Source organism: Amborella trichopoda, chromosome 13 (assembly GCF_054954075.1).
Source record: "Amborella trichopoda isolate Santa Cruz 75 chromosome 13, AtrichopodaSantaCruz75HAP2 v2.0, whole genome shotgun sequence".
Lineage (NCBI taxonomy): Eukaryota > Viridiplantae > Streptophyta > Magnoliopsida > Amborellales > Amborellaceae > Amborella > Amborella trichopoda.
In genome coordinates, this window is record NC_142348.1 from 21,849,147 (window position 1) to 21,993,325 (window position 144,179).

Sequence of the window (144,179 nt, forward strand, 5' to 3'; positions counted from 1 at the left end):
TATCTTTATAACGAAGTACCAAAGATGTTATCACATGTAAAGTCATGTGAATTTAATTATGCAATTTTTTGAAAAGTTCAAGACTTTGTCCAGCACCATCATAGAGTCTGTGGCCGTTATGTGCATGGTTACCTAAGTTTCTTTCTGGGTACAAATGCCCAGTTCTGATATTGAATCATTTTTGGTAATTTTTATATGAAATAATACTAGCATGCAAGAAACATGCATTGATGTCTACTTGAAAAAAGTCCATGAGTTATACCAATTATTAGACGCACATGATACCCGAGAAAGAATCTCACCCCAAGTGGTGAGTTTATGGTAAGCTCCTTATAACAGATTGCCTGATCATGGGCAACCCCGTAGGTGAACCCCACAGTCCAGAAAGATTGGAAACTTTCCAACCTTTCAAAACCTAGTCTTTTCCCAGGCTATTAGGGCTTGGAAAGTAATTGATGGTAAGGAATCAAGAAGAAGAGGTTTTGTCTTAACTAGTGTATGTCTCATGTACAAGGCAAACACGGAGACGACCGATTACTTGTTTCTCATTTCAAATTGTAGGGAGGTCGGCCATTTGGAAGTGCAAAAGGGATACGTTGTATGCGATGTCTCAGATTGCTTGTTTCTCATATTAAATTGTAGGGAGGTTGACCATTGAAAGTGCAAAAGGGATACATTGTACGCAATGTCAACCTTTATTGAGAATGATTGTGAAACTAAATTTTGATAGAAGCTCTTAATGGACCCCAAGGCAAGCAAAAATAAGGCGACTAGAAAGAGAGATGGTACAGATCAGTTAACACATGCCCCAGTGATACTTGTACAGCAAATAAGGCTCAAGGCCTGTTCCTTTCTACAAGACCTCTTAGTAGGTGCTTTTTAAAACTTTTAGTTAAAAAGTGAAGTTGACAAGATATATATATCAGCCATCATAAAAGCTAACTAATTATATTGGTTGGAATAGCCCCTAGTTTTAACTTTGACAAGATATATATATCAGCCTTCATAAAAGCGATCTAATTGTATTGGTTGGAATAGCCCCTTAGAGCCGAGAAGGAAAGTTGAGCAATCTGTAGTTTACCGTGCTTTAATGCAAGCAATTCTCGGTGTAAATTCCAGCGTTCAGTCACTCAGATATTTGGTCTTTTTATTCATTAATACAAAGTGATGCAATCCCTAGGTTTCCTTATCTCTTGCTTTTTTCTATCATTTCTTTTCGAAAAACCACTCCCTTTTTCTCATCTCTCCCTTTCTAGACCTACGAGAGACATTTCTAGACCTACGAGAGACAGCATTGTGGTAGGGGTGGTAACGGGTCAGGTTCGGGTCCGGGTACAATAGCATTGTCGTAGGGGTCAAGTCCAAGATTTGGACCTAGACCTGACTCACCGGATCCAATATTTGGACCCAGACCTGACTCACCGGATCCAATATGTAAACCCATACCCAGACCCAATTGGATCAATTAAAAAATTGCCACCCCTATATTGTGAAATGCTTTGTTCCGCGTCTCTCTCTCCATTTAGGTTCTTTCTTTCTAAGGGCCTGTTTGATAACTAGAAGCAAGTGTCTATTTACTCCTTTAGGTAAAACTCCACCTAGCGTAAATTTTAGGATTCAAAATCTTTAGAGATATAACCTCTTCAACCTATAGATTAACTTCAATAAAAAAAGTTCCTAATTTCACCTCTCGTACACCTGAAAAAATAATGTCGCAAGATTGAAAAATTTTAGGTTGGATACTTAAGTGCCAAGGAGTTATTCTAGAAAAAGTAAAATCTGATGATACAAGGGACTTGAGAAAAAAGAATAAAAAAAGATGAGGCTATTTAACAATTTCACAAAATATATAGGATTTTTATGAAAAGTTCTTTTTTTTTTTTTTTTTTACTAGAAGTACTTATCTTTAGTATTTCTTATATTATCATCATCGTCAGAGGCTTATTCCAACTATTTGGAAAACTAAAACTATTTGTTAGTTCTTATATATTATGTTTAACAAAATCTATGATGGCTTCCGCCAAACAACACCTCTTATACTTGTGAAGGCCTCAGTCCAACATAAAACAACATTAAGCTTATGTATTTAATGGTTTCAGCCAAGAAACTAGTAGACCTACGTCTATGTAGAATACACTAATGTCTATCACAATATTATATCTATTATATATTCAGTTCTCATCCAAACATGGACTATATGTAGCCCAAAACTAAAATAAAATTTCAGTTAACCTCTCTCTCTCTCACACACACACATTGATATGAAGTCAGATAGCTCTCTCTCTAACTCTCATCTCGTTCATCACTGTTGTCCTTCCTGTCAGGTATCTCTATCACTCATTTGCTTTGGGTTTCACCTTTGTTTCTCTCTCCTCAGACCCAACTGATGCTACCCCAAATCCTTTATCATTGGGGCTTTTGTGACATAATAACATCTCTCAATTTAGCCAAAAAATACTCTCCTCTCACTATCTCTCTATCTCTGTTTCTCTCATATTTAGCTGTGCGCTTATCTTGTCACTTCTAGCCCCAATCACTCTCCTCAAGCCTAGCTACCTTCACATGCCCCCACATAGAACCTTTCTTTTGCTTAGGCTTTTCTGCATGAGTTTCTCTCCATTCTTAGGGTTTACTCCTTTCACATCATGTTCTAGAGTTTCTTCTTTCAGGCACTATTGATTGTACAAAGCTTCGAAACTTACCACTGAATGCTGTTTTTTTCATTCTAGTGAGGAATAGCAATAGTTTGTGTCTTTTCTTGTACATCTAAGCACTTAATACAAGAAAAATAAAATTATAAAAGAGGAAGATTAAATTCATCTATATTAGTACAAACTATTTGACTAAGTATTTGGTAATATTACCATCATCATTATCACCATTTTAGCTTTTTCCTAATTAATTGCGGTCGGGTACATGAATCCTAGTTCTTCATTCGACTTTATTAAAAGTCATATTATCAGTGAGGTCATAGTCCCCATATCTTTTCGAACTATATGCAACGATGTCATTTTGTGCTTACCTCTTGTCCTTTTCAGTCCTTCCACTTGAACTAACTCGCATCTCCTAACAAATGTTGTACTTGGTCGACGTCTCACATTGCCAAACCGCCTAAATCTACTCTCTCTGATTTTATCGTCAATTGGTGTTACGCCTAAATTCTCTTGAATATATTCATTTCAAATTCTATCCCATCTTGTCTAGCCACTCATCTATCTTAACATCCTCATCTCTATTACACTAATTCTATGAGTCTATTGTTTTTTATCTGCCCAACATTCTGCCCCATAGAGCAAAGTCGGTCTCATCGTTGTCCTATAAAACTTGCCCTTCAGCCTCATTGGTATGCGACGATCATATAAAATTCCAGTTGCACGTCTCCACTTCGCTCGCTTAGCTCTAATTTTGTGTGCGACATCTTCTTCAATAGCTCAATTTTCGTGGATTATCAACTCAAGATATTGAAAGTGCAGTCTTTTTATACTTCATTACGTTCAATCTTAACTACTTCCTCGTCTCTACTCCTATTACTTGGTAGTCTTGTAGAACTTGAAAATGATTCGTACTTCTTTTTATGGATCTCAATGTTATGCCTCTTTCTTCCTTAATAGTAAATTGAGAATTGCAATGCATATTCATTTGCTATCGTCTTCGTGCTTGGTTTCTTCCCATTTCAGCAAGATGGAGTATGGCTTTTTTTATTACGGCTTCTTTAATATTTCTTATAATGGTTATGATAGTATTGATAAGCAGAATAGCTGAAATTAAGGTTTTTTTATCATAGCTTGAGGTGCATATGGTCTTATGCTTTGTATGAAGACGTGTTTGGATCGTTATACGAACTTCTTTGAATTTCCACACAAAGTATTTATTGAAAAAATAGAATTTTTAAATGAAACTTATTCCTAAAAACTTTTTTGAAAATGTTTTTAGTTGCTTTTTTTAGGATGATGTGTTTTTTAGACCAATTATTATATTTCGGACATAGTTTTGTCATGCACGAAGTGATACCCCTTGCTAATATCATCTTCATTATGTCATTACAGGCACTGAAAAGTGGAAGCATGCATCTCATTACTTGTTTTACAAGTGTTGGATTTTTTTTTTTTTTTTTTTATAATAGTGTTGGAATTGACATGCTATGTAAAACATTGAAAACAATTAAGGAATCATAACGGAAATTTGGGTAATTTGTTTCTCATGATAGCTGGTATAGAGAGGGAACGGAGCCCATGTACTCTTTGTAGAGATAGTTGAAGATGGTTAACGATAGTTTTTCATTTTAATTTTAATTTATCTTGTATTAGATGAAAATATCTCTCTTGGTAAGACTAGATTAGTTAGTCATTATCAATAACTGATTAGCCGTATATTTATACGGGACTTTGTATATTCTTGATCAATTAATCCATATACAAAGATTTCTCTAGAGGATTCAGAATTTTAGCATGGTATCAGAGCGAGATCTTTCTTCGGACCAGCAACGCTTGATTTTTGCGGGGAAACAGCTGAGGATCCCAAAACCACTGATTCTTGTTGATGTGTTCGTTCCGAAGCCCTAATTTCCTTTCTTTCTGGATTCTACTGGTGATGGCCAGCACCCACGAGGTTTTTGCATGACTAGTTGTGTTGCCAGCACCATTCTAGACTCAGAAGGCTTCTTCCTCTTCTGACTATTCTGCCGCAATTGTTGCTACTACAGTTGAGAGGTTCTAGCACCTTTATAAGTTTTCCTAGTCGGTCTTCTGATGTTCCATGGGCCACCACTGCAATTGTCTGAACGAGAAAGACCATAATATTGAGAAGAGCTACTTTCTGTTGGACGAATGTCTTTGGTCAAGCCTGCCCTTAAAACCCTAATCTTTGAAGCATATGCCATTACGAGAGAAATACCTTGAATTCACCTCTCTATTTTTTACTCATTTTCTTCTTTTTACTTGTTGCTTATCTCTTAGAAGGCCTTGTGGCAGAATTGTGATTTCTCTTAGACATTGCTGTTTGGAAAAAAAAATAAAAAAGGAGGGGGAAAGAGGTGGTCCATAGGGACTATATTACCTCAAAACTCTTGAGGACCATATTATATTAAAACTCTTGATCACATCTGTGAGTTCTAATACAATTTGCACATGGCTTCTGAAAAAAGAGATGTTCTGGCTATAAAACTTGATGAGAAAAACTATCCCGATTGGCGACTCCACTGGGGATTCAAGACTTTTTGAAAACACAGGGTATTCAATCACAAAAGACTTGTTCATATACTCCAAAAAAAAATAGCATAGCTGGAAGGAAAAACTGACATATCTTATAAGTAGTGAGGACCCTTATGCATGACTCTCGTATGCCTCATAATTTTTGGGTTAAAGCTGCATCAACAGCTGTTTATATCATAAATCACCTCCCATCCTTGTTTTTGCACAAACAATCTCCATATTATTCATTATTTTATGTTCATCCAAATTATTCTCTCTTACATGCTTTTGGGTGTGTATGTTTCGCTCATCTTCCTCAATATGAAAGAGCAAAATTTTATGTTTAAGTAATCACTTGTGTTTTTGTAGGTTATTGTCCCTATCAAAAGGGGTTTATATGTTATGATCCAACGACTCGTCGTATACGTATCTCTCGCAATGTTGTCTTTTTGAAAAACATCTTTTAGTATTCTTCAATTGCAAAATCATTAGGGTCTTCTGCTCCTTTCTTTCTAGATTTCTCTACTGATAAACCATCACACCTTTTAGCACCTCAACAGCAAGGCCAACAAAACCAGTCCACGCCTACTCCATCTCACCAACCAGAGCAAGGTCAAACATCTTCGCTACCTGTAAGTGATTCTTTTCCTAATTCTATTGATAGCGCTACTCAATTACGACGTTCTTTACGTGGATCTCACCCACTTGATCGATATAGCTTCTCCCTAGATGATTTTGACTTTTCTCTATAACCAAGAGCTTTGTTTGCTTCTCTTGATACTATTGAGGTTCTTTCTAAATACCTAGACCACTGTTTACTCCCCAGATCATTATTTGCTCATTTAAATTCAGTAGATATTCCTTTATCCTACCAGCAAACCTTGACTATGCCAGTTCGAAAGAGGCAATGGATGTAGAAATTAGTGCCTTGTTGGAAAATAACCCTTGGGATCTTGTACCGCGTCCTTCTCACACATCTATTATTGGAAGTAAATGAGTCTTTTTTGTGAAGTTTAAATCTGATGGTTGCTCAAGGTTACAAAACAGGAGTATGGCATACACTATGATGAAACATTTGCTCCTGTTGCTAAAATGACTACTGTACGAACTGTAATTTCCCTTTCAGTTATTCGTCAGTAGACTCTATATCTCAGATGGATGTAAAAAATACATTTCTCCATGGATATTTGAAAGAGACAGTATATATGCGACATCCTCCTGGTTATTGCAATGATAAATCTATGGTATGTCATTTAAAAAAATCATTGTATGGTTTAAAACAAGCTCCAAGGGCTTGATTTGAACGATTTCGACAAGACATTCTTAATGCTAGGTTGAAACAAAGTGCTCATGACTATTCGTTATTTACTCATCATTGTTCTTCAGGAATAACAAATTCTTCTCCTATATGTTGATGATATTATCATCACTAGAGATAACCTTGATAATATCAGACACTTAAAAGAGCTTCTGAATCACTCATTCAAAATGAAAGATTGGGTTCCTTTGACTTATTTTCTTGGGCTGAAGATTCATTATTTCCCTAATGGATACATAGTTAACCAGAAAAAGTACACTGAAACTCGATCAAACTGGGCAACTTATCTGAAGATGAACGAGTGAATATACCAATAGAGGTGAATGTAAAATATAGAAAGAATGATGGAGACAAACTTTCGGATCTCACTCTTTATAGACAACTGGTTGGGAGTCTACTTTATATAACTATGACTTGTTTAGATATATCTCATGCAGTACAATTCGTTAGCCAATTTATTGTTGATCCTCGTCACATCCACCTCTCAGGTGTCCATCGTATCATTCGTTATCTACGGGGTACATACCATAGAGGTCTATTATTCTCTTTTAACTCTTCTCTCTAGTTACGAGTCTATGCTGATGCGAATTGGGCAAGATGCTCCGATACTAGACGCTCAATCAATGGGTGGTGTATTTTTCTTGGAGATTCTCTCATATCATGGAAATGTAGGAAACAACAAACTGTATCTAAATCTTCTGTAGAACTCGAATATCGAGCAATGTCCTCAGCTTGTAGTGAAATTACTTTATTGAGAGACCTTTTACATTCTTCATCGAACTCCTATATTATTGTATGCTGATAATATGAGTGTCGTACGTATTGCATCATATCCAGCGTTTCATGACTGCGCAAAGCATATAAAAGTTGATTGTCATTTCATTTGTAAAAAATTTCTGGTTGGAGAAGTTACATTCCTACATGTTACCTCCCAACAATAACTTGCAGATATCTTTACCAAGGCAATGATTCGTGTTCGCCATGACAATCTCGTTGACAAACTGATGATGTTCAACCAACCTCAGTTTCAGGAAAGTGTAGAGATAGTTGAAGATAGTTGATGATAGTTTTTCATTTTAATTTTAATACATTTTGTATTTAATGTAGATATCTCTCTTGATAAGACTAGATTTAGTTAGTCATTATCAATAACTGATTAGCCATATATTTATACGAGACTTTATATATTCTTGATCAATTAATCAATATATAAAGATTTCTCGAGAGGATTCAAAATTATAACACTATTAACCTTTCCTTTATGAAACACCTATAGTTTTTACCTTCTCCATATGTCTCCTACTCAAATGATAACCGGTGTAGAGCAAGAAAGCATGGTCAAAAACTCGATTGGTTTAGCGGGAGCAAAGGCTTGTAAAATTCTAAATTATGTTATACCTAAAATACCATATGAGGAAAATTTACAATGCACAAACCAATCAAGGGAATTCAATTTGAGTATCAATGACACCTCAGATCAAGATAAAATGAACAAGGACATGGGGTGTGATACGATCATTGATATTGAAGGGAATGTGGATAATGAGGACGTTAGATGGTCTCCCGTTAAAAAAAAAAAGACGTTAGATGATCTCGTGCTGAGGAAGCCATTGAGTGTTCCATTCATTTGGGGACACATTGTCGAGCTTCGATGATGATTGCAAGAGGATAGCAAGTGATCGGAGTTGGAGTCTCGGCTTCATAGTAAAAATGGGTTTGCAAATGTGATTGATGAGTTCAATGGAGGACTAAGGTTGAGGTATGTCTTTGTTGTAATATTTATTTTTTGATTTGATTTGTCTTCCTTTGTGAAATTATTTAACTTATTAGGGATGTGTTCTATTATGCCTTCACTTTTTCATTTTTTTTGACAATATTAATTATTTTGTGCTAATTGAAGAGAAAATTAATTGTTTAATTTCTTGTTCACGCAATTATACCAAGGGACAAAGTCATTTATAATGGAATACCACTTTGTTAATGTTAGATCACTACATATAAACAAGTTCAAATGTAATAAATTATGTTAGTGCAAAAATTGTGGAATTTATTTATTCATGAATCATGGGTAATAAAAAATGCTCCTATCTACCATGACATATAATACCATATACTACTATATACTACCATTTACAAGTAACTTATCACCAAAAGAAAAAAAAAAAAAGGAATATTTCAAAGAATATTACAAAGTCTAGGGCCTCATCTACCAAAGGAATGTTCAACTTCATATTGTCTAGAGGCTCATTAATTGCAAGTGGCAATCTGTTTTTCATTATCAATTTGAACAAAATTGCATTTTTAGTCCAAACAAACAAGAGATAATACAGAGTTTAAGAACTTATGTTATCAAATGTGAGATGTGGATTCGATACAATCGAGGTTTGATGCGAGATGCGGCTTGATGTGGTCTCGTGGTAGGTGCATCACATGCGTCAATAAATTAAAAACAATTTAGAAACTATAAAAATATAAGAATGCATAGAAAAACACAAACGCATAACATTTGTGACAGTAGAAATTTTAATTTACTACTTCTATCTAATACGTCAATTATCCGAGTCACCTGATAGCCTGACAGCCTGATAAAGAGTAATAGAGTTTGTTGTCTTGCACGTAAAAGTAATCCTTTCCATCCTAATATTAATGATAGTTAACAACTTAATATAACATCTAAAGGCCAAAAATACTTCACAATCACAAGTACATGACCACAACTTAAACATAACTTTCGAACGTTAAAGACTAAAAGTTCATAACATATTAATGAGTCGATAAGCTGACTCTCAACTCTCAAGCCTTAAATAAGATAAGTTATAGAATGATCCATCACATGTATTACTCCCATCCAAACCCCAAGTTGAAGAGTTGTCATTGTCAGTATCATCACTCTCCTGCACATATACTTCTTCCTCCTCTATCTCCTTGGAGTTAGCCTTCTCCTCCTCAATCTTTGGAAATGATATTAATGTGGACCTAACTCTCTTTGTGATCTAGTGCTACGCCTTGCTTCTTCTGCAGCCTAGATAGCTTGCTCGACATCCAATCAAGTAAGGTCCTCATGCTCGAACCTCTAGTCTGATCGTGGATTTACTATCCACTCATTCCCTCGGATTCATCCAATATAATTGGGTCCATAATCATGCTCTTCAAGAACCTCTCCCTTAGATTCATGGAATTATGGTTCAAGGATTTTTTTTTTTTTTTGTTTGGGGGGCTTACAACTTTGCCCCTGCTTGTGGATAAAAATTTTGCCCACAAGCAGGGGCAAATATGTGGTTGCATTACCCCTTGTGACTGCATATGCGATTGATTGGCCACGTACATGCAAGTTGCAAATTCCTACATATGCGGGTGGAGGCAACGTGCTCAAGGCCACATGACGCATTGCGTGCTATGTGGCCGCAATTGATATCATAGCTTAAGTATCCTTTCACAAACAAAATAATGATTAACCTCAAGATAATGATATCATAGCTTTAGAATTATTTTTTCTCAATATGTTTTTTATGGCTTTGTTAGCTCATGAGTTGTTGGATTCCACAGATTACGAATGTTGAATATTCTTAAGTTGCATTTTGGAAAGAAGCATAAAAAATACTCATCAGGAAAGGACTACAAGGAAAAGAAAAAAGAAATTGCATGATTTTAGGGATTGGTGTTTAAAACGACATAAAGTGCCCCTAGGTGGCACCATGGCCACTTTAGTTACCCTTCTTTATTTCATGATTGTAAAGTGAGGGCATTTTGATAAGTGAGTAGGTATTATTGATATTTTCACTAAAAGACAAACGGTCTTTTGTCATTTCAAGGACATTTATGAAATTTTTATTAAAAGGCAAATGAATTTATAATAATAGAGTACCTAGAGTTTCACTCCATAGTTACCTTTATCTTTTAGTAAAAGGATCAACAATACTCTTTTTATGACAAAAATGTCCCTAGTCATTTTCTTGCCATCGAATACCAGAAGGGACAAGTTAAATCAATTTTTGAGTGTTTACATCCCTTTCTAAATAAATCAATCAAGATTCCATAGGATGTTAGCCATAGAAAACCATAAAATCTACCTAAGGCTAAGCCTCAAGGTGCTAAGACAGGCAGGTATGAGGCCACCGTTTAATATATTGTTTTGGATTGAGATATCCATAAGATAGAAGAATGGGGTTGTACGTTGGGGGATTTGATGGATGAATTACGACTGTATATTGACAAATTCATTCTTACAGAAACTTATTTCATTTTTATTCACCTTGTGACTTAATCACAAAGTTGACTTCTTAAGATTTTACGAGAGGGTGTCTGGTGGGCTTCATCAAAGGTTTTGCTTTGTGTGGTAGTAAATAGCCTACTTATTTGCAAGTAATGGAATAATGTTTTGGTTGGAAATTAGGAACAATCTTTTAGTTGAAGGTTATGCTACAAATGGCATTATTTTGAAAGTCAAGCTAAAAACTATGAAATTTTTAGGATAAATGCAAAGGAGGGGATTTACTTATTAATCATCATCATCATCTGAGCTTTATTCTAACTATTTAGGGTCAGCTACACGAATCTTGTTCCCCTATTCTGCTCTATCAAATGCCATACTCTTAGTCAGACCATAAGTCACCATATATCTTCTTACTACTTCCATCCATATGTCCTTTGGGGGGCTTCCTCTTGCCCTTTGAGAGCCTTCTACTTGAACCAAATCACCCCTCCTAGCTGGTGTTATATTAGGCCTACGCTGTATATGGCCATCCCACCTAAGTCTACTCCCCTTCATCTTATCGTCTATTGGAGCCACCCCTAAATTTCTTTTGATGCATTCATTCCGAATTTTATCCTTTCTTGTCTTGCTAGTCATCCATTTCAACATTCTCATCTCATCTACACTTATCGTATAGATATATCTTTTTCGACCACCACGGTTTCAAAAAACCCTAGGCGGCCCCTAAACGGCCGGCCTGGAGCCTAGCGCCCAGACCCTTGGGCGCCATGTTGTACAAGTTATATAGATATGTGGTTTATGTACATATAATTGTGTCAATTTTAGAATTTATTACATTTGAAAATATTGTAATATATTTTTTATATACAAACATATGACATATCACATGTTGAGAATAAACTTGTTCAAAATTTCAAAATTCAAACCATACAAAATTTAGAAGTCCAATATGATATGTATTAGTAATAATATCTAACTCTCCATATTTCATAATAAGTGAAAGGTTTAGGAAGCTTCTTGAAACCACAAAAAATACTTTTGATTCTCAGAAACAACTATAGTTTAGAGATTTAGGTTTATGGAATTTTTCTTTTAACTTTGGGGATTGAAAATAACCCCATAGCCTATTTAAACCTTTTCGAGTGTCAAAATAACCCCATTTTCCATTTTGGGTATTTTTAAAAACAAAAAAACAAAATCGACTTTCCTGAGCGCCCGCCTACGGCGCCCGCTCAGGTACATCTGCCCGTGCTCTCTCCCTCTTTTAGGGGTGGTAATGGACCCCAGACCCGACGTGGAACTCGAGGGACAGATCTGATCTGGATCTGGTTATAGGTTCAAATATTAGACTTGGCAGGTTAGGTTTGGATTCAAATTTTGGACTCGAATACTATTTGAGCTTAGGTCCGGTAATATTTTTCGGTCCTAATATAAAAAAAATTTGTAAATATATAAATATTTTAATTTTTATATCGGATACTATCGAAACCGGCCGAAACTGCCCGGACCCGTTGCCACACCTACCCTCGCACAATCACCCACCACCTCTCTCCCCTCCGATCCACCACATCTCTAGCTCTAAAAAACAAAGAGCCTCTCTCTCAAAACCCTCTTTACCTGAGCCCCTCTCTCTCTCTGTGGCCTCTTATTGTATATTTTTCCAAAATAAATATGGTTCTTATTGCTCTCTCTCTCTCTAACCTCTTATTGTATATTTTTCCAAAATAAATATGGTTCTTATTGCACTAGCACACTTCTTACGACTCTCTCTCAGTTTCTCTCCCTCACTGCATTTCATTTCATTCCTCACTTGCATTAGCTCTCTTTTTGTTTTCTTTTTTTTTCTTTTCTTTTTTTATTTATTTATTTTTTATTTTTTTTTTGGTTGAGTTTGGGGGGGGGGGGGGGGGGGGGTGGTTACCTCATTCCCTCTTCCACCCATTCCCATTTCGAAATCCTCTGAAAACCCACATCAACTCTGCCGTATTTCTAAAACCCTAATTCAAATCCTCCATCTATTTAAGAACCCATCTCAATATCCCCACTCAACCTTTAAACCCCTTCATTTCTCTATAACCAACCCCACTTCAGACCTCAATCCCCATTTCGTCTATTCTCTCTTCATTTCTGCCCTGTTGGTGGGAGAGTGGCCTGTTTGATAACCATAAAAATGCGGGAAAATTTGTGATTTTCCAATCCTTTCTCGGTTGAGGAGGCTTTCATCTATTTGTATGGGTGAAAGTTGACCCGCAGCTAAGAAAGTTGAAGACCACTTAGATAGGTAGATGGCCTTCGACTTTCCCCACTATTTCCCATTCGTTTTAAAGAAAAAGTTTATATAATGCGAGGTTCTAAATGAACAAATTAAACCGCACCTCAAAAATTTCAAGGGAAGGAGATCATTTCGATGCTCAAAAATCTTCAAATTGATGACTTCAAGATGTATGGATATGATAAAAATAGATTTCAAGTTTTGGAAGTAGTGCAACTTGTAATGTATTTTTGGAATGTCAATTTTCAATATTTTCAAATGTTCATAGATGTGCTCGATCTACACTATTTTTTAAGCTTTAAATTTTATAATTAGAGATGAAAATAAAGTTTTAAGCTATCACAAAGAATTATGATACTGAAACAACATATTTCGGCACCATTTTAAGGTGTGACATGCTTTGATTGTTTACAGCGACGGCTCCATAGAAACCACACCTTTCATTTAATTCCCACATTAACCCCTTGACACATGTCAACTTATATCCTTTTAACTTTGGTAATATTCAATCCCCCATCCAAATTGTCTAATGAACTTGCTTAGACCCTATGGTGAACCTTTATCTCTTTTGTTAGCATTTTAGTGGCAAGCTTTTTATGCTTCCCCTACTACATAAAACTTGTATATTTCTCCCTATCCAATTGTCCATTATGAATAGACGGTTGAAATAAATCCATTCATAATGTCACATCTTTATATAGTTTTATTTTTAATTATTTTTTTATAAAATATTTTGATACTAAATTTTAGGCATCTACTCCTTTTTTAAAACCGGCACTTTTAAAAAATATAAAAAGTATTCTAAATAAAACAAAATGACCAAAATACCTTAAAAATTTTAGAAAGGTATTTTGATCATTATATTTTATCAAAAATTTTCAAAGGGTATTTTGAACACTTGCCTTCCCCTCCCACGTCTAAATTCTCCCGATGATGGAACTGTGAGTTTGGTTACCAAAAAATCTCCTCGACATTGGCATTCTCAGGAAGTTTCCCACACGTTTGACATTCGTTTGTTCACAACTTGGAGTAGTTCAGAAGCAGGGATCAGTCCTCATGAACCACCGATAAAGGAGCCACCTGTTCCTCTTCCACCCTGGTCACAAGCGCAAGGTCATCCCTTTGCAATGACACTTGGTCAGCCAACAAAAGATCTTCCGGCACCATTTCTTCTGCAACTGCAAAGGGCTTAGCCTCATCTTCAACCACCACCATCGCCAACATATCGACGGTTAGTGGGTCGAAGTGCGTCCATTGGGAAACCTTGTTCTTCCTCGCCGTTCGCTGAAACCAAAGGGGATACATGATTACCAGGATCGCAAGCACCACTTTGCACCGACCTGAGCCTAAAATCTTCTAGTAATTTTGCCAAAGCCTCAACCGGGTGAGTAGCATCTTTGTTGCAGCCAAAGAAGAAATGTACTGGTTCAGCATCCACCACCTTTAGGATGTACATAGGAGGAAGTGCGCCAGGTTTTTCGAAACATCTACCGGTAGCCCGTGTGTATCCTCTACTTGAAAACGCAGTCCCCCAAGTCTGCACTGGAACTTCCTTGTGTCGAGGAGAAACTTCCTTTTTCCCATTATCAAAAGAAATATTCTTCAGTGATCCCTCACTCGATCCTTTTGGTCTCACAGAGCAATTTGAAACGTCCTCCTTAGAAACCGGCGAGCAATTGGAAAAACGGCCTACGGGAATCCAACTTTTGCAAATATTCAAATTTTTAAAATTATGTAACTCCTGATTCTCCCGCCTATGATATCGGAAATTTTCATTATGCTGAATACCGGAATTTCAAATTTCCGGAGATGTTCATCGGCGCCGTTTTACCGCTTGCCAACCATCGGCATCCCCTTTATCAGAGTTGATGTGCTGCGGCTCCACTGGAGTACGATTCATATCCTTGATTTCCATCACTATTGATAAAGAAAAACATTCCTGGCCCACCCTTAGAGTGAAAGACTTAGGAATGGAGGGCCCATCCAATATCCAGATCCGAATTCTAACTTAACGCAGTCGACCCCTTTAAAGGCTGATTTATCAATATCACATGACTCCCTACATTTGTTAGCAATCTTACAAAAGTGCACAAAGACCAAGCGTGTAGGAGAACACCTGTAACTCTGATCCACAAGCTCTACTTTCGCCCATAAGAGATATGAGAATCTGGTCTCCAAAGATCAAGGGAAAGGGGCTTACCCGTTATGCGCACAATACGATTCGTTTACGCAGACAGAGAGTCCTCCTTATAGCACAGAAGAAAAACAATCTTACTCTCCCCCATTAGTTGAACTTTTGGGAAGTACGACAATCTCCAAGATCTTCTGGCCCACTCAGAGAGGCCAAAAATGTCGTTTGAAGGGGGAGAGAAAGATCCAACCACTGCAAACCTAACCCCAGACAGAATACCTCTCGACTCGAATCCAATTGAAACCATGTCTGCCCCTTCCCCATCATCAGCTTCCCCACCGGTTTCACCAAGCCCCTCCTCCATCATCTCCATTTCACATGAAATCTCTCTCTCTCTCTCCCTCAATTTCACCACATAAGTATGCAACCTTCAAATAATTGTCACCCAAATTCACATCTAATAGTCAAAATTAATGAACCAACATGTATCAAAGGTAAATGATTTCATCATGTAGTTTCCCTTTCCAAACATTCCTTCCATTAATTTTTTCCAAGGGAGTAGATAGAATATACCATGCGGGAGTATGAAATCTTTTGTCTTTAATTTAAAACCATAGAACTTGCCTCTCGAAGTGCAACCATTGGTTTTCTTCACAAGGAGTGGTTGTTAAAACATTTTATATAATTTTATTTTTAATATATAAATATACAAATGTATCTTGCCGTATTGGCTTTTTTAGATGAAATACTAGACACTCTGAGTACGGTTAGACACTTGTACTCTATATAACAACGCACAATGTCGGTGTCTAAGTAATAATGTCTAAAGGGAAAAGTTTATACGAGGTTGCAATCTTAAAATGTAGAATCACATATACACCTCAAAATTCTATGGAAAAGGTTGTTATAATGTTGAAAAACCCTCTAATTGATCATCTCGACATCGAGATATATGAATATTAAAAATATATATTTTTTAGCCTAAAAAATAATGCATCTTGCAATACATCATCTAGACAGTCCATTTTCAAGATTTTCATATGTTTGTAGATCTACTTGATTTTAACCATTTTTAAAATCCAAAATTTTTTCATTAGACATGAAAATAGTTTTTAAAATAATCCTAAAAACATTTTACAACAAAATTACATGTTATGATAAAATTTGGAGGTGCGCCTTAATTAAATTGTTTAAGGTTGCAACCTTATAGAAACCGCACCATGTTTAAATGTTCAAAAAAAAAAACTATTACTTGCCTTGGTTGAACCAGATTAGTAGGCTAGGGCATTCTAGGCCAGAAAACCATGGAATCGGCAGAGTCTCAATTTTTTTTTTTTTTCCTTTATTAATCTTTGAAATTTCCCCGATTTTCAAGTTGGAGGGGGACTTGGGCTGATGCCCCTGGCGAGTCTTTGCCCTAGTCTAAAATACACAAGGGTTAAAATTGTACGTTTGGTTCAAAGTCTTTCATGGACTTGAACCTCTCACCTATAATCCAATATGATTTTGACCCCCTAAATATTTAATACTTGCTTATAAAGGCAATATCTATCCAAATAACCTTTCAATTAGAGGTGGTAATGGACTCGACCGGTAGTTCCCGACCTCAAGGACAAACAAGTATGAGTCCCATTTGACCCGACAGATTGGGTCAGGGTCCAAAAGCCTGGACCCAAATACTATTTGTGTCCGAGTCTAACCGGACGCCACTGATACCCGTAAACTGTTGGAGATAAAATACTGTACTTTTAAGCCTTATTGGTTTAAGTGTATTAAGGATCATATACAATAAGAATTCATGGTCATCTTTAGCGATTAAACCACAAATTAGACGGATTAAAATCTAATGGCAAGCGATGGTGACCTTATTACCAATAATATGGGTATATGATAATAAAAGAAAGGGCAAAAAAAAAAACTCATAGTCATAGGGTGGCAATGGACCTAATGTGCAGACCAAGAATCTAATGGTTATGGGTATGGGTCCAATTTTTGGACCCGATAGGTCAAGTTTAGATCTAAAACCTGGACCCAAATGCTATTCAGGTCCAAGTCCAAGTCCAAGTCCAGGTCTGGGCCTTGGTCCATCCAAACCCGACCCATTGCCACCCCTACTTCCAATTGTCTAGCACATTTTAAGTTGGATGATTTTGATGGAGGCACATGATTTTTAGGTGTCCTAACTGAGCATTTTTATAAGGTGCACAATCACTACTAGTCTCTCACTCTAATCAAATACAACTTTGTGAAAGCATAAATTGATTTTCACTCTAATCAAATACAACTTTGTGAAAGCATAAATTGATTTTCACTCTAATCAAATACAACTTTGTGAAAGCATAAATTGATTTCCAATTATTTGAGATCGTGTTTCGCTGTTTTGCTATCCTGTTGTATCAAGCGCCATACTTTCAATTAGACTATACAACACCATATCCTTTCTCACCACTTCTATCCACGTCCTTTTGACCCTTCTCCTTCTATCCACGTCTTTTTGAACCTTCTCCGTTACTCATGCAGTCCATAAATAAGCATAAATTGATTTGGTCATGTTCATAATAGGTAAACTTGGTCGAGTGGGCTATATAAGAGTTTATAACTCTCAATAATTTCCACAAAAATTAGCTGCATTTCAAAACTCATCTAAAATACAAGGTTGGTTTGGGCCAAATTTTTTTGAAGTACAAGTGCTAGCTTACGCAAGTCTCCCAACGCCTTACAATCCTTTCATATAATTTAATTTTAGATGGATAGCGACACAATAACTGAACGGTTGACTCATATTCAACTTACAAAAAGAAATTTCTTGATTAGAATTTGTATTTATTTTAATTTCAAATATACAAGAAATTCTTCTATTTCTTCGAGAAACAGATAATTAAACTGTTTCTCTCAATACGTGAATAGCCGGGACAGTGAAAAATATCCAGAAAGGCATTTTGGGATTCTATCCAAACTCCAATTGGTCGATTTCTTGATTTTGAACATTTATAATTTTTTTCCGACTCATTTGTCTATTTCGTCCTCTATGAATTATGCATAGGCATGAATAAGCCTGCCTTCCAACTTCAAGAAGAGTTAAACTTCTAATTCGATTGATTTAGCTCCAAAGATAAGAACTTTCTATCGCATTCATTTCAGCATTCTATAGAAACATCACTACCAAGTAAGTGGAGTTCACATACATTTGTGTTTTTAGAGAACCCTCATCCCACATATCCTACTTATCCATGATAGTTTCTGAATCTTTATACCATTTTAAACTGTTTCTTTTGGCTCAGTACTTGTTAACTAAAGGCCAACAAGCATAATCTTGGTGAATACGTGTTTTTGAGGAGAAAATTTCAATAAGGGCTAAGGAGCACCACTGAGTTCGTTACGACGACCAAAAAAGTACTCTCAAAGAAAGAAAAAAAAAAAAAATTTACGGCAATCAAATAATCATTTAGCATAATAACTTTGTTACTTGCTCAGGATGTGATATGACTTTCCAAACCCTCCTCAAAAAACTGCACACTTCAATCTCAAAGCATTGCCACAACCATGGGATCCCTATCCGACCTTGAGATGTGGACAGGGATTCATGCGATAATTTCGACAAACTAGAAAGGATCAAAAGGTTGTAGACCTTTCCTATATATTTTTCGGCAATCTTCCTACTTGATCATTCCCAAAACACAGAAAAAAAGTTACAAAAAGAACCTGAGTACCTTAATTGAGGGACCTTCATAACATATCCTCCACCTCCAAGACTCATTTCACGGGATTCTCAACAATTATTGCAAATGCCCTTGACATTCCAACCACGTGAGGCCCCACGACGTAGCGCACGCTTCCGCTTAGTCTTCAATGACTCGGACTCTGGTGCAAACCCATCGTCAGAAAGAGGAATTTCTGGGAGCCCCATTGCCGCAGTTTCTGATCCTCTCTCCTCTTTGTTCACCTGTTCTTCTTCCTTGATCTCCTCTTCCCGGACTTTCCCAAAGCCTGGCAAATCTTCCCCTAAAGCTGCCTGGTTTTCTATTAAAACTTCGTCAAGCATCTGCAACTAAAGAGAGAAAGAAACAGAAAAAGAGAATATGAGAACCATAAGACGGAGAAAAAAATAAGCAGGGAAAATGAAGCATAAAATTGGAAGCTATATGCCCAAATATCAATGGATGAAAATTACGATAGAGACTGGGAGTTCCACTTCCCATTTGAGCTTGCATTTTTCCAAACTGAATTTCCACCCAATTTTGGAAGAAATAGATTAAACATAATTGGCCGAAGATAGATTAAACATAATTGACCGAAGATTGGAAATTTTCTCTTCACTTTTTGCCCTCTCTCATAGAAAATGGGGAATGCCTAGGCTTACCTTCAGCCAACCTCATGGGAAATAAGGTTTAGCGTTTATACATTTTTCAAAATCATAAGAGTGTAATGGACTAAGAAAGCCAGTACTAATGAGCAATGGTAGATGGAGATGGCGACTGGCCCACCATTGTGTGACTTGTTCTGGTGGGTACCATCTCGTTCCATCACCATACACTCTCCTATGATTTTGGTTTTGCATGGTCCATTCATCGTAGGATATACCAGAAGTAAAATGCAACTACAAAATTGAAGTAACTTACATCTCCACAAGCATCTCCAATATGAGGTGGATCAAATGGGACATCAGCATCAGAATAAATGCCGAAGAGATCAGGTATCCCTGAGACCACATAACTTCTTGAGACCCCACTTCCCGAAATGCCCAAATCACCCCTACCAAAGTCCAAGATATCATGGCATGGATTATACAACCCAACGATAGGAGGATCTGAATCTCCATTAACTGGCGAGACTTGTGGGCTCTGAGCTGCGCTAGCCTGCCTATCAATTGAATTCTCCACTGAGGAGAACTTATCAGCATTCTTCAACTTCACCTTATTGAGCTGACCCTTGAGCTTGAGTATACGAGATTGCAGGCCCTCTAGGCTCCATAGTAATTGCTCCGGTGAGGTTTCCATACTCCCCATTTCGGATGCCACCCATGCATGACTAGCCCCAAAATCATCCACTCGAATATTCTTTTGCTCTTCATTGAGGACTACAATACAGTGAATTAGAATGTGTACAGAAATAAAAAGCAAGAGCATATCATATTTTTGTACTCGTAAGAAAGCATATTTTTCAAATCATCTAAGAGACGAGTGCGTTTTTTGTGTCGACTTTCAATGGTGAACTTTGGTACTGAACTCTACATTTTTTATAAGCAACACCACCTACACGTGATCTGCAAAACATTTTTTAGTAGGAGAATATTTGCCATTTCTAACAACAATGAGGAAAATACCTTATATAGTAAGGGCTCATGTTCAGCATGTAAAGATGTCTTATATACATGTAACCCTCAAAAAAAGAATCGATATCCAATGTATGTTGTTATTAGTACTATAATTATCCTAAAATTTGTTGAATACTAAATGATTCCATAGAAAACCATGTTTCAAATACACATACAACTGCTAGGGACCTGCTGCAGTCAGCACATCCTATTAGGGTTCATTCGCATTTTAGAAGCATATATGGAAAATATGGGTGAAATTAATACCATCTAGTATAGTTAATGCATGATAAAAACAATTGTGCTTTACTTTTGATTGGATATTTAAAAACAATTGTTGCAGAGCACATTTAGTTTCAAAGCAATTGAAGGAAAGATGTTATTTAACTTGCACTTATTGAAATAAGTACTTAAGGAAATATTTGATCTTTTTAATAAATTGGGAAAAATTGGAGTGGGAGACAATAAAGCATAGCAACAAATGGCCATAAACTTATTGTGCAGGGTAAAATTATCGTTATCAGCAAAAATTTGAGATGGTTGGAACAATTTTTATTTTGGGGATAATGGATACTCCTTGGCGAGAATAGGTTACTGATGAATAAAAGAGAGGAAGCATTTAAGAAGAGAATATTATCAGTGTTCTTTAGTGAATACTTGACAAGAACAGAATGAGAAGCCGCAAAACGGATAAACCAATATGATTGGGAAAATATAACAAAGCATTGAATAAAGAGCAATGATTTCTTGCAACCGTTGCATAGTAATATGATGCAACAACCTTAAAAAACCATTTTATGGCCATTTGTTTGATCCAAATTTTGAAATATACACTCTTTTCATTCTAATGAACAATCACAAAAAAAGAAAAAATTGAAAACAAAACATAGAAAGTATTTTTTAAGCCCAATTAACATAGGCCGTTCATTTTGATGAGATGCTTCGATCTAAGCCCTAAAAAGATTTTTTCATTTCCAATTTTTTTGGATGGCTTTATTATCATTAAGTGAACAATGTTAAAAAAGAAAAAATGATTTTGAGTTTATAAAGGCTAAGAGCTTGAAATTCACAAAATGAATGGTCTAGATTCGTTTTTGGAAGGGGGCTCATTTTGACCATATCTAGAGTTCAAATTGAACTTTTTTTGGGCTGAGATTGATTATTGAGATGGAGAGAGTGTGTGCAGAATTTGAGATCATACAAATACCACAAACATGGTTTTCTAGAAGTGTCGTTGCATTATACTATGAAACAACCGTTGCATTGGATCATTGCTCTTGAATAAAGCTTTTAAAAATGTCTACGAATATTAAACAACTTTAGCAATGAAAAGTAACAGAAATATAACAAAAAACTACCAGGAAGCCTCATAAGAAAATAACCCATACCTTTTTAGCAAGCATGTAGTATAGGCTCTAGTCCAACGTATTGAACTTTTACAAAGAAACTATTCAACAACATCAAGTGTTTAAATTCCATTTTAAAGAAGGAAATTCACAAGACATTGCCCAAACCACAGATATTAGAACTGCAATACAAAGCTTACCCAAAGATAGTTACTTTTGTTTCTTCATCGTTACACAAATATTCAACCAAAAATTTCTAAACAATGGAAAGAGATGAATCACTGTACCATTACCCAAAATGCTATTAGAGTTGCAAACCAAAGCTCAACCAAAATTTAAGCTCTTTTATTATTAACCAAACAATCCTACTGAAGGAAATAAAAGAAATTTTTTTTTTTTTGTTATCCAAAATTTTATTGACCTGAACATTTCTAGGAGAAGGAACTGGAGGAATTCTTTCTTCTTCATCAGCATACAAAAATTATGATTCACACGAGAAAGGAGATAGAGAAGGCACTCATACCTGGCACACTATTATAGTCATCATCAACAGATACAGCATCTGCCTCTGGCTTTCTCCTCTTCTCTGCAAGACATCATTAATTCAAAATGATGGAAAATAAATGTGGGTGACGGGGGCGAGAGAGAGAGCCCTACCATAGTAAGAGAATAATGGATGAAGAGCCATATAGGACTGCATATCAATGGTATCTTCAACATTTTTCCTCCTCTTCCTTTTCTTCACTGGTAGTCTTGGATTGGGAGCTGAGAAAGGCAAGAACCTTGCAGAGGACGAATCTTGTGCAAGCTGGCCAAACGTCAACGGTTTCCTTCTTTTGATTTCCAAAAGTAGCCGATCATATTTTGATGCCTGGGACTGAAGCTCCTTTATCCGCAATTCTAACCAATGGCACCGCCACATGATAGGGTTGCGGTACTTTTTCCATTCAGCAGTCAATTTCTTCTTTCTAGAGAAAATTTGGCATTTTTTAAAGTCCTTTCTATACAAATTAACCACATTAATACATATTCAGTTCTTTATGACAATCAATATGTTCAAGTAACCCGAATTCCTGACTGACTATGTACTTTGCTTTTATTTAAATAGAATTTAATTATTCATAAAAAAAATAAAAACGAAAAAGAAAAATAATCAACATATACGGTGAATGGGCAAAATGTAGAAAACACCAACCATTCATTTGTACTATACATAGTACGGGCACATAAACAAGTATGATGAGCGCCTGCATACCCACACCCATACATACATAGCTCTGCATACCATTATAATATTTTGGGTTTCAGACAGTTTGCTAGCACCTCCCTAACTGTCCATTGTCACCACACAGATGGTTGGTAATCGTCGTTCTTCTGCTCAGTGCATCAAAAAACGTGACACGCCTTGGGCAGCAGAAAGGCACAATCCCAACCATCATCATTGTTGATGTCTGATGGTCAATGAGATGCCCAAATGCTACGCATAGAGTAGCCCCTAAACAAAAACACACACATACACACACATGGGAGAGAGAGAGAGAGAGAGAGAGAGAGAGAGAGAGAAATGCCCACCATAAAAGAAAAACACAATTACAATTAATTTCCATCAATTTTGGCAGAAAAGTCGGGATACCACAGGCCACTGATGATTGTCCCACTTTAGCACGACTAAAAGATTTAAACAAGGCCCAAGACCTTTTTCAGAAGTATTTTTATTTTTTGGAAGGAAAAAAATAAGAATAGATAGACAATAAAAGAGAAATTCATAAGGGGAACAAAAGTTCCCTTGAGACACTAAAATGTTCGCTAGCCCATCCATCAAGGCATATCAAAAGACATTCACATGGATGCATAGAGTTTTGTAACTCAGGCATCAGTCACTTCTTTTTCATTTTCAGAGGAGGGGAAATAGTGGCATAACAACAAAATAACTTAGATTAGAGGAATAGTTTTCCTAGAAAAATGTAACTATTGGGGTTCCTTGTGGGACTTAGTATGCTACTTATGTATCGCATGAAGCTTCTTCTAACTGTGATGCCATGGGTTGATTTCCAAAGTTGATTTTCTAAGTAGTTTGACAAGATCCAGAATTACAGCTACTTTTGAGGTTATTTAAGAGCCTAGAAAGCCAATATCAATCTAAAGGTCCCATTCACTAAATAATCATGAAGTCATAATTTTTTCCCCTTGACTTTATTCTACTGTAATCTTCAAAAGTTTTTAATAATCACTGTTCACGAAAGAAGAGGTGACTGCCAAAGCCGCCAGGGGTCCTGACCGCCTAGGCGACTTGGGGGGAGGGGAGGGGGAGAGAGGGACCGGGAGAGCATATATATATATGGAAGACACTAGACAACGCCTATGGGCAAAAATGAACAGTGTTTTCGCCCACAAGCACATCACCGTCTGAAAAAATCAGACGGCGAGCGTTTTTCGACCGCCACAGACCTAGCATGTCCATGGCAGTACTGTCACAGACATATTAGGTCCGTGACAGTAAAAAAATCACGCGGAACCGCAACAGACATAGCAAGTCCGTGGCAGTGGCGAAACACTGTAGCATTTCACTTATAAGCGTTTAAGGTTTTTCCTATATATATATATATATATAATGTGTGTGTGAGTGTGTTGTATATGCGTGGACTCACATCAAATACTTGTACTTGAAGTTCATCTTCTTTTTTCTTATCTTATGTATAGAGAGAGAGCATATGGACCCGTGCATGTGAGAGAGATCTCTCATCAAACCTTGGTGGACATGTTCATCTTTTTCTTCTTCTTATATGTGGGGAGAGAGAATATGAGCTCCAGAGAGAGGGAAGCCTTACATTGAACACTTGGAGGTCATCTTCTTTTATTTCCTATTATATGTAGAGAGAAAGCAATATAGGTCCATGTGTGCGTTTGTGTGTGTGCTTAAGAGAGAAAGAGAGGCCTCACATCGAGCACGTTGAGGCCACCTGCTTTTTCTTCTTATAAGTAGAGAGAGAGCACATGGGCATGTGAATGAGAGAGAGAGAGAAGGGCCTTAATTATTTGTATAGGCCTGTTGAAATTTTTTGTACGCTTTGATATCATGTTGCAAGTTTTTGGATAAGGCATTGATACCACTGATAATTAAAAACACGCACTCACGTACTCATGGAGAGATAAACACAAAACTCATACTTTCTCCACACACACTCAAGTTGCTTCTATCTACAACCACATGCACTTCATTTCATACATGAAGCTCATATTATAGGCGTTTATAACAAAACTACCCACTACCTACGTGTTGGATAACTACTCATTACCTACGTGAAGAGAGAGAAAACTTGCCACTATCTTAACTACCCATACATCCACTTTTACATAGAGAGATAGAGATAACTTCCCACTATCTTAACTACCCATACATTCCACTTTTTTTTGCATCACCTTTAACACTCCCCCTTCATGCTTTCCTTTTTTTTTTTTTTTTTTTTTTTTTTTTTTCATGTACATGATTTTCAATAAAATTACGAAAGTCTTCATTTTCATCCTTCAATGCCAAAACCAAGGCTTCAAGCTTTTCAATTTGCTTCTTCATTTCACAAATTTCTTCTTCCCTTGCAATCTTGATCTTCTCTTCTTCGTCAGCTTTAATTTAATTACTTCCTTCATTTTTGCTAATTGTGATATGACAAAATAGGTTGCACTGTGTTCCACTTCTTTTTTCGTATCCATATAGGATCCTGAAAATTCTTTTCCTCCAACTTCTACCTCACAAATAAAGATAGGGCTATGGTCCGGTCGTCCCTTGATAATTTTGTAAATTTGTGTTTTAACTTTTTGCTTTTGACAAAATTCATTTAACTTGCTTTTTGGAGTAGCAATTGCCGTATTTCTTGATGTCTTTCCTACAAAAAAAACCAATTGAAGCAATTAGTTGTCTTTTTAATTCCCTTTTTTGAAAACACTTTTCTCCCATTTTTTATGCCTTCTCATGGCATCATCATGCCTTTTCATGACATGACAAACTAGGACTTCAATGTCTCGTTTTTCTAAACACAATTTCTTTTTTATGCCTTCTCATTAGGCACCCTCATGCCTTATCACGGCATCATCATGCCTTTCCATGGCATGACAAACTAGGACTGTGATGTCCTGTTTTCATTTTTTCAAAAATCAATTTTCCTATGCCTACTCTAAGCATGGATTTCCCATCATGCCTTTCCCTGGCACGACATACCAGATTGCGTTGTCTTGTTTTTCTTCTTTCTCAAAAATCATTTTTTTTCATTTTTCCTATGCCTACATAGGTGGATTTCCCATGAGAACTACTCATGTCCCCCTTTCAGGATTTTTTAATAAAAAATCTCATTTTCTGAAAACGTTTTCAAAAATACAACATCAAGAGCTCTCCAATTTGTTTCCCCCTTTTTTTTTAAATCTACATCTTCTTTTTCCAAGAACATCACATTTAAGAAAAAAAAAAATTCCTCTATTGTTTTTCATTGCAAATCACCTAACATTTTAATCCAAATATTATTTTTTTGTTTTTTTTTAATCACCTGTTTTTTTAAAAAAAATCAAGACCCAAACATTGTCTTCATTTTAATTTTTCAATACTCATAAAATTCAACTTTGAAAATTGGAATCAATAGTTGAAAACTATTTTGACTACTATGATGTGCCATATGGAATAAAGCAGGAAATTAAATAAAGAATTTTAAATTTTTTATCACATTTCCCTTGAATTTTGTTTCTGACCTCCTCTCCAAGTAATAAATCTCCACCAATGCCTATCTCTTAGGCAACTTGGCTCTCCAATGCCTATCTTTGGCAACCTGGCTCTTCACAACTTGTCCTTTGATACTTATCTTTTTCTTTTTTTTTTACACAACCTGGGCTCTGTGGGTTATGGGCCCACCACGCTTTCGTTTCACAACTTGGGCATTCTTCACAACCTGAGCTCTGATACCATGTTGAAATTTTATGTACGCTTTGATATTGTGTTGCAAGTTTTTGGATAAAGAACTGATACCACTAATAATTAAAAACATGCACTCGCGTACTCATAGAGAGATAATCACAAAAGTCATGCTTTTTCCACACACACTCAAATTGCTTCTATCTACAACCACAGGTACTTCATTTCAATACATGGAGCCCATATATGTAGACATTCACAACAAAACTACCTGCTACCTACATGTTGGATAACTATTCATTACCTACGTGAAGAAAGAGATAACTTCCTACTATCTTAACTACCCATACATTCCACTTTTACATAGAGAGATAGAAATAACTTCCCACTATCTTAACTACCCATACATTCCACTTTTTTTGCTATCCAACACATAGATAATGGGCAGTTATCCAACACATAGGCAGTAGGTAGTAGTTTTGTTGTAAACGTCGATATATATAGGCTCCATGTATTGAAATGATGCGCTTGTGGTTGTAGATAGAAGCAACTTGAGTGTGTACGGAAAAACTTGAGTAAAGCATGAGTTTTGTGTTTATCTCTCCATAAGTACGTGAGTACATGTTTTTAGTTATCAGTGCTTTATCCAAAAACTTGCAACATGATATCAAAGCGTAAATAAAATTTCAACATAGTATCAGAGCTCAGGTTGTGAAGGAGCTCAAGTTGTGAAACGGAAAGGTGGTCAGCCCATAACCCACAGAGCCAGGTTGTGAAAAAAAAAAAAAAAAGATAAGTATCAAAGCACAAGTTGTGGAGAGCCAGGTTGCCAAAGATAGGCATTAGAGAGCCAAGTTGCCTAAGAGATAGGCATTGGTGAAAATTTATTACTTGGAGAGGAGGTCAGAAACAAAATTCAAGGGAAAGGTGATAAAAAATTTAGATCTCTTTATTCAATTTCCTGCTTCATTTCATATGGCACATCATAGTAGTCAAAAGATTTTTCAACTATTGATCCCAATTTTCAAAGTTGAATTGTGTGAGTATTGGAAAACTAAAATGAAAACAATGTTTGGGTCTTGATTTTAAAAAAAAAAGGTGACTAAAAAAAAACAAAAAAAAAAATATTTTGATTAAAATGTTAGGTGATTTGCAATGAAAAAAAAAAGAAGAAAAAAACTTTTTTTTTATTTTCTTAAATGTGATGTTCTTGGAAAAAGAAGATGGAGAGTTTTAAAAAAATGGGGAAACAAAATTGGAGAACTCTTGATGTCGTATTTTTGCAAACGTTTTCAGAAAATGAGATTTAAAAAAAAAAAAAAAAAAAAATGAAAGAGGGACATGAGTAATCCTCATGAGAAATCCATGCCTATGCAGGCATGGAAAAAAAAAATTTGATTTTTGAGAAAGAAAAAAACAGGACACCACAGTCTGGTATGTCGTGACATGGAAAGGCATAATGGGAAATCCATGCCTAGTGTAGGCATAGGAAAAATGATTTTTGAAAAAATGAAAACAGGGCATCGCAGTCCTAGTTTGTTATGCCATGAAAAGGCATGATGATGCCGCGAAAAGGCATGAGGGTGACTAATGAGAAGACATAAAAAAGAAATTATGTTTAGAAAAACAAGACATTGAAGTCCGAGTTTGCCATGTCATGAAAAGGCATGATGATGCGGAGAAAAGTGTTTTCAAAAAAAAGAATTAAAAAGAAAATAAACTGCTGCAACTTGTTTTTTTTTTTTTTTGTAGAAAAGACATCAAGAAATATAGCAATTGCTTCTCCAAAAAGCAAGTCAAATGAATTTTGTCAAAAGCAAAAAATTGAAAAACGAATTTACAAAATTTTCAAGGAAGAACCGGACCATAGCCCTATCTTTATTTGTGGGGTAGAAGTCAGAGGAAAAGAATTTTCAGGATCCTATAAGGACACGAAAAAAGAAGCGGAATTTTTTAGAAGGGATGGCACTAGGCATATATGACTTTGGGGGGCCCTTTTTCCCCCTTTTTAGGGGGAAAAAGGATTTTTTTACCATGGTCAATGGCAGTTTTCTTCCCTCGACCAAGTTGCAACCCAGCGCCCGCCGCCTAGAAGCACGCCCGCACGCCTGAGCATTTTTAAAACCTGGCTGCCTAGGCTGCCAAAATTTTGAACAATGTTAGTAACACATCTATTTTTCTCGCGTACGGAGATGTTACCTCAGCAATATTTAGGCCGTGAACACCTCAACCTCGTGTAGTACTCCCCAAGAAGGAACCCACAAATCACGATACCATCTCTTGAAAATCTAAAATGTTGCAACCACAAACTACAAGGCAATACCATGGTCCATTGTGCTCTAGTATTTGGTATTTGAAGTTACATCCATTGTCCCCAATGACAAATGGTTGGATTAGCTTACATAGGTAAAATCCATGTGGGCATTAGTATTCGAACATCACTAGCAGTAACAGACAATGGATATAGATTGGAATAACATATATCACAATCCATTGCTACATTGGTCCACAGTACACTTTCATCTTCCAGAGTTTCTCCATCCTTTTCCTAGTATCTTTCCAAGCCCAGCAGCAATCTCAACCACCTAGCCAAATTCTTGTCACTTGACACACTTCTTATACATGACCTCCCTCAATGCCAGCTCCTAATTGTTTGACTTCTGAATCCTTCAAAAGATACAGCAGAGATCCCTCAACAAGTCGCCCACTCATAATATCCAAAATCGTTCCTAATATCCAAAAGTGCATCTATCAACTGTCAAAAATAGAAATAAGAAATAAAAAAAAAGGAATACTCTCTCCTTAACTTTAGCCAGCACCAATTAATTGGGAAATGGCTATGATGAAGACGATGACTCTCTCCTTAACCTAGTTACCTCGTCCCACTTAACAAAACATATTTTCTCAACTCCAAGGAGAATTCCTTTAAATCTTATCAATTTTTTTTTTTCAATAAAACCTGCATCTAATTCTTTCTTTATTTGTTTGTTTTCTTTTTAGCCCTCATTATGTAAGGTAATTTTTTTTAGAAGTTGATGACAGCATATACATTTAATAAGGAAATTATGTAAAGTGATGTTTTTTATTCAAATTAAATCAGCGCCACTTAAGCATATCTTCTTTTGTGTTTTGCACTTTATTAATAAGGAAGTCCCCCAACTCCCTATGGCCAATCCCAAGCCGTTCATGCCGGTCCCAGGTCGGAATAAACGACGGGGGTTGTGCTAGGTAGGAAGCCAGCGTGAAACTTTGACACATCTTTTCGTGAATCTTGAACGTATATTATATAGTCATGTCAAGGCGTTCCCTATAAGCAACATGTTGTATCAGCACTTGGGTGCAGTGACAAATGAGCAAGGGTTAGCTAGGGCGTTCCCTAAAAGCGACGCACCACAATGACGCTCCGTTGCTGGAATAAATAAGAAAGTCCCATACTATTTTGGACGAGCACAGGTAAAGAAGCTAGTCCAAGAGAATGGGATTTATCTAACCAAATGGAATGTAGGAACTTTACAAGTAAGCGTATGGAGTTAGTGGATAATATAAGACGAATGAGAGTTAACATAGCATTCTTACAAGAAACTAAGTGGAAATGAGTAATAGCTAAGGAAATTGATGGATACAAACTTTGGTATCTATGAAAACATAACAATAGAAATGGCATAGGCATAATAGTAAATAAAGATTTAAAGGATAAAGTAGTTGATGTCAAGAGGGTAGGTGATAGGCTCCCATTAATTACCTTGTGCTAAGGGAGGAGATAATTAATATAATTAGTGCTTATCCGCCAAAAGAAGGATAAGAGGATAAAATAAAGAGACAATTCTAGGAGGACATGGATGGACTCGTCCAAGGAATATCAAATGGAAAAAACGATTTTTTAATAGGGAACTTAAATGGTCATGTAGGAAAAGATAATAGAGAATACGAGAGAGTACATGGAGGACATAATTTGGGGAAAGAAGCAAAATGAGTGATGTTATTCTAGATTTTGTTATTGCTGACGACCTAGCAATGGAAAACACCTACTTTAAAAAGTGCAATGAACATTCAATAACTTTTAAAAATGGGTCATATAAAAGCCAGATAGCGCTTCTTTCTAGTTAAGAAGGCCAATTGACCATCATGTAAATATTGCAAGGTTTATCCCAAGAAAGAGTTTAACCAAGCAACATAGGCTCATGGATATGGATGTCTGCATGAAGAGATAGAAGAGGAGTGTAATTAATAGGTGTCTAAAAACTAGGAGGTGGAATTTAAAAAGGGAAAAAATAGACTTAGTTAGAAATAAATTTATAAAAGAAAGAAAATGAAATTCTGAGCACGAAGTTAGTGTTATGTGGAATGAGATGGTTATTGTATTAAGTAGCAGAAGAAGTTTTTGAAGAAAAGAAATTCCAATAAGGAAACGTAGTGGTGGAGTGAAGATAAAAAGGCCAGTAGCAAAAAAAAAAAATATGTTATAAAGCTTGAGCATATAATAGAAAGGATCAAAAACTTAGCAGAATATAAAAATACTGAGAAAAAAACTAAGAAAATAGTAAGGACAAATTTAAGGCCTATAATGATTTATACAATAAATCGGGGACAATGAAATGAAAAGGTGTTTTCAAACTAGCAAAAATAAGAGAGAGGAATTGTAGGAATCTAGATCATATTAAATGCATTAAAAGTGAGGATCAGAGGTCTTAGTGAAGGATAACAAGGTCAACGAAGGGTGGTGAATTTATTTTCAAAAAGTGTTAAATGATGAACACTAGGGGAGCACAGTGTTTTTTTTTTTTTGAAGTTGTTAACATTTCAAAAATGAGCACTAGGGGAGCACAATGTTAGGAGGAACATTCGATACAAATGAAGTCGGAGGTCATTGGTACATTTGCAGGATTAGGATATCTGACGTGAAAGAAGCTTTGAGAAAGATGAAGATTGGAAAGATAGTTGGACCAGATGGAATACCGATAAAGGGTTCGAAGTGCATAGAAGATATTGGCATTTTCTAGCTCACCCAAGTTGTTAAACAAGAAGTTGAGAACAAATAAAATATCAGATGAATAGAGAGAAAGTATTGTACTACCTATTTACAAGAACCAAAAAGATATACAGAATCGAGAAATCAAAATTATGAGCCATACCATGAAGTTGTAAAATAGAATAGCGCGCAACGATTAAGACATGAAATGACTGTATCAAAAACTAAGTTCAGTTTTATGCTGAGAGGTAACAATTGAGACTATTTCTTACTTAGGCAACTGATTGAGAATTTTAGGGACAAGGGAAGAGACCTCCACATTGTCTTGATTGATTTAGAGAAAGCATACGAATACGATAGGGTAACTAGAGAATTAATTTGGTGGTTGTTGAAAAAGAATCGAGTCTTTAGAGGATATCTTGACAAAGTGAGATATATGTACAAGGGAGCGCTAACTAGTGTGGACAGTTAATTGAGAGACAAGTGATTTCTCAATGACAATAGACCTACATCAGGGGTCACTGTTAAGCTCATATCTCTTTGTTTTAGTTACGGACAATTTACTAGGCATCTAAAGGATAAGGTAGCGTGGTGTATGTTGGTTACAGATGACAAAGTTTTGATTGATGAGACTGGAGATAGTGTCAACGAAAAGTTAGAACTTTTAAGGATGTTCTAGAATCCAAAGGTTTTAGAATTAGCCAGATTGAGAATATATGAAATACAAGTTTAATAATAATAGGAGTAGAAACGAGGAAGTAGTTGAGAATGATGGCTAAGAAATATCAAAAAGAGATTATTGATATCTAGCGTCGATAATGCAGGAGAATGGAGAGATTGAGGAACATGTCGCGCATAGAAGTAGAGTATTGTGAGCAAAGTGGTGATGTGTATCCGGAGTTTCATGTGATCGTTGCATTCCAATTAAACTTAATGGAAAGTTCTATAGGATGGTTGTACAACCAGTCATGCTTTATGGGACGGAAGTTGCGCAATCGATATTGTTTTAAAAAACGGTCCGCTCGGAGCCTAAGCACCCCCCTAGGTGGCCTGGATGAAAATACCGCACACCCAAACCCAGGTGGCCCTACACGGGTGGATGTACCTGAGCGGGCGCCCAAGCGGGCTAGGCAGGCGGGCCAGGCAGGCGAGCCACGCAGGCCAAGCAAGTGCCCCGGCGGGACAGGTGGGCGCCCAAGAACGTCGGCTTTTTTTTTAAAAAAAAAAATACCCGAAAGGGAAAATGGGGTAATTTTGACGCTCAAAAAGGTTTGAATAGGTTATGGGGGTTATTTTCAACCCCCAAAGTTAAAAGAAAAACTCCATAAACCCTCAATCTCTTAGCTATACCTGTTTCTGAGAATCAAAAGTATTTTTTGTGGTTTGAAGAAGCTTCCTAGACTTTTTCACTTATTATGAAATATGGAGAGTTGGAGACTATTATTACTAATACATATCCTATTAGACTTCAAAATTTTGTATGGTTTGAATTTTGAAATTTTGAACAAGTTTATTCTCAACATGAGATATGTCATATGTTTGTATATAAAAAACATATGTTACAATATTTTCAAGTGTAATAAATTCTAAAATTGACACAGAAATATGTATATAGACCACATATCTAATATAACTTGTACAACAGGGCTCCCAAGGTTCTGAGTGCCAGGCCGGCCGCCTAGCGTTTTTTGAAACCTTGGCGGTCGAAAAAAATATATCTACAAGATAAGTGTAGATAAGATGAAGATGTTGAGATGGATGAGTAGCAAAACAAGAAAGGATAAAATTCGGAATGAATGCATCAAAAGGAACTTAGGGGTGACTCCAATAAATGATAAGATGAAGGGGAGTAGACTTAGGTGGGATGGCCATGTACAGCATAGGCCTAATACAACACCAGCTAGGAGGGGTGATTTGCTTCAAGTAGAAGGCTCTAAGAGGGCAAGAGGAAGCCCCCAAAGGACATGGATGGAAGTACTAAGAAGAGATATGGTGACTTATGGTCTGACTAAGAGTATGGCATCTGATAGAGCAAAATGGGGGAATAAGATTCGTGTAGCCGACCCTAAATAGTTGGAATAAGGCTCAGATGAGATGATGACGATGATTTATAAGCAAATCCCCTCCATTGCATTTATCCTAAAAATTTCATATTTTTTAGATTGACTTTCGAAATAATGCCTTTTGTAACACAACCTTCAACTAAAAGCTTGCTACTAGTTCGCAACCAAAACAGTATTCCATTAATCACAAATAAGTAGCCTATTACTACCAAACAAAGTAAAGCATTTGATGAAGCCCATCAGACACCCTCTCCTAAAATCGTAAGAAGTCAACTTTGTGATTAAGTCACAAGGTGAATAAAGATGAAATAAGTTTCCCTAATAATGAATTTGTCATTATACAATTGTAATCCTTTCATCCAATCCCCCAACATACAACCCCATTCTCCTATCTTATGGACATCCCAATCCAAAACAATATATTAAACGGTGGCCACATGCCTGTCTTAGCACCTTGAGGCTTAGCCCTAGGTAGATTTAATGGTTTTCTATGGCTAACATCCCATGGAATCTTGATTGGTTTATTTAGAAACGGGTGTAAACACTCAAAATTGATTTAAGTTGTCCCTTCAGGTATTCGATGGCAAGAAAATGACTAGGGCCGTTTTTTTCATCAAAAAGAGTATTGTTGATCGTTTTGCTAAAAGACAAGGGTAACAATGGAGTGAAACTCTAGGTACTCCATTATTATAAATTCCTTTGCCTTTTAGTAAAAATTTCATAAATGTCCTTGAAATGACAAAAGATTGTTTGTCTTTCAATGAAAACATCAATAATAACTACTCACTTATCAAAATGCCCCCATTTTACAATCATGAAATGAAAAAAGGGTAACTAAAGTGGTCATGATGCCGTCTAGGGGCACCTTCTGCCATTTTAAACAACAATCCCTAAAATCATGCAATTTCTTTTTTCTTTTCCTTGTAGTCCTTTTCTGATAAGTTTTTCTCATGCTCCTTTCTAGAATGCAACTCGAAAATATTCCCACCATTTGTAATCTGTGGAATCCAACAACTCATGAGCTAACAAAGCCATAAAAAACATATTGAGAAAAAACAATGCTAAAGCTATGATATCATTATTTTGAGGTTAATCATTATTTTGTTTGTGAAAGGATACCTAAGCTATGATATCAAATGCGGCCACATAGCACGCAATGCGTCATGCGGTCTTGGGCGCGTTGCCTCAGCCCGCATATGCAGGAATTTGCAACATGCCTGTATGCCCATCAACCGCATATGCAGTCACATCGCATAAGCGGCAATGCACCCACATATTTGCCCCTGCTTGTGGGCAAAAATTTTATCCAATAGCAGGGGCAAAATTGTAATCCCCCAAAACCAAAAAAAAAAATTCTTGAACCATAATTCCATGGTTCTAAGGGAGAGGTTCTTGAAGAGCATGATTATGGACCCAATTATATTGGATGAACCCGAGGGAATGAGTGGATGGTAAATCCACGATCAGAGTAGAGGTTTGAGCGTGAGAACCTTACTTGATTGGATGTCGAGCGCTATCCAGGCTGGAGAAGAAGCAAGACGTAGCACTAGATCACAAAGTGAGTTAGGTCCACATCAATATCATTTCCAAAGATTTAGGAGGAGAAGGCTGACTCCAAGGAGATAGAGGAGGAAGAATTGCATGTGCAGGAGAGTGATGATACTAACAATGACGACTCTTCAACTTGGGGATTGGATGGGAGTAATACATGTGATGGATCATCATATGACTCATCTGATTTAAGACTTGAGAGTTGAGAGTTGGCTTATCGACTCATTAATATGTTATGAACTTTTAGTCTTTGAAGTTTGAAAGTTATGTTTAAGTTGTGGTCACGAAGTTGTGATTGTGAAGTATTTTTGGCCTTTGGATGTTATATTAAGTTGTTAACTGGTATTAATATTAGGATGGAAAGGATTACTCTTACGCGCAAGACAACAGATTCTATTATTCTTTATCAGACTATCAGTTGACTCGGATAATTGACGTATTTTTTGTGGTTTCAAGAAGCTTCCTAAACCTTTTCACTTATTATGAAATATGGAGAGTTAGATATTATTACTAATACATATCATATTAGACTTGATTTTTTAAATTTTGAACAAGTTTATTCTCAACATGCGATATGTCATATATTTGTATATAAAAAAATATGTTACAATATTTTCAAATGTAATAAATTCTAAAATTGACACAATTATATATGTATATAAACCACATATCTATATAACTTGTACAACAGGGTGCCCAAGGTTCTGGGCGCCCGCTTAGGCGCTAGGCTCCAAGCCGGCCGTCTAGGGGCCCGCTAGCGTTTTTTGAAACCTTGGCGGTCGAAAAAACTATATCTATAAGATAAGTGTAGATGAGATGAGAATGTTGAGATGGATGACTAGCAAGACAAGAAAGGATAAAATTCGGAATGAATGCATCAAAAGAAACTTAGGGGTGGCTCCAATAGACGATAAGATGAAGGGGAATAGACTTAAGGTGGGATGGCCATGTACAGCATAGGCCTAATACAACACCAGCTAGGGGGGACGATTTGGTTCAAGTAAAAGGCTCTCAGAGGACAAGAGGAAGGCCCCCAAAGGACATATGGATGGAAGTAGTAAGAACAGATATGGTGACTTCTATCTTATGGACAACCAATCCAAAACAATATATTAAAAGGTGGCCTCATGCCAGCCTGTCTTAACACCTTGACGCTTAGCCCTAGGTAGATTTTATGGTTTTCTATGGCTAACATCCTATGGAATCTTGATTGGTTTATTTAGAAAGGGGTGTAAACACTCAAAATTGATTTAACTTGTCCCTTCTGGTATTCGATGGCAAGAAAATGACTAGGGACATTTTTGTCATAAGAAGAGTATTGTTGATCCTTTTACTAAAAGACAAGGGTAACTATGGAGTGAAACTCTAAGTACTCTATTATTATAAATTCATTTGCCTTTTAGTAAAATTTTCATAAATGTCCTAAAAATTACAAAAGACCGTTTGTCTTTTAGTGAAAATATCAATAATACCTACTCACTTATCAAAATGCCCCCACTTTACAATCATGAAATGAAGAAGGGTGCCTAAAGTGGCCATGGTGCCACCTAGGGGCACCTTCTGTCATTTTAAACACCAATCCCTAAAATCATGCAATTTCTTTTTTCTTTTCCTTGTAGTCCTTTCCTGATGAGTATTTTTTACGCTTCTTTCCAGAATGCAACTCAGGAGTATTCAACATTCGTAATCTATGGAATCCAACAACTCATGAGCTAACAAAGCCATAAAAAACATATTGAGAAAAAATAATTCTAAAGCTATGATATCATTATTTTGAGGTTAATCATTATTTTGTTTGTGAAAGGATACTTAAGCGATGATATCAATTGCGGCCACATAGCAAGCAATGCGTCATGTGGCCTTGAGCATGTTGCCTCCACCCGCATGTGCAGGAATTTGCAACATGCCTGTATGTGGCCCATCAACCGCATATGCAGACACATCGCATAAGAGGCAATGCACCCACATATTTGCCCCTGCTTGTGGGCAAAAATTTTATCCACAAGCAGGGGTAAATTATGCAATCCCCAAAAACCCAAAAAAAAAAAATCCTTGAACCATAATTAACCCGAGGGAATGAGTGGATAGTAAATCCACGATCAGAGTAGAGGTTCGAGTGTGAGGACCTTACTTGATTGGATGTCGAGCAAGCTATCCAGACTGAAGAAGAAGCAAGGCGTAGCACTAGATCACAAAGTGAGTTAGGTCCACATCAATATCATTTCCAAAGATCGAGGAGGAGAAGGCTGACTCCAAGGAGATAGAGGAGGAAGAAGTGTATGTGCAGGAGAGTGATGATATTGACGATGACGACTCTTCAACTTGGGGTTTGGATGGGAGTAATACATGTGATGGATCATTGTATAACTTATCTGATTTAAGGCTTGAGAGTTGAGAGTTGGCTTATCGACTCATTAATATGTTATGAGCTTTTAGTCTTTAAAGTTTGAATGTTATGTTGTCTTTAAAGTTTGAAAGTTATGTTTAAGTTGTGTTCATGTACTTGTGATTGTGAAGTATTTTGGCCTTTGGATGTTATATTAAGTTGTTAACTATCATTAATATTAGGATGGAAAGGATTACTTTTACGTGCAAGACAACAAACTCTATTACTCTTTATCAGACTATCAAGCTATCAGGTGACTCAGATAATTGACGTATTAGATAGAAGTAGTAAATTAAAATTTCTACTATCACAAATATCACGCGTTTGTGTTTTTCTATGCATTCTTATATTTTTATAGTTTCTAAATTGTTTTTAATTTATTGACACATGTGATGCACCTACCACGAGACCACATCAAGCCGCATCTCGCATCAAACCTCGATTGTATCGAGTCCACATCTCACATTTGATAACATAAGTTCTTAAACTCTGTATTATCTCTTGTTTGTTTGGACCAAAATGCAATTTTGTTCAACGTGACAAATGAAAAACAGATTGCCACTTGCAATTAATGAGCCTCTAGACAATATGAAGTTGAACATTCCTTTGGTGGATGAGGCCCTAGACTTTGTAATATTCTATGAAATATACCTCCTTTTTTTCTTTTGGTGATAAGGTAATTGTATATGGTAGTACATAGTAGTATATGGTATCATATGTCATGGTAGATAGGAGCATTTTTTATTACCCATGATTCATAAATAAAGAAATTCCATAATTTTTCACTAACATAATTTGTTACATTTGAACTTGTTTAAATGTAGTGATCTAAGATTAACAAAGTGGTATTCCATTATAAATGAATTGTCCCTTGGTATAACTGCGTGAACAAGAAATTCAACAATTATTTCCTCTTCAATTAGCACAGAATAATTAATATTGCCAAAAAAATGAAAAAGTGAAGGCATAATAGAACATCCCTAATAAGTTAAATAATTTCTCAAAGGAAGACAAATCAAATCAAAAAATAAATAGTACAACAAAGACATACCTCAACCTTAGTCCTCCATTGAAGTCATCAATCACATTTGCAAACCCATTTTCACCATGAAACTGAGACTCCACCTCCTGATCACTTACTATCCTCTTGCAATCATCATCCAAGCTCGACAAAGTGTCCCCAAATGAACTGGAACACTCGGTGGTTTCCACAGCATGAGACCATCGAACGTCCCCATTATCCACATTCCCTTCAATATCAATGATTGTATCACACCCGATGTCCTTGTTCATTTTATCCTGATCTGAGGTGTCATTGATAGTCAAATCGGTCTCCCTTGATTGGTTTGTGCATTCTAAACTTTCCTCATATGGTATTTTAGGTACAGCAGAATTTAGAATTTCACAAACCTTTGCTCCCTCTAAACCAGTCGAGTTTTCGACCACGCTTTCTTGCTCTACACCGGTTATCATTTGAGCAGGAGCCATATGGAGAAGGTAAAAACTATAAGAGTTCCATAAAGGAAAGGTGAAGAGCATATGGGCTCCTTTCCCTCTCTATACCAGCTATCATGAGAAACAAATTACCCAAGTTTTCGTTATGATTCCTTAATTGTTTTCAATGTTGTACATAGCAGCTCAATTCCAACACTTGCATAAATTATCAAAAAAAAAAATCCAGCACTTGTAAAACAGGTAATGAGATGCATGCTTCCACTTTTCAGTGCCTGTAATGACATAATGAAGATGATATTAGCGAGGGGACTTCGTACATGACCAAACTATGTTCGAAAGATAATAATTGGGCAAAAAAACACATCATCCTAAAAAAAGCAACTAAAAACATTTTCAAAAAAGTATCCAGGAATAAGTTTCATTTAAAAATTCTTATTTTTCAATAAATATTTTGTGTGAAAATTGAGAGAAGTGCGTATGACTAAGAAAAAAGAGATTTCGTCTTTTAACCATCCAGACACGTTTTCATACAAAGCATAAGACCATATGCACCCCAAGCTATGATAAAGAAACCCTAATCTCAGTAATTCTGCTTATCAATACTATCATAATCATTATAAGAAACATTCAAGAAGCCGTACTGAAAAAGGCCATACTCCATCTTGCTGAAATGGGAAGAAACCAAGCACGAAGACGATAGCAAATGAATATGCATTGCAATACTCAATTTACTATTAAGGAAGAAAGAGGCATAAAATGAAGATCCATAAAAAGAAGTAAGAATCATTTTCAAGTTGTATAAGATTACCAAGTAATAGGAGTAGAGACGATGAAGTTGTTAAGATTGAAGGTCAGGAAGTACAAAAAAGACTCGATTGAGTTGATAATCCAGGAAAATGGAGCGATTGAGGAAGAAGTCGCACACAAAATTAGAGCTATGCAGGCGAAGTGGAGACATGCAACTGGAATTTTATGTGATCGCTGCATACCAATGACGCTGAAGGGCAAGTTTTGTAGGACAGTGGTGAGACTAGCTTTGCTCTACGGGGCGAAATGTTGGGCGGAAAAAAAACAATAGACTCATAGAATTAGTGTAACGGAGACCAGGATGTTGAGATGGATGAGTGGCAAGACAAGAAGGGATAGAATTCGAAATGAATCTATTCAAGAGAATTTAGGCGTGGCACCAATAGGCTATAAAATGAGATAGAGTAGACTTAGGTGGGCTGGCCATATGCAACACCGACCAAGTACAACACCTGTTAGGAGATGCGAGTTAGTTCAAGTGGAAGGACCGAAAAGGGCAAGAGGCAAACCCAAAAGGACATGGTTGGACGTAGTCCGAAAAGATATGGAGACTTATGGCCTCACTGATAATATGGCCTTTAATAGAGTAGAATGGAGAACCAAAATTCATGTACCCGACCCCAATTAATTAGGAAAAGGCTAAAATGGCGATGATGACGATGATGATGTTAAGATTACCAAATACTCAGTCAAATGGTTTGTACTAATACAGATGAATTTAATCTTGCTCTTTTGTAATTTCCTTTCTCTTGTATTAGGTGCTTAGATGCACAAGAAAAGACACAAACTATTACTATGCCTCACTAAAATGAAAAAAACAGCATATAATGGTAAGTTTTAAAGCTTTGTAAAATCAATAGTGCCTGAAAGAAGAAACTCTAGAAAATGATGTGAAAGGAGTAAACCCTAAGATTGGAGAGAAAACCATGCAGAAAAACCCAAGCAAAAGAAAGGTTCCGTGTGGGGGCATGTGAAGGTAGCTAGGCTTGAGGAGAGTGATTGGGGCTAAAAATGGCAAGATAAGTGCACAGCTAAATATGAGAGTATTTTTTGACTAGATAGAGCGACGTTATTATGTCACAAACGCCCCAGTGATAAGGGATTTGGGGTAGCATTAGTTGGGCCTGAGGAGAGAGAAATAAGGGTGAAACCCAAAGCAAATGAGTGATAGAGATACCTAATAGGAAGGACAGCAGTGATGAACAAGATGAGAGCTTGAGAGAAAGAGCTATCCGACTTCACATTAATGAAAGAGAGAGAGAGAGAGGTTAAATGAAATTTTATTTTAGTTTTGGGCAACATATAGTCCATGTTTGGATGAAAAATGAATCCATAATAGATATAATATGTTGATAGAGATTAGTGTATTCTACATAGACATAGGTATACTAGTTTCTTGGCTGAAACCATTAAATACAAAAGCTTAATGTTATTTTTTGTTGGACTGAGGCCTTCACAAGTATAAGAGGTGTTGTCTGGTGGAAGCCATCACACATTTTCTTAAACATAATAAAGAGCTACCAAATAGTTGGGATAAGGCTCTGACGATGATGATAGTAGAAGAAATACCATGAGTGAAAAACCCAAAGATAAATACTTCTAGTAAAAAAAAGAATGGAATTTTTCATAAAAATCCTATATATTTCATGAAATTTTACTTTTTCCAGAATAACTCCTCATTGGCACTTAAGTATCCAACCTAAACTTTTTTAGAAAATAATGAGTCTGTATTTGAAGTGTTGTACCCAAAATTTAAGTAAAAACATGGATTCACACTTGAAGCCATACTTTTTTAAAGTTAAAGACACGGGCTCGATATTTTAAGACACTTTTTTTCAAGTAAAATAAACATAAACTGCTCTCGTAGGAGCATACTGCATACTTGCTCCCTTAGGATAAGGGCTACTTCACAGAATTTTTGGGATCCACCAAAAAATAACCTGGTGACCATTTAAAACAAATAAGAAAATTGGATTTAGTTAGTAAACACTTAGATGAAAATTGGATTTAGTTAGTAAACACTTAGATTATCCAAATTTTGGATGGCCTCTGTTCAATATTAGGGCTTTATATTTTAAGGGACATAGAGAGTGTACTTTTCTTAAAAAAATCTTCTGAGGTTTGTAGCTAGTTTAAAAACGTTACATATACAAAATTTGAGGGCCTAAACATGCACCTAGATTGGGTTTTAGTCAGTGGAGCAAATGTGTACTATGCTCCAACAGAAGCAGACATGCTTTTATTTTAAAAAAGTGGTTTTGGCGCTTCAAGAGTTGAACCGATGTTTTTTCTTTAAAAAACCGGGTTTGGCACTTCATGCTTTCACTTTTAAAATGTGGGTTCATTGCTGCTGAACTCATTTTGCTAAAAGAATTTGGTTTGGCATTGCATGTGCCAAACTTTTAAAAAAATACAATTCCGAGGGAAAAAGGACTTGAGCATAAAAAATAAAAACTATCAGGCTATATTTTAATTCCAAAAATATATAGGATTTTTATGTAAATATGCAAAAAAATAAAGAAAAATCAAAAGCCAAGAAAAAATTTAGAGAAATTAAAATAAAAGTTAACAGTGCAGTAGCAATAAAGAGCTCAAAACATGGGGTATTTCAATTAATTCTAGAGAGAAAAATTCCACATTCAGACCAAATTACAATGAATTGGTTAAAGAGATAAAATAAGAAAAGATTTACTCTAAGTTATGAAAAAGAGATAGCCTCATTCAATGCCCTTAACTTCCATTTTAGTCTCTAGGGTTTTCCTACCAATTCAAACCTCATCACAATGAATCAATAAACCTCTAGTGATGTCAAATACACATAACAATGTTACCTTTTAATAACAAGTAAATATAGGCTACCAATTGTAGAGAACTTCAAGAGCTACATATAAACGAGAAAGAAATAGACTAAAAGGACCAACACAAACTTAAACCCTTTATACCATCAAATTCTCACAACATCAACAGTAGTATTATGATAAAAAGGGTTCGGAGAACAACTAAGTTTTTAAGTCTCAAAGTTCTCAGCCCATAATTAAAGTCAAATCCAGAAATCAGAAAAATCTAACATAAAGAGAAACATTACCCCCAAAAAAAAATGGTAGTCATTTGTTATAAATCAGAAGGGAAATTCAAAACCAAATCAAACAACCAAATTGAGATAATTTGAGTTATATTAACGAAACCATATGATTGATTAATGGTATTCTAGTATCAACTTCACAAGACGTTGATTGATGAGAGACATTTGCAAATTTAACAACGTAACACGAATAATGAAAGAGAATACGCCCACAAGTAACCTACTTCCACAAAGCTTCCCTAAAGAAAATGCCACAAATAATGGTGATAGGGCTCCTCCGATTGCAACAAATTGCTTGTTCACGACATTTCAACTAAATGGATCCCGGATTGAGATGTCAATTATAGTCTAAGGAGACCTTCTACATAGCAATAATAGAGAGAGAGAGAGAGAGAGAATTGGGGTTAGGGTTTCAGATTGAAAAAGGTATTTGGGTTCGGGTTTGGGGAGAGAGAAAACTTAGGGTTACTGAACTACATAAGCCATGCTTCAATAAGTTAAAGATGCAAGAGAGACAGACAGACAGGTATTGATGCGTTGATAAATGATTTTGCTGGTAGAGAGGGAAAACCATGGCCAGTTTGATAACTGAGAAAGCCAATTTCTTGAAGAATTTCTAAAAAACTTGAAGAATTTCTAAAAAACTGAGAGCCTAAAAAAAGGTAGAAGCAGAAAACTATGACCTGGAAGCTTGAATTTTGAAACCTAGTTTGGTAATCTATTTGCGAAAACAGGGGAAATCTGTTGCTGGCAATTTCCCCTAATTACCAATTGGGAAATATAGAAATTGTAGATTAAACCTTTAATTACAAAACTCACAGATTAGAAGTTACAATTCATCATTTGATTGAGATTTTCTAGTCCATCCATGTCATTACGTACAAAATGGATAGTTCATATGGTGAGTTGTAGATTTTCTCTCCCTCTAACACTCCATGTCCCTTTCATTTTCATAACGTATTCAAACAACATCAAATTAGGCACTCTATTGCTTATTCACAATAGAAGGAGCATCAATAATAAGTCATGCTTGCAGTTTTGTAATTAGAGGTTACAATTCATCATTTTATTGAGATTTTCTCGTTATAGCCCATCCATGTCATTACGTACAAAATGGTTAGTTCAGAGGGTGAGTTGTTGACTTTCTCTCCCTCTACCACTCCATGTCCCTTTCATTTTCATAGCGCATTAAAACAACATCAAATTCGGCACTCTATTGCTGATTCACAATAGAAGAAGCATCAATAGAAAAGAGTTTGTTGGAATTCCTTCATCATCCTTCTCCAACAATTGGCACCTGATCCGTCACCACAAGCCTAATAGGCCCACAAAAAGCAGTTTCTGGCAACCACCTCCCAGAGGTGCTATCAAACTCAACTTTGATGGCAGCTCTATGGGCAACCCGGGGCCTTCAGGGGCAGGAGGAGTTTTCCGAGATGATGAAAGGAAGATTCTTTTTACTTTTGTTGAACCTCTCGAAGTAATGAATGCCCAACAAGTCGAAGCCATGGCACTCCTGATAAGCCTGAGAAACTTTAAACTCTCTTGGGGAACCTCACTCATAGTTGAAGGGGATTCCAGTAACGTCATCTCATGGGCCTCTAGAAAAAGCTCACCTCTGTGGAACCTTCTGCACATTTTTATGAGATTGACTCTTTATGTAGGGATACCAGTGTCTTATGGACGTAATGACATAAGTAGATGAGTTTTCCTACAAGTTTACTACTTAAGTAAAATCATGATTACATGAGATTTCCTACAAGTTTTGATGGATCAAGAAATATCTATGCAAAGAGGAACTAAATCCAAATGACACAGAGGATTAGAACCCAAGCGCATGGTGACCATAAATTGAACTTAAATATTAGTGAATATAAAAACATGATGAATTTACTAATTCACTGGTCAATTATACACACAAAAAAAGTAAATATCGTCGAATTTACAGATTTACATATAATTAGTGACAAATATCAGTAATTATTTTTTGATAAATATCATATTTCACATTATCATCATGGGGAATAACAGGCATACCAGCTTGTTCAGTTATTTCAACCCTACAATGACTTTTAAGCAAAAATTCAAAAAAAAAAAAAATTGCATGGAAATGAGGTCCAATGTTAGAAGGTGATGACTCGCGGCACAAATAGGCCTAGTCTTGAAGAGAGAGAGAGACAAAGAAAGTGGAAGGGACTAGGGCTTCGATAGAGAGAGAGAGAGAGGGTGGGGTTCCAAGGAGGGAAGAGAAAGGGGGCTCGAACTAGAGTTTGATAAAAAGAAAGGAGAGAGAAGGCTTAGGGCGGGTCATAGAGAACAAAGTGGGGAGCCACTGAGAGAGGGAGAAGAAGAAAATACGAAAGTTCCTCCTGTTTATTCAGTTGTCATGCTTGAAGGCACAGCTTTTCTTTGGCTTTACGGAGACACGATTTTGTTCAATCACAGTTGGTCATCCCCTAAAGCCAAAGATGTTTTACTCTCGCCAAGGTAGAATATCCATTTACTCTCTCAGGTAAAATTCTATTTAGAAATAATTTTAGGATTTCAAATTTGAAACTCCGGCAAGAGTAGAACATCTTTGGCTTTAGGGGATGACCAGCTTTGATCGAACAAAATCGTCTCTCCATAGAGCCAAAGAAACGTTGTGTCTTCACACATGACAACTGAAAAAACAAGAGGAAGTTTTGTATTTTCTTCTTCTCCCTCTCTCTGAGGCTCCGCGCTTTGTTCACTGTGACCCGCCCTAAGCCCTCTCTCTCCTCTCGTTTTATCAAACCCTCTCGAGCCCCCTTTCTCTTCCCTCCTTGGAACCCCACCCTCTCTCTCTCTCTACCGAAGCCCTAGTCCCTCTCTCTCTCTCTGTGTTCAAGACTAAGCCTATTTGTGCCGCGAGCCATCTCCTTCTAACATTGGACCTCATTTCCATGTAAGTTTTTTTTTTTTTTGAATTTTTGCTTAAAAGTCATTGTAGGGTTAAAACAACTGAACAATCTGGTATGCCTTGTATTCCCCACGATGATAAAGTGAAATATGATATTTATCATAAAAAAATTACTGATATTTGTCATTAATTATAAGTAAATCTTTAAATTCGACGATATTCACTTTGTTTTTGTGTATAATTATCAATAAATTAGTAAATTCATCAAGTTTTTATATTCACTAATATTTAAGTTCAATTCATGGTCACCACGCCCTTGGGTTCAAATCCTCTATGTCATTTGGATTTAGTTCCTCTATGCATAGATATTTCTCGATCCATCAAAACTTGTAGGAAAACTCATCTAATCATGATTTTACTTAAGTAGTTACTTGTGGGCTAACTTATCTAGGATTATTTAGTTGGTTTTACTTGAATAAACACTTGGGTTGGCAATTTGTATGGCTTTACTCCCTTCCCAATGGTCTTTTATTAGTATAAATGATTTCTTCATTTTACCTGGATGATGGGAGATTATTTGCAATGTATGTGTGATGTTTGTTGTTGAGAGGGAGAGGGAGAGAAAGATAGATTTACGCTCCAATTGTGAGTACTTTCTCCTCTTTTGGTGTGACATGCATTTTAGGTGTTCAAATTAACTGATTCAATTGTAAAGATTAGGGTGTGTGGCACACTAAAATAAAGTCATAAAAGAGGGAGAAAACTAGTCTTTGGACATCAAAACCCCAAACTTTGTAAGATAAAGAGTTAAAAAGCCCAAACTATGTTGAAAACCCATTCCGGAGTTAGGATCTTTATGCATGGGCTTATATGATGCAACCTCTTATAATGGTGACTATATGGAGAGGATTACAGCTGAAAAACATATTTAAATACTCGATAGCCTACAACGAGAACTTGTCAAACCACAATTGACATGGGAATTTATGATACACTTAAATGCTTACAAATTATTCATATTTAACTGTCATATGTTCATTGTTTTTTATGAAGGCAAGTGTGACTGCAAGCATGAATTAATAATGATGCTCCTTCAATTGTGAATGAGCAATAGAGTGCCGAATTTGATGTTGTTTTAATACACTATGAAAATGAAAGGGACATGGGGTGGTAGAGGGAGAGAAAATCAATGACTCACCATCAGAACTATCCATTTTGTACGTAATGACATGGATGGGCTATACCTAGAAAATCTCAATCAAATGATGAATTGCAACCTCTAATCATATGAGATCTGTAATTAAAGGTTTAATCAGCAGTTTTTTTATTTCCATATTAGTAATTAGGGAAAATTGCCAATAGTAGATTTCCCCTGTTTTCACAAATAGAATACCAAACTAGGTTTCAAAATTCAAGCTTCCAGGTCATAGTTTTCTACTTCTACCTCTTTTTAGGCTCCCGGTTCTTAGAAATTCTTCAGGAAATTGGCTTTCTCAATTATCAAACAGGCCATGGTTTCCTCTCTCTCTCTCTCTCTCTCTCTCTCTCTCTCTCTCTCTCTCTCTCTCTCTCTCTCATCTTTAACTTCTTGAAGCATGGCTTATGTGGTTCAATAACCCTAAGTTCTCTCTCTCTCCCCAAACCCAAACCCAAAATACCTTTTCAAATTTGAAACCCTAACCCAAATTCTCTCTCTCTCTCTCTCTCTCTCTCTCTCTCTCTCTCTCTCTCTCTCTCTCTCTTTGTGTGTGTGTGTGTTATTGCTATGTAGAAGGTCTCCTTAGACTATAATTATAATCTCATTCCAGGCTACATTTAGCTGAAAGGCTGTGAACAAGCAATTTGTGACAATCGGAGGAGCCCTATTACCATTATTTGTGGCATTTTCTTTAGGGAAGCTTTGTGGAAGTAGGTTACGCATGGGCATATTCTCTTTCATTATTCGTGTTACGTTGTTAAATTTGCAAATGTCTCTCTTCAATCAACTTCTTGTGGAGTTGATACCAAAATACCATTAATCAATCATCTGGTTTCGTTAATATAATTCAAATTATCTCAATTTGGTTTTTGGTTTTGGTTTTGAATTTCGATTTCCCTTCTGATTTATAACATCCATAACTATCATTTTTTTTTTGGGTAATATTTTTCTCTATGTAAGATTTTTCTGATTACTGGATTGGATTAAATTATGGGCTGAGAGCTCTGAGACTTAAAAACTGTGTTGTTCTCCGAACCCTTTTTATCATAATACTACTGTTGATGTTGGTATACAAGGTTTAAGTTTGTTTGACATTGCTGATTTTGGCCTATTTCTTTCTTTTCTATATGTAGCTCTTGAAGTTCTCTACAATTGGTAGCCTATATTTACTTGTTATTAAAAGGTAACATTGTTATGTATTTTTGACATCACTCGAGGTCTATTGATTCATTGTGATAAGGTTTGAATTGGTAGGAAAAAACTAGAGACAAAAATGGAAGTTAAGAGCATTGACTGAGGCTATCACTTTTTCATAACTTAGATTAAAATATTTGCTTATTTTATCCAAATCATTGGGATTTGTTCCGAATGTGGAATTTTTCTCTCTAGGATTAATTGAAATACCCCATTTCTTTGAGCTCTTTATTGCTACTGCACTATTAACTTTTATTTTAATTTCTCTAAATTGTTTGTTGGCACTTGATTTTTCTTTATTTTTATGCAAATATAAATAAAAATCCTATAAAAAAAAGTCTGATAGTTTTTATTTTTATGCTCAAGTCCTTTTTTCCCTCAGAATTCTATTTTTCTAAAAGTTTGGCACATGCAGTGCCAAACCAAATTCTTTTAGCAAAATGAGTTCGGCAGCAATGAACCCACATTTTAAAAGTACAAGCATGAAGGGCCAAACCCGCTTTTTTAAAGAAAAAACATGGGTTCAACTCTTGAATTGCCAAAACCACTTTTTTAAAATAAAATCATGCCTATGCTTCTGTGGGAGCATACTAAAAACCAATCTAGGGGCATTTTTAGGCCCTCAAATTTTGCATATGTAGCGTTTTTAAGCTAGGTACAAACCTCATAAGATTTTTATAAAAAAAGTACACTCTATGCCCCTTAAAATATAAAGCCCTAAGATTGAGCAGAGAACATCCAAATTTTGGATAATCTAAATGTTTACTAACTAAATCCAATTTTCTTATTTGTTTTAAATAGTCACCAAGTTATGTTTTGGTGGATCCCAAAAATCCTGCAAAGTAGCCCTTTACCCTAAGGGAGCATGCATGCAATATGCTCCTACAAGAGCAGTTTATGTATATTTTACTTAAAAAATAGTGGGACAGAGCCATGTCTTTAACTTTAAAAAAGTGTGGCTTCAAGTGTGGATCCATGTTTTTACTTAAACTTTTGGGTACAGCACTTCATATACAAACTCATTCTTTGCTAAAAAAGTTTGGGTTGGATACTTAAGTGCCAATGAGGAGTTATTCTGGAAACAATAAAATCTGATGATAAAAGGGACTTGAGAACAAAGAATAAAAAAAATATGAGGCGATTTCATAATTTCATGAAATATATAGGATTTTTATGAAAAGTTCCTTTTTTTTTTGCTAGAAGTACTTATCTTTGGGCTTTTTCACTCATGGTATTTCTTATATTATCATCATCATCATCAGGGCCTTATCCCAGCTATATGTGATGGCTTCCACCAAACAACACCTCTTATACTTGTGAAGGCCTTAGTCCAACAGAAAATAACATTAAGCTTTTGTATTTAATGGTTTCAGACAAGAAACTAATAAACCTATGTCTATGTAGAATACACTAATCTCTATCAGAATATTATATCTATTATAGATTCATTTGTCATCCAAACATGGACTATATGTTGCCCAAAACTAAAATAAAATTTCAGTTAACCTCTCTCCCTCTCTCATTAATATGAAGTCCGATAGCTCTTTCTCTCTAGCTCTCATCTCGTTCCTCACTGTTGTCCTTCCTGGTAGGTATCTCAATCACTCCTTTGCTTTGGATTTTACCCCTATTTCTTTCTCCTCTCCCAACTGATGCTACCCCAAATCCCTTATCACTAGGGCTTTTGTGACAAAATAACGTCTCTCTATTTAGCCAAAAAATACTCTCCTCTCACTATGTCTCTGTCTCTGTTTCTCTCATATTTAGTTGTGCGCTTATCTTGCCATTTCTAGCCCCTATCACTCTCCTCAAGCCTAGCTACCTTCACATGCACCCACACAGAACCTTTCTTTTGCTTAGGTTTTTCCGCATGGCTTTCTCTCCATTATTAGGGTTTACTCCTTTCACATCATTTTCTAGAGTTTCTTCTTTTAGGCACTACTGATTTTACAAAGCTTCGAAACTTACACTGTATGCTTTTTTTTTATTCTAGTGAGGCATAGTAATAGTTTGTCTTTTCTTGTGCATCTAAGCACTTAATACAAGAGAAAGAAAATTACAAAAGAGCAAGATTAAATTCATCTATATTAGTACAAACCATTTGACTGAGTATTTGGTAATCTTATCATCATCATCATCATCATCATCATCCTCACCACCATTTTAGCCCTTTCCTAATTAATTGGGGTCAGGTACATGAATCCTAGTTCTCCATTCTACTCTATTAAAGGCCATATTATCAGTGAGGCCATAAGTCCAAGATATGGGGACTACGCCCAACCATGTCCTTTTGGGCTTACCTCTTGTCCTTTTCAATCGTTCCATTTGAACTAACTCAAGTCATTATGGACTATGCTCCAATATATTTTATACAATTATCGATTATTATTGAATATACAATTATATTCAGATTTCATGAACCCATAAGCATTATTCATTAAAAATAGAAAGGTAAAAAAAAGAGCATGGTAGCTACAGCATTCATAATTTGAGCTAAATAAAACTGAACAAGCCCAAAAAAAAAACAGAGGTAAGTAAGATTATTCTCAATTCCAGTAAAATCAACTCAGATTTGCGAGATGGGAGGGGACCTGGTTAATAAATATATGGTAGATATATTCTGGCAGATGGTGTATTTTCTACTTTTTCTTTTGCACCAAGGATCATCTTAAAATTTATCATTAAGGTTCACCTCAAATGTTACATGAAAATGAAAAAAACAAATACAAGAAGAATACATGGCTAACTATAGATATATGAGTGAAGCGCAATTGATTGTAACCAATCACTTTGCATACTCATGTTTTATGTGAACTACAAATCAATTATGGCATAAAAAGCAAGACCAAATAGCTCTAGTGAATTCAAGAAGGAAATAATGAAAATAATAGCTAAGATTTCATCTACAAATCAAAAATCTAAAGAAAGGCAACACCCAAAGAGGAGCCAATTCCACTACACAATCATGCAAATAACTCCGAGCCAATCAAAATAGCATTTGAGATATATTTAATAAATAGCTAAAAATCCATGAAAAAAAAAAAACAGTGACATCTATTATATACAACTAACAATCTAAAAAAAACAGTGACATCTATTATATACAACTAACAATCTTAAAAAATATCTATTTAATATAAAGCCAACAATCCATGAAAAAAAAAGTGACATCTATTATGTACAACTAACAATCTAAGAAAAAAACAGTGAGATATATTTTATATAAAGCTAACAATCCATGAAAAAAAAAAAAAACCGTGAACCTCTCAGATCCCCTCAAAAAATAAATCGATTTGGGGGATCTGAGAGAGAGGGGTATGAAAGAGAGAGAAAGATATTTTTGGAAAAAAAAATCAATGAAATTTTTTAGATAGAGAAGGACAACGGGCTAACACTTTTAGTGGGCGATAGAGAGAGAAAGAGATTTAGGGCTACACAGCTAGATGGAGAGAGATACAGAGAGAGATAGAGAAAGATAAATACAAATAGAGGGAGAGAACGGGCTAGGTTAATAGACAAATCGATCAATTTGTGGGATCTAAGAGAGAGAGAGAGGTCTGAAAGAGAGAAATATATTTTTGGAAGAAAAAAACCTGTGACATCCTTGCAGAAATGAAGAGAGCGAGAGAGAGAGAGAGAGAGAGAGAATAAAGTAGCTCTGCAGAGAGAGATGAGAAAGAAAGCCATTTTCCAGAAATGGAAAGAGAGAGAGAGAGAGAGAGAGGAGAGAGGTACTTGGTGAAGCAGGCGAGGAGGCTCTACGAAGAGGGATGTTGGGAGGTTGACGAGGAAGGAAGAAGAGGCGGCTTAGTGCAGCTAAGAACAGAGAAGAGGGGTGGCTCAGCGAGAGGGCTCTGGCTAATGGCAGCATGCTGCAAAGAGAGGGATGGCTTAGCGGAAGAGGAAGAACAGAAATATGAACAGTAAAGAAGAAGACTCACGTAGGGCAAACTTTCGGGGGTGAAGTTTTATAAAAACTTCCCACTTCATGTTCCGACCTTTCGGTTGGAACTTTTTTTAACACATAAAAGGGGAAGATGAACTGTAAAGTGAAGTTCCCCATTTAACTTCCATTTCTTATCAAACACCAAAGATGAACAGTAAACTGTTCCAAGTTCCTGGAAGACACTTCCTGTTATCAAACACGCCCAAAGGGCATGTTTGATAACTGGAAGCAAGTTCATGAACTGTAAATTGGAAGTTCCTCCTTGTTGGGAAGATACAAGTTACTGTAAGAAGTTCCTGGTTTCTGTTTTTGACAACCTCCAGGGAAGTTAAAGAAGTTCATGGTTTCTATGTTTGATAATCTCCTAGGAAGCTAAAGAAGTTCTTGGGCCTCCTCTACAAGGTTGTACTGGCTCATATTGTTATGGCAATCTTTAGCAGTTATAATAAAGCCTCGTTAGGTTGATTTCTTTAAACTAGATGGCACTAAATATTAAGCATAAATAAATAATAATAAGTACAAGGCATTATAGCTCAAACATAAATAGAGAAAATGCAGAGAAAGATATTACAAAGTACCACAGTGAATTTTAGTAATCATTGGAAGCTCAAAGTACAATCCAGTAACCAAGTTCTACAACAACGAGAATGCAAATCTATATCGTCTAGACCCTTTAAAGAGAAACAACACAAAAAATTGTCATATACAGCTTAAGGAAACTCAATGCGTTGAATATGCCAAAACTGTACAAAGTAAAACCATCATAGCATTCAACATAAAGATCAGGATAAGAATGCATTGACCACAATTCAACATGCTGAATTGTTTAGCATTTAGCACACAAAAGGTTCCTTAGGATGCAAAAAAGGACAATGTTGGAAATGTACATCCTCAACCAGAAACAAAACCACCCTGTACTATTGAACCATAAATAAAGCATAACAATAGCGAGCATAATAACAGAAATCTAATCAAATCCTATAAAAGAAAGTAAGATAATTAGTAAGGGCCTATTCTTCAAGTATAGGTTTCTCTAAGTTCAAGTTGTCTATAATTCAAATTCACATTCATAAAAACCCAAGCAAAAGGTGCACATAATATGGCAAGTATACACAATCAGTAAGGAGCTAAATGGGCAATGAATAGACTAGAGAGCATAGAAATAGATAAGTATCAGAAGAAGGAAATATCTCATATAAGAAGAGACCCCAGGTCTCATCTACGGTTAAAGCAATGTCTTCCATTATGAGCCATCCCCTATGAAATGTCATAATCAGAATATTGTCATCAAGTCCATCCCCAACTAATGCTCTCTCTCTCTCTACACCTACATGTTGCATGAAAACATCTCACCTGATAACTTCCCCTTAATGACTAAATCATGCTAACTATGTGATGCCATCATAATCATTGCTGCCAATCTTATTGTTTCTTTCAAACCAAATACAGTTGAAGACCCTTACAGTAAATAACAGATAGGATGCTAATATTCATGATAGAGTATTGTCACAATTTGCAGCATAATGAATAAAACCATCTCAATAACTCAGCAATAACTTTCTAAAGGGCATTGAAAAGGTTAATGGATAAATTGAATTGTCATCCAAGTGACATCCGGGCAATTTCTCAAATAAGGATGCGACATGGATTAGTTAAACAGAAATACGGAAAAAACGACAAGCAACATTTTAATTAGCCATGAAAGTAAAGTTGATCACTTCGGAAATCAGTGTTGAATAAGAGCACTGAAACCGAAACCAAATCCTCATTCATTATGAACCCGAAACCACCTTCCAATTTCCAAATTTGACTATGACCATTCCCAGAAACTAAAGTTTCTTGAAAGAAGTCCTACAAAACTAAAACCAATAATACTCATTTGATGCAAATAGTCTCTGAAAAATAGCGTATGAGTGTCAAATTTCTTCTCTCTCTTGGAGTCGTGGCATGGACAATAGTCCCTGACCTTGGTATCACACAACTCGAAGAAGTTGGAGATGGTGGTCTCATAGTCTGATAGGTTTGGGAGTGAAGGATCAAAGTGGTGGTGTTCAAAGTCCATAAAGGGTCCAGATTGGTGAAGAGTAAGGGGATCCAGCCTCACCCCATTACCAAAACAATCTGCAGTTGAATTGGAGAATGAGTTTAGGAGAAGAGACTATGGTTTTTTGTGGAGATTTGAACCAAGCAAGTAGGAGAAGAGGTAGAGGAAAGAGAAACAGGAAAATATGAATTACCCAAGCTAATCAAAACTACTTTTTTGATGGATTACCCAAGCTAATCTGAAAATCTGAACCAAGTAAGTCTTTTTTTTTCTCTTTTTCAAATAAACTATTTTTGGGGTGGCTTCTCTAAATAATATTCAATTTCGAGCTCCAAAAGATTTAAATCTTTTGCATTTGTCCAAAATTGAGTTGGAGGGTTGAGCATTCTTGGAGCTCTAATTCAATTTTTTTAATTTTTTATGGTTTTTTTTCCATAATAAAAACAATATAACAAATTTTAAGCATTGCATGAACTAGGGTGATGCTAATGTAGCAATCTCACAGTGAATCAAGCTAATAAAAAATACAGCAGTCTGAAATGAAGTACACTGATTCCAACAAGAAACCAAACTATCAAATGATTGTGCATCCATATTCTTATCATGCAGACAACCAACAAGCTCTCTAATATCTTATCATGCAGACAACCAACAAGCACTCTAATACGGATAGATTGTCAGGGAACTTGATGTCAAGCACTCAAAACAATCAGTTAACCCTGAATCTAGATTTACAACATAGAAAAATCACGAAATAAAGGTTTTGCATTGCCTTAGAACTCGATTTGCAACATAGAAAACTATTAAACCAATTTAATACTACATTCAACATAGAAAATTACACAAAAATAAGTAGATTTAACCCTAGAAATGTTTTTATAGGGTTTCCTCCATAAAAAAACCCTAAGAACAATGCTGTTAACAGATAAATCCGAAATTAGCAAGAAAAAAGAAGAAAAAAATGCAAAATCAACAAAGAGCTCACTGATTTGAGGTACTTGTTGAGGTTGCAAAGCCGCGAATAGTACTGGGCAAGAGGCTGCCTTTACTGGGAAGAGAGAGCGAGAGAAAACTTTCGCAGTGGAGTCGCTGTCTTGCTGAGCGGCTAATTGCGAAGAGAGGGGTGGCTGAGCGGCTGAGTAAACCCTAGGGCACAATTTTATCGGGGAAGATTTGACATAAACTTTCAGCTTCTTTGTCGGAACTTTTTTTTCTTTACATATGAGAACATGAACAGAAATAGGTAAGTTCTTTATTTACCTTCCCGTCTTTTATCAAACACAGAAGATGAACAGTTTCCAATTCCAGGAAACAACTTATTGTTATCAAACACGCTCTAAAAACACGCATAGGCCATCGGGAGTCTCTCTCCAACAAAAAAAAAATTCCACATATTTCTAAAAAAAACTAGAAATCACCCAAGAACCAAATTCGATCATCTTCAAAACCGTACACGCTTATTTCTATGGATTCTCCTTCATCCCCAATAATAATTAAAATAAAAATAAAAAGACCCAATATTTAAGATGGAAATAAGAAAAAAAAAAAATACAAAGACCCTGAACCTTTCTACTTCTCTTATAATCCACCTAGCATCCATAGTCCTCCATGATCGTAAGAGGGGCCTTGAGTGCCCCTGATTCTCACATTGACTTTTGAACAAAATCTGCACCGTCCAAGTTCATAGACACTACAGATGAATGTAGCTCTACTTATTTTCGCTGGTCCTCAGTGTCATTATTCATTAGAAATCCTTGACCATTCATTGAGCAGTGAGGTTACTAGAAATCTCTCCCTATTTCTCTTCGACTTGGATACCCATTTATTAGTGTTGAGAATAGGTCGGATCAGGTTTGGATCTACCGAGATATGGAATTTGGATTCAAAAAGTATATATGGAGATACAGATCCGGACGCGAATCAGATCCGAAAAGTATATGTGGATCTGGATCCATATTTGGATCCGATCGGATCCAAAAAAATTATTTTATGTATTATTTTATATCTATAAAATAATATATAACAAAAAATGCTACATAGTATATATTTAAAAATACTATACAATGTATATTTATGAATTTATAATATAATACATAACATTTTAATAATCGGGTCAAATCCAAATCAGATCCACTTGTACCCATATCCCATCCAAATTACTATTTAGATCAAATACTGGATCCGGATCTGACCCATCAGATCCAAATCTTAGACCCATACCACAATTTGGATCGAGTCCAAAATTTGGGTTTTGAGTCGGATTGGGCAATTCTTAATCCTATTTGCTATGGTTGGGTTCACTACGTCAAGTCTAGCTAAGGCCAAGGTTCAATATGTCTTGAGTTATACGCTCTTTGAAAGCAGAGAGTCAAAACACTTACAATGCACTTTGAAGTTTGAACAAAGATCCAAAAAAATTATTTTATATCTATAAAATAATATATAACAAAAAATACTATATAATATATATTTAAAAATACTATACAATGTATATTTATAAATTTATAAAATAATACATAACATTTTAATAATTGGGTCAAATCCAAATTAGATCCACTTGTACCCAGATCCCATCCAAATTACTATCTGGATCAAATATTGGATCCGGATCTAAGCCATCAAACCCAAATCTTAAACCCATGCCAATACCGAGTTTACTACGTCAAGTCTAGCTAAGCTCGAGGTTCAATATGTCTTGAGTTATATGTTCGTTGAAAGCAGAGAGTCGAAACACTTATAATGCACTTTGAAGTTTGAACAAAGATCAACAAAAGGTGTATATGTGTTAGAGAATAAATGGGGATGAGAAACAAGAAGCACACGAATTTAACGTAGTTCACTCTTACGGGCTATATCCATAGAGAAAAAATCAAATTTACTATAACAATTGAAAATTAGAGAGCTTGATGATGACAAATACTTTTATTGTCAATCACAACCTTTTTTCCCTTCATCTCTGTTTTTTTGACAAGAGTATTGAATATTGTTATTTCAAAAGAGTCATTACAATCATTGCAGTACTAAAACAGAACCCGAGAAACCACTAGAGAATGAAGAAATGCCCCTTTCTTTGCTAGATCATCCAGCATAGAATTAACGTTTCTATATACATGGCTGAAAGTTATATTGCTACTGCTAGTTATCTCTTTAATATGCAGCCAAATCTGTCTCTTACGCCATGGGGGGCCGAACTTACCACTGCACCAGTCAATAGCATTCTTTGAATCCCCTTCTACAATCAAAACGTCCCCCAAATTCTTCTTCTTCCACAAGTTGATACCTTATAAGGCTGTTGCCAATTCAACGGAGTTAGCAATGGCCACTCCACATGGTGCTGCAAAACAAAAAACTATATTCTCATTTGAATCCTTGCAAACTCCACCCACCCCAGCCCTACTTAGATTTCCCATAGAGGATCTATCAAAATTCAGTTTAAAACAACCATTCAAAGGGGGATTCCATGCACTTGTGGGTCTCACTTTAATAAATCTTAAGGAAATTAAGTGATCTAAACCAATTCCAAGTATTAAATAGGATCTTATTCTTAAGAGTTGCATAATCCATTGCCACACCATCAAAGGTCCTCTTATGTCTTTCCAACCATAACTCCTATAGTAATTAACTACGCATAATATTCCAAAATATACCACCCACCTTTGGAATTCCACAAATCTTCAAGTGATTCACAATATGCCATACCGAAGATGGACGATCAATCAAAGAACAATATTGAGAAGTGATGCAATTCGTTGGGGGTTTCTCTCTCAAATTCCTTGCTCTACTTTCCCTCCAATAAGTTGTTTCTTTATTTAGGTTTTCTTCTTCAAGGGGGTTTCTCTCTCTAATAAAGGAATTCTTACTTACGAAAAGAAAACACATACTTATATGTGTTTGATTAGGTTTTAATTTAGGTGTGGTTTTAATAAGGTTGTTTCAGCTATAATTTTGGTATAAAAATTATTAGGATGGCTTGAGAATCTATTTTTATCTCTAATTACAAAACTTTAAACTCTAAGAATGGTTCAAATCAAGTAGATTTATAAACACATCAAAATCTTGAAAATGGACAATCCAAATAATATATTGTAAGATATAATATTTTTCAAACTCAAAATCACTTTTTCTTATCGTATTCATATATCTCGATGTCGAGATGATCAATTAGAGGGTTTTCCAATATCAAAACAACCTTTTATGATGGATTTTTGATATGCACATTTAAATCTACATTTTAAAGATACAACCTTAAATAAAATGTTTCCTTTAGGTCCCGTTTGGATCCCTGGATTTTTTTAATCCTGGGAAAAGTCAATCCTGGAATTGGCATTTCCTGGAATATGGTGTATAATGTTTGGATCACATCTTGTAGAAATAAAAAAGATGCAAATTCCTTGTTTGGATTGATTGGAATATCTTTTTCTTGAAAATGCAAATCCTTTCTCTCTCTCTCTAAAAAATTTGAGATAGTTTTTCTCTCTAAAATTTCTCAAATATTTTAATACAATCTCTTTCAAAAGCTTAAAATTTGAAATAGTCTCTCTTAAAAAAATTTGAGATAATTTCTCTCTCTAAAAAAATTATATACTTTATCTCTCTAAAATTTGACGTAGTTTCACTCTCTAAAATTTTAATATACTCTCTATCTCTAAAACTTAAAATTTGAGATAGTTTCTCTCTTTAAAAATTTCAAGTAGTTTCTCTCTCTAAAATTTTAATATACTCTCTCTCTAAAGCTTAAAATTTGATATAGTTTCCCTATCTAATTTTTTTAAAATAGTTTCTATCTCTAAAAATTTCAGGTACTTTCTCTATCTAAATTTTGATATTATTTCTTTCTCTAAAACTTAGAATTTGAGATAGTTTTTCTGTCTAAAAATTTTTAGGTAGTTTCCCTATCTAAAATTTGATATAGTTTCTAATCTCTAAAATTTTAATATATTCTCTCTCTCTCAAACTTAAAATTTGAAATAATTTCTCTCTCTAAATGTTTTTAGATATGTATCTCTAAAATTTTTCAAGTAGTTCCTCTCTCTAAAATTTAATGTAGTTACCCTCTCTAAAATTTTAAGATACTTTCTCTCTCTAACACTTAAGATTTTAGATACTTTCCCTCTCTAAAATTTTAATATGGTCTCTCTAAAACTTTAAGTTTTAGATAGTTTATCTCTCTAAAAATTTGAGATAGTTTATCTCTCTAAAAAATTAATATATTTTTTCTCTCTAAAAAATTTCGTTACATTCTCTTTCTAAAATTTGATATAGTTTTCCCTCTCTAAAATTTTAATATGTTTTTTCTCTTTAAAATTTGATATTTTTTCCCTCTCTAAAAATTTGATAATTTTTTATTTTTCAGCAGCAAAATGGGTCATCCATGAAATGTCAAATCCACCTATTTTGTTGGAATTGAGATTTTCAAAATTTAGGCTTAAAATGAGCATTCAGAAATTCGACAGAAATCTCAATTCCAACATAAATGTCCATTCTAAATGAAACAAACGTGATTGGCCGAAGGACTCCTATAAATCTTAATCCAGTGAGCTAAATGGGCCCTTACATTAACCCTATGTTTTCGATGCCCCTCCACCCATATGTGTTTGATGAGGTTTCAAGTTAAAACCCCTTAGAGACGTTTATACAAGGTTGCAACCTTAAAATGTAGAACTACAGATGCACTTCAAAAATCCATCGAAAAAGGTTGTTTTAATATTGGAAAACCCTCTAATTGATCATCTCGATGTTGAGATGTATGACTATGAAAAAATAAAGGATTTTGAGTCGCATAAATGATGCATCTTACAACACATTATCTAGACCGTCCATTTTCAAGATTGTTATATGTTTATAGATCTACTTGATTTTAATCATTTTTGGAGTTTAAAATTTATAATTAGATATGAAAATAGATTTTGAAATAATCTTAAGAATATTTTTACATCAAAATTATATGCTATGATAAAATGGATGGTTCAAAGTTGCAACTTTATGAAAACCACACCCTTTTTTTAATGCCCCTCTATTTAATTGAATGATCGTTGGGGTCCTCCCCTGCATTAAAATGATGTTGGGACCTCCAATCTCATGATAAGGGTTATGCCCTATCCAAAATTTGGTGCTCATATGATACAAAATAGAGCCATGTTTTTACACGATTGTTACTAGGCTTTGGATAAAGCCTTTGTCATCTTATCCAACACATTCTTGTTGGCACGGAGCTTCTCAAGTTGCAACAACTTGCTTTCTGCATCCTAATCAAAGTGATAATGTACATAAATGCACTTCGTCCTTAAATGGAAACCCGCATTTTTGCTCAAGTGAATAACGCTTTGACTATCACAATGGATAATATATTTGTCATACTTCAAACTAGCTCTTGGATTAACATTTTTCTTTCGTAGCATCTCCTTGCAGGGTTCTCTTACTGAGATGGACTCTCCCTCTTTAATAAATGATACACACACTTCTGCAAGTTAGTTAGACATGTAATAACTCCTACTGTTAAAGCGAATAACTATCAATATGTGGACTTCTCAAGAACTTACTCCAATTAATTGAGAAAAACCTAAAATAATAATGATGATGATGTGGACTTCTAAATATCATAAAATATCCTCCCATGTCTAACTTTATGTATCCCTCTATCATAAGCTTGCCTTTTTTAAGGCTCAAACATTTTGGATGACCCCATAAGATACATTAGAATCCACTTGACCGCCACCTAATATTCCTTGTTGGGATTCACAATGTTAATCATACAACCTGCATGCGCGATATCTTGCCTTGTGCTCACCATATAGCATGAGGTTGAGTATTATTATTGGAGAAAGTATGGTCCTACAAATAGGAAAGGGGCTGGGTGGTGGTGGTAGCACACTTAATTACCACATTGTGGTATCCATTCCCTATCGTTGATACCCCCAATTAACACATTCAAAATGTAACTCCCCAATTATTGAAAACATGTTGATAGGGCCTGTCTTCCTCACTGAATTACCCAAAAAAATAAAAAAACTACGATCCTACAAATACTTTTACTTATATGATGACCATCCTCATAAAACCTGATACCCATTCATCGGATTTCAACCCGGTGAATTTTCAAATTCTCCATTCAAAGGAAACTCTAACACGTATTTAATAAATTTCAAAATGGATCAACTTTCAAGTTCAAATAATACTCCTAAAAGCTCATACGGGTTTATTGAATATCAAACTATCTAAATAAAAATTACAATAATGTTTTAAAAGTTGAAATAACATTTTGAAACTCGGACTAGTAGGGTGGATCATTCACCCACATATATGTATCAGATCGTTTGTTTGGTGATCTAGATTAGATATCGATCAGTCCAAATTAGTAATATGTAGAATGTTAAAAATAAATCAAAAAATAAAACATTAAAGTAGGGGTTATATCAAATGATTTCATGTAATAGTTACCTAGTAATATAATGAAACCACACTTCTAGAAAACTAGGACTGTAGCATTTGTACGACCCCAAAATTTGCACATGTCAATTTGCATATTAGATATGGTTAAAATAAGTTTAGACCATCCATTTGATGAATTTCAAGATCTAGGCCTTTACGAACTAAAAACTATTTTTTTTATTTTCAACATTTTGCATCTAATGATAACAAAGATATATAAAAAGTTTGAAAAGGAAAAAAAATCCTTGTAAGGCCTAGATCTAAGCATCTTAACAAAATGGAGGGTTTATGTTAATCGCACTAAAAATATACTTTCTAGGGTGTGTTTACAAATTTTATTTTTTTGTGATTGTTCATTGTAATGAAAATAGTATATTTAAACATTGGAGTCAAACAAATAGTACTAACATGGTTTTTAAGATTGTTTCATTATATTATTATACAACAGTTGCATAAAATCACTTCTTATATATATATATAGAGCCTAGGTTCAAACAATAAAACTAGAGCCTACCTTCAAATAGTGTCGAGAAATGTGGTTTCAATATTGGAAATCTTTTTGATAGCTTTAAGACATTTTTTTTTATTTATTTATAAAGTTTAAAGCTTAAGAAATAGTATAGATAGAGAGATATACGAAAACTTGAAAATATTTAAAATTGATGGTAAAAAAATGCGTTACAAAATACACTAGAAATCCATTTGTTTCTTATATCCATTTATCTTGATGTCGATATGATCAATTTGAAGATATTTGGGCATCAAATCAACCTCTTCTAGTGAAATTTTTAAGGTAGGCTTGAATTTGATTGTTTAGAGCCTTGGCTCTATGTAAACTTTTCCCCCATAAATATGGGTTTGTCTGGAATTAACAACCCCTCAAAATACAAAGGTGAATTTTAAAAGGGGTTGTGATAGGCGTATTTATAAAAAAAGATTATTAGTTTTTATTAAAAAAATATTTTGATAGGTAACTTAACCATTAAGCAAGGGCAAATTTAAAATTTTATAAAAATACAATTACATTTTTGAAGTTAATGTCCTAAAGCTTTATTCATAAAGTGTCATTGTCCTTTAGTAAAACTTTCAACTTTACCCCTTATGGATATAACAAAAATACCACTTGTCTTGTAGTGTTCTTTACAAAATTACTCTTACTTAATGATTAATATATTACAAAAGTAATTTTTTTAAAAAATAAACCACAAAATTAGTAAATCTACCATTCACAACTCATTCTATCATTAACCTATGTAATTTGAACAGATGTGAACTTTAGATTATCCATATATATATATATAGTATTTTAAGGGAATGATCAAGTGTATTTTAAATATGTAGTGTTGTAGTGTAAAGAGTTTCTTTTACCCTTTCTTTTAGGAGGTATGCATAGTTTTCTCAATAGAAAAAACAGGGGAACCAAGCAACGTTTGAACATAAAAGCTAACTCCAACAAATCATTTTATACCCGGATTGTATACAATGAGACCATTTACTTTTTGTATAAGGAGGTCACAATTAATTACAATCATCCAATGTGAAATCTGATACTTTGGGTATGTCACAAAGTTCGAAAAATTGTTTTTGAACTTTGAGTTTGGTCAATGAAATAAATGCACCCACCAAATTTTACATCCAATGGCCAAGATTAATTGTGATCACCTTGTACCAAAGATAAATGGTCTCATTGTATACTTTCCTTTTTGTACCACCTCAACCCAAAAAATATTTTTACCATATTTGTGCTATTTCAACCCCATTATATCTCACACTCTTAGTTCATCATGTTGTAAAACCTTTTTTTTATAATGTTTTTTTCTTTTTCAACCTCTCAATACATCATATCTACCACTCTCAATTCACAACTATCAAGGGCTCTCTTTCCCTCCCTCCCGCTTATGTAGTCTATCTCGAAATTTTGCAACCGGTTCCTTTCTCTATTTCTAATGGCTATGTACAATGTGATTTCTCTTTAGTGGTCATGTACTTTGTGATTTTCTTTCTAACTATTTATCTCTCCTCTCTATTAAAAATTTTCCAACTTAATTTTGTTATTTGGTCTAATAAATATGTTGTATATTTTATTAATAGATTGAGTAAAAGTTATCGAATTTTTCCTTTTGGTCTACAAGTTTGGGAATTTTACTGCAAGGTCTTATTTCGTGGGACTTGTTTTTTTTTAATCTAGTTTTGGCCTCAATTTGATGTTTCAAATATCAAATTATTTATTTTTCATTTTTTTATGTTTTCTTTCTTTACATTTGTGGGGCATTCCAATGTCTAAAATATTAAACCATCACATTTATGGGGCTCATTGACTATAGGAATCGAACTGCCTACATCTTTTGCCCATACTTCTTTATAAGACGGTTCAATGTTACAAATATCATGCCATCATTTTTCATAATTTTTTATATTATAGGGGTCAAAAATTTTGAACATCAAACCATATAGAGTAGTTCTAAAGCGTTTCTATGTTGCAATTATCATTTGGGTAAAGCAAAAAATGTGGGGCGGTCCGATGTTAAACCACCCTACAAATGTGGGAGGTTCGACCTATTGACATCGGATGCCCCACTCATGTAAAATAAAATAAATAAAAAAAATGAGTCGTTTTATAGTTGAAAACCAAACCAGGAGCATAATTAAATAATGAGAAATGATCTTATCATATCTTTCCACTCTCATGTGGGTAGGATTTCGAAGGATCACTATTAAATTTGACACAGATATCTAAAAAAGTTAAATATCGCAAACTTAATTTTTTTATATATCTGTGTCAAATGTCAAATTTAATGATGATCCCGTAAGATCCTAAAGACATATCGATGGAAGAGGCTTGTGTTGCTCTTAAATAATAATAAAAATAAGGAATGCATGAGTTTGTCGTAAAATTACCTGACTTGGAGACCGAAAGAGAAATTCAGTAATTTTATCATGATACAGGCGTAAATTTCTCTAGATTTGTAGTGTGATACTTTTACTGACAGTTTGAGAACGGAGAAATCCCTACATACGCTTATCTCCCGTGCTCAACTTGTGATGCTGCAGCTCCAATGGTGTCTCTATCTTTAGACCCTACAAAACCCATATCTACTTCTCTCGGTTCTCATCTTTTATCCAAAGGTAGAAAACTTTTACGCCCTGTCTTCATTTCCTTAATTTCCGAGGTAATTACAGTACATTTGCTTCTTGGGTAGCTTCATTTCAATGCTTTCATGGTTCCAATCCCTCTGTTTTGGTCAAAACCAACAAGACAACCAGATTTATCTGTTCATCTTCAAAACCCACTTCAACAAATACAAGAAAATCTAAGGCACCCCCAAAACCAGTTTTCAGTGATGGCAGGGATGAAGAAGAGGGCCAGCCCATATGTCCAGGTTGTGGGGTTTTTATGCAGAGTGAAAACCCTGATTTTCCTGGGTTTTTCATAAAGAGGGATACTAAAGAACAAACGGAAGAAATTGATGGCGAATTTGATGATTTTCTTGGAGAATTCAGTGAAGAAGAAGAAAGCGAAGAGGAAGAAGAAGAAGGAGGAGAATCAGATGTAGAAGAAGAAGTTATAGGCAGTGGAGATGAAAATTTTGATTGGGAAATGCCTGAAGTCATAGATGATGAGGAAGAATGTGAGAAGGATTTGGATGGGTTTGCACCAGCTGGTGTGGGTTATGGGAACATAACCGAGGAAACTCTTTCTTGGAAGAAGGACAAGTTGTCAAAGAGAGAGAGGAAACAGAAGGCTAGAGAGGCCATGAGAGAGAAACCCACTGTAACAGTGTGCGCAAGGTGCCATTCTCTACGAAATTATGGCCAGATAAAGAACCAAAAGCTCGAGAATTTGATTCCTGACTTTGATTTTGATCGATTGATTAGCACCCGACTCATGAAAACCAGCAATTCTGGTGCAAACACAGTGGTAGTTCTAGTAGTCGATTGTGTAGATTTTGATGGTTCATTTCCTCGGAAAGCTGCTGAATCCTTGTTAAAAGCACTGCAAAAAGGGTCAAAATTGCAAAAATTGCCAAAACTTGTTCTTGTCGCCACAAAAGTTGATCTCTTACCATCTCAAATATCACCAACTAGATTAGATAGATGGGTTAGACACAGGGCTAAGGCTGGGGGTGCCTCCAAATTAAGTGGGGTTTATCTAGTTAGTGCAAAGAAGGATTTGGGTGTTCGAAATTTGTTAATGTTCATCAAGGAGGTAGCTGGTCCAAGAGGAAATGTATGGGTTGTGGGTGCTCAAAATGCAGGGAAATCAACTTTGATTAATGCATTTGCAAAGAGAGAGGGAAATAAGATGACCCAGTTAACAGAGGCAGCGGTTCCTGGAACTACACTTGGTATTGTGAGAATTGGAGGGATTTTGCCTGCAAAAGCGAAGATGTATGATAATCCAGGGCTTTTGCATCCTTATTTGATGAGCCTGAGGCTCACTAGAGATGAGCAGAAGATGGTGGAGATACGTAAGGAGTTGCAACCGAGGACTTATAGGATGAAGGTGCGCTCTCTCTCTCTCTCTGTGCCCACCTCCCTCCCTTTCCCAATCCCCCCTACTGTGGTAACTTGACCTTATGAATAGCCCCAACTAGTCGAAGTAATCTGCCTGAAAAGAGCCGGCAAGGTATTAACAAGCATGCACACAAAGCAAATGGTATTCTGGTAATATATTTCTGGATTAACTTTTAATTAGAATATCCTTTCATGATTTCAATGCTGTCTTTTACTTCTAATTTTTATCTATTCATTGCTTAGAGAATTTTGTTCTGCATGTTTTCTTGATTCAAGGGGTTGCCATTTGGCATTTGTAAGTTAAATATGTTGTATCCTGTGCAGAATTCAGGCTCTGGTTAATGGTACCAGAAAGCACAAGTAAACTAATCTGGCCTTTTGTTTTCTCTTAGGCTTTCTCCTAGTGGTAGACATCAGTTTGGGTGAGGGAGGTCAAGAGTTCGGAGTTTTGAAGTTTGTCCCGAAAAGTCCAAACAAGCTTACCTAGCCTTCCCCTTATTCTTTATTAGAACTTAGAGGTTTATTTCTTTTTTTTCTTCTCCTTTTTTTTTTTTTTTTCTGTAATTAATTTTTAATTGTTCTGTAAAATTATTTAAGAACAACAGCATACAATGTTTGGTGATGCAAATAAAAAAAAAAGGTTGAAGTATCCAGTATTTAGTTCTTGTCTTTGCATCCCACTCATTGGCCAAAAGGTCCATGACCCCCACATTGGTATCCTGTAAAATATGGCAGAAAGGAATAACAAATGAGTTGTTTATCCATTACTTGATATAGTAATCCGGAAACTTAGGTGACTAATATGTTTCAACTTTCAACCATGTTACAGGAAAGCACCACTCAATGGTGTGCTGATGAGCCGATCACTTAGGAATTTTTATGTCTTCCAACTGGGGTCATTAGTTTCTTGTTTATGATTTTCCCCAATAGAATATTTAATATTGTACTTTCCTACATTGGTTTCTAGTTTTTGGCTTCCCACTTCAATATTTATTAAATGCGTATAGAGGCCTCAGCCTTTGGTTTCTTGATTCATGTGTATCTCTTCTCTGGGCTTCAGTTGTATGGAATTCATAATTTGATTATCTATCTTTGTCTAGTTGCTGTTTATTGGTTTCTTCACTCTCTGTCTCTCTCCCCTCACACACACACGGGGCTACCCTTTTATTTTGCCTCATAAATAGTAATGCTCAACTTCTCTCTCTCTCTCTCTCTCTCACACACACACACACACACACACACATGTGCGTGCGTGCAAGCAAGTAAGGGGCTACCCTTTCATTTTGCTTCTCATAAAGAGTAATGCTCAACTTCTCCCATTAAACCTTGATTCTGGTCTCTGGATTTTGTTGCTTGAACGTTTTTAGAGTTGCATTTGACTCATTCTTGTTTTTTTGAGAGAAAGCATTTGACTCATTCTATTAATTGGATTTATATCTATTCACCATTTCTTGTGTGATTTTTGAGCAACAGATAATTGACTTTTACATCACGTTGATCTTACCTGTTGCTTCACTTTTACATTTTTCACATCATGGATGATGTTATAATCATCATTATTACACCAATTGCAGGTAGGACAGACTATTCATGTTGGTGGCCTAATGAGACTCAATTTAACTCATGCTTCCGTGGAGACCATCTATGTAACTGTCTGGGCTTCACCGAACATGTCACTTCATTTTGGGAAGATAGAAAATGCTGAAGAACTATGGAAAAAGCATGTTGGCACCAGGCTACAGGTAACATTCTGGCGTCTTCTTTTATTTAGTAGAGTTTCCTTCACATACATCTAGTGGAGCTTCTGATCTGTCTCTCTTCTCAAACAAAAATAACGAACTCCCAATGAGTTAATTAAGCATATCGAGTATTATTGAGGAATGACGCATATGATGAAGGAAAATATTGGTCATGAACAACAATAATTCATCCTAATGGAGCAATGTAAACTGCAATGGGCTGATATTATGTTGATATCAACCATCATGATTTCTATACTCCCGAGGCCGCCTATCTCTCAGTAGCAATTTGAAAATGATGAAAACTACTCTTACCGGAAAACAATTTGTATTCTTACCCAAAACAAATTTGCGTTTGAGGGTGGGCATACTCTAGACCTAAACAAAAGATGACCATTTATGAGCTGCCAGATGCACACATGCAAGCAACTTAAAAATAGCTCAGTCAATCCTATGCATGTGTGGTATGTGTCTAAGTTTATGTATGTTTGTGTATAATGTAGGTTTGTGTCTTGTATAGATTGATGGATGCATGAATGCATGTGCATTTGTATGTATTAATGTATAATGAATGCATATATGCATGAATCCCTGTTAAAAGGGTTTGTTGTTTTCAGCCTCCCATTGGAGATGAGAGGATTTCAGAGCTCGAAGAGTGGGGGCAACAGGAATTCAAGGTGTCAGGGATCAGGTGGGTAGTAAACAGCATGGACATAGCCATAGCTGGGCTTGGTTGGTTCTCTTTGGGGCTAAAGGGAGAGGCAACCTTGAGGCTATGGATCTATGATGCCATTGATGTCACGGTAAGGGAGCCCATGGTTCTTGATAGAGCACCTTTCCTTGAAAGGTTTGGATTTTGGCTACCAAAGGCCATATCGGAAAATGAAAGGAAAGAGGAAGCAGGACTCTCAGAAGCAAAGGGCTGAAAAGATAATATTACTTGTTTTTATAGCTGATAACTGCAGATTGATCCATGCATTTTGATGTCATGGATTGGAAGTTCTTCACTGTTGATTGCCAACGATTGGAGACTGAAGATAGCTTTGATGCGTGAGAGAGAGAGAGAGAGAGGTTTCTTTGTGTTTGGTCCCTTGTAGTGAATAAGAAGCCTCTGTGTGCTGTTTGCGAAACTAAACACTATTTTTGTCAGTTCAAGAAAAAAAGGAAAGAAACTGAAAATATGCTTGTTGTTGACCCGCTGGGTCTCTGGTTTAACCCTGAATGAGTGATTGAGTTCTACTTGAGGTCCTGATTTGGGCTTGCAAATTATGCTCGCAATCTCTACTCTTAGAACTGAGGTATCGATTCGATACTACATCAAATGGGAAACTATTTGGCAATAATTCTCATTGATTTTTGTGTTGGGAATGAACCCCCGATACATCAAAATGTTTTTGATGAACTAAACAATGTCTCTTCGTTTTTCTGAACTAAAAAATGGCTTACGCTGCTTACTGCATTTTGTTTTCTAGAAAATAAGGAATTACAGATCTCACAGTTATGCACTTAATTTGAATATTGAGATTTTGATTATTTAGCATGATTATTTTGACCTTTTAAGCATAAAAGCATACATTCTCCTCTGATAGTGGCTTCCAGGCACATGCTACTGCTCTTTGGGCTTAAATTTGTGAGAATTATTTTTTTATTTCAAGCTTAAGAAAGTTTAGTATATTTGTATCACTGGCAATCTGGTATACGAGATTTACTTTGGTTGCTGATGCTGAAAACTTATGAACAAATGTATTAGATGGATATGTTGCTTGTCAAGCAACATAGGTTCAAATTTGATTGTTATTGTTAACTTTCTAGCCATGCATGGAAACACATAAAATAGGAAAGGATAATCATGGTGGCTCATTAGAGACTATGAACCATGGTTCATATTTTCTGTTTCATGCAGTACTTTGCAACTATTTTACTCCTCATCAGATATCTAAAGCAAATTTTCAGGTTCATTTAGGAGAATGGTATGCTCTCAGATTATCCTTTAATCAATAGAACTTCTGAACTTCAAGGACACTTCAAAAATTGTGAGAATGAGAATCAAGTGGATCAATATCAATCGTCTCAATGGGATATGATTTTTAAGGAAGCAAGCAACTTGCAGCTCTACATAACAGGTCCAGCTGTTCCTCGTCCCTTGCCAACCATCCTGAAGTGGAAAAGTCCCGGAAAGGTATCAACTTTGCTTCTCATGTGCACTGAGATCCTTCGAGTTGTCCTTTCCATGTTAAGTATATTTAAACGTGGATAGTTTTCTTTGTCCTATTGGAATATGTTTTTAAACAAACATGGATTTGTGGTTATTGCTTTTTGATGGAAATCTCCTTTGAGAGAAAGTGCACCAAATCTATACTAACAAATCCTTCAACATGTCACCCCACTTTTGGATATGGTCATTTCCATTAAACTTTGATAATTCTCAAGATACTTTTTAAATAGCTTTATTGTTATTAAAAATGCTGCTAAGATGCCAAGGAAATGAAGAATCATCAAAAGTTAGTGGAATTCTACTGTGGACATCATCCTTGTTTGCAAGAGATTGAAGTCTCTAGTACAAGGTGTAGGGCAGTCTTGGCCCAACCCGAATACTTCTATATATGTATAGTTCGCAGGCATTGACATGATATGATAATAATACCAAATACTATTAGGATGCTTCTAAGTACAAAATAATATGAGAAGAACTGAATTATATTTCTTAATGTGATATATCTAAAATTGTCAAAAAGTTTAAAGTGCATGTTATATCTAATCTATTATATGAATATTCAAAATAGCCGAAGCACCATTTTTGTGGCGATTTGTTTGTCCCAAAAACTCTCAAATAATCTTTAATTCATCTCAAGGACCAATTTTTAATAAAACAGGTAATATGGGGCTTAATAAAGAAAATGCTCCAAATTAAATCTTGATCTAGGTTTGTCCCTGGACAATCCATTTTATGGACTATCAGAACTAGGTTTCAAGAGATCAGATCTTTTTTCTTTTGAAATTGATCACAAGGTGAACTAAATATGATTTGAAAATTTCCAGGTCATAATAGCCTGTGCGACCAAATATGCAATTTGATCCCATGAGAAAACCCTATACGCACCCCTTGATCTTGTGGGACCAAACTGTATATTTGGTCCCATGGCCAAAATGCCACGTCAGCAGTTTTTTAAAATCCAAAACTCTCAAATAGTCTTTATTCATCTCCTGGATCAATTTAAAAAGAAATGAATTGGAGCTCAAAAGTGCTCCAAATTAATTCTCGATCTTAAATATGTATCAAGAACATGTAAAATGCCGCCCCTTAAACATGATGAATATACTACTAATAAGATAAGGAAAATTGTTTCATGATGAATATACTACTAATAAGATAAGGAAAATTGTTTCATGCGGTGGGGACCACATTTCTACACTTGCGGTCCCCGAGGTATAAAGCATCCATCTAGGTGGTCCATCTAAAAACAATTGAAACTAACGGTCCAAATGTTTTCTAAATAGAATTATTATTTTTAATTTTCAGAAGTTATATATTTTTTCATATTTATAATCTCCATGTTAGAGATTACATGTCCTTAAAAATTAGGTCCAAAAATCCATCTCAAAAATAGATTTTTAAGAGGTGACTCATTTCAAAATGGACTTGTATAAACCATGTCCGGAATTGGGCACCTGGGTTGACAAGTGCAGCACATATATGAGTTTCAATCCCACTATCTGACCTAAACCCAACCCAACCACCTCCCTCCCCCACTCACCCCCCCAAAAAAAAAATCCCACCCTAAAAAATAGGAATATATATCCATGTCATAGATTTTGAAATGCTGAGCAACATCTTCTTGTATCCATGATAATATGTGTATCCTAGAGTGTGAAACTATACATATTGTTTGTCCCTGCACTACATTGCAAGACATTATCGCTTTCCATGATTGAAAATGGCAGACCACCCATGATTATGAAAGAGGTGGCAAGGTAGAATTCCAGGCTATAATTCAACAATTTCTTTTTTTTCTTTTATCAATTGCTGAAAATTCTACTTACAGGTGCCACAATTACAATAAAATAGGCCTACTACATTCTAGGAACTTAATGACTTATTGCCAAAAATAAACTTTATTCAAACTGAATAAAACTGAACAACTTTAGGAAATAAATAAGCAAGAATATCAATAAAATTAAATAAATATGGGAAGACTTATTGACTTTTGCCTTGGATAACTCCTTAGGACTTAGCACACCCCACACCCGATCATCTGACCAATGGTGCACTTGATCTTAGAACTTGTTAAATCGACCAATCTGAAACTGAGAAGCACCTCTGAGACTCCCTTTCTGAATCTTATGGGGCAAAAAAGCTAGGGTCACAATTAAGGTTTCACTAAGAAGTAAGAACCCTTTTTTAACCTAGGGGCAATATCAAGATGGCACCTCCCCAAAATCAAAACAAGAGGGTTGGGCTTGCCCCCTTCCTTGACTTCTCTTTGAGGTGTGTGCCACCCCAACACTTATGGGGGGTGACGTGCCACCTTTTAAAGAGGAGATAAAGAGGAGCTCGAGAGAGAGAGAGAGAGAATGGGGTGCAAAAAAGCTAAGGTCACAATTAAGGTTTCACTAATAAGTAAGAACCCTTTTTTAACCTATGGGCAATATCAAGATGGCACCTCTCCAAAATCAAAACAAGAGGGTTGGGCTTGCCCCTTTCCTTGACTTCTCTTTGAGGTGTGTGCCACCCCAACACTTATGGGGGGTGGCGTGCCACCTTTTAAAGAGGAGAGAAAGAGGAGCTCGAGAGAGAGAGAGAGAGAGAGAGAGAGAGAGAGAGAGAGAATGGTGTGGAGAGAAGGGAGATGTCTGATGTATAGAATGGAGGGGAGATCGCTATTTGTAGGCCTTTAGAGCCTAGGGAGTCCTAGTCAGATTAGGAGTTCAACATTATCTAGGATTATTAGGTGATTTATGAGGTGAGAGAGAAGATTTAATCTAAGCCACTTCTCCATGATCAACCATCATGATTTAGAGTGAATCTTTAGGAACCTTATCCCCTTAAATCTTTCACGAAATATTCCTTAAAGAAATATTTTGAATCGTAATATTTTTACTAAGAAAATAGTTTTAAAAAAATGTGTCAAGTTAATGGGATGCGTGGGCCTAGTGGGCCCCACATATGAGACTTGGGCCCTCAGCCCCCCACACATGCGTCCCACCAATAAAAAATTGTAATTCTTAAAAGGGTGCGGTTGTATAGAGCCTAGGCTTTAAACATTCAAATTAGAGCCTACCTCCAAATAGCGTTAAACAATGTGGTTTCAATATTGAAAATCTTTGTGATAGCTTTAAAATATATTTTCATATCTATTTATGAAGTTCAAAGCTCCAAAAATAGTGTAGATCGATATCTGTGATATCTTGAAAATTGATGGTCCAAAAATGCATTACAAAATACACTATTTTCAAAACTTGCAATCCATTTTTTTCTCATGTCCATACATCTTGATGTCGAGATAATCAATTTGAAGATATTTGGGTATCAAAACAACCTCTTCTAATGAAAATTTTGAGGTAGGCTCAAATTTGATTGGTTAGAGCCTCGGCTCTATATAAACTTTTCCCTTCTTAAAATACCCTTGTTATTTAAAAATTATTGAATACTCTTTTAATTTACACATTTAAAAATTGTTTTAAAATTCTAAAAAACTATCAAAAATTCTCAGTAACACATTCTTAGTTGAAAACAATATTTATGGAGTTCCACAAGGATCCAAAACACACAACACTACAACTTAAGAAGTAGATAGGAACCTGATGGGTCAAAACCAACTGTATATCAGGCAGTCCACTCGTGCTAGGATCCATGATCCACATCTGTCTTCTCAAACTAACCCAATGAGAGCCATGACCCACTGTCAAGTGCAGGGGCTCATGATTGGCACGTCAAAGTTAGCCAAAGAACCATAGTCTTGGTATGTGGATTACAGGATCCCCCTTAATAGTAAGTCAAATGCATACAGTGCAAAAGGGTGCTCTTTCTATGCACATGTACACATGCCCCTATATATACGATTGCTTCCTAAAATGCGACGTACTTTCCTTGCAAAAGTGTCATTGAGGATTTGGCACTTGCTTTCACTGGCCCTTCCTCCGTACACAGGAGACTACACAACTAGGAATGACCATATTAAATCCTCAACGTTAGTTCCACAAGCCCAAGGGTAAGGGTTTTTGACATGACCCGGCCATAGACCGCCCAACCCTAGGGCAGTCAGTCATAGAAAGCTCCCATTGAAGCGCACAAATCATTATAAAATACTTTTCTTTACAAGCTCTCTAGGGCTTTAAAGGCCACAAACCCCAACAAATTGCCTCTATAGCTGCTATCAAATATCAATATCACATGCGAACTTGGAGGGAAACCTAACTTTTTGAGATCTTTTCCTCCTATGTTTTCTATAGCTTTGTCATGACTTCAGGACCACTAGATGAAGAAGTATGCATGACATTGATTCTCAAATATAGAAATGTATCACTTGCATTTATTCCACCATTCGAATAAATATCTTTTTTTGCCCTTACATGGGGACAAAATGGCATGGCTAATGTCTCTCTTGCATTTACAGAGGTCAAATTCTTGATGTCACAAACTTTCAGGAAAAAAAAAATTATTGTGCCACAATCTCCCGGTCAGTGTTTCAAAAAGCGTTAGGTGGGTCCGAGGCTGCTTGGGGGCTCCAGGCCGCCAAGCGCCTAGGTAGAACCTGGGTGGCCTAGTTGAATAAAAAAAAGTATCTATACAGACAATTATCTATTGTATAAAATATAAGAACTAGGTATTTAGTGCACATCAGAATTTAAAGTATACTAGTACTACACATAAGTAGACATTCGATAAGCATAACCATAAGTTGTTCTATAATCCATATCCAATTAAAACTTAAAATTTACCAACCAACCAAATTACCAAACCAAAGTTACCAAATAGTACCAAACTAGTGGAACTAGAAGTCCACTATCCATAAAACACATTACAATATTACACCACCATGAGTAAGAAAACAAAAATGAAAGTAATACAAATACAAATACTTGAAGACTCAAAAGAATCTTCAATAGGCAATAGTTCAATCAAAGTTCAAAGTTTAATAATTATTCAACATTCATCATTCATCATCAAAAAAATTAGGGTCAGCTGCATTGACATCATATTCATCGGAGTCATCACCCTCCTCGGCATATTGGTCATCCTTCTCCGTCTCTTCTGAATCTGCCTCTTCTTCCTCCTTTTTCTTCTCCACCCTCGTTCTCTGTGCAAAAGATCTAGTGGCCCTAAGAGGGTCAGCTGATGTCCTTGAGGCATCCATGACCATGTCCCATGACCCTTGACCTCATCATCATCAACTACCACTCCATAGCATTGTCCATATTTTTTGATCTGATGGGGTCTCTCTTATCTCTCTTAGCAAAACTGCCCTTCAAGAATCGATTATATTTGACATAGACTAGGTCATTCAGCATCTTTGATTCAAGCCTGTTCATTTTCTTTGTATGAATGTAACAAAATAAAATGAAACTAATTAAAATCTATGGTTCGTGTATTATTAATGCAATTGTACAAATTACCCTTACGACCTTACCTCTTCAAAAGTACTTCAATTACGCTCACATCCAGATGAGGAAGTGGTGTTAGGTTTAAGATCCGAATGGCCAACTTTTGTAAATTTGGAGAACTACACCCATGTTGGCTCCACCAATTGGCTGCAAAGATATAGAATAAAATCATAAATAAATAATAACTATAGAATTATAACAATGTAAATTGATTACTTGAACTTGATGAACTTAAGAATATTTTTACTACGGATCTACCTGGATCAATTTTGGTCCTTTGCCTCATCGTCATTGGACTCCCAAAAGACTTTAATGAGGACTTGTAATTTTTTAGCTCATCAGCGCATATAATATCCTGGATATCAGGATTAGGGACTAGCACATCTACTCACTTATTAAATCCAGTCATAATTGTGTCATTTGTGTGTATATCCTTGTCAACATAGAAAAAAAGCTCAAATAATAACCAACTGCATGCAATGGCCGATGTAGCTGCCTATCCGACTTCTCATCAGTAATCTCCCAAACAGGCTTGAAGCAGTTCTCATCATTATCAAAATTTTGTTTTATCTCTCTTTTGCATTTCTCCATAGCCTCTTATATATAGCCCATAGAAGGCTTGTCACTATAGCTTCCAACCGGGATCACCACTCTTATCTTCTATAGCTTCCTTCGTGACACTCACTGCCTTTTTCAAAAGAGGCTCTGAAAGCTCATATGGGGTTGGGGGTTTTATCCTAGGGCCAAATTGGTCAATTGCCTCTACCACGGCATAGAAGCTACTTAAGTGAGCAATATTGAAAGGGATGCTCGTCTCATAAAACCAAGTAGCAAGATAATAAGCAACTTTATCTCTCTCTTCCTTCTTTATTCTATTTTCAATGGTGGTTTACTTCTTTGTTTTCTCTCCTACAACTTCAGGGTCAGGCCGAGGTAAAAAACTATCCATAGGGCATCTAACCCGAGGCTCCTTACTCCCAGAACCAGAAGCAATTACAACTCCCTTTCCCTTTCCCCTAATAATAGATTGTTCTACTTCTTAACATCCCTCCCCAATCCCATCCTCATCACTATCATTATCATAATAATTTATTCGAACCCCAGACCTAATATCTGCTATGGAGGCTAATCTCTCAACTTTTTTCATTTTTACCATATTCAAAATATTGGTTGTTTCCTCTTTAGCAACATCATAAGTCTTTTTACATGGGGCAACATCCTTCCTGATACCGACAAGATGTTTCTTGAACCGGTTTATGCCCCATTTTGTATCTTTCTCACAAAAATTGCATCTTATGCAATTTCTATCATTAGGATTTGGGTTGTGGCCATATTTCCAACTGGGATCACCACTCTTATTAGATCCCGAAGAAGACATCTCAAAATAATGCAATTTATACAAGCAAAGCAATAAAAAAAAATCACTTACTTTGAGTTTGATTGCTCAATTTCCAAACTTCCACCTCAAAGATGCTTCTAAGGACTCAAAATATTCTAAAAAAACTCCCAATAGATTTATAAAACATCAAAAATTAAATCTAATATCAATGGGTGATGTTTTGATCAATTTCTCATAACTTTGAGAAACCTTTCGATCATTATGATTTATCAAAAAACTAGTTTTTTGGGGGATTTCTCTCTCTAAAATGGGCTCCAATAAGTTTTAGGTTTCAAATGAACCTAAAACCACTATTTTTGGCCCTTTAGTATAAAACAAATGGACAAAAATGCCCCCACTGAAGTTTATTTCTGCCTCTGGGCGGGGCGTAGGGCCTGGGCAGCTGCCTAGGCGGTTTTCTTGGCGCCCAGGAATTAGCACATTTTTAGAGCACTTAGGCCTGGGTGATGCGCTCAGGCCCCCAAATCCGTCTAGGCACTGGGCGGTCCTCTTTTTGAATCACTGCTCCCAGTTCAACATGGGAGTCACCATCACACACAACATAGGAACATGACTTGCTATTCTGAGTCATTATGCAGATGATGGTGATCCACTTTTTCCTTCAAGCCTTTGATACTAAATGCACATTCTAGTGATGAAGCCCATGTACAGACATAGTTAGTGATAAGGATCTTGAAGTTAACATTCAATGAAGAAAACGGTGCTCCTCTTGAAGGGACCGACTATTCCGTGTTAGAAATTCATATTGTTGTAGCCCTAAGAACGATATACAGAAGAACAAATTGAGTAATCCATGGACAATTCTCCGGATAATGCTCCCTTTGAGCACTTACCCTTGATTTGTTAGCATCTTTTATCAACAGCTCTAGCAGGTGTCATGGGTAGTTTTCCATTGAGTTATTCCTTTTGTGTGGCCAACTTGTGGATAAATGATTATTATTTTAGTATGATAAAGCCCCGAAATGACAAGTTACGGCTTAGATGGAAATTCTGGCTTTTCATTATTCTAGATTAGGTCCAGCCTGTGTCACTGCAGCTTTGAGAGAAAACAAGGACTCTATTGCTTTCCACTCGGTAGCGATTTATACGACGGGATATAGAGGATGTTCGTTAAAAAATTAGCGTCCCTCGGGCTGTATAGGTGGCTCGAAAGCCAAAAAGCCTAGGTGGGCTTCCTAGGTGCCATACATCTAGCAGCCTCGATGCAGGGTGGCCAAGGGTGGAAATAGGCCCTTGGTCAAGGGTATTTGCCCCCCCCCCCCACTTTAGAAAGAGGGGACAAGGGTTTTGGGGAGCATTAAAGTCCCCCCCAAACCTCTTTTGTGTATGTTAGAAAGTGAAAACTTTAAAAAAACTTATATTTTGAGAAATTTCTCAAGATCTGAAAAAATTTCAGAATTTTCAATTTCTTATGAAATCAAAAGATATACTTCCTAATACTTTTCGGAGCTTGGAGTGGTCACATAAGGGACTTTTGGTGACCAAATATCACCGGTTTGGGCCGATATCGATTTCATTTTGAAAAGGTTAGTGTTATACAATACTTGAATTAGGGTTTGGTATTTTTTTGTATAATGCGTTACGATTTGATATTCTTTTACTTTTGTTTTTTTAATGATATTTTTACATGTTTGTAGTTGAAAATTTGAATTTCTTTTGTGAATGTTTCCCAGTTTGGGCCAATATCTAATTATTTTGAAAAGCTTAGTTCAATACAATATTTGAAATAGGGTTTAATATTTTGTTTTTGTATAGTGTGTTATGATGTTATGATTTGATATTCTTTTATTTTTTTGATTGTTTTACATGTTTGTAGTTGGAAGATTTTGTGAATACCAGTTTGGGCTTATATTTTGTGAATAGTTGAAACTTTAAATTAAATTAATAGTTATCGAATATTTAGATTGCAAATCAAATCTTATGGATATTATGTTATGTGATATTACGTGATTATTTTATTTTAGATTGATATCATAGTTATTGGAAACGCCTGGGAACCCGAATCGTTTTAGGAACCGGAATCGCGGCCGGCTAGAAGATTCCTGTTTTAGGAATCATTATCCGTACAATAGGATTTGCTAGGAACGAGATTCCTAGTTTTTGAGAATTGTGTTTCTACCGAAAGAGATCCAAGTTTCATCCACCTTTGGATTCGAGATTTCGTCCTCCTTAGAATCTGGATTCCCATCCCTCAGAAATCGACACTCCAGGAGTCAAGATTATTTAATATGTGGAATCGAGTTTCCGACATCTATAGAATCGAGTTTCTGACATATGTGGAACATAGATATGTAGTTGTTTTGAATCGTGATCCTAACATATTTGGAATCAAGTTTTTAAAGTATATAAATCAGAGATCCATGCTCGTTTGAGATCGAGATTTACAATAATATGGACTATGGAATGCATTTGACGACCCCTACTAGGAATCAAGATTTCATTTTTGTGGAGAAGGAAGCCACAAGCACATCTTGAGCCTCATCAACTTTAGAACCTATATTGGATGTCTCTTAATAGAAGGTTCCCTGAATTTTAAAGTGATTGTGTTGACTATTGAACTTATGGTCATTATATACAAAAGACAAGTATTCCTAAATTGTGATTTTGACTTCATTATTATAAAGACAAAATAGGATTATGTTTACGTCATGGTTTTACTTTTAATTGTATGTGTTGTATTTACCAATTATATTTTAAATTTAAAGTAAAGGCCATCCAGGGTGGCACAAGTAAAATAATGAAACCCTGCAACCTCTAGAAGCATTCAAAAGAAGATTTCTACTCCAATTGACATGGAATCAAGATTTAATCCTCGCTAGAATCGAGATTCGATGTATTTGGGAACGTCTACCCACAATTAATGGGTTCAAGTTTTCAAAGATGTGTTGGATCGAGATTCCGAAATTAAGGAATCGAGTTTCCTTGGTTCCGATAAGTGGTTTCTAAAAATGTGTTGAATCGAGATTCTGGAATTAAGGAATCGAGTTTCCTTGGTTTCGAAAAAAAGTTTCTAAATATGTGTTGAATCGAGATTCCGAAATTAAGGAATCGAGTTTCCTTGGTTCCGAAAATTTCCGTGGAGATTCCTTAACAGAAATGTGTAATCGGGTTTCCGATTTGATGCCTTCTTTCCAAAAAACGGTTTCCGTGGAGATTCCTTAATAGAAACGTGGAATCGGGATTCGGAAACGGAAACATGAGGTTGGTGGAGAGATTCCGGTAACTATGATTGATATCATATTATTTGATTTTTTGTTAGATTGAAAAACTAAATATTATGTATTTTTTATATTTCATTTGGTTTCCACATTGTGTAGTTCATGTTTTGATTGGTTTCCAGTTTCTATATTTTTTTTGTGGTCTCTTTTAGTTGGTTTTGCTTGCTTAAAAGTCTTCATTCAAAACTCAAAAATTTTTCTTTGTTTTTTTCCTTTAATACTTTCATCTTGTGTATTTTTTTGTTGATTAGGTGATACTCCATGAATCACTTTGACTCTGTGAGCTTTGTTGTTAGTCATGAGTCGTGAGTCATGACAATGTCTTCAACTGGATCAAGTAAGCAAAGTGATCCGGGTTTACGGATCTAGTCCAAATCCCATCGATACGAATACGGTGGAGTGTAAATTTTGTAAGAAATCATCTAATGCTGGTATTAAAAGATTAAATAAAGATTTAGTTGGCATTAGAGGGGATGTGGCCTCATGCTCTCAAATGCCAGCTGTAGTTAGGAGAGAGATGTTAGAGCACTTGGAGGGGGTTAAAAATAACAAAGAGCAAGTGAGGAAAAGATATGAAGAAATTGTCAGAATTGTAGATATTTTTCAAGTTCAAGAAGAAGAAGAAGATATATATGCCGAGGTTGGATCTTCTGGTAGGGTAATGGGGCCCATGCATAAAAGGCCTCAAAGAAGAGGGCCAATGGATTTAAACTACATTGGAAGCAGTGGGGAAATTTGGGCTAGGGTATAGGGCCCCACTGCTTATGAGCTTAAGTTGCCATTGCGTAGAAAAAGTTCATTTTACTAATAACATTTTGAAGACCCACATGGATGCATTGGAAATATACAGTTGCACTAGTATGACTGATGGTTGGAGTGATAAGAGAAATAGAAGCATTATGAATTTGATGGTGAATTGTCCATTAGGGACGATTGTTTTAAGGTCTATTGATGCTTCTAAGAAGTTCCATGATGCGACCTTCATTTTCGGTGGACCGGTACATAGAGGAGGTTGGGGAGGACAAAGTGGTCTAGGTAGTGAGCGATAAGTACTTAGCCAATATGGAGGCAGCTAAGTTATTGATGGCATAGCGGCCACATATTTTGTGATCACTTTGCACAACACACTGCATAGACCTCATGCTTCAGGCGATTAGTAAGAGGAAGTTGATGTTCGTATCTATGGATTGGACCAAGTCCTAGTGGACCAAGAGATCAAATGAGAAAGTAGTGATGGAGATTGTCTTTTGGAATGGGGTTTAGTATACCTTATGTGTTTTTTAGCCACTAGTAAAGGTACTCAATTTGGTTGATGCTGAGAAGGAACCCACATTGGGTCACATTTATAAAGTTAGGCGGGATGCAAAGGAAGAAATGAAGAAATGTTTTGAGAATGATGAAGCTAGTATGGAGAATATCTGAAGATTATAGAAGATAACTAGAACTGCCAGCTTGAGAGGTACTTATACTTAACAGGGTACTAACTACTTTAACCCTGCTCACTTTTACACTGATCATGAGATACATAGCAAGACTGAGTTCATGGAAGCAATCCACCAATGCAATCTCAAACTCAACCCTGATCTTGAAGTCCAAGATAAGGTCACAATGGGTTTAGATAAGTATAAGTTCACAACTGGGTTTCTTGGAAAGGAGTTGTCAATAAGGTAGAGGTCTAAGCTCTCTCCTGGTAAGTTTAGAACTTCTTCATTTTGATTTCATGATTTGAGTATAAAATTTCAATTATACAGATACATTATGTATGTGAAATATCTGCATGGTGGACAGGCCATGGGGGAAGCGCCCCCCACATTTGCAGCAGATGGCCATGCGTATTTTGAATCTGACTTGTAGCTTGTTTGGTTGTGAATGCAACTTCAGCACGTTTGAAATGGTAATGTTACTTAATTTACTTAGTTAGGTTATTAGCCTAACATACATTAGGTGTTTCTCAATTTTAAATTTTCATTCAACATTTATCTAATAGGTCCATACAAAGAAGAGGAACAAATTTGAGCAAAAGTAACTGAATGATCTTGTCTTCATTCAATATAATCAAAAGCTGCAGGAGCGCCATCAAGAGCTGTAGCACAATGAAAGCGATGCTATTGAAGTTGATGATATGGATGATACTAACCAGTGGCTAGTTGATGCTGGGGATGATGAGGCATTCCTTGGATAGGGCTTGACCTGCGACCAAGTTTGTGAGGCTGCTGGGACACCATTGAGCCCTATGTGGATCATTCGATCTCAATCTCAAAGCCAAAAGGAAGGGGGGGCGGGGGGGGGGGGGGGGGGGGGGTGTAGAGAAGAAGGGGAAGAGGTTGATGGGATTGAGAGAGGATGACGCAGATTTAGATGAGACAAAGGATGGTGCTCAATATGTTGAGGAAGCGGCTCTGATGATGATGGCATGGAATCATCATTAGATTTTATTTGGCGTGGTGATGACACAAAATTGTCGTTTAAGTTATTAAGCAAGTACATCACATGTAGGCAGTGGACATCATGCTTTAGTCATTGACTTTTGATGGTTACTTAATCACTTTATGTAAATTTTATATCATAATATGTACTCTGAGTTTTGTTGCAATTTGATGATTTTTGTCTCTATAATTATTTATTCTTTATTTTCGGGGGCTTTGGGGCTCTAAAGCTGCCCTAAGAACCCTAAATCCCTGCCCTAAAAATTCCCTGGGGGCGTAGCTTGTACTTGTTCCTGGGCGAGTGCCTAGGCGGCCAAGCCCCCCAACCGCATAGGCTGGCACATCCGACTTTTTGAATTTTGGGCATTTTCTAACAAATGATTGTGACTTCAAGAACAATTAAAATGGTTCATCTTTAGCAGATTACAAAAATTTTCTTGTCGCTTTTTGTTAGATAGAATGCAGGATATCATTCGCCAAAATGATGGAAGAGGAAAATCCCGATTAAAGTTCTCTATCCGTCCACAGTTATATATAAAAGCAGTTTCATGGCCATCAGTTCCAAAGGATGACTGTTTGTGTGGGCTTTCTGAAGGGCTAGCTGAGTTAGAGGATTATGGGCATACAAGAACACAACAATCTATAGCAGAACGACTGCATTATCTTCTTGAAAAAAATGATTCACCAAATTGGCCTTCTAACACAGTTAGCATTCTTACTTTTGTAGTACATGTTCAATATTTTATTTTTAGTATGATTATTGGTTTTGATTCTATATCGCTGGTTGTAGGTAAGGAAAGGAAAGGGGAAGAAAAAATTCTTTACAGGGAAAGAAACCTTATCTTCATTGGCTTACAGATGTATTGACAATGAAGACACCTGTGAGCCTTTGGACAGCGTGGTGTCAGGTGATGGTGCGGTATCCTTAATTTTTCAGAGTTCTTCTGCAGACTTCTTCAAATCTGTTTTTTGGCTGGTTTCTTCAGTTTTTTGGCATTCTGATACAATGTTTTAAAATGCGGCCCCATCAGGCGGTGTGCGGTGGGCATGGCATCGGAAAAGACCGCATATGGGGTTTGGAGGTATGTGGGCGCATATGTGCCGCATCATAGCTCATCCGAGCCCCATAGCGCACATCACCCGCATATGCCCGCATAATTTTCCACCTCTTTTGGACCATCAAAACTTGGGGGAAATAGTTTGCGGGGGTATTAAACCCCCTAAACGAGCATTTACAGCCACTTTCGTGGCTTTTTTGGGATCAAATCGAGCAAAAAAAAAAAAAAGGCGGAAATTGTTTTTTACTAGATCTTGGATTTGGGGATTGTTTGATACTTGGATCTTGATTTGAACCTTTTGGTTGTTGATTTGGGGAAGTTTAGGTGGTTTTGTGACAAGAAATCGGGGGTTTCAAAGGCTGTGAAGAAATCAAGCACTGCTTCAAGAACCGGTAACTTTTTATTCCTTGTACAGTAATACTTATTTTTGGGGCAGTGTCTTCTTTCTAATCTTCTAGTAATAAGGATCCGGCTTGGAAATAGGCCAAACTAAAAAATCCAAAAGATAGAAATCGTGTGATTTGCATGCTCTGTGGAAATACTTATATGGGTGATATTTTTCGACAAAAACAACACTTAGCCGGAATTTATGGGAATGTAAGAGCATACCTATAAGCTACCGATGAAATAAAATAGGAGATTAGATAATACATGGATAGATTGAAAAAAGATAATGAGAATAATAAAATGAAAAGAAAATAATTACTTGATGATGTGAAATTATTTGATGATGATGTTGATGATGATGATATATCTGAAGTTGTAACGAGGCAAAGAGGTACTCGAACTCCAATATTAAGAGAGAGGGTTATAAATAGTGGTGGTAGTGTTGAAAAAAGAACACCTCTCTCTAAGGGGCCAATGGATGTTGTTTTCACCCCTAGCCCCAAAATTGTGGTTCAGGAGAGAAAAAAAAACAAAACAAACTACAATTGAAAATAGATACAACCAGATGAATTAGATTCAATTCCTCCATTTGCATGCTGACTTACATGCATATGAGTTAGATACAATTGAATCTCACATGTAACTAACTCATCGTCCGATGCAATTGAATCTCACATGTAGCTCATCGAGGAGGAGGCTGCTGACTCAGAGGAGACCGAGGAAGAAGAATACGTGGAGGCTGTAGAGGATGATATTGATGATGCACATAACGACTCTCAAGATGACTTATCTGATTAATATTTGAAAAATTGACTTCAAAATTGTCTGGGATGATTGTATTAACTATTAACTTTTCTTGAACTTGACTTCAAAACTCTTTAATCTTCATGGAGACACGGACTTTTGGTTTGTAGTATCACTATTTTGTAATTTTAGAGTTTGTGGCTGCAAATTTGTGCTTATAGTTGTTGATGGTTGAATATTTTATGAAGCTAGTTTCAAGTTTCTAGTTTCTATTAGGGGATAGTGGATATAGAATCTTCAATAGCTAATATTTTTGGTGTTAATCATTAAACTAAAATACCTACTATCACATATATCACCTCCATATTTTTTTCTATGCATTAACCTATTTTTTTAGATTTTTTAGAATTTTTTTATATTTAGTGACCCCATCGTCGCGATGCATTTGCATCCAGACCGCATCGAGTCACATCGCCGCATCGACCCCCCCACCGCTTTTGGCCGCATCCTGCCTTTTAAAACATTGTTCTGATAAGAGATGAGTCTCGATAATAAATATATTTAAAACCTATCATCTCAGATTTCAATTCATAATATTGATGTCGTATGAGTGGCTGAAAACATTAAAAGCCCATATTCAGGAAAGCAACCAAAACGATTCAAAATTTGCGAGTGTGATGGTCCAAGAGAGAACAATGGCAGACTGCTTTCAGGAAGCCTTCAATGTCAGTCCAGAGATTGTTGGTGGTTTTGTCTTTCCTATAAACAAACAGAAAAGGAGAGAGTACATAGCAAATTCTTTGGCTGTGGATTGTTCAGTAACAGTGAGATAACATAGTGGAAGAAATACATTTGCTGCATTGTGCAGTTTTGGATATTTTGGGAGGTTGCAGCAGATCATAAGAAATGAGAAGGATAAGCATTTGGATTTCTTGAAGCTGTCACAAGCAAGAATGAAGTCTCATGGTACAAATCTGCTAACCATTTTTCAAGCTCCTTTTATGGCATTCATTGTGAGTTTGTATTATATGTATCCTAATTATTAATGCATAAGGAGATGCATTGTTTTAGAATACTTGGGAGTGGAGTTGACCAAATTCTCTAGCAATTTCCAACTTTGTTTCTCCCGATGAAACTAGATTTGCTGATGTGCGGATATGGTCAAGATGCTTAGAAGCAAAATTGACGGCTTGTCATTGTTCATTTGGAAATAAAGCAGAGGTGTGCATTTTGATTTTTTATCCACTTTCTGATACTCGTATTTTTTAGAAGAAATGTTGTTTGCATTTTAGACTGAATATTAGATACATCAATATGTGGGCATTTTTGGGATAGACTGTTTCTCATTTTTTATTTGAGATACTTTCGATAGAGAGTCCTGTGATACATTCTCTGGGCATTTAATGTGCACCCTTATGTGTAATGGGCCGCAACATAGGCCTACCCTGTTATCAGCTCTTGTTTTGAGCAACCCAACCATATCAATGAAACATGCCTAGTTTGGACTTGGGGTCCGGTTGTCCCCTTTTAGTAACCTATACCTTTGAACTTCTATCCAATATGGTTTATGTATGAAGGTCAAGTTGGCCAATCAGATCTGGTATTAACCTGATTTTATCTTTGTTGGTTTTTGTCCTTAGTGCAATTTTCTATGGTGCAATTTTCTATTGATTGGACCTAGTTTAAATTCCTGACCGATTTACTTAATTTGAGAAATTATTTTCAGTTCCATCTTTTGCGTACTCCACTGTATTGTGCTCCCCTAATTTTTGCAGAGCTGTCAGGGCGTTAAGAGCTCACAAAACATAGAAGATGTTGAAGAAAGCTTTGGACTTATTTTTAGTTCAAGGATCTGCATGGATGTGGAAATAGAAATTGGAAAGTTGATTTGTATTCATCCACCATGGTATGTTAAAACCATTCTTCTAGAATTCCTGAATTTTTTCGACTTTTGTGCAATGTGACTGGATTCTTGTCCTCCAATCTTCTGGCTTAATTGAATTTATTCTTTAGCTATTGGCGCAGCACCAGACACCAATATAATGGGCCACACACATAAAGCTGCTGTAATGGCAGTTTATGAGATCCAGTCAGCCTGTGTCTGCATTTGTGCACACTTTCTTGCCTTTGAGAGCTATGTTCATGTTACCCATAATGACTTGTTGAAGACTTGAAGTAGATTGAAGATTTTGTGAACTTAGAAGTGGCGGAGAATATTACTCTTTCAGTCAAAGCTAAACACCATTAATGTACCTATCTGCAAAGTTCCCATCTAATGATCTCGCGAAGAAGCAATAAAACTTTTACAAACTTATCTCTACATAAGTAAACACAGGAGATTTTAATGAAAAACAATTATGTAGAAATAGCGTTAAAATTCTATAGTACAAATGTTGAATTTTACATATTATGTGCCTAATAAATTGTTATCAGCCCACGGTTATGAATCCTTCGAATGTTTTTGAGAATTGACATGGTTCTTCCCTTTTCTAGACTTCGTTCTTGTTTAGTACTGCATTTTTGGACTTTACAATTTGGCAGCTTGGATTCTCAACTTGTCTTTGATTTGCCCTTTGAGATATAGACATGCATGAATGGTTTTGCCCACTGAAATGACTCCTCTGATTAGATATATTGTCTGGCATATCTAGAGAGGTGTTCTTTTACTATTAGGTAAATTCAGTCGCTGGTTATTTTAAATTATTTAAATGAAATCTGAGAAGATTGTAACAAAAAATGTTTAATTTGGTGTCCCTTACAGGAAAGAGGTATCAATTGCTGAGAATGAGAAGATGGTTCTATGTACATATTTCTACACTGTTTCAACATGATATGAGCATTTTTCACCCAGGAAGAGGTAAGAATTCAAACCCATTGTCGAGTTTCCTTCTGCTGGAATGAGAACTAAGAATAATGTTGACTTTGTATGAAATTCCTTTTATAGCATAACTTTTGTTGATTGTGCATAAATATGTTTGCGATGGACCTTAGCCTTCTTGCATGTGATGTGAAAAATACCCTTGGAATCTTTTTGCCGGCTTTCTATAGAAAATCATGCTACAAATTACTCCTAACCATTAATGTGCATAAATATACTAGATTTGCATTAATGTTTTTTTTTTGGGAAATCATTTAGTCTGTCCTGCATTTTTAGGGCATTAGGGCTTTTATTTTTGCATCAAATTTAGCACACGTATCCACTTGGACCAAGAGGAGTAAATTGGTGAGATAATTTCCTTTATGGGATTGTATATCATGAGACCATTTATCGTTGTTATAAAGAGGCACAATTACTCCTAACCATTTTATGTCAAATTTGATAGCTTGTGGTGTGTCATGACATTTGGAAAGTATATTTTGAACTTTGGATGTGGTCAATGTAGTACAATCACCCAATTTGATGGACAAGATTTATTGTAACCTCCTTGTACCAAAACTATATAGTCTCTTTCTATAGTTCTGACTTTACTTAATTTGGGGTCGAACGAATTCTTCTAAGGCTTTATTCTAACATTATTTTTTCTTTCCTATAACATTATTCTAACATTATTTTTCCTCCTAAAGAACTCATATTAAGGGGATTCATTTTACGATCTTCTTTGCCGGATCCAAGAGAATGTGCGTGTGGAATTTGTGGCGAAACAAAGCAGTCTGCCCATAGGCTGACCAAATATTCTTGCTTTTATTTTGCTACTTGAAAGGAAAATGTACAATGGAAGAAGGAGCTCACAATCACCTTTGGCTGGCTGGTGGATGTGAAAACGAGCTGGGGGTGGTGTACGATTAGGCTCAAAGTTCGAGAGAAGTTTTTTCGAATTGTGACAATTCCCAAGCAATCGGCTTTATATCTAATGGACATGAGTGATTGTGACCTTGTATCAAAAATAAATATTCTTACAGTGTACAATCCCTTTATTAAAACTAGTTGCAATATTAGATGAACCGAATGGTTTAGACATATTCTAGTCCATATGCATATAAAACCCAAATACTCGGATGGGTTTAAACTATCAAACCTCTTGTTTGGTCAATGGACAATCCAGTTTCAGACACACCTTAGGACACGTTTAAATGGGAAGACCTCTTTGTTTGGCCAATGTACAATCCGTTTTTGCCAAATTGTGATGGACATGCTTAGGACACCGTGGTTCAAGTTTGACGTTTCTAAAAAGCTATTAAATTGTTTAAATTTCAGAGTAATATTCCAAAATATTCATGATCCATATGGTCGTGGTAATGGCAAGATTATAGTAGTCATCGCTGGATTAATCAGTTGGCTAGTGATAGAGATTTTATGAGAAATACAAGTGGAAGATTGTTTGATGGGCCCCAGTCTTCCTCCGACGCTGTCACCCACATGTTAGATTGGGATGATGCTTATGATTACAATGTATGGAGCATGTACACATAGCACATTTTCCCTAGCTTTTACTTGATATTACCAGTAACGATGTTCCACATGAGTTGCACAGTATAAAAAAGGGAAAAGTATAAAAAAGTGAAAATTACGTAAATGTCTATTTTAGTTTTTGTTATTACCAAAATTTTGAATATTTTTCATGATTAATGATATGTCCATTTTTTGAACTTCGTTACAAGTTTTTTTTAAAAAGATGAACTACTTATTTTCTGTTTTTCAAAACCTGAAATTAGGCCAATTTAGGTATTTGAAAAACTGAAAATTTTAAATTTCGGTTTTTGAAAAATCGAAAATTTTAAATTTTCGATGAAAACCGAAATTTTAAATTTTTGGTGTTCAATAACTGAAATTTTTTTTCTCTTGTGGGTCCTTTGCGTATTTTTGCTCAACCTCTCTCTCTCTCTTCCGCCGAGAAATCAGTCAACGCAATTTATTTGGATTCTTGAATATCGATTGAAGGCGTTTCTTTTTCTAGGGTTTCCGTTACTTTCTTGAAAATTAAGTAGGTGCTTTCTTGAAAATTAAGTAGGTGTTCTTGTGAGCTGAGTTTTCATTCCCTTTTGGGTCGTTTCTTTGATTATGTAATTCTTGAGTTAATCATAGCCCTTATTCTAATCTTTAGGAATTGGTTGGTTCTGTGGTAGAATTTCATTATCTCTGAATTTTAATGCTAGGCTTCTTTCTTTTTGGTTTTTTTTCGTGTGTTTATTTTTTTTTTATTGTTTTTTTTTCTGGGGTTATATTGGTAGATTTTGCCTGCTTATTAAGAAACCATTTTTAGAATCATGTTTGGTATTCCATTTTATTTTGGCTTAATTTTTCTTAATTTATGTGACAGCTGCTTGGGAATCGATTATTACAGCTTTCTTGTCATGTACATGGTTTTCTCTGTTGATCCTTTTCATCCACTTTTCTCTATTCTATTTCCTTTCTTTCTAGAGAGAGAGATATATATTCTCTTGCGTGGTGTTGAGATAGAGAGCGGGAGGTTTTTCTTGCATTGTGTTTTGGTTTGTTTTGAATCTTTACATCAGACGTTGCGTTACTCCAGGATTTTGGAAACCCACCATGCCTTCGTGGGAGAGGAGTTCTACACCTCAGTGTGCGGCATCCCCTGGAAAAAGCTATGTGAAGCAAAGAAATTGATGGGAATGTACGCAAATGTTGTTCAATTGCTAATGATACTGCCAGTGAAGAAGCATTTCACAATGCTAGTGAAGAAGCATTTCAAATTGTGTAGACTGGTTTCTCGGTGGAAGAGAGAGAGAGGTTGATAGAGAATACGGAGAGGACCTATAAGAGAGAAAAATTTTAGGTTTTTCAAAAACCAAAATTGATTTGATTTCTGTTTTTGAAAAACCAAAAAATGGGAAGTTTTGCTTTTTTTAAAAAATTGTTATGAAGTCCAAAAAATGATCATATCAGTAATAATATAAAGTATTCGAATTTTGGTAATAAAGGAAACTAAAATAGATGTTTATATAATTTTTCATAAAAAAAAAATACCCATTTTTTAAAAATACCAACCAGTTTTTTAGAAAACTGCTTGGTTTGTTATTACTTGGCCGGCTTGGACTCAAAACCAATTGGTCATGTAATGGTTATGTTTGCGGGTGGGGGGCAACCCCCCCTAATAGATCCCCGAAACCAGGGCTAACCAGGATCGGCAGGTGCCCGGTTTTGAGTTGAGCTGGCCGATTTTTCTAACGTTGTCTTGAACTTATTTATGTGTGTGTTATATTGTTTTGACTTTTCTAGTTCTTTTGTATTCACTATAAACTAAACATTGTTATTTTGATTCTTCTATTTTTTTGTTTTTGTGTTTTTTTGGATTTATTGGATGAGAGAGGACGTTTTCATGTTGTTTCCATCTACGTTTTTTTTTTTTTTTTTTAATTGAGCATTCTCATCACGGATATCTTGATTTCTTTTTTTTTCTTTCTAAAAGTGAAAAGAAAAATCAGTCTCTCTTGCTCACTGTTTTTGGCTTTCATTTTTGTTTTTGGTTTCTTGCACTATTGTGTTTTAGTTTGTATTTCGTTAGAACTAGTTGTTGTGTTTCTTGACTTTTTTGTTTCTTTTTTTTTGTTTTCCCCTTTTGAGTTTCTTTTTCTCCTGGCCAATTTTATTTTACCTTTGTGATAATGGATGAAAGTGAACGTGCTTATAGTTTAGATCTATGTTTCTTTAGTTTATGGAAAATTGTTTGGTGTGTCCATGCCAGCACCTGTTACTACGCAAGCTTGGAGATCTATACTGTCTACGAAAACTGAGTCCCATAAATAATGGTCCTCCAAAGAAAAAGTAAAATCAATTGTTTGAATGTTTTCTCCAAATAATATCATTTATAGTTTTCAAAATTTATTTATTTGTACAAATTAATAATCTTTATGGGCATATTCCCTAAAAATTAGGATCAAATTCTATTTCAAAAATAAATTATTAAGGGGTCCGAATTTCTACATGTGAGTCCGTAGTCTCATAGAAACCGTGTCCTTTATTTTTAGCTTAGTTTTGGTAGTTTATTGAAAAGAATCCAACATATTCTTGGTTATTTATAGGTTAGATTTTTCCTTGCAAATTTTAAATTCTTTCTTGCATGATTTTGATATTATCTTATCAATTATATCTCTAGTGAAAAATGATCACAAGGATAATCAAATATGTTTGGAAGAAATGATTAAAAAAAATGCTCATTGTGTATTGCTTGTAGGACCGATACAGGAACACCCAATCGCATCAATATCAAATACGAGGATTCCCTACTTGATACATATATAGCTCACTAGGTTATGAACATATGAGTTTAATGGTCTAGATTGAATTTGAGCCGATCTGACGATTACAGATGTCGGATAGTGTTTGAATTTTATTTATTTTTCTATAAAGTCGAATTACTTGAAATTTTAGGTGTGTGTTCTTCTCATCAAGGTGCACATAATAAAAATATAAAAAAAATTATTCGAGAAAAAAAAATGATCAAAATACCTCTCGAAATATTTCAAGGGTATTTTGGTCAATTTATTTCATGTAAAATATTTTTTTAATATTTTTCAAAGATTCACATATTTTTGATGAATACACGTTTAAAATTTCAAGTGATTTGGATTTGTAGAAAAAAAAAAAAACTAAAATTCAAATACTATATGATATTTGTGATCGTCAGATCGGTCTATATTCAATCTGGGATGTTAGGCTCATATGTTCATATGAGCTAATGAGCCAATCCCATATTATATATATATATATATATATATATATATATATATATATATATATATATATATATATATATATATATATATATATGAATGAATGAATGAGTAATGATCCTATGAGATCTTCCACCCTACAAAAAAAAAATACAAGGTTAGTCTTGTTTCAAATAAAAAGGCACGAAACTTTACAAAATATGAATATTGAATTATAAGGACAGTCGAATTAAGAAATCATAACACGTAGCATAAAGGAACTCTATAAATACAAATATTGAATTATAACGATAGTAGGATCAAGAAACCATAGAAATCGCGATAAGAGAGAGATAGGGGGATTATCAGTTGAGTTTGATTTTTTATTTTTTATTTTTTATTTTTATTTGCTTTTAATTGCTCTGTAATGGTAGCAAAATTGTACTTTATCTTGGATTTGGTTGTGTTGTCTTTTTTTTGCTCGCCAATAATGCATTTAGAAGCTCTCTCTCCCCCGTTCTTCTTCTTTGTCTTGAACTTATTTGTGTGCGTTATATTTTTTTATTTTCCGTTTTTTTATTGTATTTCTTTAGATCTAGTGGTTGTGTTTCTTGGCCTTTTTTTTTTTTTTTTCGCTGTAAGTTTCTGTATCTACTCGCAATTGTTATAATAATGGGTGAATAGGGTGCTGTTTGCATATGGCTGTGGTCCTAAACAATTAAATAGTGTTGAAAGATGATTTTTGCTACTGCATATGGTTGTGCGTCTAAACAATTAAATAGTGTTGAAAGATGATTTTTCAGTAGCAAAAATCTTGGTGATGTCTTAAAAAATTATTGTCATATCTAATTATAAAATTTAAAGCTTTAGTAATAGTGTAGATCGAGTAAGATCGATAAACACTTGAAAATATTGAGAATTCGTGGCCTAGATAATGTATTACAAAATGTACTATGTCCCAAACATGAAATTAATTTTCTTTGATCAATTTGATAATTTTTCAACTACTCTTCTAATAAATTTTTGAGATTTGCCTGACCTTATATAAACTTTTTCCAATATACAGATATCCATACAACATCTATCTACAATTTTTTTTCTTCTTTTTTCTTTGGGTATATTGACGTACCTCAAAGAGAGAAGCGTTTTTCAATATATCTCTTCCTACATTCTCTCAACAATTTTATGTGTTCCTGTATTTACTCTATGTACATAGTTTTTTTAATTCAACATTCAAATTACTTCTTCCCATATTCTCTCTCCACTTTTCCTAGTTCACATATACCATAGTTCTAAGAAAACTTCATCGTTCAAAACACTAGAAAAATATGCACAAAAAAATGAATGGTTTACTAACGCATTCATAAGGAATGAAATTGAAATAAAATAATATCCATTTTCATCTTTAACTAAAAATTATTTGTTACTTTTTGCATTTTTCATTGAGATAAATTTGGTGTTTTTTAATTGACGCTAACTGTTGTTAAGCACAGTTGCAAATCTGACGAATTAATGATTTTTTTTTTTTTAAAAAACCTTATTTGTATGTTTCATGCTTCTTAAATTGTTTTTATTCATATTTCACATTTATTAAAAATTACAAATGATTTAACGAGCAAACTGGTTTTCTAATACTTTTAATTTTAAATTTAGATTGTTTGGTCTATAAATGAACATCGCAAATTTTTAAAATTTTAATATCATTTTCAATATTTGGAAAAATTGATTGCGAAAGCTATGTAATTCATAAATAGTCTATGAGATATATCATTCTGTAAAAATGTATGTTCATTACGTTTTTCATTTGCAATATTTTTTGTACTTTAGTGATTTACGTACAGACTAGATTTTTTGCTTAAAACACAAAGTTAGGCAAGCAAAATTATCCAGAAGCTCGGTCAACACGCGTTTTTTTTTTCTTTCTTTAAAAATTGTTCCTCAGTCCAAAGACCACATTTTTTTTTTTTTGTTAGTGGGGCTGTGCCCAGGCCGTCCAAATTCCCAATTCTTGGATTTCTTTCTTATTTTTTGATAAAAATAGCTGTATGAGGTTCCCAATTCTTGGATTTCTTTCTTATTTTTTGATAAAAATAGCGGTATGAGGTCCCCATCCTTAGACCATGCTTTATTTTTTATTTTTTGAGAAAAACAATGGCCTAATGATGGGACCTTGGGCCACTTTGCTGGGCTTTTGCTGTGTTCGCAGGGTGATTTAAGGAATCTAACCTCAGATCCCTTTGGACCGCTTGGGCACTGCCCTACTTATGAAAGAACTAAGAAAAATTAAAATGTGGTTCGACGATGGAATTTTCGGACTGAAGGGTAATTTTGGTAAAAATAAAAAATGTAGATCAACCGACTTCCCTTGTAATTTTCGCCGATAATCAGATTGTTTTTTATTTTTTATTTTTGTATTTTTAGTTTTTTTCGTTAGTAGGGTAGTGTTTTAAAGTTTGGGGCACTGTCCTAGTAACAAAAAACTAAAATAAAGTAAATAATAATAATAATTAAAAATCAAGTTGACCACAGGACAATTTTGGAAAAATAAAAAAACAAGGGTTGACCGACCTTTGTAATTTTTGCATATAAATGGAGCATTTTGTTTTTTTATCTAAAATTTTAAGAGCTGTGCATAAATAACTCTAAGATAAATATAAAACTTATTGTTCAAAAAGATCAGGAATCCCAACTTGTCTATATATATATATATACTCACGTTAGGAAGAAGGAGTCATATATATATATATAGCCAATTGACTATTGACCTTCCAGAATAAGATACTGCCTGTTGTATTGAATCTTCTTCCATTTGAATATCAACAGGAGTAGGTCTCTTATGATATGGTAAGGCTGTTATGGGTTTCCAATATTTTCCATAAGCTATTTTATTGATGCTATCCATTAGAGGTGTAGTATCCATGAATGCTTTTTTTTGATTTTGGATTGTATCCTCTATTATGGGTTCTTCTTCTGTAAGCATCATTGTTTCATGCTCAGGTAGGACGGCTTTGCCTTTGTCAGATGACTCAGGTATTTGGGAAGTAATGGTTGGTACCGGAATATTGATTTGAGATGAAGGTACTCCTTTTAAATCTAGTTGAGATAGTTTGGATATTAATTGATCCATAAGGGATTTATTATTTTCTCCAATGTGGAATTTATTCTTATTTAACTCAGGAGGTGGTTTAAATAATACTGATTTAGGAATGGGAGATATCGTAGGTGTTTCTTTGGATACTATCCTTTCTATCCTTTCAGTTTGCTTTCCAAGAGATTATAAATATAGGTTTGTATAATTATTCTGTTTTACAATATGAGGTATGTATTCTTGTTTTTTATTTATTTCCTTGGGTATGGCTTTATATGGTGTAGCTACTATATCATAGAAGGATGAGGAGTGGACAGGCTCATTTTTCTTTGGAATGCCTGCTTTCAGTATAATACTTTTCTCCGGTGGATGTGTACTAGCTGTTGTAGTACCATCAGTACTTATATATGTCTTCTCTTCTATTGTTTGAATTTTTTCAAATGAAGGAATAGGAATATTTTTCTTTAAGCACATATCTCTTAGCCAGTGAAAGAATCCTATATTTAGTCTTTCTTTATATAAAAATTTATTATATTTTTTTATGTAGTAATTCCAATAGTCTAGGTGGTTGGAATCTTTTTAAATACCATTCTTGGATATTTGTATTTTCTTCTGATAAATAATCTTTTTTAATAAAAGCTTTATTTATTTTTCTTTGTTTCCTTTCTAGCTTGGCTGCTAGATAGGCTGCTATATATTCTTCTGAATATTAAGTATCATTATTCTCCTCAAGTTGTAATGTACAAACTTGGAAGTCTTGTAATTCTTCTATACTGGGTTCAGTATTAGAAGTTGTAGGATGAGATGATGTATATGTTGGAATTACAATATTATCTCTGGTTCTATGTGTTCCTTGAAATTGTATGTTTGAATTGGATGAAGACATTTGTTTATTGGATGAAGGAGGAGGTAATAGAATTATATTTGGGTTGTGAGAAATGGATTTTCTACTTGGTATTTTATGTTTACTATTTCTCTTCCTATTGATATCAATATCATCTTGGACTTGTAAATTTGTAGTTTGAAATTGTATTTCTACATTTTCATCTGTATGTTCGATGATATGGTTAGGAATATGATGTTGAGGAATTTCTTGTGGTTGATTGGCATTTTGTAATGCCCATGATTGAGGTAGAATTATATCTGACCATTTTATGGTTTTTGGAACTATCATATTAGATTTTTCTATATTTGTTTGGAACAAAATTGTTTGATCTTTTTGATCAAGTTTTAAGGTATTGGGACTTAGTGTATTCATGACTTTATAATATATTCTATAGATTATAGCTAGATTTTTTGAACCATGGACCATATTGAATCCATGTGTTTTGAGATTTATTGTCAATATATCTAGGATATTTGGGTCAGTTAAAGAAACAGAAAAATTAGAAAAACAATTAAAATAAATTGGACCACTACAAAGGCTGGATTCAACCATGCCTAGTAGAGAGTCTGTGAATATATTGTGTCTTGTATCTCTTAGGCATACAAGCACAGAAGAGGTCAAAGGTTTTACGGCTATTTGAATGAGGCCAATGTGTAAATATTTGTAATTATTTTCTTTATGTTTTTCTATTACTTTTTCGAGAGTAGGTGAAAGTCTTCTTGATGTTGTGTTACTGATAGACTTTCTTCTACAGTCTTGATGGCATAACCCATCTTAAGTTTAAATGATCCTTTATTATAGACATCATGTATTGGTACCTTAGGGATATTCCAGTTTTGAATATTTTCCTCAATATCATTTATAATAATTTGTTCTTTATTCTTAACTCTAAGTTTTGAAGATGAAGGTACAGTTTTACCAGTAAGATTCTTTATGAGATTTGCCATCCGTAGGTTGCGGATAATGACAATCTGGACATTCAGTGGCCTTAGCTTTTTTCCCTAAGCGGCTCTCCTGGCCTTGGCGGTACTTTTCGCATCGGCGTTCACTTGTCTCTTGTCTTAACTCTCGGACCAACTTTCTTGGTGGTCAATCTCACTTGGTTTCTTATAGTAAATTGTATCTTTATCTTAACCTATGGAGTGAAAAGAACAGTTTTACAAATTCTTCAGTTGTAACTGTTTGCACAGTTCCACTGTGGAATAGTTCTACTGTTGTAATTTGTTTTGACAGTGTATCACTGTATGGCTCTGATACCACTTTGCGCCAGGATCTACAGCACTGTCATTTGTTTTGATGAAGTTTGAAGTTTTATTTATTGGGTTTTATGTTTCAAGTGTTCATGTTATTTTGGAAGCGATTTTCAGGAATTATAACAGGTATGTGAACAGCAAGCTGTTGTAAGTTATTATTGATTGTAATATTCTATAATAATTTAAACAGAATAATATGATTCTTATGAATGGAACTATTGAGATATCAAGTAATATCCACTGGGCGTAACTAATGTTACCTATCTTAATATTGAACAAAATTTTAAACTGCATAACAGGCAGGCATAGAATTCTTACAGAAAATCACACTAGCATCTTATTAATATGCACATCTGCTTACAAGATGAAAAACGGGAAGATATTACAGAGGAAAGATTGAATAAAACACAAGATGAAAACGGGGAGATATTATAGAGGAAAGAAGATACTACATGAAGATAGGGAAAAGCAGAGATGTTAGAGAGATAAACAGAGAGATAAAGAACTTACTGAGCACACAAACAGTAACTGGAAAATAATTTCCAGTGATGAGGGCAATATGAAGGCAAATCTGTGAGATTACAATCACACATAAGTATAGAGTGAGGTAAGAGAGAACCTGGTTGAGCTATGAGGGCAATGATAGCTGCAGGTAGGAACTGTATGAACTGTTGCAGAGGTTCGCACAGGTGTATAGAGGTTTGGCTGTGAGAAAGGTTCAGAGTTCTGTAACTGGGTTTCTGAGATGCAGAGGTCTGCAGGGTTCAGGTAATAGGATTTCTAAGGTTCGAGGTTCAGAGGTAAGTTGCAGAGGTAGACTGCAGAGATCTGAGGTTTGACGATAAAGGTTTCAGGAAAACTCAGAGGTTTTAGCGAGACTCAGAGGTTTCAGGGAAAGGTTCAGAGGCTTCAGAGGTTTCAGGGAAAGGTTCAGAGGCTTCAGAGACTTTATGATAGGAGAAGAGGAGAGAAGTTAGGCTAGGAGAGAAGAGGAGTGAGGCCCTGCCTTTGGACGAGGAGAGGCTTCCTTCTTATAAGGCTCGAGGGAATCTTTTGGGCTCAAGTGGCACAGCTGGCAACGTTTGGTGGATGAGTAAAGACAAAAGAGAGAAAAGGTGTCGGCAGAATACATCCAAGGAGAGAGGAGAACAGCTGGCAAGCCTTAGTGGGAGAGAGAAGACAAAAGAGAGAGGGAGTGTCGGCAAGATGTGACCGAGAGGAGAGAGGTGCTAGTGGACAAGCATAGGAAGATGCTCTTGGTACAAAAGGACAAAAACAAAAAAGTAAAAGTATCTATGCACAGTGGCTCTTTTGGCCCTATTACAATTAGAGTACAGTGTTTGCTGTTGGTGGTGGGACCCTTGTTTGTCCTATATGCTGTCTTGCTATTGTCGTTTATCAATCCTGGATGGTGATGATGCATTCATGGTCTCTGACTGAATTCTTCTGGATCATCCTCTTCCGGATCTGTTTCTTCTGGATCTGTTTCTTCTGGATCCTTCTTACTGAGTTGGAGATACCTATTGGGGTGTAGTGGAGAAGACTGAACTGTTTCTTCGAAAGATGTAGGTTTTCTTCCTGCTTCAGCAAAGATTTCCTTCATTTGTTTCTCCAATTCTTCTTTGGAGGCATGTGAGTTGGTTTGAAGCATATTTCGAAGATAGGTTGGAAAATCAAAAGAAGTGTTTGGAGTATTTGGGTTTTCCTGGTATATAGGTGCTTTAGGTGGTATTCTTTTTGGAGTGGCTTTGGTGAGATCCATTTGAAAGATATCCCACCATTTTACAGAGATGGTTTTTCCCAAACGAGGGATGTATGTATAATCATTGGAAGTATTGGGTGAGATGGTATAATCCCATTTCATAATCCAAGGGATTTGATATAGAGCCATAAAGTAAAGGTGAGTGTCAACTGAATTATTGATATTATTGTATTGTATAAATTGCTCCTGCAACTCCTTAAAAGCAGGAGGTAAAATCATAGCAGTTGATCCCCACACAAAATACCAGTTTTGAAACCAAGTGGGGAACCTTTCAAAAATTGGTAGCCGGAACTGTAAATACCAGCTATGAGTATTATTAGGGTTTTGATAATAGAAAAATTTGTGCCAAGCTTCTATGTACTCAGCATATTTGAAATACTTATAAGAAAATTCAGGATTTTGTAATTTCTTTCCTTGTGCGGGATTAGAACCCCACTCAGTATAAGGAAGAAGCTTTTTTATTTGTATTTTTGAATAGGCTATGATTCGGGTATTCTGTTGGAAATAGTGGACAACAGAGATGGACCCTGTTTCCATTAGAATGACTTCATAATACTCTCTGGTCTTAACCCCATTGATAAGATTAAGATGATTTAATAGGTATAATGGTGCAAGCTTGCTTGGGTCCATGTGAACCTGATGTTCATCAATGGTAATGTCCATTAAAAAGGCCCTTTCAATATATTCGGATCTTGGAGTATTGGTAGGAAGAGTGGATTTGGATTGGGCTGGTGAAAATGTAGGAATTGAAGTTCGAGCTTCTGGGTATGTAATTTGATGAACTGGTGATTGAGATGGTGAACGAATATTAAGGGGTGAAGGTTCCCCTTCATATGGGACTAAAGAATGCATGGGTTGTTTACCCCGGCGAGTATTGCCTCGGGAGCCCATATTTAAGGATGAAAGATCCTTATCAGATAGGTTATCTTGGAATAATTGTAGTGCAAGTGAAAGTGGTGATTCGTCGTTGGCGTCAGTGTTGCCCCCCCTGCAAAAATTCACGGGTCAGAAAATCGGGTAAAGAGTTAGAGGACGCCGGAAGATGTTCAATAGAGAAGTCAAAGGCAGAGAGAATAGCCTGCCAGCGGGCAAATATTTGTTTAGAAACCAAATTTTGGACATCTTTTTGCAGAATATCTTTAGCGGCTTTGCAATCCGTACGGATAAGAAAATGTTGATTTAAAACATCACTTTGAAATTTTGTAACATAATGGACTATGGCGAGTAATTCTTTTTTAACCATAGAGTAATTTAATTGTGTGGAATTCCAAGCCTTGGATGTGTAACGTAATAATTGTTCTTTTGAATCAATTTGTTGTTTTAATATTCCACCAAGTCCTTTATCCGATGCATCACATTCAATGATTTTGAAAGCAGTGGGATGAGGAAGAGAAAGGCATTCAAGGGTTTTGACCTTACTCTTTATTACCTTTATTGCTTGAGTATGGATGTCAGACCAAGGAGGAGGATTCTTCTTGAGTCTATCATATAATGGTTTAGAATCCAAAGCAAGATTAGGATAGAAATCACTTACATAATTGAGGCATCCTAAAAACCTTTGTAGTTCAGTTTTATCAAGAATCTTATCAGGAAATTTATCAGCAAAAGCTATAGATCTATCTATTGGGATAATAGTACCATGCTGTATCATATGTCCTAAAAACCTGATATTGGTTTTGAAAAGTGTAATCTTTTTGGCAGAAACAACTAAGCCTGCTTGGCTTACAGCATGGATAAATGTATTTATATGTTTAATATGTTGATCGATAGATTCAGAGAATATTAAGACATCATCAATATAGACTATCATGAAATGGTAATAAGAGTTGAATACATCGTTCATGATTTTTTGGAATTCTGATGGTGCATTCTTTAAACCGAAAGGCATTACATTCCATTCGTATTGTCCAAAGGGTACATTGAATGCAGTTTTGTATTTATATTGTTCCTGGATCTGGATTTGCCAGTATCCTGATTTCATATCAAATTTTGAAAATATACAAGCTTGAGCAATTCTGTCTAATAAATCTTTTTTATTAGGAATTGGATATCTTATCCATTTCAAAACTTTGTTTAATGGTTTATAATTTATAACCAGTCTAGGAACTCCTCTTTTTTTTTCAGCATTTTTATTGACATAAAAAGCTGCACAACTCCAAGGTGAAGAACTTGGTCGTATGAGTTTTCGAGATAGGAGTTCTGCTATTTCTTTTCTACATAATTCTAATAGAACAATATTCATTTGTATTGGCCTAGCTTTTGTAGGGATTTGGTTTTCATTAACGTTTGATTCATATGGTAAGCTTATACTGTGTTTTTTCCTATCCCAAAAAGCATTAGGATGGTCACTACATATTGATGTTTCTATTTGTTTTTGTAGTGTTTGGATCTTTTGTTGTATTGAAGGCGTTTGTATTTGGTCTTCAATTACTTTATATTTAACTTCCTGTTTTAGTGTACAAAGAAATTTTTCTTTGTCTTGTAATTGGAAATTATTCAAATCTTTCAATTTAGGTTTTTGTATGAAATTGAAATGTATTGGAATATTTTGAATTGTTGATGAAATTCCTATTTCATTAATAGTTATAGGATAAAGTAATGGAAGGAATGGAACTCCTAGGATTACGGATTGGCTTAATCCCTTAACCATAATAAATGGTGTATCAATACATTGGTGATTATTACATACAGAAGCATTAGATAATTTATATTTGATAAATAATCTACTGCCATCTGCTGTATTTAATATCTGAGTAGTTTTATCAAAGTATTTTGAAGGTACAAGTCCTTCATTTATACAATTGAGATCAGCTCCTGAATCTATAAGGGCTGTTGTTTCAAAACTATAGTTTTTTGCAACAATGATTTTGACTTGGACAAACCATTTTTGTACAACTATTTTATTTATCAAGTTAACTGAAGGATTTGGTATTATTAATTCTTTTGAGGATTCAATAGTATCTATTGGGTCTATTGGGTTATCAGTAATCAAATCGTTAAATTCTATTTCGTCTGTCTCAGAATCCTGTTGAGACATTTGTTGTAATTCTAATATTTGAATTCTTCCTTTTAATTGTCCTATTTCAGTTTTTATTTCTTTAATCTCTTTTTTGAGATCAGAGATTGTTGGTTCTTTTTGAGAAGTGTGTTGATCACTTACTCTTTTGATAATAGCAGAGAAATTATATTCATCTGGATTTTTGATAATAGGTGATTTTGATTTATTTTTGGTAATATTAATAAATTGAGTAATGATAGCTCTTTTTTCATCAGGATCAGTTATTTTATCTATAATGTCCAAAATAAAATTATCTTCCTGAGTGAGTGTATGAACATTATGCTGAGGTAACGGACAACTACAGTCTTCTGATGATTCTGTCTTGGTTTCAGTGGAAGAACTATTTGTTTCTATAAAATCAAGATCATTACTGTCTAGATCTTCTACATAAGATTCACTAGAAGTAGAGGAGGAAGAATCATAAGATATTATGGTTTTTAATTTTGATTTGATTGTCTCATCTAAATTTAATGACTCTATTTTTTTCTTTAATTTACATTGGTGTTTATAATGTCCTATTTTACCACACTTATAACATACCGGTAATTTTTTCCTTTTCTTTGTATTTGGGGAAAATTTATTTATTAATTTTCTTTTTGACTTTTTATAATATTCTTTGTCCTTATTTTTCTTCTTGGTTTTATATTTTTCTTTTTTGTATTTTTTCTTTTTCTGTTTTATATAATCAGGCATATTTTTTCTATCAGAATTAAAAATATTAGATGTCATGAGACATATGACCATGTATGCCTCTGCAAATAAAATGGCAGGCAACCATGATCAAGAAGTTGCCAAAGCAATAGTAAATGGATTCACAGGATGGTTAAGGGGATGGTGGGATTTTTATGTGGATGATGATACCAAACAAAGAATTTTAAACAATACTAGACAATGGACTGGAAGAAATGAACAAAATCAAGAGGTTATATATACAGAAAGTGATGCTGTTAATACCCTGATATATACAATCACTTTACACTTTATAGGCAGTACATCATTACTAGCAGCAAGATCAGAGGATCTGCTTTCTAATTTACGCTGTCCTACTTTGTCCCATTATAAATGGTATAAAGATGTATTTTTCTCAAGACTTCTAATACGAGAAGATTGCCAGCTAGACCATTGGAAAGAAAAATTCATAGCTGGTCTTCCTTATCTATTTGCAGAAAAAGTCAAAGAAAGACTTCGCAAGAAATATAATGGAATAATAGTATATTCATCATATACACTCGGAGAACTCTCCGCAGAAATATGTGCAGAAGGCTTAGCCCTATGCACCGATATGAAATTAAAAAGACAAATAGATAAACAAAAGCTCACAAAGAAAAAAGAACTTGGAGATTTCTGTGAGCAATTTGGCTATTACTTAGATAGAAAAAATATGCCTGATTATATAAAAAAGAAAAAGAAAAAATACAAAAAAGAAAAATATAAAACCAAGAAGAAAAATAAGGACAAAGAATATATATATATATATATATATATATATATATATATATATATATATATATATATATATATATATATATATATATATATATATATATATATATATATATATATATATATATATATATATATATAGGGAAAGGATGAGATTAGCCCACTAACTCATATGAACATATGAGCCTAACAGTCCATATTGAATCTAGGCCGATCTGACGATCACGGATGTCCGGTAGTGCTTGAATTTTATTTATTTTTTTATAGTCCCAAATTACTTGAAATTTTAGGTGTGCGTTTTTCTCATTAAGGCATACCAAATTAAAATATAAAAAAAATTATTAGTGAAAAAATGATCAAAATACCCCTCAAAACGTTTTGGAGGTATTTTGGTCAATTTATTTCATATAAAATATTTTTTTGACATTTTTTCAAAGATTCACCTATTTTTGATGAACACACACCTAAAATTTCAAGTGATTTGGATTTGTAGAAAAAAAACTAAAATTCAAACACTACCGGACATCCTTGATCGTCAGATCGGCCCAGATTCAATCTAGGATATTGGACTCATATGTTCATATGAACTAGTGGGCTAATCCTATATATATATATATATATATATATAAACATTATGACTCGTACATACCCTTGATCATCTCTTACATCTAGATGAGGACTCCTTCTAACATTATGACTCGTACATACCCTTGATCATCTCTTACATCTAGATGAGGACTCCTTCATACCCTTGATGATTTACTCCATTTTATCTTCCAATTTAACAATATTTTGCTCTTTTTTTTTTTTTTAATATTTTAATAATTTTTTTACTATAGTCTTCATAAGAACATTGAATTTTTTTTGTTTGTGATTTTTATTGCTTTTTTATCTCATTAGTGACCAACTAACCTATTTTATATAGAATTTTATGATATAGAAGTTAAAATTATCTTTTCAACAATATATTGTGTTTTAAAAATATTTGATCATCCAAATTTTTTATAACAAATTTTTAAATGCTTCACAAAAATTATACCCATTTTTTTACAAAATGCCAATTTCCAAATTCTTAAACAATTTCTTTTTGTAATGGCTATTTTACAAAGTATATGAAGAATGAGAGTATAGTTTCTTCGTTGCTTATTACTTAGATAACTTTGAATTTTTGGATGAGTTATTATGCTTCTAAAAATTAGTTGTAATAAAACTCTAAAATTTTAAATATACTAATTATCTTGATCAAATCTTAATTTTAATGGGAGGAACGAGAGAAATAGAAATGTAATAGGATGTTGGTCACGTTTCGGTGAAATGCAAATTTGAAGACAGATCGTTATTGTGCTGAGATTCTCTTGATTATTTATGAGTTAGATTTCCCCTTACAACTTTTAAAATCTGTATTATATATGATTTTCATACATATTCTATCTTATCAATTCTATCTAAAAATATCACAAGATAAGGGAACGTAGGTTTTCTCTCTAATTCAACATGATTCTTTCTCTCAATCTCTACCTTCTCTCTCAGTCGCTAAACTCTCTCTCTCTCTAAACTTATAAGATCTCTACCTTCTCTTTATCTTTCAAAACTTTGTTAGAGAAAGAAAGAGAATAGGTCCATTGCTCCCTAATATTGTTTTCCAGGTATGATGTGCTTTTTTTTTCTTTGTATTTTCTTTCATGCTTTTTTCAAATTTTTTTTTACTTATATACTTCAAACTTCTCTCTTTCTCTCTTTTTCTCTCTTCTGGCATCCACCTCTCTCTCTTTGCCTTCCCATTTTGCCAACCTCGTTCTCTCTCTACCCCCATTACCCTATTTTCTCCAAACCGCCATAGGCCAGTAGCCCCCAAAACTCTCTCTCTTACCCATTAGCTCTCCCTCTCTCGACCTCCTTAGAGCACTCCCTCCATTTTCCCTATCTCGTGCCCCATTACCTCTCTCTCTATTTTCCCAAACCACCATCTTCCAACCGGGCTTTGAAGTCTTTTATCTCTCTGTCAACTTGCAAGCTTGGTCCAATCTCAATAGCATGACCAAAGCTCCGTTCCATGTTTATTTTCAGCTGGCAATACAGAGGCAGTCGAAATAATTTTAGTGGGTTTAGGGGTTTTTATGTTATTGAGCCATGCCTTCTCTATCGCATTGCCGGTTCAATTGTTAGAGCTTAGAAGAATGAGAGAATTTAGAGAGAAAAAGGAACTTCCTCTCTGAAAATTTCAATGGGTATTTTCAGTTTTCAATAGAAAGGGAAAACATATTAATCTAAGATGAGGTTTTTGGCCTTACTGATAAAGCAATCTCCCAAAAGAGACAGAGATGAGTGAAAGATTTTGTTTTATTGGAGTGAGAAATTGAAGAGCTTGGACACCGTGAGTTCTTTTGCAGGCAAGAGAGGTGTAGTGGGCACTGAGAGGGAGAGAGATTGAGAGGGGTAATGGGCATGAGAGAGAGAAGACATGTTTTTAGATTTGTTTGGCCTAAAAAATACATAGTTAAATTAGCTCAAGAGGTTAAAAGAAATAAAATCTACAATTTTTATGTCCCACGATATCTTTTAAAACCTTCTGTTTATTGTGAAATGAAACCTAAAAATAGAGAAAATGAAGATATTTTTCTTAAAACTAATTATCCGGAGATAAAAATCATGCGACCTTTTTGATGTGGTTTTATGTAGTGTACAGAAATTGGCCAAGGGCTGGGTCTGAATAACTTGAAAACCAGCCAATTCACTCGTCCTAACTGGGTAGGTCTCGGACTGCCCAAATGTGTTAAAAGATTTAAAGGAATACAAATTTTTTTTTTTTTTTTTAAAAAAAAGTTTTAAAGTATAATTAGACAAAACACATCTAAATGAAGTTGAGAAGTGAAAAAAATCCATATGTGCCTAGGGGTCATTTTGAAATTCTCTAAAAAAGAAGAAAAATTATAAAAAAAAGTATTCATTGACAAAATACATTCCAATCTTTACCAAAATGATAAATACAGTTAAAAACACATTATAAACAAATCCCTAATTTTTTAGTATTTTATATGTATTTTTTTTAAAATTAAAAAATAACTGGTCGGACCACTTACCCAAGTCAAAACCAGCTCCACCAGTCACCGGTTCTGATTTACTCAACTGATTCCAAGTTGGACCGGCTGATTTGTCTAAAACTGATCATATATGGTAACACAAGGAAACACACACAACATACTCCATATATCAAACAAAAGCAGACCTCAATATCCATACCCTCTCTCCTCTATCTCTCTCTCTCTCTCTCTGAAAAAGCACACATCAAAACACACACATATCGAGTCTCCACAAAAAAACCCAAGTTGGACCCCTCCCTCCCTCTCTCTCTATGTACATACCCACAATTGGATCTCTCTCTCTCTCTATGTACATACCCACAATTGGATCTCTCTCTCTCTCTCTCTCTCCCTGCATGCATTGCAAATCCAGCAAATATGAAGAAGTCCGAAACAAGAGGAATCCAGAGAAATAAAAAGATAAACATTAACTAATTTGAATATATGATCCAAAAAATAATAATCCAACACTCACTTTTTACAATTTCATTACAATGAAACCTAGCAGGCCATCCTAAAGTGTAAATTTTTTCATTAAACACCATCTGGGCCCTTTTATCTATTTTTTTAACTATGGATTTTTAACCAGATATGAGGAACACAAAGAATTTGATGGAGAAGAATGAGCCCTCTGCCGATTGGTCAAAAAAAGAAAAGAATGAGCACTCTGCCTACTTCTTGTGTTATATAATTTTTTTTAACTCCATTTCATTCTCTTTATTAAGCCTAGTTACTTCCAAGTAGTGTATCATACGTGGTAGGAATATGTGAATCTTTTCCCCAATATCTTTTGGAAAAATTTTATTTAAGGTTGGTACCTTAGATAGTAGAGTTAAGGTGCACTTCAAAAATCCATTGGAAAGGGCTATATTGACAATAGAAAACCATCTCTACTTGATCGCTTCAACATCGAGATATATGGTCATGGAATAAAGAGAAAAAAAAAGAAGAAAAGAGATTTCAAGTCCTAAAAATATTACATCTTGCAACACATTGTCATGCGTTTATAGATTTGAACTATTTTTGAAATTTAAAATTTTATAATTAAAGATTAAAATAGATTATCAAGCCATCTTAAAAATTTTCAACAACAAAAGTGCATCTTATGACAAAGTTTGGAGGTGCGTCTTATTTTGACTGTTGGAGATTCACTGACTTCGCTACTCCACTCCGAGATGCGGCAGCAAGAGTCGTTAACTAGTCCTCTAAGATCAGCATGGCCATAGAGGAAGCTTTACCCAAGTACAAACTCTTTTTCAGCCATGGCAAACTCAGGTAGAGGAGACAATTTATCTTCATTTTGCATGCGAGGATTCCATCCAACAATATTTTTGCATCCTAGAGCTTCGCTTTCAAATAGCTCAACGAATATAGGACATGCATATCCATACGAGGCTCAAGACCTACTTCTAATAGGGCCCGTTTGGATACCTGGAAATGGGACTCCTGGAGTTATATTTCATGGAAATAGCCAAGACTAACTTGTTTGGTTCTTTTTGAAGACGGAATTTACATTTTTGTAGCAAGTCTTGTATCTCCATTTTATGAGGAATTTCAGGAAATGTCAATTCCACCCAAATACGTTAAACGCACATATCCTAATGTTATAATTGTTGTTATTAATATTACTACAATCATTAGTATTACTGTAATTATTAATATTATTATTTAGAATAATTATTATTGAAATAATGACTATTTTAAATGTATTTTTAAAAATTAAACTCACATATGTTAATGTTATTATTGTTATTATTAATATTACTACTAGTATTACTGTTACTCTTAATATTATCATTTAAAACACTTGCTATTGATCTTGATCATTTAAATATATTTTTAAAAATCAAATGCATAAACCTTAATATTATTATTGTTATTATCAATGTTATTAATATTACCATTAGTACAACTATTATTGTTATTATTAATATTATTATTAAAAGCACTTTTTATTGAAATAGTGATGATTTAAATATTTTTACTATAATATTATATTAATAGTGGTAAAATATATTATATTATTATATAATTATTCTAATTAGCTAAATCCAATGGGATGAGGCTTGGATGATAATGATAATTATTATAATTATTGAATAGATACAAAGTTCAAAAACAAAAAAATTTCTCTGGTTTCATGATTCCCCCCAACCCATCCAATTTGAAATATAATAAGTGAGAATGATTATGACCTCCATTCACAAAAGATAGATAACCTCTTTGTTGACAATCCCTTACATAAAACAAGAGCTCCAAATTAAAAAGTCCAACCCTTTTATGCTACTTGTCTTTCACGTTTCCAATACATATTAAAAGCTACCACTTTCAAGATTTTAGAAACCCAGTATTACACCATTCTATACTCATAGAAGCTGGATGTCCATGCTGGATTTGTGGGTCCCACATTAGAGCCTCAACCTTGTACAAACCACACCTTTATATTAAAATTAAAATCAAATTAGTTAACTCATAATCGGCATGCAAGCCGAGATACACCAATAAACTTCTCACTCTCATGTTCTCCAAAAGAATGAACATTTCACTTCGGTCCATAGTCACATACCTAGCTCTAGAGGTAAGGTGCACCTTTAGCTTTTAGCTTTTATCATGGTATATAATTTTGATGTAAAATATTCTTAAGATTATCTCAAAATCTATTTTTATATTTAATTAAAAAATTTTAAATTTAAAAAATGATTAAAATCAAGTAGATCTATAAACATATGAAAATCTTGAAAATGGACGGTGTAGATAATAGGTTGTAAAATGCATTATTTTTGAGACTTAAAATCTTTTTATTTTTCATGATCATACATCTCGATCTCGAGATGATCAATCAAAGGGTTTTTCAACATTAAAACTACCTTTTCCAATAGATTTTTAAGGGGCATCCGTGGTTCTACATTATAACGTTGCATCTTTATATAAACTTTTTCCATATAATTAACACCAAAATTCCCACAATTGGAACACCAAAACACTACGCTTATATTCACCAAAAAGAATCAACCCTACACCTAAGTGCAAAGTGAAAAAAGCGTGACAAATCAACTCATTCACATGCAGAGAGAGGCACACCAAAAGCATACCTCTCTGGTTGGAATTTAAGAATGTTAAAACATAAAAAAAAAAAACATTGAAAGAAGAGGAGTATGCTATTTATCTTTTGTACATGTGATCATAATCATTTTTTGTCCTTTAAATTTCAAAATGGGTAGTTGTAAAAAAAAGACACAAAGTTTGAAAAAAAAAAAAATCCATCAAATTTGACATCTAATGAGTGGAATGATTGAGACCTCCATACACTTGATAAGAACCGTTTTTGGAGTTTAAAATTTTATAACTAGAGGAAAATAGATTCTTAGGCCATCCTAAAAATTTTTGATACCAAAATTACATATTATGATAAAATTTGGAGTCGCACCTTAATTTGATTTTTATGGTTGCCACTTTATGCAAAACCACGCCCTTCATAAATAGTCTATGACTATTTTTTATTTTTAAATTGCTATATGCTTCATGTTTCAAAAAATAAAAAGCTTTCCATTTTCAACATTTTTGTATTTTATTTTCCAATTTATTTTGTCCATTCTTTTTTCCTTTTCTAATATTTTTAAGAGAAATGATCTTATAGGAGGACCCTAAAGGATCACTATTAAATTTCGCACGGATCTATATAAAAGTCAAGTCCCACACCCATGTCACAACTTTTCTAGAGATCCATGCCAATTTTAATGGTGATCCTTTGGGGTTCTACATACATGAGTACTCTATTTTTAAACTTTATTTTTTTATTATAATCTCCATAAGAACATTTATTTATTTTTTGTGTGATTTTTATTTCTTTTTCATTTCATTAGTAACTAACTACCCTATTTTATATATAATTTTATGATATAGACAATATTTTGTGTTTTAAAAATATTTATCATTCAAATTTTTTATAACCTATTTTATATAGAATTTTATGATACAGACGTTAAAGTTATTTTTTCTACAATATTTTGGGTTTTAAAAATATTTTATCATACAAATTTTTTATAATGAATTTTTAAATGCTTCAGAATAACTATGCCTGTTTTATACAGAAAACCAATTTTCAATCTTCTCATAACAATTTCTTTTTGGGCTAACTTTTTTTTTTTGCATCATGAGAGTATGGTTTCTTCATTTTTAATTACTTTGTATTTTTTAACGAATTTTATGCTTCTAAAATCAGCTGTAATAAAATTCCAGATTTTTAAAAATAAGAATTATTTATTATGTCTTAATTTTAAAAGGGAGGAACGTCAGAAATAAAGATGTCGTACGAGGTGGTCACGGTTCCGTGAAGTCCAAATTTAAAGGTAGATCGTTGGTCTTGGGGCTAAGATTATTTGTGTACAACTTTTAAAATCTTTGTATTTAGATTGGTAGTAAATATAGATTAAGATTAATCATAGTGGATTTAGAATTTGATATGAGATAAAATCACAAAAGAATTTAGAAATCTTTAATTATAAATCATCCTTATAAATTGGAGCAATTAGACGGGAGGATGCTAATCCAAATTGTTTCTCTCTCTAAAAAACGTCAAGGTTTCTCTCTCCACAATTTGGTTATCATTGATCCTCTCCTTACAAACACCCTCTTTGGCTTATCTGAAGGCTTAGAGTTTAACTGTTTACAATCTCCATCGAGTCTATGAATTATTTTTATTTTTATTATTTTATTAGTGATTTTAATTTTCTCATTGCATCATGACATGCCTAACGAGCTGAACATCTATATTACCATGTAAAACACCCAATGAATTCGATGTATTTAGACAAGAAGACTCATTCAGTAAAATTTTAAGTTATAATGCAAGAAACATGAAAAATATAAAATTCCAGAGGAGCTTTTATTTTATATTTTTTCCTTTTTTTTATATGATTTTCAATATACAAATTTAACAAAAAGTACATGATCCACCAGGAAAATGTAATTTTTGGATGCTGAAAATCTGTAATTTTAACTTTAAATTAAATTTTAGATTTTTGAAATCCGAAAATATTAAGTGATGATGCTATAATAAAATTATTGGATTTTGAAAATCCAAAAATTTAGTTTTAAAATAAATTTAAGATTTTAAAAATCTGAAATTGTTGTGATACTCTTTTTCAAGCAAATAAAATTTTTGGGACGTTAATTCTTTTTGAAAAATATAAAACTCCAGAAGAGCTTCTTCTTCTTCTTTTTTTTTTTTTTTTTTTTTTTTTTTTTTTTTTTTTTTTTTTTTTTTCAAAAATTTTAGACTTCCAATATACAAATTTAACAAAGGGAAAAATTTATATAAGGTCGCAACCTTAAAATGTAGAATCACATATGCACCTAAAAAATCTATCGCAAAGGCTGTTTTAATGTTGAAAAACCCTCTAATTGATTATCTCGACATCGAAATGTATGGATATTAAAAAAAAAAGATTTTTGAGTCCCAAAAATAGTGCATCTTGCAACACATTATCTAGACCGTCCATTTTCAAGATTTTCATATGTTTATAGATCTACTTGATTTTAACCATTTTTGAAGTTTAAAATTTTCTAATTAGATATGAAAATAGTTATTAAGATAATTCTAAAAACTTTTTACGACAAAATTATATGTTATGATAAAATTTGGAGGTGTGCCTTAATTGGATTGTTTAAGGTTGCAACCTATAGAAACCGCACCCTTTAATAAAAAGCACATGCTTCAGTTGGAAAATATAAATTTTGGATGTTTATAATCTGAATTTTTAAGTTAAAAGTAAATTTCAGAATTTTGAAATCGGAAAATGTTCAATAATGATGCTATGATACAATTATCGGATTCGAAAATCCAAAAATTTAGTTTTAAAATAAATTTAAGATTTTCAAAATCTTAAATTGTTGTGACACTTTTTTTTGGTCAAATAAAATTTGGAATATTAATACGGCCCCGTAGTTGTTTATTTCCAATGAAATTTTATTTGGGATTTTTCAAATATTTTTGTACTTCATTTTCCAACTTAACAATATTTTGTCCATTCGTTTTTCCTTTTCCAATATTTTTAAACTATCTTTTCTTATTATAATCTTCAAAAGAACAATGATTTTTTTTGTTTGTGATTTTACTGAGATAAAATTATTTTTTCAACAATGTTTCATGTTTTAAAAATATTTTATCATTCAAATTTCTTGTCATAAATTTTAAATATTTCAAATAATTATACCCATTTTTCTACAGAAAACCAATTTCCAACTTCTCATGGCATTTTCATTTTGTGATTTACAAAATATATGAATGATGAGAGTATGGTTTCTCCCTTTTTTATTTTTTTGTTTTTACTTGGATAACTTTGTATTTTTTAATGAATTTTTATGTTTCTATAAATCAGCTGTAGTAAAATTTCATATTTATTAAATGAGTAATAATCCTATGAGACCCTCCCACACCAATGTGTGTAAGACCTCAAAGGATCTCTATTAAATTTAGCACAGATATCTAGAAACGTTATCACATTGGTGTGGACTTGACTTTTCTAGAGATCTGTGCCAAATTTAATGGCGATCCTTTAGGGTCCTACACACATGAGTGTGGGAGGGTCTCATATGACCATTACTCTTATTAAATATATATGAATTAGTTAATATGATTGATCAAATCATAATTTTAAAGGGTGGAATATTAGGAATAGAGATGTAGTAGGATTCCTTGTAAGTCCAAATTCAGGGTGGAATATTAGGAATAGAGATGTAGTAGGATTCCTTGTAAGTCCAAATTCAAAGTTAGATGGTTGGTTTTGGTGCAAAGATTTTCTTGATTGTTTATGGGTTAGATTTCTTGTCATATATTTCAAAATCATAAGTACGCGATGATTTTGATACATTTCCTATTCTATCAATTCTATCTCTTGGAAATAACCTCACTACTAGATAGAGCACTCTCTCTCTCTCTTAACATACACACTCTCTCTCTCTCTCAGTACTCAATCGCATCCAAAATAAAAGGATAAGATAAGTAGGATCAAGAAACCTTACGAGTTTCTTGATTTTTATTGTTTTGATTTTATTCCCAATGAACCTTACGAGTTTATAAAAAGAAAAATTATAAAAAACCCCAAACATACACTATTTATACAACTTATCCCCATCCAACCCTTTACTTTTTTCCTCACAACAAACTTTCTTCGCAAAAACTCCCCAAGGTAAAAAGTTGTTTTTTTTTGGACGAAAATACCCTTCCCATATAAAAAAAATCGCTGTGGCTCTAGAGCCTCTATTGCCAGAGTGCCTTAATAGACTGTTGGAGTGAAATGTCTTCAGAAGCTATAATACCAGAGCGTTCCAATATTGCCGGAGCGTTGAATACATTGCCGGAGTGCGCTACTACACTGCCGAAGCGCTGTGGCTCCAGAGCCTCTATTGCTGGAGTGCACTGCCGGAGGGAAATGTCTCCAAAAGGTGTACTGCCGTAGCACGTTCATATACTTCCAGAGCATTGAACACACTGCCGAAGCGCACTAGTACACTGCCGGAGCGCTGTGGCTCCAGAGCATATATTGCTGGAGCATGCTTTCAAACTGTCGGAGCGTGTCGTCTCCAGAAACTGTACTACCGGAGCACGTATTTGTACTGCCAAAGCGTATGTCTTCATTGCCGGAGCGATCTATTAAACTGCTGGAGTGCTGACGCTACAAAGCACCTATTGCCGGAGTGAGCTTCTAGACTGCCGGAGTGCATTTTGTCCGAAAAGTTGACTGCCAAAGCGTTTTATGGGACTGCTGGAGCACTGTGGCTTCAGAGCCTACATTGCTTGATTGGCCTTTTAGAATGCCTGAGCAAGTTCTTCTACTGCCGGATTGCGTTATTCTACTGCCAGAGTGCTGTCCCTCAACCTTTTTTTTCTTCTTTTTTTATTTTTTTGTCCTTTTGCCTTTGGTGGTGTTATATGTTAGCTAATAATAGGGAGAACTAATAATAGGGAGAAGTGAGTTAGGTATTTAGTGGTGTTATATGTTAGCCTTTGGTGGTATTATATGTTAGCCTTTGGTTGTGCCTTTACATTCTATGCTTGATATCCTACATGTTTTGTTAAAGGAGTTACACTTCTCTTCGCTGTATTCATAGTTTATCACCAAAGCAACAACTAGCATTGCATGAAAGCAACTGCATCAGGTAACCAAGTTACATTGTCATAAAAATATACAATCTCCAACTTGATGACTTTCTCATAATTGAAAAGGCAGATAAAGAGAGATATCTCATTTATGTAACATACCCTTGATTTAACATCTGTTTTGAACATTCATATAAAATATAAAAATACATATCAAACTCAACATCAAAATATATGACAACCATATCATTTAAATAACATCTGTTTCAAATATACCAATCAAATCCAAAAATACATATGAATGGTGATCAATATCAACCATATTATTTACTTAACATTTGTTTCAAATATACATATCCAAGAAAAAAACAAGAAGGTAAATTTCTTCGCTTCAACTCTTTTTTTGGTCAACTAAAAACACTCTTTCCCCTCACATCGGGTTCCTCGTTGGCATGCCCATCTCTTCGCGACTACAAATTCCACCTAAATTCCTCTTGTAACGGCTGCGATTGAAAGTGATCAGCTTTTTTCTTTGTTCTTCTCTTATTTTCAGACTCACTATCACCATAGTCGTGGCCTTCAATATCATCTTTTCCATCATCATCCTCCGCCGTCATCATCCTCTTCTCCTTATCATCGTCTTCTTTTCTTTTACTATCACCATCCTCCTCACTCTCACTTTCCACTTCTCCACCCATAATCTGCGCTGTCTCCTCGACACCTCTCTCTACAGAATTGTTATTCAGTAGCAGATCATGAGCCGCCTGTATATAACGTTTGGACTCCTCGGCTATTACTTTACCGTTAAGTGCAGCTTGTAGCAAATCTATACAGGTATGTCGCTGCAAGTAGAGAGTGAAAAAAAAACAAAATTGACCATTAGATATATTTTTCACAATTTTAAGATATTAAGATGATAAAATAAGAAGACATATATAATAAATACTATACCAATCTATTATCCTGGGATTGGCCTGTGGAGGGTTGTATATGGGATTGGCCTGCGGAGGGTTGTACATGGGATTGCGACTACGACAAGGGGCGAAATGAGGTTTTTCTTTGCATAAACATATTGTATTAAGCCATGTACTCTTCCGTAGGTACTCTACCATATTTATCTAAGGGTGCCTTAACAACACTATGTTCTCGTTGTTTCCAATCTTTTATCTGCCTTCCCAATTCTTCAGTCCAATTTGTGGGATGTATGTTGATCTTCTCCCTCTTATCCTACTTGGGTGGCGTAACAGGAATACATTTCATCTTCCCAAATTGTCGCAACACGCGATCGGGCATATAGTACTATGTAATGTTGAAACTAATGAGGTATGATCGACACATAAAGTACTCTGCAATTTTATGCGACTCCTCATACGGTTGCCAGGTCACCTACAAAAATAAGCATGAGATATATACAATAAGGCAAGGCATTCATACTAGATTAGCTATTAGATTATAAGCACAAGGTGATTATCTACTAGATTATAAGCAAACAAGCTAATCACTAGCCATATCAAACGAGATGTTTGTTGGAAGGTATTTTTCATCAACATGGGGCCCCCTCTCAATAAAGGCCTAGCAAGTAGTGGAAATTTTGACAGTTTCAGAACAGCCCCAGAATTGGCCAAGATCTTCATGAGGTCTCTCAAAAGTCTCTTACCAAGTTTCTTCGCATTCCAACATGTCTAAGGTAGTGCAGACTGAGAAACAATTTCGATAGAATCGACCTCTAGCACCCTGAAACGACCCCTATAACTAGAGCTTCATTTTCAGCATCTCAAATTGCTGTGGGACTATCACCATTGGATTTGGCACGGTTGAAAACCCCCAAGGTTCAAATTTCAGCCCAAACGGACACTCTAGGAAGAAGTTATAGGTGAAAGAGTAAAATATGAGAAGCCGTAAGCTATTCCTGTGCGGCCACCCTGCAACACTACACCATTGAAGGAACAGTCATGAGCAGTGATTTTCGATGCTCATATCTCACTCGTCCTATGTTGGATAATGCTCAAATTTCGTGAACATGTTCGTCTAGTCAAGACGAGTGATTCAATATGTGGCACGCCTCGTGACGATACCCGAGCGCGAAGAAAAACTAGAGAGAAGTTGCTGATCCATGAAGAAAGTGCAGGAAATTCAGCAGCGTCATGCCTTTCTCGAGAGGCCAAATCATTACGCTCGCGATCCCGATCGATGTGATACCAATTCCATTGCAGGTGTAAGGTCTCGGGGTATATCTAACCCGAACCCTGTACATGATGAACGATCAGATTCTGCACATGAAGTTGACGAATAGACTGCAAATTCCGCCGTCGGAATCCTTGATTTCAGCCATAAACTTGCAAAATCTTCATCCGGGCATGGAATCGAGCTGCGTTTGGTGCCCTGTGATCGTAGTGGCATGCTCAGTGTAATTCAGTGACGGAAACACAAAAAAAATCAAGGAACGAACACACTATGGATCTAAAGTTTTAAGATCTATTCAAATTTCAAGTCACATGATCGTGCACCAAAAACACGATCCATGGCTCGAAGTTCGTATCAAATCGTTTGCCATACCGAGCCCTACAAGAAAACAATGATCCTACGATCAACCGGGCATCTGAACAACCCCGAATCAACCATGCAATAACACGCAAGTCTTAGGGCAACACAGGGACTGTAATAGAATTCCACAACTTGTTAGGAAGGGGCAAATCTATCATTTTGCACCCTATTTTCTAATTTCTTTTAATTCAATTTAATCTTAATTTCTTACAATTAGGGTTACTTTTGATCATCCACCCATGTTTGGGGCACACTTCTATATATATGTACCATCATTGTATGTAGAAAAGATATACAGAAGAGAAGGCACAGTGACATACACACACAAGAGAGAGCTTTCACTTAATACAAGTTTCTCTTTCTTACCATTGTTGTGTCATGCTTGAGAGAGAGTGAGGTGAGAGAAACTTTCGATCAGTACCCTTAGGGTTGAGGTAAACCTTCATTCTCTTCTTTTTCTTTTCTTTTTCTCTCTCTCTTCTTCTCTTTTCTCCCTCTTCTTTGTTTTAGTTCCTCACGGAGGTCGTGCACGGCAGTGGCAATACCGTGCATGTCTTTCCCTTGGTCTCATAGGTCGCGCATAGCGAGGGTAGCACCATGCACGAGTCTTCTTCCCCTTCTTCTCGTCTGTCTCTTTCTCTCAGTGAAGTCTGTAAACGGCGCTGCCCATCGCCACCCACAGACGTAGCTTTGACGTCTTGGTGAAGAACTCATATGACAAAGTGTGTTGCCGCCTGCATGAGTCTTCATCTGCTGCATGACTAACATAGACGTCGATACCTATCGCCGCTCGCTAGAGGCCCTGACAACACCCATTGCCATCCGCGAACTTCCTGCGCATGTCCGGTGCATATTGTCGTTCACGCCTATCGTCGTGCGACGTAAGAGAAACCATCACCGTGCGCCTCGTCAGGAGTTAGCGTTATCTGCAAGGTATGTGTCGTCTCCTCGCATTGTCAACCGCAATGCCTATTGATTTTCGGACCTCCCCCTCTTTGCTGTCTCGCCCTCTTCTCTTCACCCCTTTCTCTTCTCGCTTGATTGAGGATAGACTTAGCTTAGTACCGCCAAGCCGACCTCGGTTTCAAGTAGTATTGTCGTCGTGCTGGTCCTGTGAACCATGACGGACTTGCTACCACTCTGAGTCGGTAACTTTTGGCTGTCATGTTGAGTCTCGCCCTCGTCTAGTTCTTTCCCCTTTCTATCTTTCATCTAATCTTGTACTTCATCGCCTTCTCATATGAACGTGCATTGCCCTAAGACAAGGGTGGGTCCCTTGACCCACTTGTCTTACAAATTAACCATTGGAGTGTTGTGCAGAAAAACAAGAGCATTACAGGTCAAGGGAGGCGATTACGAACCAACTCAAGCAGCTAGGGGGCTTTCTTCATGATCTAAGAGGGCGCTCACGCGAGCCAACTCGAGTAAGTCTCGAACCCACCTAAAATTTCTCTATCATTGATTGGTGTACCTGCCCTTACCCTTGAGCAAGGTTCTGAGAGAGCGATCTCAAATCCCGGGTCCATAGAAACCCTAGACACATGCCACCAGATCACTTAGATCCGGAGGGCAAGATCGAGGCACCTAACCAGCTTGGCGACTCCTCTGGGGACTTACTATGCCTTTGTCAGTTCGCTCTTGTTTGACCAGTTTCCTTATTTACTTTGTGCACCTGTTTTATGGCACCTGGGTTGTTCAACCCACTCATCCGGGTCAGGGACTACCTTATCCCTCCACTTGTGGCAGTCCCAGGGAAGCGAGCTGCTCAAGCCTCCTTCCCTACTCTCCTTTTGAGTCAGGACTCACAGACCGGCTCCCAGGTCCTCACCTGGATCGGTGTTAGAGGGGACGTAAGGGTCCCCGCCTCCCCGCTTTCTCACCCCGATGGATCCCCAGCCAAGGCCCCTTGCATAGGTAACACTCATGTTGCTGCACACCCTGCTACTGGCAAATCTCCTGCCAGTCATATTGCCATAGTACAGCTGAAGGCTTCCCTGTCCATCCCTATGAAAGGCAAGCAAACTGCCGTTGCTCTTGAGGTTCACCGCAAGGCAACTCCCCTACGCTCCTTCATCATTCCGAGCCTTCACACCTGGAGGGTCGGTACACAGAGGTGGAGGTCATGAGGTCATCACCCCTCTCACACACTCAAAGGCTCGTGGCCTATCCACTCGAGCTACACCTTGGGGAAACCCTCACATTGCCTTGAGTTCACATTCAGGGCTAGGCCATCTCGGGCCGAACCCTTCATGCATCATGCATTCCGTTTCCACAGCTCAGGGTAGCGCTAGCTCTATGGCATCTCGAGCACAGGAGGGTCGACCTCTATGTCTTCCCTCCCGGCACACACAGCTTCACCTTATGAGAGACAAGCTCCCGCCTCGTCCCTCACAAACACAAGCTCGTGGGTCTCGACCTCCTCAAGTCGAACCCATTGACCGAGCCCGGGCTGAACCCCAAGTCACCCAGATGGCTAACTCTGAAGGTGCACACGCACCATCTTTGTATGTCTCTCTCGGATCCAGACTCAAGCAGAGTCACGAGCTGACCCCTCTTTCCTCTGCAGCTCCCCCAATACCAGGCAAGCACCTCGAGCCCTGGTACTCAAAGGTCTTCCCTAAGAATACCATCTTGAGCCATCCCCGGGTCAGCCAAGCACCTTGACCTCACAAAGGAAATTGGGGCAATGGCTCGATGTCGGACAGAGGTATCCAGCCTTTAAAGCAGGAACCCAAGCTGCCTTCCATCCTTGGGCCCCACTCCCTGCTTCAGCACATAGACATCTCCCTCGCCTGTTCTAAGAAAACGGGGTAGTCCAGGTCCCCAGCTCTGTTTTGGAATGAGGTCCACAACCGCCTCAAGATAAAGAAGAAAAGAGGCTTGCAGATCTTGACCAGGGAAGCCTCCTAGGCAGTCGAGGTCACCACCCCTGACGACCTCTTGCCATGTAATCCCTTTTTCCCTCTTCAAACTCCAGAACCTGAGCAAGTCAAGGAGTACTGTTCGGTGATCACCACCCAAAAGGCATACTCTCAAGATTGTCAAGAACTGGTGCTCACCAGATCGGCATACAAAGCCCGAGTCCAGTCGAGGCAAGCTGAGCCCCTTCAGACTGACTTGCCACGTACGACTCGCTAGCCTCAGCAGTCCGCTGCATCACCTGACTCTGGCCCCCTAGAGGAAACGTTCAGTGTCATAGTGATCAATGACCCTAACAACTTTCAGGAGGAACAGATGAACAAGTTCGAGGAAATGATGCAAGCCATCCTTGGAAAGATGTAGTGCCTAGAGGCCACCAGGTCCCCTTTTTCCTCCAACTCCCCTACTGGTGAGGACACAGCCCCTAGGCATACTCCCCCGCCGGTCTCTCAAGACAACTCTCCTTCTCGCGGGGTCTTCCAAACTGACTTAGATGCTATGTTGGCCCATAGCCTCAAGAACAAGGTCCCAGGCATGCAGGAGACACCACTCTACTAAAAGCCATATCCGTCGTACATTGACCAGGTATCGTTTCCCCCAAACTACCAAAAAGGGAAACTTCCCCTGTTCAATGGTACTACATATCCTCATCAATACACCGCCCACTTCCAAGCAACCCGTCGGGAGACGACAACGGACATACGACTTCACCTCCGCTAGTTTGTCGAGACTCTCGAAGGACCGGCTTTTCAGTGGTATGCTCGGCTGCCTCTGAACTCGGTGCCTCTGAACTCAGTGCACACATGGCAAGAAATGGAGCAGTTGTTCTACCAACGCTTCTACGAAGTTCAAAGGAATGTGGAGACCATCGAGCTCCTCACTCTGATGCAAGACCCTGGTGAACCGGTTGACAAGTTCATCACCCAATGGAGAGAGATGGCAACCTTCCATGCCACCCCCATGACCGAGAAGGAAGCAGTCTAGGCCTGCATAGGGAACATGCTTCCCGAGATCGCCCTGCATGTCGAGGCAACCAATCCACCATCCATGTCAGAGCTCATTTCTAAGGCAGTTCGTATTGAGGAATTGTTCAAGCACGACAGCTCTCGCTAGCAACCCTCCGGCACAAACTCTCGCTCCAGCAGTCGGGGCAATTAAAAGGCAGTGATCAGCGCAGCTCCTCAAACTCTCGACCTCTCCAAGGTACAGATGCCTCAAGCCAGGGGCAAGCAGCAATCATACAATGCTGTTTTGCCTCCTAAAAACAACAAGCGAAATGACTAGCAGCACCAGAATAAGGTTTACCCCTTTGACACGAAGTGGATCCCCGCACTGCCCCAATTGTTGTTAGCACAGAACATGATCCAGCTACCAGAGGTCACCACTATAGAGGCCCCGAGGCAGGGGGTAAATGAGAACTACTGCGCCTATCACAGGAGAGTAGCCCACCCCACTCACGACTATTATAAGCTTAACGATACTATCGAAGCTCTTATCAACAAGGGTCAGATAGAGCTCGAAGAGTTGAAAAAGACATTCGGGGTAACTGAGGCATCCAACATAGTCATGATCCAAGAGGACGACGGGGCACCAGCTATCTTTCGTGCATTTTTCTCCATAATACTTGAAGAAGGAATCTCCAACCCAAAGCCGATAACACAGCCTAAGTTCCTACCTCTAGGGATCGAGATCCTCTAGTGCGTGTACCACCAGATATGAGGCCATGATGTTAGCGAGTGTACTGACTTTCATAAACTCTTGGTAGAAAAGATGCTGTAGTACCAGGAAGTTCAAGGTAACCCAGGAAGACACCCTCAGGTCCCTCTCTGGCCTGCACAAGATGACCTCCCGATGCAAGCCCAGGGAAGCGCTGGGCAAGACTCTCTCCAGGCCCTCTTTGAAGAAATGCTCCACCAGGATCTCGTCACCCCCAAGACTGCCAGACAACCTAAGCATCTTGCCAGGGGCACGGAAAAGCTCTGGTGCCCATACCATCAAGTGTGGGGCCACGAACTAAAGACTGCTATGGGTTCGAGGCCATAGTTGTAGAGAAATTCCAACAAGGTCTCATCATTTGTGCTGTTATCCTGGAACACGTTCGGACCCTCGCTCCCGTTCAAGAGGAAGCCACACTACAAGCCCCACATGAGCATGCACTGGATCCCTTAGAGCCCTCGACCTCTCAGCCCTGGGAAGTCTACCATGGGCGAAGTAGGCTCAAGTCCCTAAGACGTGAGGCGGTCCGTTAGGCTACAGCCTCTCACCAGCCTAATAGGGTGGTCCAAACACCTCCTTAGGGATCCCAAGGGAGACGGCGAGCACCCAGGTCAGCTCGCCAAAGGAATCATCCTCAACCATCAGTAGAGGAAGAGTTCCTCAGGCCCCGTCCTCCGTTGCCAACCTTGCAAGACTTCATCGCAGCCGTAGCTCACCTCATCTTATCGTCCAATCAGGCAGACATCCCTGAATCATCAATATCTCAGGAGTTGGCCAAAATAGGTGACGATGTTAAAAGCACCTCATAGCGGTCAAAGCCGGGCAAGACCTTAAATACCTCTTGTAAACGTCCAATGCTGGCGACGACGTAAAAAGCTGCCCGCAACGTTCTAAACAGGTGTTGCTCGACGGTGCCCAGACTTCGACTCTCTAAACAGAGAGATCCAAGACTCCAGCCTCACCAAGCCGCAGCAAGAGCACCAAAGAGAACTGCTGATAGAGCCCTCTGAACTCCCTGCGACATCCCCTTCAGTAGTAGAACGACTGAAGGAGCACTCGAACTCTGGCAGTGCACCTTTGCAAATTCTGCTAAGGCCCTTCCTTACTTAGAAAGTCTCGACACTTGCCAAAAAAAGTTTGCAATCATGCTACGAAGCTTCGCACCTCCTGAAGCTCGTAAAAAAAAAAAACCTTCTAAGGGCATGTCTCTGTAAGTTTTGGCCGGGAAGTGCTCGCTGGAAAACCTTCGCCAGAAGCTTTGGCTCTTTCTCTCTCTCTAAAAAACCCTTCGACTGTTTTAACCCTTTGATAAAACAGTAAAGTGGGTTTTCTTCCCCTTTTATACCTTGCAGTGCCGAAGACTGCCCCAACAAACTCAGAATGACGCTCCAATCCCCAACTCTTGATGGCGATAAGACCAGGCCAGGTTGGGTCAAGCCCGAGACCCAAAGCATCATCACCACGTGCCTCGCTAAGACTTGCGTCGCGCTCCTCGTCAAGACTTTTGTCTAGCACTTCGCCCAGGGGACTATCACCACACGCTTCGTTCAGGGGACCATCGTCGCATGCCTCGTCAAGACCTTCGTCGAGCACTTCGTCAAGAGGCTATTATCGCGAGCCTCGTCAAAGAGTTATCACCGCCCAATTTGCTAAGGGCTACTACTGCAAGCTTCACTAAAGGACTTAACGCATCACTCAAGCCTACTGATGCATGTACCACTCCACACTTAGTGCCACACACATGCCTTGGCACTCCCCTTCGGACCATTGTCCCATATCCTCAGGAAGTTCATTCCCTGCACTACAATCTCGCTCCTCAGTGAGCCCATTTTCTGGTGATGGCTCTATTCCCCATGGAGTCTCTTCCCTCACTACTGCATGGTCCTAGCTGTACGACTTTAAACTGCATAGCCATGTCCTAGCTGTACGACTTTAAACTGCATAGCTGTGGTCCTCGATGTAAGACTTTAAACTGCATAGCCATGGTCCTAGCTGTACGAATTTGAATTGCATAGCCATGGTTCTAACTGTATGACTTTAAACTGCATAGCCATGGTCCTAGCTATACGACTTTAAACTGCATAGCCATGGTGCTAGTTGTATGACTTTAAACTGCATAACCATGGCCATAGCTGTACGACTTTAAACTGCATAGCCATGGTCCTAACTGTACGACTTTAAACTGCATAGTCCCGGTCTGTGTTGCATGACCTTAAACTGCACTGCCATAGTCCAAGCTGCATGACCCTAAACTGCACAGCCATAGTCCTTGTCTCACGACTCAAAACTGTACGACCATGGTCTAAACTATATGACCGTAAACTATAGCAAAGGTCTAGTCATACGACCTTAAACGACAGAGTCCTTGTCACATGACTTTAAACTTACAACCATGGTTCTGCTGTGTGACCTTAAACCATAGTGCACGTCTTGACCGCATGACGTTAAAAGGCTTAGCACCATGGTCCAAACTATACGACCCTAAACAACAGAGGTCTAGTTGCACGATCGCAAACTGTATGGTCTTAGCTGTATGACTTTAAAATTGCATAGCCATGGTTCGAGCTACAAGACCCTAAAACTGTAACGCGCAGGGCGACAAATGGCCTATACACATAATTCCAACTAGACCCCTAGTGGAGTTAGATGTGTACAGGGGTTGTACTCACCCCATCATCTCCAGAGAGTTAGAGCCATCCTCCCTTTAACCCCACGGTGGGGTTCATCTGTGCTCTGGCGTGTCAGAGATCCATGCACACCGATATTCATCATCCCCGTGGAGTCACACTGGACGTCCTAATCCCCAGTGATGCCTCTCCCTTTTATTACTCCTCGTAGGGTCACCACCTTCATCTACATCTCTCCACATGTGTATAGCCTTAACTATCTTTATCCCCAGGGTTCACATTACTATCCATGTACCTACCCACCATGCAGCTCTACTGACTTGGTGACTCGTACTCGGTTCATGCTGCATGACCCTAAACTGCATAGCTATGGTCCAAACTATATGACCGTAAACTGTAGCAGAGGTCTAGTTGCATGACCTTAAACTGCATGGTCCTAGTTGTATGACTTTAAACTGCATAACTGCGGTCCAAGCTATATGACCTTAAACCATAGTGCACGTCCTGACTGCATGACGTTAAACTGCTTCGCCCAAGTCCAGGAGGCATGACTTTAAAGACGTCCCATATGCGCGCACACCTCCCTTTTATGTGCATCTTCACACATGTCCTCCCTAACCGACCCGTTTGTGTGCACAATCCACTTCCATTGCCTCCCCAGTGAGTCTACGTATGTGCACATGCCCTTTATGTGCATTTTCATGGATGCCTTCCCTAGCCGGCCCATTCGTATGCGCATACCGCCTACATCACCATTACTGTCTTTCACCATTCCCTAGTGAATCTTACCCATGTTCACGAAACGATGAGCCATCTCGCCACCCAGTTAGTGGGTCACCATCATTCACCCACTCATCATCAACTCTCTACAGGCAACTTCATGCCATCTCCTCAAGTGGGTCAAAGTGATCACCAGACTCACTCTATGGTCTCTACAGACTGCCATTCCTTACTATCACGGCCCAGCTGTATGACCTAAAAACTATAGTGCACGTCCTGGCCACATGATGTTAAAAGCCTTTGCACAGGTCTCGAAGGCACGACCCTAAAACACGTATTATATAAAAAAAGGGGCATGGTGTACACTTGACAAGCGAATGACATGAGTAAAAATGATTGACAGGCATGATCATGAAACCATGAGTAAGAGAGTTATGTGGAAAAAGAAACCCAGGCAAGGTGAAAACCCCGAAAGGGCACCATGAGCGAAAATGGATGAAAAGGGTGGGCATTACCACATGATCATGGGTAAAAGAGCCCAAAAATAACAGAAGTTGGTGAAAACTGTCTTCACAGCATCACTTCCCCTGTTCAAGTGAAAACCCGCAAAAAGGGCACTCAGACCGACATGGCAGGTTAACGCACTTCCACAGCCTCAGTCGGCACTCCAGTTTCATGGCTCATCAGGAAGTGAGAGCACATAAGATCTGCCCAGTTTCAAGGCTCACAAGGGAGTGAGAGCACATAAGATCTCCCCAGTTTCAAGGCTCATCAGGGAGTGAGAGCACATAAGATCTCCTCAGTTTCAAGGCTCATCTGGGAGTGAGAGCACATAAGATCTCCCTAGTTTCAAGGCTCATCAGGGAGTGAGAGCACATAAGATCTCCCCAGTTTTATGGCTCATCAGGGAGTGAGAGCTGCACAAGATCTTCCAACGACAACAAGAGTCCTTGAGGGTAGGACGATGACCAAAAGATCCCTCCGAAAGTTCTAAGAACCATCGCGAAGACAAGAAATTGATGAAGCTAGGGTCTAACCTGCCACAGTCTTCAGGGTAGTCTTCGCCAAACCCCCTACATGAGGCTAGACTTTCGGGTTGGGTCAGAAGCCCCCGACTGGACCCCGCCAGACGGGACCTATAGGAGATACCTTGAGCATCAAAAGCAAACCTGGTGCAATAGTAAACAATGCCGAATGAAGGTTCGTAGCATTTTTCCTTCAAAAAAGGCATGGTTCTGTACGAGGAGGTCTTGACAAAGGCCTCGTGTTTCAGAACTGCAGATAGTCTCCTGAGGGTGCAGACTTTGACAAGATCCCTCAAACTTCCCAAATGATTGTACTTCTCAATCCTATCAAAGCACAACATTCGGCGGGGCATGCTGTTGGAAGGTATTTTTCATCAACATGGGGCCCCTGCTCAATAAAGGCCTAGCAAGTAGTGGAAATTTTGACAATCTCAAAACAGCCCCAAAATTAGATCTTCATGAGGTCTCTCAAGAGTCTCTTACCAAGTTTCGTTGCATTTCGATATGTCTAAGGCAGTACAGACTGAGAAACAGTTCTGGTAGAATCAGCCTTTGGTACCTTGAAACGACCCCTATAACTAGAGCTACATTTTCAGCATCTCAAATTGTTGTGGGACCATCACCATTGAATCTGGCACGGTTGAAACCCACAAGGTCAAATTTCAGCCCAAACAAACACTCCAGGAAGAAGTTATAGGCGAAAGAGTGAAACCGGAGAAGCTGCATGCTATTCTCGTGCGGCCACCTTGCAACACTACACCATTGAAGGAACAGTCACGAGCAGTGAATTTTGATGCTCATATCTCACTTGTCCCACATTGGATCGCGCTCAAATTTGGTGAGCATGTTCGTTTAGTCAAGACGAGAGATTTGATATGTGGCAAGCCTCGTGATGTTACCCGAGCGTGAAGAAAAGCTAGAGAGAAGTTGTTGATCCATGAAAAAAGTATAGGAAATTCAGCAGTGTCGTGCCCTGCTCGAGCAGACAAATCATGCTGCTCGCGAGCTCGGTCGACGCAAGACTAATTTCATTGCGGGCATAAGGTATCGGGCTATCTCTGACCCGAACCCGTACATGATGAACGGTCGGATTCTACACATGAAGCCGATGAACATACTACAAATTATGTCACCGGAATCCTTGATTCTGGCCAAAATTTCAAACTTACAAAATCTTCGTTCGGGCATGGAATCGAGCTGCGTTTTGTGCATTGTGATCGTAGTGGCATGCTCAGTGTCATTCAGCGAAGGAAACACAAAAAACATCAAGGAACGAACAAACTATCAATCCAAGGTTTTAAGATCTATTTAAATTTCAAGTCACATGATAGTGCACCAAAAACACGTTTCATGGCTCGAAGTTGGTATCAAATCGATCGCCATGCCGAACCCTACAAGAAAACAAACATCCTACGATCAACCAGGCATGAGAACAACCCCGGATCAACCATGCAAGAACACGTAAGTCTTAGGGCAACACAAGGATTGTTATGAAATTCCACAACTTGTTAGGAAGGGGCAAATCTATCATTTTTCAGTCGATTTTCTAATTTCATTTAATCCAATTAATCTTAATTTCCAGCAATTAGGGTTACTTTTGATTATTCACCTATGTTTGGGGCACACTTCTATATATATATGCCATCATTGTATGCAGAAAAGATATGCAGAAGAGAAGACACAGTGACATACACACACAAGAGAGAGTTTTCACTTAATACAAGTTTCTCTTTCTTACTATTGTTGTGTCACACTTGAGAGAGAGAGAGTGAGGTGAGAGAAACTTTCGACCGGTACCTCTAAGGTTGAGGTAAAGCTTTTCTCTCTTCATTTTCTTTTCTTCTTCTCTCCCTCTCTTCTCGTCTCTTCTCCCTCTTCTTCGTTTGAGTTCCTCGAGGAGGTCGTGCACGACAGTGGCAGTGTTGTGCATGCCTCTCCCTTGGTCTCATAGGTCGCGCATGGCGATGGTAGCACCATGCACGAGTCTTCTTCCCCTTCTTCTCGTCTGTCTCTTTCTCTCAGTGAAGTCTGTAGATGGTGCTGCCCATCGCCGCCCACAGACGTAGCTTTGACGTCTTGGTGAAGAACCCAGACGGCGAAGTGTGTTGCCACTTGCAGGAGTCTTCATTTGCTGCGCGTCTAACATAGACGACGATACCTATTGCTGCCCGCTAGAGGCCTTGGCAACACCCATCGCCATCTGTGAGCTTCCTCCACACATTCGGTGCATATCGCCATTCTCCCTACGTCCCATGCCTATTGCGGTGTGACGTAAGAGAAACCTTCGCCGTATGCCTCGTCAGGAGTCAGCGCTATTCTCAAGGGATGTGTCGTCTCCTCGCATTGTGAACCGTGATGCCTATTGATGTGCGGACCTCGCCCTCTTTGTCGTCTCACCCTCTTCTCTTTACTCCTTTATCTTCTCGCTTGATTGAGGGTGGACTTAGCTTAGTACCGTTGCATTGACATCAGTTTCGAGTAGTATTGCCGCCGTGCTGATCCTGTGAACCATGCTCGTCTTACTACCACTCCGAGTCAGTAACTTCTGGCCGCCCATCAAGTTCTCTTATCCTTTCTATCTTTCATTTAACCTTGTACGTCATTGCCTTCTCATATGAACATGCATTGCCCTAAGACAATGGTGGGTCCCTCAACCCACTTGTCTTACAAATTTACCATAGAAGTGTTGTGCAGAAATGCAAGAGGATTACAGGTCAAGGGAGGTGATTCCGAACCAGCTCAAGCAGTTGGGGGGCTTTCTTCATGATCTAAGAGGGCGCCCACGCGAGCCAGCCTGAGTAAGTTCCGAACCCACCGAAAATTCATCTCTCATTGGTTGGTATACCTGCCCTTGCCCTTGAGCAAGGTTCCGAGAGAGCGATCTCAAATCTTGGATCCACAGAAACCCGAGACACGTGCCACCAGATCACCAAGATTCGGAAGGCGAGATCGAGGCACCTAACCAATGTTATCAAATGATATGTTTTTGTGGCATGCTTGTTTCTTCCACATGCAAACCTTAGGCATTCCTGGGTTGATGAAAAATGTAGGCTTGGTGGTGAGAGCTCGAAAATGCTCCAACACTGTAAAAAAATTTAAAAGTAAGAAGCCAAAAAAATTGTAATATTGTAAATATAAATAATAAAGATATTGAGAAATACCTGTAGTAAGGTCGCTGACCTACTAAAATGATTATTTTCCCCAGTAAGTATATAAATACATAGAAGGCCCTTACATATTAGAGAGACCAAACCAATAGTTAGAGAGAGGTCACAGGAGAATCTGCATTCCTCTCTTTGAGGTAGTTCATCTTATAAAAACCATGGATTAGTAGACGACATTTGAATATTTGTTTTTCCCATTTATGTTTTTATTTTACCATGTTCATTTCCTTTTCTTTTCCTTTTTTTTTTAAAATCTGAATTGTTGTTAGTTCCTATAATTTCTTCAATGGTTTCATCTTTGTTTTTGTTGATATTTACACAATCAATCTTCAAGATTCTTTTGTTTTGTTCATTCAGTTGTCAGTTTTACGAAATCTTTGTTTCATGGTAAACATAGATGTTTTGCCTTCCTTTATGTATATATGTAAATGCATTGAGACTACTATGCATGTTCAGTAGTAATAAAAAAAGCATCGACGGAGAGAGTGATGAAGTGTGATGCACTTGTAGTGTAGTGGTCTCCTTGTTTTATGTAATTGTTGAATGGGTCAAGTATTGTTTGTGGTAGAAGTGGTTTAGTTGTTGAGTTATAATGGGCTTTCTAATTCTTAGGAGCATGCATAAAAAGTGGAAACTACTTCCACATCTATAGGCCCATGTAGTGTTTTTCTTCTTCTTTAAATAACCCAGATGTGTCATTATTGGAGTCTTCAATTGTACTTGTTTTTCAGATAATAAATAAAGATCTATTTTTTCTCCTGCCTATCTTTATTTCCTTGTTTCTGCAGTAGTAGAATACCACAAGTTTCCAACATTGGTGGTATCAGAGCCAAGTTCGGTTGAAATTGGGTGTGTTGCAATTTGTGGAGGTTGCTTGTTGTAGTAGAGTTCTCTGGGTGTGATTCCATTACACAAGAGCTGTCTGATAAAAGTTATGTGTAAGTGTTTAATCATGTCAAATGGTATGAATACCCTCAATCTTTCTCAATCGTTGATTTATATATTTAGTGGAGAAAATTACGAGTTTTGGAGTATTAAAATGAAGACTTTTTTTATTACATAAGAACTTTGGGACTTGGTTGAGAATGGTTTTGCAGAAACATCGATATATGCGAGGGAGCTTTGTAAAAAGGATGCGAAAGCTTTGCTTGTTTTGCAACAAGCTGTAGCGGAGTCTATTTTCCCACGGATTGCCAGTGCCATCATGTCAAAACAAGCTTGGACCATCTTGAGGCAGAAGTTCCATGGGAATACTAAGGTAACAGTGGTAAAATTGCAAACACTCCATACAAAATTTGAAACAATCTTTATGAAAGGTAGTGTGTCCGTTCAAGATTTCTTTTGTAGAATTTCTGTTATCATAAATTAGATGAGAACTTTTCGAGAGAATGTCTCATATCAGAGATTTGTAGAGAAAGTTTTGAGAAGCCTTATGAATAAATTTGATCATGTTGTTACATGCATTGAAGAGTCTAAGGACTTATATGTTTTTTCCCTTAATGAACTTATGGGTTCTCTGTTGGCACATGAAGAGAGAATGAACAGGTCGACAGAGAAGAATCTTTAGCTGCTTTTCAATCCAAGGTGGAGATCTCGAGCAAAAAGAAAAATGGTGGAGACTCTTCTGGTCAAAAGCAAGCAGGAAGTGGCTGATGTAGAGGTGACTACGGAAGAGGTGGCTACCGTGGTCATGGAAGTGGTCAAGGAAGGTCTGATACGGGACATTAAAAGTACAAGAATGGTGACAAAAGCAACCAAAAGCAACCAAAAGCAGAACTATAGAGGGAAACAATGCTATTTTTGCAAAGACTATGGGCATATCGAAGAAAATTGTTGGCAAAAGGCAAAGCAACAAGCCAACTTTGTTGAAGAAAAGCAAGAGGAAAGTAGTTTGTTTCTTACTTATTTGAATCCTAATATAAGTAAGACTGATGTTTGGTTCTTAGATAGTGGGTGTAGCAACAATATGATTGGACAAAAGGGTCTTTTCTGCACTATTGACTAGTCAGTTCAATTGCAAGTTCGGCTTGGTGATGGCAAGTCAGTTCAGATCGAAGGTAAAGGGATCTTTGCAGTTAAGACTAAGTCAGGTATTGAAAGAATAATCCATGATGTTTACTTTATTCTTGGTTTGGCACATAACTTGCTTAGTGTGGGTCAGTTGATACAAAAAGGATATTTGGTTTTATTTCATGATGATGTGTGTGAAATTAAAAGTAGAAAATATAAGAAGTCTATTGTTAAGATCCACGTGGCTGAAAACAAAATGTTCCCTCTTGAGCTATCATGTTTGGATGATTATGTATTGGTTGCTAATGTTAATAATGATTGTAGGGTTTGGCACTTGAGGTATCGGCATTTGTATTTTAATGGGATGAAATTATTGAGTCATACAAGTATGGTGTCTGGGCTACCATCTATTATCTCTGTTGATAGTGTTTGTGAAAGTTGTGTTTATGGAAAGCAACATTATCTGCCCTTTCCCTTTGGGAAAGCTTGGAGAGCCAAGATTCCTTTGCAATTGGTTCATGCAGATATTTGTGGACCAATGACCACATTGTCTTTGAACAAGAGTAAATATTTACTGATGATTTACTTGTATGAGTTGGGTGTTTTTTCTTGTTTAGAAATCAGAGGCATTTGAAAGATTTAAGGAATTCAAAGCTTTTGCAGATAAACAAAGTGGCTGTGTAATCAAAATTCTCAGAATAGTCAAAGGGGGACAATTTTTGTCTGATGAGTTTAGTTCCTTTTGCAAGGAAAATGGCATCCGCTGGCAGCTGACAACAAGAAAAACTCCAGAATAGAGCGACGTTGCTAAAAGGAAGAATCAGACGGTTGTGGAAATGGCACGAAGTATGTTAAATGAGAAGAAACTTCCAAATGATTTTTGGGCTGAGGCAGTTGCAATATCAGTCCATCTTCTCAATATATCTCCAACAAAGGTAGTAAGGAATATGACACCTTATGAAGCATGGTGGAAAATCAAGCCCAATGTAAGTGGTTTGAAATTTTTGGTTGTATTGCATATACCTTAATTGACTCTAGTGATCGTGCTAAGTTGGATAAGAAGAGTGAAAATGTATTTTTGTTGGTTTTAGTAATGAAACAAATGGTTATCGGTTGTATAATCTGATCACCAAGAAGCTAATCATTCTTTGAGATGTTATTTTTTATGAAAACAGTGTTTGGCAATAGAATGGTAAAAAAAAGTAGTACAGCTAGAGGAGGATGCGGTGTCACCCCAGATTTCTCTAGTACAGAGTCTAACATCAGTCCAGTCTTCTTCTAGAGGTTCTAGCAATCCGGACAGGAGCAGTAGTGAATCATCTCAAGACAGTGAAACTCCACCAAGGAAGTTTCGGTCTTTACAAGAAATTTATGAATCTACCTTTGCTCTTATGGTTGCAGAACCTACAAGTTATGATGAAGGTTTGTGGAAAAGAAGAGTGGGAGAATTCCATGAAGGAGGAAATGACCACCACTGAAAAGAACAACACATGGGAGCTTGTGGACTTGCCACCAGGAAAGAATGCTATTGGCGTGAAATGGGTCTACAGGGTAAAGTATTATCTTGATGGAAGTGTGAAAAAATACAAGGCTAGGTTGGTCGTCAAAGGGTATGTACAACAGTATGGAGTTGATTATTTTGAAACTTTTTCTTCCATTGCTAGATTTGAAACTGTTAGAATAATTTTGGCTTTAACAGTTCAAATGAGATGGAATATCTTCCAATTTGATGTTAAGTCTGCATTTTTAAATGGTTCTTTGGATGAAGACATGTATGTTGATCAATCGTAAGGATTTATTATCAATGGGAAAGAGGAGAAAGTTCATAAGTTGAAGAAGGCTCTTTACAGTCTTAAGCAAGCATCGAGAGCCTGTTATAGTAGACTTAACTCCTACCTCCATCAGAATGAATTTTACCGGAGTGAAAGTGATCCCACCTTATTTGTAAACGTGAAAGGTAATGATGTGCTTATTGTTTGCATTTATGTGGATGATATTATATACATGGGTTCCTCTAATATTCTTATTAGAGAATTCACAGATAGCTAGATGCATGAATTTGATATGACAGAATTGGGGTTGTTGCATTATTTTCTTGGTCTTCAAATTCAATAAACATATAATTGTATTTTTATTTGATAAGAGAAGTATGCTTTAGACTTGCTTAAGAAGTATAATATGCTGAATTGTAAGGTTGTTTATACTCCCATGAACAAGTGAGAAGTTGACCATGGATGATGGAACGACAAAGGGTAATGAGAAGCTATTCAAAAGTATTATTGGTGGGTTGATATATTTAACTCATACTCATCCAGATATCATGTTTCTTGTCAACTTAGTCTCAAGATTAATGCATAATCGTTCAGTGCATCATCTTGGAGCAGCCAAACGGATTCTTAGATACATCTGAGCAACCGACAATTATGGGATTTGGTATAAACCAGTTCTTAATTTTCAATTAGTTGGTTTTACTGACAGTGATTGGGCTGGTTTTGTAGATGACAGGAAAAACACAAGAGGATATGTTTTCAATCTTGGTTCAGGTGCTGTTTCATGGAGTTCTAAGAAACAAGCTACTACGACGTTGTCATCATCCGAAGCAGAGTATATTGTCGTGACAACAACTATTAGTCAAGCTATTTGGATGAAGAGAATTCTGGAAGACTTGCAACTAGTTCAAGGGCACGAGACAGACATTTATTGTGATAACAAGGCAACGATCTCAATGACAAAGAATCTTGTTTTCCATGAGAGGACCAAGCACATTGAGCTTCGTCGTCATTTCATCAGAGACATTGGTGCTGAAGGTGTGATCACGATGAAGTATTGTTCAACCAATGAACAAGTTGTTGATGGCTTTACTAAAGAACTTTCTTATCCAAAGTTTGTGAAATTTAGATCTCTTCTTGGTGTATCCGGATTTGCATCAAGGGGGAGTGATGAAGTGTGATGCACGTGTAGTGTAGAGGTCTCCTTGTTTTATGTAATGGTTGAATGGGTCAAGTATTGTTTGTGGTAGAAGTGGTTTAGTGGTTGAGTTGTAATGGATTTCTAATTCTTAGGAACATACATAAAAAGTGGAAACTACCTCCATATCTATTGACCCACGTAGTGTTTTCTTCTTCTTTAAATAACCCAAATGTGTCATTGTTGGAGTCTTCAATTGTACTTATTTTTCAACTAATAAATAAAGATATGTTTTTTATCTTGCCCATCTTTATTTCTCTGTTTCGGCAGTAGTAGAATACCACCAATTTCCAACAGAGAGAGAGAGTTTCAAAGGTTATAACATTGTTTGTTTGTTTTTTTAGTTCTATGTCAAGATTTTGCTGAATATTTCAGCCCCATCAGTTTCGGCCATGAGATCGTTGGACTTCTAGATTCTAGCTATCTTGCCATTGGAATTCCAGATTTTGGCAATAACAAGATATCGAGAAGAAACATCCTCAAATCAATTGCCTCAATTGTATGTTTATTCATACTCATATTGGCTATTATAATCATTCCACTTGCCGTTGCCGCGAAAATGACCCACAAACCTTTTTCAAATGACCAGGATGAAATTTCTAGTGACCCATTGCCGTTCTACGGTCATCATGTAATGGCACTCCTTATCCGAAATTTTGCTTCAACACTCTACCTTCAAAGTCTGAAGCATTGTCTGCCAAAAACCAGAGTGAGATTATCGGATTAACCCTAAAAGAGGCCATTAACTCTTTCGAGGACCTTCATAATCAAAATCTAACTTTCCCACGAAAAGAACGAGAAAACATGAATTCTCAGCAAATAGGGGTTTACAAAGACTGCCTCCGTCTTGTTGACCATACCCTATTCCAGTTCCACTCTGCTTACTATTTGCTCTACCATGTCTCGCTTCGAAACCACATCAACTTGTTAGAAAGCCACTTATCAACCGATAAGGACCACGTTTTCCAGCCAACTCTAGCAAACCTGAAAGCGCTTCTCAATGCAACCATGACCAATCAAGATACGTGTCTGATCGGGCTTTCTCGAGCAAGATTGACAGAAGATCTCAGAAGAAGGGCTGGAGAAAAATTTATTCTCATGAGTCGACGGGAGAGCTTCAAATTCGGAGAAAGTCGGGGTTGACATGGTGGTGTGGCAAAGGATGGGAGTGGGGATTGTACAACGATAACAAAAGCGGTGAGAGAAGCCCCAAATTGGATAAGAGAAGGAGAGAAATTGGTAATTTTAGTGAGAGAAGGGTTTACAAGGAGAATGTGGAGGTGGGGAGAGAGAAGACAAACACTATGTTGATGGGGGAGGGGATGGAGAAGACGGTGACCACAAAGAGCAGGAATATGGTGGATGGGTTCTCTACGTACAATTCTTCAACACTATGTGAGTCTCTCTCTCTCTGTTTTATGTTCATGCAAGCTCTCTCTCTCTCTCGATACGTTTTAGTTAATGGTCTTGCATATTGTGCCTCTCTCTCATTTGGGTCTTCTTAGCTCTCCTCTCTTTGTTTGGGATCTCTCTTCTCTCCCTCCCTCTCTCTCTCTCGGTTACTTTCTCACTCTTTGGAATTTTATTCTCTCTCTACGTTGATCTCAATATTCTCATTTGGGTATTCTTAGTTTTCTTTCTCTCTCTCTCTCTTTCTCTCTTGGGTTAAAATTTGCCCTTTTTTTACTGTAAACTCTCAAAAATCTCATGTGCATCTCTCCTGCATTTAATATAAATGTTTTTTCTTCATATCTCTCTCTGGGCATAATATAAATGTTTTTTCTTCATATCTCCCTCTCTCCATTACAATTTATTTTTGTTATTCTTCCTTGTCAATCTCTCTGAAGTCACCTTAACGTTTTCTCATTTTAATACTATCTTAAAAGATACTTTCCATGCCTACTTCCAACTCTCTATTTACTTTTTATGTTAACAAGCACAACTCTCTGTTCACAAGGAGTTCTTAAGCTTAAATGCATCCCTCGGAATTTTATGATCTGCATTGCAACTGTATTTGGTGAGGGCTTCATTGCTCGCGACTTCACTGTTATCAACACCGCCGGCCCCACCAAGCACCAGGTAGTAGCCCTCCATGTCCAATCGAACTTTGCTGCTTTCCTATGGGTCAATATCTCGGCCTATCAGAACACCCTCTGTGCCACTCCCTCCACCAGTTCTATAAAGATTGTCGTATCTACGATACTGTTGACTTCATCTTAGGTAATGTGGCCACAATATTCCAAAGCTGTCAAATTTTTGCACGCTGATGCCCAAACAGTAACTGCTCAGGGCAGGTTTGAACCCACACAAGACACGGGATTTATCTTTCAGAATTGAACCATTCAAGCCGCTCCCGACCTAGAGGCAGTGAAGGGCAATTTCTCAACCTATTTGGGAAGGCCATGGAGACCTCATGCTGGGGTGGTGATCATGTGGTCATATATGTGTTGGTATGTATAAGTGGCCATGGGGCCCTCGTCCTTATTTTATCATAAAGATTATGCTTATCACTAAAATAGGAAGGCTTCTTGGAAATAGAAAGGCTTCTTGGAAAGAGAAAGTGTCGTTATCTAACAGGTAGAAAATAACCACCCATCTCCTAGGATTACACGTTTCTCAGAGTCTTTAGGAGAAAGCTGAACGTTGGAGAACGACCTCCTCTATCCCTCTATAATTAGGCCTTTCATGGCCATGGAGAGGCAGATACAGAGAGTTCTCATAGTTCAAGAAAATCTCCCACTCTACGATCCTCAGTCTTATGACACCGTCAGTAATCCTGGGAGTTTTGGGGTTCATCTCTTCCCTAATAACCCAACATTGGTATTTGAGCGAGGTTAGCGAAAGCGTGGTGGACCCATAACCCACAACTCCTAGGTTCCATTATTTCTTTATTTTTTTATTTTTTTATTGATCCTTGCTCCCTCCCCCTCTGTGGCTTTCCGAAATCTTGGATACTCTCTCACTGTAAAAGCTTGGGGTCGCTCTCTGTGCGAAATCTTGGGTACTTCTCTTAATGTTTCTTGCAATCTGTGAAAGAAATAATGTTGGATTTATGTTTGTATTTGCAGTAATTTGAGGCCGTATTTTTTTTAGATGGGTGTACATCATCTTTAGATGAAAGCGCTTGGTTTTTCTCCAAGGCTAGCCATTTCTTTTTTATAATTTTTTTTTTTTTTCAATATCCATAATTTTCTCAGTATTAATATATTGTGCAGTCTGATTGCTATCTTTTTTTTATATCTTATTTTTTCCTGAGTTTACCAGCATTCCCATAAGCACACAATTGTTTTTACAGTTTTCATAACTCAGAACCTCTTGAAGTCAAAAGGAACGAGAAACCAAAGGAAGAAGAAAATCAAGTTCAAAGGATCGAGGAATTAGGGTTTAAGATTCTAACCTCAAACTTTCTCTGCACATAAGCAGGCTTTCCAAAATTTTGAGATTGAAACAATATTTTTTTAAAAATATTTTGCAATTACATCAGGATTTATCTCTCTGCAATGTTTTCCCTCGTCCCACACGTTCTCTCTATTTTCCCAAATTTTGAGACTACATCAAGTTTTTCATCTTACTTTAAGAAGGCTAAGAAGCCCCTTCAATATTATAGTTCAATTCATTGAAATTTCAGTGAATTTCAAAATTTTTCTTTTTCCTGTTGTTTTTTTTTTTAACACAAGTCACTAAAGTTTGTTTTACAAGGAAAAAATTGTGTTTCTTCTAAAACACAAACTCGGCCTCAAAGGGTCTCTTTTAATTTTAATCTCTAAATTTTGATGTTGATTTATATATTTATTTTGCATGCTTGGTTTATAATTTTGAGATATTTATGCATATTTTATTTGCATGTTAATTCATTACCTAGTATGATTATCCTATGCCTTTGGTCTTTTTTTGTATAATAATTATCAATCCTGTCACGACCCCACCCTCTGACCCTCAGTCGTTCTTGTCAGAGGGAAACAGAGTGCGGGTTTGTGATCCAGATGTAGCTAATGCCACTCAGATCGGAGTGCGCTTACATGTTTAAAAAAGTGCTAATCAAAGAAAACCACGAAAAAAGACAAAACTCTAACCACAATCATGCTAGATCTGGGAAATTGAAACTGAAACTTATATTTATACAAATACAACTTAGAGTATTACAATCGTTTAGAGCACCTAAGGCCCAAATATAACAAATACATATCTCGAACACAAACAGGAACATGGCCCACGGCCAACAAACACGTATAATCAAAAGGGTCTCCTTGGCAGGTACAGGTCTTCAGCCACCAGAACGATGACCCAACTGGTTGTTTTTGTCTTGTAGCTTCTACTCTACATGGATAAGAAGTAAAGGAATGAGCTATAAAGCCCAGTAAGTAGAATCAGATGCCATGTTTCACTACTATATCCAGCAAGGAGTCATGAGTAATTCTTTTTAGAGATAAGCAATAATAATCACACAGGCATTATCAAAAACACCTATCTGTCAAATCTCATCAACACAAGTATCATAACGAATCACAAAAGCTATAAATTTGAACCAATACCATTGTGTATCAATATTAACATGTATTTAAGCCAACTCACTCTCTAATTTATCTACTCCTAAAGTAGAGGTCCTATTCATCCGGCCAAGACAATCCCATTGCTTATGACCCTATCATCTCTCAAGAGAGAAGGCAATGACAAGTGGGTGTTCCACTTCGTAATGTCTTTACACACGCACACACACAATCCCTAGTGCGCTTTGGGGTTTTGATAGGCTTATGCCTCACAAGACACATCCACTTGTTACACAAAAATTTGGGGGGTACGACCCTCCCATCACACACTCTTCCTAACTCCCTTCCGATCATTAGGGAGTTAGGGAAGCCACCGGCACCAGTTGGCAATGCAATATGCTCAAAGCATGCCACTGGATCATAGATCACTTAACACCTCATGGCCATGCAATACGCTCAAAGCATGTCAATCGGTTACATAGCACAGTATGGTCATGCAATACGCTCAAAGCATGCCAATCAGTCACAAATCACAGTATGGTTATGCAATACGCTTAAAGCATGCCAATTAGTTACAAATCATAGTATGATCATGCAATATGCTCAACGCATACTAATCAGTCACATATCACAATAACACATATCACGGTTTCACATATCTCAGTATGGTCATGCAATACGCTCAAAGCATGCCAATCAGTCACAAATCACAGTATGGTCATGCAATACGCTTAAAGCATGCCAATTAGTTACAAATCATAGTATGATCATGCAATATGCTCAACGCATGCTAATCAGTCACATATCACAATAACACATATTACGGTTTCACATATCTCAGTATGGTCATGCAATACGCTCAAAGCATGCCAATAAGTCACAACAGGACATACATCATAACAAATCATGTCTCAACAAAAGCATGCCAATCAGTCACAACAGGACATACATCATAACAAAGCATGTCTCAACAAAGCACGTCTCAACATCATGCACATTCATTTTCACATAGCATTTATCACTTGCACTTATCACATGCACTTATCATATGCACTCATCACGTCATCACATACTACAATTGGATGATTTATCATATTCGTAGTCTACAACATCTGAGTCAGGCATATTCAATAAGCACTCACTCATTCATTAGCATACATTTCTTTCATAAACATGCCTCATGATAATTTGTTGTTTTACAAGCAGTAGCATTCACTTTTTCATAAGCATAATTGATTTCAACCATGCATAGTCAATGATTTCATGAGTACATTCCATTGCACATCATAGGTATGTCTTATTTCAATCATACTTATACTTAGTCAAGTATTCACTGATCTTTCATTTAGAACTGATTTGGGGCTCAATCAAGGGCGTTTTGGTCGACTAATTAACCATTACAACAAAATGGAAAGATTCTGGAATTTTCTAAGTGATATAGCTCTAGAAAAATGAACATCGTTTCCAAATCATAGAAAATCTTAACATGCTTCCAAATCCGATTTTATATTAGACACACGTATCTTTCAATTGAGGGTAGTTTGAAAGCATTTGGACTTCATTTGGTTGGTCAAAAGCTCATACCACTGGAGGTCAATTTCTTAATTATGCTGAATTCTGATAACAGTGATATATCCCTTTTCATAAAGGCATAACTTTCAATCAAAAAGGAATTTCGAAATAATTTCAACATGCAACGTTTAGTGCACACACAGATCTTTCAAATGGAAATATTTTGGGAGCATTCAGGCTCCGTTTAGTTAGTCAAAACTCGTGACAATAGAGGTAGTAGTTGTGAAATTCAGTGAAATATGCTAACAGTGACATATTTGCACAATTTGAAGCATAGCTCATCATTTATGAAGAATTTGGACAAGCTTAAAACATAAACTTCATAGTAGACACATGTATTAATCAAATGGTGCTGACTTGGGAGCATTTGGAACCTTCTCATTTAGAATTATAATCACTTAAATATTATTTCACAAGTTTTCCAGGGCCAACAAGAGGGATTCAGCTAAGGCCCCAATTTCCTGGAAAATAGGGCCCCCCTTCTAGCATAAGTTTTGCAACATACAGCCACATGCCTATGATAATTTCATCAAAAATCTGTTTAGAACTTCATGCATTACACATTCATACTCATATTTATAATCACAGTTTTATAGCCTTACTGGGATTTCATGCTTGAATGAACTAACCAAAAACATCCATCATAAAACATGGAAGCATGGATATAAATCTACTTACTTGCAGCAAGGTTCTAAGTCCCCCGCTCAGCTTCTCTCCAAAGTTAAATCTTCAAGGGTGCTTCTCTAGCTTGGGGGCTCAAAGGGGTAAGGGGAAGATGTGGGGGGGAGAGAGAGAAAGTGCAAACTCTTGAGAGAGTGATTGAAAGGGTATTTATAAGCAAAAAAGAGGGGAGGGAGCAGCAAACACATGACAAGTGGCAGCAAGAGTTACAAGTGTCTTGAACATAGTTCCAAGTGGCTGACAACTGCTCACAAGTGACTCACATGAAGGCTTACATGGACCACATGGCTATTTACTCATAGCAGAAACACCCCCGGTAGTAACATGCATGGCGGGACCCCTCTTTCTACACGCACGACGATAACATGCACGGTGGTAGCCCTCTCTCTCTACATGCACAACGTTACATGTATGACAGTAGCTCTCTTTCTACACGCACGATGTTACACGTACGACGGTAGCTCTCTCTCTACACGCACGCTGTTACACACACGGCGGTAGCTCTCTCTTTACATGCACAATGTTATATGCATGGCGGTAGCTCTCTCTCTACACGCACGGCATTACATGCACGATGGGAGCTCTCTTTCTACACGGACAACATTACACATATGGCGGTAGCTCTCTCTCTCTCTGCATGCATAGTGTTACACGCACGACGGTAGCTCCTGGTACTCATTGTTGCACGTGATCACTTCATTACCGCGTGTGTCTCTTCTTCTCATCACTGCATGTGAACCTTAAACTTGTAATATCTAGGTTGTCACATCATCCCCCCTTAAGAAAGATTTTGTCCCTGAAATTTTACACTTGATCACCATCTAAATGGGGGTTTGAGATGGGCACTCTACTCCAACAACCTACTAAGGCGCAAGCACACGACCAACCTAGGCCCCGAAGGACACCAAACTTTTAAACATCTAAAAGAATCACATTTAGGGGTGAAATGCAACTTCGCAAATATTCCCTCAGTACTTAAACTCTAAGCCGGCCACCAAAAAGGCACGCACAACCACTAAGGTATGATCAAAAGGCGCATATTCAATACTTAGGTGACATAGAAAAATGTGAGGCTACAAAAAAGTAGTAAAACAATCAGGGTCAAGCATAATTCTAGTTTCTACTTCCATAAATAAAGATCTTACCTTGAATCTCTGATGTGGAAGCCTTCGCCCCCTGCTCCACAAGTGCAAACACCCTACTTTGAGTCTTTGGCTTGGGCTCATCCCTCATCATGTGGCAGTTCCTAATCAGGTGACCTGGCTTGCCGCACTTGAAGTATGCCTTCATTTTCAGCCAGCACTCGGTACCTGCATGAGCAGGCTTCCCACAAAGAACATAGTGTACTGGCTGGTTTTGCTTAACATCACCCATAAAAGTATTTTGGGCTTTACCATTTCATCGGTCTCCTCTTTCTTGGAAATCTCTCGGAAGTGGGGGCCTCGCCTTCAGCTTCTCTCTCCTCTGTCGGAGATCATCACAATCCTTTTCTATCTTCCTAGCAGAGTCCACTAATGGGGAGAAGGTCTTAAGACTAGCTGTTGTACTCCTCCCTCTTATGTTTGGCCGAAGGCCCCTCTCAAATTTGCTCGCCTTACGCGCCTCTTTATGAATGACATGTGGCACGTAATGGGAGAGCCTTGCAAATTTGGCTGCGTACTGTTCTACTGACAGTCTTCCTTGTTGCAGCTCGATAAATTTTACTTCTTTTGCCTCTTGGACAGAGTCAGGGAAGTATTTTTATAAAAGCCTCCAAAAATTCTCCCCAAGTCATCGTGGTCCCTGACTCTTTCTAGAATTGTTTCATCGAGCTCCACCAGTGCTCGGCGTCCCCTTCTAACATGAAGGTCCCTAGTCTCACTTTCTGCTCATCGGAGCAATGCAATACTTCACTTGCCTGCTCCATCTTTTAGCCTTTTCCACTCCTCTGTGTCTCAAGAATGTGGGAGTCTCCTAAACTTTTCAATCAACCCACTACCATCTTGATCTGGGATGGAGGCAGCCGAGGCCGGCATGCAATTTTTCATAATTTGGGTCATGGCCCCCAGTGTTCTAAAGAAATTCCCATAGGTCTTGATGTTGTCATTACTGGAACTCACATTGTTGGCATGAGTCCTCGTCATTTTTGTCCTACCACAAGAATATCTAGTCACTAACCTATCCAAGAACCATTCTAAGGACACTTCTAAGACTCTCTAGACCAAGAATCCTATCCTGACTACTCTGATACCATAACTGTCACAACCCCACCCTCTGCCCCCCTGTCATTCTCATCGGAGTGCGCTCAGGTCGGAGTGCGCTCATTGCTTTAGAAAAGCGGTAATCAAAGCAAACCAGGAAAATAAAGAAAACTCTAATCACAATGCTAGATCTGGGAAAATTAAAATTAAAACTAAAACTTATATTTATGCACATACAACTTAGAGTATTACAATTGTTCAGGGCACCAAAGGCCCAAATACAACAAATACATCTCCAACACAAACAAGAACAATGCCCACGGCCAACAAATACATACAATCAAAAGGGTCTCCTTGGCAAGTGCAGGTCTTTGGCCACCAGAACGATCACCCAACCGGTTGTTCTTGACCTATAGCTTCTACTCTGCAAGGATAGAAAGTAAAGGAGTGAGCTATAAAGCCCAATAAGTAGAATTAGATGCCATATTTCACTCTTATATCCAGCAAGGAGTCATG

The 144,179-nt window shown here is 36.5% G+C and overlaps 2 protein-coding genes and 2 long non-coding RNA genes across 13 annotated transcripts; 3 read left to right on the forward strand and 1 right to left on the reverse strand.

The window, feature by feature from the left end:
- Window positions 1–18,546: 18,546 nt before the first annotated feature.
- On the reverse strand, window positions 18,547–55,629 carry LOC18433789 (uncharacterized). 10 transcript variants are annotated; one of them, XM_088855473.1, is made up of 8 exons: window positions 55,514–55,629; window positions 55,239–55,399; window positions 51,999–52,135; window positions 38,698–39,373; window positions 22,441–22,751; window positions 22,307–22,369; window positions 19,743–20,200; window positions 18,547–19,171 (listed from the first exon to the last, which is right to left on the reverse strand). In XM_088855473.1, the coding sequence occupies exons 4-8, from the start codon at window positions 39,183–39,185 to the stop codon at window positions 18,893–18,895; spliced, it is 1,599 nt and encodes a 532-aa protein (XP_088711599.1). In that variant the 5' UTR covers window positions 39,186–39,373; window positions 51,999–52,135; window positions 55,239–55,399; window positions 55,514–55,629; the 3' UTR covers window positions 18,547–18,892. The 10 variants fall into 10 exon arrangements, with proteins under 10 accessions (XP_088711599.1, XP_088711603.1, XP_088711596.1 ...); XM_088855477.1 differs by lacking the exon at window positions 51,999–52,135 and having other exon boundaries at window positions 18,547–19,165; window positions 19,743–20,188; XM_088855470.1 differs by lacking the exon at window positions 51,999–52,135 and having other exon boundaries at window positions 19,743–20,188.
- A 4,911-nt stretch (window positions 55,630–60,540) lies between these two features.
- On the forward strand, window positions 60,541–84,977 carry LOC18433788 (GTP-binding protein BRASSINAZOLE INSENSITIVE PALE GREEN 2, chloroplastic). Its single transcript, XM_088856591.1, has 9 exons — window positions 60,541–60,564; window positions 60,662–60,719; window positions 64,882–66,185; window positions 67,771–67,938; window positions 69,899–70,114; window positions 83,109–83,285; window positions 83,371–83,488; window positions 83,963–84,030; window positions 84,707–84,977. Exons 1-8 carry the CDS (start codon window positions 60,541–60,543, stop codon window positions 84,001–84,003), a joined length of 2,106 nt encoding a protein of 701 aa, XP_088712717.1. The 3' UTR covers window positions 84,004–84,030; window positions 84,707–84,977.
- LOC148779075 (uncharacterized) lies at window positions 81,726–82,274 on the forward strand. The gene is made up of 3 exons (XR_016047311.1): window positions 81,726–81,844; window positions 81,943–82,048; window positions 82,142–82,274. It is a non-coding gene; the product is annotated as an uncharacterized LOC148779075 (long non-coding RNA).
- Window positions 84,978–133,855: 48,878 nt separating the features above from the next.
- LOC148779076 (uncharacterized) lies at window positions 133,856–137,900 on the forward strand. The gene is made up of 2 exons (XR_016046912.1): window positions 133,856–136,138; window positions 136,681–137,900. It is a non-coding gene; the product is annotated as an uncharacterized LOC148779076 (long non-coding RNA).
- Window positions 137,901–144,179: the final 6,279 nt, after the last annotated feature.

Bases quoted from the DNA above. Each gene is read 5' to 3' on its own strand.
- LOC18433789 (XM_020667155.2), bottom strand. From the start codon at position 39,185: ATGCTCTTCACCTTTCCTTTATGGAACTCTTATAGTTTTTACCTTCTC. The intron at 22,370-22,440 runs GTAGGGCTCTCT...GATGTCTTGCAG, and splicing joins TCCATTATTCTCTTACTATG to AGAAGAGGAGAAAGCCAGAG. The intron at 20,201-22,306 runs GTATGAGTGCCT...ACTGTATTGTAG, and splicing joins TGACTATAATAGTGTGCCAG to TCCTCAATGAAGAGCAAAAG.
- LOC18433788 (XM_088856591.1), top strand. From the start codon at position 60,541: ATGGAAACCCGCATTTTTGCTCAA. The intron at 83,286-83,370 runs GTTAGCATTCTT...CGCTGGTTGTAG, and splicing joins CAAATTGGCCTTCTAACACA to GTAAGGAAAGGAAAGGGGAA. The intron at 83,489-83,962 runs GTGATGGTGCGG...GGGGAAGTTTAG, and splicing joins TTTGGACAGCGTGGTGTCAG to GTGGTTTTGTGACAAGAAAT.